The sequence below is a fragment of the Prionailurus bengalensis genome, chromosome E1 (assembly GCF_016509475.1).
Source record: "Prionailurus bengalensis isolate Pbe53 chromosome E1, Fcat_Pben_1.1_paternal_pri, whole genome shotgun sequence".
Classification (NCBI taxonomy): domain Eukaryota; kingdom Metazoa; phylum Chordata; class Mammalia; order Carnivora; family Felidae; genus Prionailurus; species Prionailurus bengalensis.
The window spans coordinates 34,643,753-34,775,076 of NC_057347.1; the positions used below are offsets into that span (position 1 = coordinate 34,643,753).

General features: G+C 49.0%; 4 protein-coding genes across 13 annotated transcripts; 2 read left to right on the plus strand and 2 right to left on the minus strand.

Moving 5' to 3' along the window:
- The first annotated feature begins 20,361 nt into the window (after positions 1-20,361).
- Positions 20,362-24,990, plus strand: ANKRD40CL (ANKRD40 C-terminal like). Its single transcript, XM_043582631.1, is given in 4 exon segments — positions 20,362-20,377; positions 23,687-23,853; positions 24,672-24,785; positions 24,788-24,990. Coding segments are annotated over 4 exon segments (327 nt in total). The 3' UTR covers positions 24,818-24,990.
- Positions 24,991-31,615: 6,625 nt separating this feature from the next.
- LUC7L3 (LUC7 like 3 pre-mRNA splicing factor) lies at positions 31,616-58,745 on the minus strand. 10 transcript variants are annotated; one of them, XM_043584065.1, is made up of 13 exons: positions 57,924-58,183; positions 46,767-46,833; positions 43,699-43,738; positions 42,626-42,770; positions 42,188-42,262; positions 41,110-41,214; positions 39,130-39,291; positions 38,456-38,739; positions 37,254-37,414; positions 33,691-33,831; positions 33,480-33,585; positions 32,961-33,026; positions 31,616-32,130 (listed from the first exon to the last, which is right to left on the minus strand). In XM_043584065.1, the coding sequence occupies exons 1-12, from the start codon at positions 58,020-58,022 to the stop codon at positions 33,002-33,004; spliced, it is 1,410 nt and encodes a 469-aa protein (XP_043440000.1). In that variant the 5' UTR covers positions 58,023-58,183; the 3' UTR covers positions 31,616-32,130; positions 32,961-33,001. The 10 variants fall into 10 exon arrangements, 8 of the variants coding, with proteins under 8 accessions (XP_043440000.1, XP_043439997.1, XP_043439999.1 ...); XR_006297847.1 differs by having other exon boundaries at positions 32,961-33,585; XM_043584062.1 differs by lacking the exon at positions 32,961-33,026 and having other exon boundaries at positions 57,924-58,185.
- Positions 58,746-67,733: 8,988 nt separating this feature from the next.
- On the plus strand, positions 67,734-81,134 carry ANKRD40 (ankyrin repeat domain 40). Its single transcript, XM_043584071.1, has 5 exons — positions 67,734-67,918; positions 72,685-72,833; positions 73,989-74,474; positions 77,157-77,338; positions 78,651-81,134. The coding sequence occupies exons 1-5, from the start codon at positions 67,785-67,787 to the stop codon at positions 78,795-78,797; spliced, it is 1,098 nt and encodes a 365-aa protein (XP_043440006.1). The 5' UTR covers positions 67,734-67,784; the 3' UTR covers positions 78,798-81,134.
- ABCC3 (ATP binding cassette subfamily C member 3) lies at positions 79,738-115,606 on the minus strand. Its single transcript, XM_043582632.1, is given in 32 exon segments — positions 79,738-83,493; positions 86,010-86,217; positions 86,615-86,663; positions 86,748-86,775; positions 88,703-88,869; positions 89,433-89,591; positions 89,730-89,884; positions 92,773-92,878; positions 94,195-94,321; positions 94,480-94,679; positions 96,017-96,327; positions 96,617-96,828; positions 96,914-97,057; positions 97,235-97,349; positions 98,403-98,595; positions 98,889-99,056; positions 103,722-103,898; positions 103,979-104,172; positions 104,541-104,628; positions 105,004-105,151; positions 105,261-105,457; positions 106,926-107,098; positions 107,274-107,496; positions 107,499-107,535; positions 110,650-110,841; positions 112,068-112,119; positions 112,122-112,198; positions 112,918-112,979; positions 113,192-113,317; positions 114,142-114,279; positions 114,498-114,623; positions 115,241-115,606. Coding segments are annotated over 32 exon segments (4,827 nt in total). The 3' UTR covers positions 79,738-83,384.
- Between the last annotated feature and the right edge of the window lie 15,718 nt (positions 115,607-131,324).

Sequence of the window (131,324 nt, forward strand, 5' to 3'; positions counted from 1 at the left end):
CTGCCTGGTTGCCTTCTCCCCCACCCCTCTCTCCAGACAGAGCGAGCCTCACAGCTTCCATAGTTTTCCCTGGATTCCAGTGGGGGTGATATCAGCCGCTCTGACACAGAAACCCAAGGGTTCACAATGGAGATGCCTTTTTTCCTTTGTGGGCACTGTGTCCCACAAAGTCATCAAGGGAACAGCCCCCGCCATCTTTAGCACATGGTTTCCAAGTGGCCTCGGGCATGTGTGCCCGGCAGCCTGGAGAGCACGCGGAGAACGACGTGGAAGGTTTTGTGGGCTTTTATGATCGACACAAATGTCACTTCCACTGGCCAGAACTCCGCCTGTCTTGGTCCCTTCAGGCTGCCACGACAAAATACCACAGGCCGGGCGGCTTACAAACAACAAACATTTCCTCTCACAGTTCTGGAAACTGGCAGGTCTAGGATCAAGATTCGGTGTCCGGTGAGATCTGCTTCCTGCTTCACGGACGGCTCCTCGCGCGGCAAGAGGGGCAGGGAGCCCTCTGGGGTCCCTCTCTCAGGGCGCTAATCCCATTCGCGAGGGCTCCCCCCTCATGACCTCATCACCTCCCAGAGCCCCTACCTCCTGATAGCATCACAATTGGGGCTAGGATCTCAACATATGAACTTGGGGGGTGGGACACAAACATTCAGCCCACGGCCAATGGCCACATCTAACGACAAGGAAAGTAGGAGACGTGGTCCTGACACGCAACAGGCAGCAGACGGGTTACGGTGGGCGGGCAGCCAGCTAGTCCCCGTCACGAGCTGCCCGTCTGGTCCTGGAAGAACCAGCCCCCGCTTCCTCTCCGACGGGGAGCACACGCATCGCTCCCCAAAGGGACAGCCGAGTCCCGTGGCCTCGCCGTCTTCTGGGACCTCCGCGAGAGGCACGGTTCTTTCTCCCTCTGGGTCCTCTGCAGTTCCTGGCCATCTGGTATCCGGAAACCGACGAACTAAAAGAACAAGTTATCTGTGCCCTTCCCTCCCCCCACAGCCCAAACACACAGAGTGTTGGACAGTAGGGCTCGGACAGAGTTAACCACAATACAGTATCCCAATGGGAAGGGGAAGGACGGAGGACATACGCAGGCTCTGAACGCAGGAACACTCCTGCCCCAGGAGGTTCTGGGGGAGCCCTGTTCTCTCTGACTCCTGGCTCCACCCTCCAGAGCTTCTGCCATTTTGCTCTGAGGTCACGTTGGAAGTGACCTTTCTTGCCTTTTTTTTTAAATTTTTTAAATGTTTATTTATTTTTGAGACAGAGAGAGACAGAGCGTGAGCGGGGGAGGGGCAGAGAGAGAGGGAAACACAGCATCCGAAGCGGGCTCCAGGCTCCGAGCCATCAGCACAGAGCCCTACGCAGGGCTCAAGCTCACAAGCTGCGAGGTCACGACCTGAGCGGAAGCCGGACGCTTAACCCCCTGAGCCACCCAGGTGCCCCCCCCCTTTTTTTTCTAACACTGTTCTTTAATTTTTAGCCCAGGAATTCTCATATAGGAAGAGGTGGTGGTGGGAGATCGAATACAATAAAACACTCTTTTCTAAGAGACACAAGAGACTTAGAGATGGTCCATGCTAATGGCTGAGAACACTCAATGTTCTCAAATGTGAACATGTGAGGCGGGTGTGGGGGATGGGCCCTCCTCCGGTAGGTGCTCGCCTTTTGCAGCTCCCCGTGGTAAACGTTGTGAGGCCCGAAGGTAGTCTGAAGGCCCAAAGGGTTAAAGACTTGTTTCAAGTTCAGGTTTCTGGCTCACTGGACAATGCCGCTCCCTCAGAACCTGCAAAGGCTTCTCATCTCTTTGCTTCCTGTCGGCGTCAGGTGCCAGGGACCACATTTAAGATTCATTTTGAGACTCAGTTCTCCTGACTGACTTTTTTTTCTGCTCCCTGGCCTCGGGCTATTCTCTGTCAATGTACTAATGGCAATCCCGAGACTCTCAGGCCCCTGGATGGGACGGAGGACGCTCCCTTACCCTGACCCTTGCACAAGGCCAAGGCTTGCCGGGCTTTTGCCGCACAAAGCTTTGTTCAATATGATTTCCTTCGGCTTGGCATCTAGAAGCGGTCAGCTTTCCCAACCACGGCCCCAAACTTCTGGAATCTATTTCGTTTTAGTTTTGCTTTGCAGATCAGCCGATTCTGGCCTGGGCTCATCTTTTCTCTTCTAATAGCTTGCTAAGCGCTGCCTGTGACATCCAAGGCTCACTATGACAATCTGGTTTACAACCTCCTCCCTGAGAATGACAGGCTCAGAGGACAGCGGTCCTGATTACCTTGGGCCACTGCACAGGACAGGCCTCCACCCTTCCAGACCCCAACTCCAAACCAATGCCACACGTTTTAGATTTTCATTATGGTAGCACCTGACTCCTGGTACCAATTTCTGTCTTAAAGTAACACTAACTTATATAAGAGATACACCCCCAAATTTCATTTGCTAAACACACTGTATTTTTTTTTTTTACTGGTATAAAAGGCAGTGGGGCACTATCAACAATAGCCAAAGTATGGAAAGAGCCCAAATGTCCATCGATGGATGCATGGATAAAGAAGATGTGGTATATTTATATACAATTACTCGGCAATCAAACAGCATGAAATCTTGCCATTTGCAACTACGTGGATGGAACTGGAGGGTATTATGCTAAGCGAAATTAGTCAATCAGAGAAAGACAAATATCATATGACTTCACTCATATGAGGACTTTTAAGACACAGAACAGATGAACACAAGGGAAGGGAAGCAAAAATAATATAAAAACAGGGAGGGGGACAACACGTAAGACTCTTAAATACGGAGAACAAACAGAGGGTTGCTGGAGGGGTTGTGGGAAGAGGGATGGGCTAAATGGGTAAATCGTTGTTGCACTATATGCTAACTAACTTGGATGTAAATTTAAATAAATAAATAAATAAATAAATAAATAAAAGGCAGTGGGTAGGGGATGTGCCTGGGTGGCTCGGTCGGTTGAGCGTCCGACTTCAGTTCAGGTCATGATCTCACGGCTCGTGAGTTCGAACCCCGGGCTGGGCTCTGTGCTGACAGCTCAGATTCTGGAACGTGCTTTCCGATTCTGTGTCTCCCTCTCTCTCTCTGCCCTTCCCCTGCTCACACTCAGTCTCTCTCTCTCTTTCAAAAATGAACAAACATTAAAACAAATTTTTTTAAGGCAGGGGGCACCTGGGTGGCTCTGTCGATTAAGCATCCGACTCTTGGTCTCAGCTCAGGTCTTGACCTCAGGGTTGTGAATTCAAGCCCCTCACTGGGCTCCTTGCTGGGCATGGAGCCTACTTCAAAAAAAAAAAAAAAAAAAAAAGCAGAAAGGAGGAGGGCGAGGGATTAGGGACCTCTGTTGCTTACAGCCCTTCAGTGACTCAGGCAGATTGAACCCGTACCCTGTTCAGTACACAGCTTCTAAGGGAGACCTGGACATCAGAATCCAGGCACAAAGAGACAAGAGCAGAGCAGGGGTTAGCCTGATTCTGGAACACAGCGAGACCCATTCATTTACATATGGCTCATGGTTGCTGTCATGCTGCAGGGACAGAGTCGATTCAGCCCAGCCGAGATTGTATGGCTCACAAAGCCTAAAGTAGTTACTTACCCAGCCCTCTGCAGAAATGTCAGCCAATCCCTGCAGGGGGGGACCTGAGGGTACGCGGGCCAGGCCTGGAAGCGCCATCAAGGTTTCACTCTGGTTCCATTGGCCAGAACTCTGCCACGTGGCCCCTCAACTGTAAGGGAGGCTGGTAAGCGTGTTCTCAGGGGGCCCCTGGAAGGCAGGGGAAAGAGAGAGTCAGCATCCGGCCGGTCCCCGCCAGAAACACCCTCCACGTCCCGGGGCTTCTGACTCAGCACGCTTTCTACACTCCAGATCCATATTTCTAGCCACGTGCCCGACTCCTCACACTTTACCATCCTCCAACAGACTCTGACCCTTTCCCCTCCAAATCTGTTTCTCCTTCTGTGGTTTGTAATTCGGTTAACAGTTCATCATTCCCCGAAGGGCCCCAACCGGAAAGCCCGGGATTGCCCATGACCTTCCCATTCCCCCAGATACACACTCTTCCCGTACCTTGGAGCTTGCACCTCCCAAATTTGCCCCCCTCTTCTCTGTACCCTGCTGTGGCATTGGTATTAGCCTCCCAACTTGCAGCCAGGACCCCAACTACCCCTGACGTGTGCACACGACGGTCTGGGCCGGCTGCTTCAACACCTGGTCTGCCCAAACGGCTCCCTTGCTTGAACTTTGTGCCGACCCCAAAGGAGAGAGACTAGTCACCTGGGATCACCCATGTGTGCAATGGCAGAACTGAGGCGGGAACTTTGGTTTATGGGCCTTCAAAGACCCGTTGCTCCGCTCCCCCATTCTTGGCAGGATAAACCTCCAGGAAGCACAAAGAAAATTCTTTGCATAGCAGAAACTCTCAAACCAGTGCAAGGGGAGCGGCCCCCGTTGCACGCTCAGAGAAGAATTTTGCCGTGGTCTGAGCTGGTTTGCTCTGCGGGGATGCGGTCATGTACCTTTCACGGGTTCTGTCCCCTTGCCTCTCGTTTCCACCTGTTCTATCAGAGAGTCCTAGTTCCCACAGCCTGATACCCAGGATGTGTTCACAGAGAGAGTCTTCCCCAAGAGAATCGTCCTCTAGGACCAAGTCCTTCCCAAAGACCCTCGAGGGTCACTGTGGGTCCACTCCTCCCCCGGCCCCTCCTCATGACACTTTGGGGGACAAAAAGAAGCCGAACCGGGCCAGAGTCTTCCTGGAGAATCTGGCGTTGGTCCTCAGGGCTGCCTGGATGATCATCTGATCTAATTGTGACTTCCCTGGTCGCTCGCTGCCACTCTCCAGGGTTTCCTTGAGACACCCATCCTTCTCTGAAATCATCTTGCCTCGCGCATGCGTGCTTATTCCTCACCTGGCTCCCCACCAGAAAGTAAGGTACCGAACCAGAGTGATGCTGTTGTCTCTCTGTCCTGCTGCTTCCCCAGCAACCAAGAACGTGTCTGGTTTATCCTTGGTGCTCAACAAAGCTTTGCTAATGAGGGAGTGGATGGATGGATGGATGGAGTGACACTCTGATGGCCTCTTGCTTCCCCCGTGGAACGTGGGGTTCCGCAAGCCTCCACACCCGCCTCTGTCACTGCATTTCCAATGATTCTCTGCTCCCAGGGAATTTTCATTTCCCAAATGGAGCCCCTTCCTGGCTCCCATCCAAGCAATAGCAACCCCATTTACCCATCTGTTCAGACCAAAATGTCAACCATTCTTGACTCTTGCTTCCCTTTCCTCCAATGTGACCCTGTTGGGTCTGTCTTCCATGTATATTCTGACTCTGACCACCTGACATGGCGCCCATCACCGCCACCACCCCCATGACGACTGCAACAACCCCCGAACAGGGCTCCCCACCTCCCTGATGGGGTGGCCTTCTGGAGGTGGAATTGAGATGGCCTCACCCCCCTACTGGCCACCCCCTAACAGCTCCCTTCACACCTGGAGTGGAATCCAAAGTGCTCGCCAGACCCACAAAGCCCTGCATGGCCCGCCCCAGCTATCTCCATACTCCTCCTTCCTTCCTCTCTCTGCTTCATGCTGTTCCAGCTGCCCGGGCTTCCCCCTGTTCGACAAGCACACCAAGTGCATCAAGCACCGGCTGCCCCAGTGCCTTTGCACCTGCTGTCGCCCTGGCTTGGAACCTTCTACCCCACGTATCCATGCAGCTCGCCCTCTCACTTCAGTAAAGTGTCGGCCCAAACATCTCATCAGCAAGGGCTTCTCTGGCTGCTCCGTCTACAGTAGAGCCCATCCCTGCTTCCCGTTTCTTCAGAGCATGTCCCGGACTTCACAGTGCACTTCCCGGACTTTGTTTCTCCATTCGTTTTGTGTCATGAACCTCTAAAGTATAAGCTGCCAAAAGGCAGGGACTTTGTGTGCTGCTGTGTCCCCAGATGCAAATGCTCAACAGACATCTGTTAGTTAAGAACAGAACAGTGACTGAAGGAGAGAGATCCTGGAAGTCCCTGTGCACCGGAGGGAGGAGCGGGATTGGGAGCTCAGGTCAAGTGTGCAAGAGTCCCCACCCCTAACTGCCGTCCCTCGCTGCCTCCTCACGACGTGCCATCTGTGCTCCTAGTGCCCACTCCCTTGGCCTCGGGCTCCGCTGTGTGGCACTCCGGCCAGTAGGATGTTAGCGGACAAGACACAGCAGAGGGCTGGGCACTGCCTTCTGCTCACGCCCTCTGCTTCGCTAGGACACACCAGGCCAAGCCTGCGGGATGACGAGAGACCCGGGGATGTGTGAGGTAGGACATCTGGGCTGAGGGAGCAGCCAGGGCAAAGGGCCCAACGCAGGGGCTCTCCTGGTGTGTTTGAGAGAGCAGAGGGCCAGCGGGGCTACGGCCCAGTGAGGAAGGGGACAGGACAGATGCGGGGAGGTCACAGGGGCCAGACCACGGGGGGCCTTGCAGACTCTCGGAAGACTCGGACGATTCCTCAGAGTGAAATGAGAAGCTGAAGTTGTGTGGTCTGACTGACGCGTCACAGGATTGCTTTGGTGCTGCCGGAAGGCGGACACAAGGTGACACAGAGCAGGGAAACCAGGGGGCCGGGGATGTTGCACTAAGGAGACCAGGGTGGCCACCGTGCAGGCGGGGAGAAGAGGTCAGATTCCAACTGTGCTGGCAGGTTTGAACTTAGAGGGTTTGCAGAGGGGCCGAAGGTGGGGTGAGACTGCGGGATGAGGCAGGCGTTCTGAGCTGACAGCCCAGAGACCCTGCCGGAACAGGCCCGAGGTCCCGCCTAGAGGTTCTCAGCTCTCTCCCTTCCAGCTGCACTGGCCCTCTTTTCATTCTGCAAACGCATTCAATTCTTTCCTGCCTCAGGACCTTGGCACTTGCTGTGGCATCTGTCCCCTTGCTCTTTGCCTGGCCAAATCTTGTCACGGGGTCACAGCTTGAAAGCACTTCATGAAGACCTTCCTGGGACCCACATTGCTATTCTAGAATACTCCCTCCTTTCACCCTGCTCTTTCCTTTTCCAGTGCTCGTTGCAATGATGTACATAACCCTATGCTTCCTGGTTTGATGTCTGTCTGTCTCCACTGGATTACAGAGTGGAAGCCTCCTCCTAGCCAAACTCCAGAGTAGAGGCTGCCTGGATTCAAATCTCTCTTCTTTGCATTGAAACCTGTGTGAATTTGGAAAAGCAACTAAACCATCCGGCCTCAGTTTCCTCCTTGGAAACACGGCAGCAACTTTCAGGGCGAGACCCAGCGAGATCATTGACATAAAGCACTCAGCTCAGTGCTCGGGACTTTGTTCAATGAACGCTAGTTATTAGGCTAGCCATGGAAAGAAGGCTGGTGTGAGAATTATCTAGAAGCACGCAGTCTGTTTACATGATTTAACCATGTTTGGCAAGCATTCCGAGTGGCATAAACAAAACAGTGCTCCAGGTACCAGACTGCCTAGATGAGGCAGGTTTGAAACTGCCTCTTGGCAAATGCACATTTGGGGATATAAGAGAGATGTATGGCATTTGTTGTTTCTGGTTGCTTAGCATCCAAATATCCATGGTGGGGGGCGGGGCATGGATCCTCGGAGGGGCGGGAGTCAGGGTTCCCCTACGGAAGCCCAGCGGGGCCAGACTCCCTCTCCCAGATCACACTGCAGAGGGAACTTGGGCACTCAACCTGGACTCGTCCCGCTTTGGACTTTGGCACTGACTGAGGGTCATGGGGAAGCTGGGACCACTGAGATGTCACTCCTCCGGTGTCAGGACGGGGGTGGCGGTCATTCTCACTCGTCCTTCTGCGTCTCAGCCTTCTGGGTTCCTGCCCAAATGATGCCCTGATTCTCCAGCCTATCCTGTGATTCTATGGGCCACCCATCGTCCTTCCAGAAAATTCCTTTCGGGCTATCATTAACTAGAGTTGTTTTCTGTTGTGGCAAGCAGGAACTCTGACTCTTCTACCCTCCCAAAAGGGGCTGAGCGCCAACCCTCAGAAAACCTCCGCCGTCACCCTTGACTCCACCCGACCCATTACCAGGAGCACAAAACTCCCCTGGAGTGCTCTGGGCCGTGAGTCAGTCCTGTACAGTACCCAGAAAGCAGGGTAAAAGGTGTGGCAGGCTGATATTTGGAAATATCGAGAATATCATCCCACCCTGCCCCGGACGCAGATGGCAGCAAGGAGGTCTCCAGGGCAGGGGCTGTTCCGGAAGAAATGAGAGAGGCAAAAGGAGCTAGGTCTTGAACCTGGAGCTTCAAAGCTGAGGCCCTTGCCTCGGGAACCACAGTAAGCTTGCAAGAGCGTTATCCTCACAGCTACTCCATCCCACTCTCCTGGCCGGACCGGAGGGCACCACAGAGCTCAGGGAAGAGACAGGCCTGCTGCCTGGGTGAGGGGTTGGGGGTGCCACCCTCTCGGAACACCCTGCATGTATTTACGTGTAACGCAGATGTGGTCACGCAGACAAGCACATGTCTCTTGCCTGCGTAGAGAAGGCCTGAGGCAGCCCCCTCCCCCAAGTTTCCCACAGAAATGGCTGCGAGAGGGTTCTGGGGCCAGAAGATGCTGGGAGTCTGAATGATACAAGGACAAAGGAGGCGGGATGGACCGCGGGCCTTCTTGGTGAATGCTGGCAGCTGTGGCCACCAACCGGGGTGGACAGCAAGCAGCATGGACAGACACCTGCGACTAATGGCCAATGGGGACAAAGACCATCGTTCTAGAGGCCAGCGGAGCGAATGAGTGACCAAGGTCAGAAGCCCTCTCCTACTGATGGCACTACTTGGAACCCTGGGGAGAAAAGGAAACTGAGGCAATCCTGAATCCTTTAAGCACATGTTTCCACGGCATGCAGCATGAAAGACTAAGATGGGAATTAATGTTAGTTATGGAAGACAAAAACGCCCACACGTCTGACTGCAAAGTTTCTATCTGTTACAAAAGTATCCCACCCCAGGAATCCCACCACGTCATTGCCCGAGGGAACAAAGGGTGGACAGATCTTCCTCTGGCCTTTAAGGGGACCCATGGAGACGTTCGTAGAATTTTGAAACCTTGCTATCAAACCTTACTTTTTTTTTTTTAAGAATTCATTTTTTTTTTTAACGTTTATTTTTGAGAGACAGAGCATGAGCAGAGGAAGGGGAGAGAGAGAGAGAGCGGGGGAGACCCAGCATCCAAAGCAGGCTCCAGGCTGTCAGCACAGAGCCCGATGCGGGGCTCGAACTCACGAACCATGAGATCCTGACCTGAGCCGAAGCCGGACGCTTAACCGACTGAGCCACCCAGGCGCCCCAAGCCTTGCTTTCATTAAGCCCTTCCTGGGTGCCAGCCACCCTGCTACACGCCGTACGTGTTATTTTTGAGCGAGGTGGGAAATCGTTCCCATTCTGCAGGTGAGATAACTGTGGCACAGAGGCATGGAATGAAAGAGCCAGGCTGCACTGGGCTGATTTCCCACAGGACGCTTTAAGTCGTGGCAGCTGCAGCAGTGGGCTCCTTCCCTAACCTGGAAAACGGCTCTGGGGCTTTAAGCCCGAAGGTGTCGCTGGGAGATGGGAGGACTGGGAGGGACGAGGTAAATTAAAGCGCAGGTCCCGGCAGGGAACTCAGGCAGGAGCGGGGCGGCCCCTGGTGGACGTGACGAGGATGGCAGCTGAGTGGCGGAGACCGCGCCCAGGGCCCTGAATGGGAGTGGGGGGTAGGGAGAGGCGCTGACACAGGCCACGCGCTGGTCGCTGTGTGGGGTCTGAACATCAGTGGCTCTAGGGAGGGGCATTCTGCGCGGACAGAGAGGAGGGAGGAAACCCACCTTCACTGAGGGCTGACCACATGCGCAGAGACACGGGGCGCACGCAGACCAAAAGAAAACCAAGGTTATGACCTGAAGAGCAAAGCTGAATTCAACTCAGAGAATTACATGGGATGAAACAGATCTCTTTCGAATGCTGAGGGGAGCAAAGGCAACATACCAGAAAAACGTGTCCATCAACAAGTGAACGCCACCCCACGGGACGGGAGAAAATATTCGCAAATCACGTGTCGGGTACGCGACTTGGATTCATCATACACGCAAAAATCTCTTAGGACGCCAACACTGAAAAGCCAACCCGATTTACAAATGGGCAAAGGATTTGAGTAGACAGGTCTCCAAAAAAAAGGCATACAACGGCCAAGAACAAGAAACAATGCGCAGGGTCATCAGTCATTAGGGAAATGCAAAACCACGAAGAGATACAGCATTTCACAGCCACTAGGATGACCAAAATGAAAAAAGACGGGTATTACCAGGTACGAGCGAGGAGGTGGGTAAATCGGGACCCTTTTGCGTCGTTAAGGGTCACGTGGCAGGACTCCATTTAAAAGAAATGTCCGGCACAGGCACATCCGTGGAGACAGAACGTAGGTTCGTAGTTGCCAGGGGCTGGGGGGAGGGGTCATGAGGGGTGACTGTTGCCGGATTTCTTTTCGTGGCGAGGAAAATGTTCGGAAGTAAGATAGAGGCGATGGTTGCACAAGCTTGGGAATGGACTAAAAACCCGTGAATGGTACGCTGTGAAGTGGGCCAGTTTTACGGTGTGTGAGTTATATTTTAAGATGTTTAAAAAACATATACAAAGCAGAAACTGTAGAAAACGCAGGGGAAAGGAGACAAACGGAAGCGTCTCTCAGTCCCGAACAGATCCGATATTTGAAAGAGGAAGAAAATAATCATCCTTCTTGGAAGTTGTGTGTTGCAAACAATGAATACATCTTTACAGGGGCCACCCACCCACTCCTTTTTTTTTTTTTATAAGCTTATTTATTTATGGTTTAGTAATCTCTACACCCAACGTGGGGCTTGAACTCACGACCCTGAGATCAAGAGTTGCCCTCTCTTCTGACTGAGCCAGCCAGTGCCCTTCATCCACTCTTTATTCAACAGATTGATATTGAGCACCAACTGTGTGTGATATCATTCAAAGCCCTGGGGACACAGTTGTGGGGGGATTTGGGGGGGGGTCGTCTCCGCCCTGGTGTCACTTACGTTCTAGAGGTAACGTAATATTTATGAACATTTATGAAAATTGACTTAGGGTGCAAAGAAAATCTCAATAAATTCCCAAAGAAACAGTACAGACCAGCCCTATATTTCATCACCACAATTGAACACATTAGGAATAAATAATCAAAGTAGAAATAAAATCGTCCGACCGCTTAGAAACTTTAATGCTCTCTCATCAACAACCTTCTGTTCAGAGAGGATGTTAAGACCCCCTTGCGGAGCGCTTGAAAAGCAAGTTAATATCGAAAACGCACACGTACCTATCTCTGGGAGGAGCGTTTCTCCAAGTACACCACTCAAGTCGGAGCCCAAAGGGGGGGCTCCTGGTGATCACTGCTCTTCACATTTTCTTGGAAGGAACGATCAATACAGTTCTACAAGAGAACAGAATAAGAAATGCCACTGCCCAAAAACCGCATCGAATTGGCAGCAACTGGAGAGGTGAATTCCCATCGCCACGGAGCCCGCAGTGAGGCGGGCCCTGTCATGCCTCTTCGCTGGGGACACAGATGCATGCGAGGGCGCCCCGGCTTCAGCTCAGCGGTGTCCCACTTCTGGAAAGTGTCCTGTGGAAACACACAAGTGCTCCGGTGGGCCCCTTGCAAGGGATCGAAAACAACTCGGCATCGTTGACAAATAAGCTTAAAGATCCCACAGCCACACTGTTGGAATACTCTGAGAGCCAAGAAGAGAAGCAGGTCTGTAAATCTATGGTTTCTCCAGTGGGGGGCGATCTTGCCCCCCAGGGGGCATTTGATAACACCTAGAAACCTGTATTATTATTGTTCAGTGGAGAGTGTGGTACTGGCATCTTGGTGGGCGGAGGCCAGGGATGCTGTCCATCCTGTGGTGCACAGGACTGCCCCCAACGAGTCCTGACCCAACCCTGAACACCAATAGTGCCACACTTGAGAAACCCTGGTATAAAGTAACAGGGACAAGCCCCCGCAAGGAATTGTTCAATTTTTTTCAAGCATTCAGAACCGCATTTATACCATGACCCCATATTTTTTCTATGTTTTCGCTGGTAGGCACATAGAGAAAATACTGGAAAATGCTTCCCAAACTGCTCATTCGTTCCTTCCCAACTGTTCATAATTCCTTTCTTTATTCAATAAACATTGGGCACCCCAGGGTCCCAGACACCGGTCCGTCCTACGGGCTGGGCACACCTCAGGGCCCCTGCCTTCGTGGGAACCCTGGGGATTCTTGGGAGGTGCCCTGGAGAACTGAATTTTCTACTTTCCAAGCTTTTGAGGTTTTGACTTTTCTCTTTTTTAACCAGGAACTTTATGTTACTTTGTAGATAAAAAACAACAAATACCGTAGCAGCCAACAAGCACACAGATGCAGAGGAAAGTCAGGCAGGGGGAGTCCCGGGGTTCAAAGCAGCAGGTGGGCTGGACAGGTGCCAGGACCCTCCCCACCCCCAGCTCTTCCGGCTGCCTGCCTGAACCTCCTGGGGTGAGGGAGACACCCACAGTCCAGGAGAAATGAAGCCGGGACAAGGCCACGGGGAGAAGCCCGCAGATGGCCTCACACGCTCTTACCCGCTTCAACATTGTCCTGTGGCGACACCATGATAGGCAATCCCGCCACCCCAATGAGTAACGCTCTCAGACTGGTCCTTGTTCCCTTCATCCTAAATTCAAGTCCTCTTGTCCTGCAACAGCCCCAGAACTCTTCTACCCACCCTCGTGGTTGGGAACGCTATACAAAGTGGTTAACAGCCCCGCATGTATGTCTGCTACAAAGTCAGCACCTTTCTCTAGGGAGCCTTCTCGCAGCTTCTAAGACCAAAGAAAACATGTATGGCCACAGTAATGTCCCTTCTCCCCAAGGAGACAAAACTAAACAGCTGAGGGAAGGTGCGGCCTAGGGGTGCAGGGTCTTTGGTATCTCAATACCTTCCTCAAAGCCATTAAAAGTCTTTTTTCTTTTTTTTTTTTCAAAGTAAGATACACAAATAATTTAAAAAATCATCATAATAAAACAGCTTGTGGGGGGGGGGGGCGCCTGGGTGGCGCAGTTGGTTAAGCGACCGACTTCAGCCAGGTCACGATCTCGGGGTCCGTGAGTTCGAGCCCCGTGTCAGGCTCTGGGCTGATGGCTCAGAGCCTGGAGCCTGTTTCCGATTCTGTGTCTCCCTCTCTCTCTGCCCCTCCCCCGTTCATGCTCTGTCTCTCTCTGTCCCAAAAATAAATAAATGTTGAAAAAAAAAAATCTTTAAAAAAAAAAAAACAGCTTGTGGGGCGCCTAGGTGGCTCAGTCGGTTAAGCATCCACCTCCGGCTCAGGTCGTGATCTCGCAGTTCGTGGGTTCGAGACCCACGTCAGGCTCTGGGCTGACAGCTCAGAGCTTGGAGCCGGCTTCAGATTCTGTGTCTCCCTGTCTCTCTGCCCCTTCACCACTCATGCTCTGTCTCTCTCTCAAAAATAAACATTAAAAAAATTTTTTAATTAAAAAAAAAAAACAGCTTACAAAGGAGGACCCTGACCTCAGGGAACCAGAATCTTTTACAATGGTCAGTAGGCTTGCCTGACCCAGAAGGAGTAATTATCTTTGTTACACTGACAGTAAAGAAACCTGCCCTTGGCTCTGGAGAGAGACACTATCTCTAACTTCCGAGATTGTTCACTCCAGAAATGTCCTTGAAAAAGTCCAGACAAAGACAGCCAGTGCCTATGCTGTGCTAACTTCAGGCCAGAGGCGCGTGAAGAATTCTCTCTCAACAATGAAAAAGGCCATTTGGCTAAATGATAAAGCCAAAACAACAGAAGAATGCAAATGTGGCAGGGTATAAAGCTCCCACGCTCTGGGCCATTCTCCACTTGCCCTAACAACCCAGGGCTGGGTACCAGACGATTAGGCTGCCTCTATACCCCAGAGCCCAGTGAAACGTTCATTCAGACCAGCCAGTCCTAAACCTGCTTAGCCATTCTTCCCATTGAAATAAAGGCTCTTGTCTACACTTCCGTCTCACTGCCTCTGCCTCCTGACCGACCTGTGTGGCCCCAGGTGGCACACCATGTCCCCTTCCTCTTGGGAACTGTGAGTAACACTACCTTCCCAGTGCTAGTGGTCTCCTGATCTCTTGGCCTCATCATCCCTCAGTAATAGTAAAATCTACATTCCAACATGGCATCTCTTCTATCTGATAGGCAAAAGCTTGACAACAGTCTGTTCGTGAGGCCACGGGGAGCCAAGCACTCTTGTATGTGGCTGGAGGGAACGGGAAATGGTTAAGTATTAATGGAGAGAAGTTTGGTCATGTCTAACAAAACCATGTATGCATTTACTTTGTGACCCACCAATGCTACTTCTAGGAATCTACCCAGAATATAAACCTTCAACAATAAAAAAATACATAGGCAGATTACTAATTACGGCATTATCTGTAATTACAAAATATTGGAAATATGCTGAATACCTGTATGTAGGCAATTAATTGAATCGACCACAGAATGCCCATACAGGTAGTGGGGAGGCGATCTCTAGGAACTGATATAAAACGATTTCCAGGGGCATCTGGCTGCCTCAGTCAGTAGAGCATGAGACTCTCGATCTCAGAGTTATAAGTTCGAGACTCATGTTGGGTGTAGAGATTAGTTGAGAATAAAATCTTTAAAAATAAATTAAATACATGGGGCGCCTGGGTGGCTCAGTCGGTCAAGCGGCCGACTTCGGCTCAGGTCATGATCTCGCAGTCCGTGAGTTCTAGCCCCACGTCGGGCTCTGTGCTGACAGCTCAGAGCCTGGAGCCTGCTTCAGATTCTGTGTCTCCCTCTTTCTGACCCTCCCCTGTTCATGCTCTGTCTCTCCCTGTCTCAAAAATAAATAAACGTTTAAAAAAATTAAATAAATAAATAAATAAATAAAAATAAATTAAATACATACATACATACAATAAATAACTTCCAGATGGATTGTTTAGTGAATAAAAAGCAAGATAGAAAAGAATATATGTACTACTCTTTCTGTAAGAAAAGAAGAAATAACAAGAAAATAAACATCCACCTGGTTAATTCTGCAAAAAGAAATCTAGAAATGATGGCTCAAAAACTACAGAGATAGGGAGCACCTGGTGGGTTAGCCAGTTGAGCGTCAGCTTCCTGATTTCAGCTCAGGTCATGATCTCACAGTTTGTGGGATCGAGCCCCACGTTAGGCTCGGCGCTGACAGCGTGGAGCCTGCTTGAGATTCCCTTCTCTCTCTCCGCCTCTCCCCCCTCACGCGTGCGCGTTCTCTCTAAATAAATAAATAAACTTAAAAAAGAAAAAACTACGGGGATTCGTTTCCCACAGGAAATAGATGAGAACCCAATGGAAGGGGCAGAAATGCCGAATGGTATTTCTCTAAATATACATTTTTGTACAGTTTTGATTCTTAGAACCACGCCATGTTTCATATGCTTAAAAAAGTATCGACAAGGTTCGGGAAGAACTCTAAAGCACAATCACAAACAACGAACCTGTGGTTTCTTTTTTTTTTTTTTTTTTTTAACGTTTATTTTTGAGACAGAGAGAGACGGAGCATGAACGGGGGAGGGTCAGAGAGAGAGGGAGACACAGAATCGGAAACAGGCTCCAGGCTCCGAGCCATCAGCACAGAGCCCGAGCGGGGCTGGAACTCACAGACCGTGAGATCATGACCTGAGCTGAAGTCGGACGCTCAACCGACTGAGCCACCCAGGCGCCCCGGAACCTGTGGTTTCAAACGAGCAGCACTGGAACTATTTTCTGTGGATCGTAGGATTAGTAGATGAGTAAATATATTAAAGGGGTTAGGAGCCTGATTTCCCACTGTTGAGGGAGAGAGTTGTAATATGGGACTGAAGAAAGCCAGGGAGAGCCCGATGTTGGGGGATGGAGGTGGAAGTCTCAGTAATGAACTTGGGGTCTTCCATACATAAACACAGAAATCGATACGGAAGCCCGTGCATATGTGTGTATATGCAAGTGTATATGTGTGGTTCCAGTTCTGTCCACTGAAAGGGTCCCGATGCATTCTTCTTGGCATCTCTGTAGAAATGAGTACACCTCTCCCCCCCCCCCCCCGACTAGAAGGAATCTGGCTTCTTGGAGCAGCAACGGATTCCAGGGCTGGGGTGGGGAGGCACAAGTTGAGCCCAGGACATCTTGATGTGCCAGAAATTAAGAAAGTGCTCATAAAATGATGGAGATATGTCACAGAATATGGGAAGTACATACTGTATAAACTTGGGATCATTTGAACATCAAAATAGGGACCCCTGGCCAGCTGGGTCGGTAGAGTGTGTGACTCATGATCTCAGGGTCATGAGTTTGAGCCCCACGTTGGTTGTCAAGATTAAATACGTAAAATCTTTTGGGCGCCTGGGTGACTTGGTTAAGCCACCGACTCCGGCTCAGGTCATGATCTCTCGGTCTGCGAGTTCGAGCCCCTCGTCGGGCTCTGCGCTGACAGCTCAGAGCCTGGAGCCTGCTTCGGACTGTCTCCCTCTCTCTCTGCCCCTCCCCCACTCATGTTCTGTCTCTCACACTCCCAAAAATAAATAAACATAAAAAAACATTTTTAAATAAATAAATACATAAAATGTTTTAAAGCAGAAACCATAAAAATTAAAAAAAATTTTTAAATGATGATAGTAATGGATCATACATAACCCACCATATAAAATAAGAACACATGAGTCCATATTGCTGACGGATGAAGGAATGAGAAGGAAATCTCTTCCTTACAGTAGAATACCAAATATTTATATAATATCTGGTATATTATTATTTATTTTTAAAAAAAATTTTTTAATGTTTATTTATTTTTGAGACAGAGAGACAGAGCATGAACAGGGGAGGGGCAGAGAGAGAGGGAGACACAGAATCGGAAACAGGCTCCAGGCTCTGAGCTGTCAGCACAGAGCCCGGCGCGGGGCTCGAACTCACGGACCGTGAGATCATGACCTGAGCCGAAGTCAGACGCTTAACCGACTGAGCCACCCAGGCGCCCCTGGTATATTATTATTTAAAGAATAATGGAATTCGAGAATCACCATTTTGCAATTATTACATGTCACAATTGCTTCAAGCCAAAGTCTTCAACGAATTCTAAATACTAAGGGGTGAAGATCTGAAAACTCGGGTTTCACTATCTCCCCATAAAATACACACTAGTTACAAAGGGAGGAAAACAAAGCCTGCAGAGGAAAACCTGGCAGACGCCTCCTCTCCCAAGTAATTGAAGTCACCGTCCCCTCAAATGGGGCGAACCAACACGTGCCCCCTGGTGTGGACGCACTAAGAGAGACAGGACAGAACTTCTCCGGCATTGCTGCCAAAGGGCTTAATTTGAATCGAATCATGAGGAAATGTCAGACAAAGCCAACTGAGGGAAGAATGACAAAACTGTTGGCTTGGATCCTTCAAAAATGTCAATGTCATGAAAAACAAAGGCTGAAGAACCAGTCCGGATTAAAGAAATTTATGAGACTTGACTGTTAAATGTGGTGCATGATCCTGAATTGAATCCTGCACCAGGAAGAAAAAAAAAAAAAAAAAGCAAAAAAGGATATTGTGGGTTAATTGATAAAATTTGAGGTTTAGGTAATGACATTATATCGATGTTAGATTTCCTGAGTTTGATCCTTGTATCCTGCCATGGAAGAGAATAGCCTTCATATTAGGAAAGACACCCTGATGTCTTTGGGCAGAAAGGAACATGAGGTCTACAACTTACTCTCACATGGTTGAGGGGGGGGGGGAAATGTGTATACACACACACACATATATATACATATTTAGAAAAAATTTAAAGCAAATGTGGCAAAATGTGAACCATGGGTAAAGGGTATAAATTCTTGCAACTTTTACGTAAGTTTGAAACTATGTAAAAATAAAAAGCTATGCCCCCCCCACACAAAAAATACATAAATACATTTTAAAAAATGTTTTTAATATGAAATTTATTGCCCAATTGGTTTCCATACAACACCCAGTGCACATCCCAAAAGGTGCCCTCCTCTATACCCATCACCCACCCTCCCTTCCCTCCCACCCCCCATCAACCCTGTTTGTTCTCAGTTTTTAAGAGTCTCTTATGCTTTGGCTCTCTCCCTCTGTAACCTCTTTTTTTTTTCTTCCCCTCCCCCATGGACTTCTGTTAAGTTTCTCAAGATCCACATAAGAGTGAAAACATATGGTATCTGTCTTTCTCTGTATGACTTAACTTCACTTAGCATCACACTCTCCAGTTCCATCCACGTTGCTACAAAAGGTCATATTTCATTCTTTCTCATTGCCACATAGTATTCCATTGTGTATATAAACCACAATTTCTTTATCCATTCGTCAGTTGTTGGACATTTAGGCTCTTTCCATAATTTGGCTATTGTTGAGAGTGCTGCTATAAACATTGGGGTACAAGTGCCCCTTAAATACACTTTTTTAATGTTTTATTTATTTTTGAGAGAGACCAAGGGTAAGAGGGGGAGGGGCAGAAAGAGGGAGACACAGAATCCCAGGCAGGGTCCAGGCTCTGAGCTATTAGCACAGAGCCCGACGCGGGGCTCGAACTCACGAACCGTGAGATCATGACCTGAACCGAAGGTTGGACGCCTAACCGACTGAACCACCCAGGCGCCCCTAAAGCTAAGGCATAAATAAAAGGGGCCACGGAGTGCCCGGCATGATGAATGACAAAGACCCACACCAAGGCCTGTGCGACTCCCTCCCCACCAGGCACTTTGCCTTCTTCCTAGCTAATGGCCCTGATTTTGAGCAACATTAGACGGTTGAAACCAGAGCATGTAATATTCTGATTGAAAACAAGTTAAATACATTAAAAGGGAACCAAAAAGAGAGCTCCGAAAATGAGAAGAAAAAGCGAGCCTTGTTGTGTGAATATGTGAATGAAGGGATCTGTGAATGGGGAGCGCGTGAGTGAATGGACAGAGCTGTGAATGGAAATGGATGGAGGTTCCCCCTCAGTCCAAGCCTTTTTATCTCCAGCCCCTCCTCATCTCTAGGCCCCCCGCCCACTCAGGTGACCAAGGCGAAGAAGGGTTCTTTTTATGGTTGACCACACCCTGGTGGCCAGACTGGCCAAAGTGCATTCTCTTCCCCATTCTCAGGCTGCTTCCTTCTCTTCTGGAGCCCCACCTTCCTCCATTCCTGGCAGAAAGGGCACCACCGCATGCCGAGGGGAGGCAGCGTCGGGCTGGCGACCCTGCGGCCCGGCGGCCCGGAGCTGGCCCCAGGCCTGTGCCCAGCAGCCCAGGCGACCATCAGTGAGCACTTCCTCGGGTCTCCGTTACCCTCATCTGCCCCTTAAGCAGTTTGACCAAATCGGCAGTTCTCAACTGGGGCCACACATTAAAATCAGCTGGGGACCTCTTAAATATTCCAGGGCCCAGATGGCACCCCAGACCAATGATGTAGGACCCTTCAGAGGGTGGGACCCAGGCACCCACTGTTTTTAAGGCTTCCTGGGTGATGAGAACCTGTGAGCTATGATCTCCTTGGCTTCCTCCGGCCTTCTGATGCCCTGTCCCTGGAGAGTTAAATGAAATGTGAGAGTCGTTCCCGGACCTGTGGGCTCCTATCCTCAGCAGCCCTTTGAGGCAGCAGCCCTTTCTGGGACTTGGCCTAGCCCCACCCACCCTTCATCAAATGTCCTGCTCCGGTCCTTGCCTCCTCCAGTTTAATGTTTGAAATCAAGGGATCTGGGATCATGGTCGACGGCAGAGTCTCCCAGCTGTGGGCTGGGGTCTTCCCGCTTTCTTGAGTGTCCCATTGGGGTTTGGGCCGTGATTGGTCTCCCTCCCTCACAGGATGGGAGGCGAAATGGGGGAGGGAACAGGGGAGGACGAGAAGCCTGTTCGATCCAAGAACCTAAGTGTTTGGCTTTTCTTACCCCTGATGTAGTAGCTGCTAACCTTTTCCAGAGAGGAAAGGCTAACGCTGCCTGGGTCTGGCTGGGGGCTGGGGGCCGAGCCTTCCAGGGGCGCATTCCCTTGGGCGAGCACTATTAGCCTACGGGTGTTACCCGATGGACACAGCCTGAGGGAGGAGGGAGCCTCGAACTTCACTCACATCATTCCGTGCAAGTCTTACGACACCCCTGAGTCTTACTTGGCCCGTCTATAACATGGCAACCCCCTGCCCCATCTCACCAGGCCAGCAACACAACACGCTTGTTGCCCTGCAGACGGACGCACTGGGGCTTTTGGAGGTGCTTATGTGGTTGCGAGCTCGTGCACACATGCCAGAGGGGACACTGATCTGATGAATCGTGGCCAAATGTCCCCATCGTGGGACATGAAGAAGCTGGCAGGTGAGTCTAGAAGACCTGTTTCCCATGGAGTCCTCAGGGATCTGGGAGGGGCCGGTGGCCCTCGTCAGCTCTGCCACTGGTGAAGCCGGGAGCGAAGGAAGCAGACCAAGGGTCCTTGCAGGGGGAGGCAAGCTTCCATAGCTGTGACGAAGGGTAATAGCAGCCAGCAATCGCTGACGCTCACTTCTTCCTTGGTCCTTGCAACTTCTCGAAGGCAGAGATTACGAATCCCATCAGAAAACTAAAGTTCGGAGAGGTGAAGTAACTTGTCTCATGAGCCACTGCTGCTGCGTCAGAGGAAAACTTCAGACCCAAATCTGTGTGCCTTCGAAGGGCATGCTTTCTGACCTCCTCGAGAGACCCGGTCCAGGGTCTCTTAATCGGACAGGCTCGCCAGCGCTGAGGGGCTTCCCGAGAGAGGGGCTGGCTCCGTGGCTCAGAGTGCAGGGCAAAGACAAGACTACAGATCCCGCTGTCCTGGGGGAGGTTGGGAGGCCCTGGGCCATGTGGAAAGAATATTTTTTGAGTCCAAAGCAAGGCTGGCTTCTTGGGCCTGTGATCCCAGCAGCCGTGCAGGGCCCCACGCTTGGGATGCAATGCTCTGTGGTCACTGGCTTGACATTTGAAATAATTTTATCTTGCAGTCCGTCTGGTAAGTGAAGTCAGCTGAGACAGTGGAGCATGTACTGGGGGGTTGGGAGCTCGGAGCCTTGGTTCCCGGGGGTGTGAGGTCCCACTCCTTCCCCCCACCCTCCCGCCGCATAACCTCCACCAGAGTCCTGGTTCTGTTGTCATCTTCAGCCCCTGGCAGGGATTCCAGCAAGAGGTGGGAGTTGAGGCAGACAAGGCAGGGGCATGTTCTGAGGGCCACAGGCAGGCAAGAGATGGGAACCTCTCGCCCACCCCCATCCAGGTACAGATGCGTGCAGGCGGGGGGGGGGTCGCAATTTCTTGGGGGTCGCCCATCTGGTAGGGGGTGCCGCTTTGGGGAAGTCATTTTGCGGATCTTCCATTCGCTCTGGGCTCCGCCGATGGGCTGGCCCTGTTCACATCCGGGTCCTGCCATTTCCTCATGGAGCAAACTGAAGGAAGTTACTTCACCCGTTGGCCTCAAATGTCTCGTCTGAAAATGGGAATGATGTCAACACCCCACAGGATTCTTTTGAGGACAGTGAGTCTTGTTTCCTACCCCCCCCCCCCCCAACAAAATGCAAATCTGATTAGGACAACCTTGGGCTGAGAACTATCTAATGGCTGGGGGTTGTTCTAGAATAAAAGCCAAAATCTTTCACCTAGACCAGTGCTGTCCAGTAAAAATATGATGTAAACCACGCATGTAATTAGAAATTTCCTAGCAGCCACATTTAAAAAAAGTAAAGACAGGTGAAATTAATTTTAATATATTTACTTCACTCAGCATATCAAAATGATCATTTCAACGTAGAACCAATATTGAAAAGTAAGTCACTTTTCCTGTCTTTGAGGTTGTATTTTAATGTTTATGTATTTATTTTTGAGAGGGAGAGAGAGAGAGAGAGAACAGGGGAGGGGCAGAGAGAGGAGACAGAGAATCCCAAGCAGGCTCCAAAGCTGTCAGTGCAGAGCCCAATGCGGGGCTCGAACTCACCAACTGTGATGAGATTGTGACCTGAGCGGAAGCCAAGAGTCAGATGCTTAACTGACTGAGCCACCTAGGCGCCCCTATTTTATGTATTTTTATGAAATAAGCGTATCTCATTTCACAGGACTCACGGCTCCCGAGTTGGACGGTACAGGCTCCCCCAACCTGGCCACTGTCCCCCACGAGCTCTGCCCGGTGGCCATGTTGGATTGCCTGTCTTTCCTCAAAAGCGCCACTCCATCCACACAGGTTCCTTCTGCTGTTCCCAGCCCTGGAAGGCCCTTCTTCCCTCTGGATCTGGTTAAGCCTACTCATCCCTCAGATGTCAGCTCGAAGGCCTTGCCTTCAGGGAGACCTTCCTTGACCCCTTTCCGTGCTTCCGTGCTGTGTATCTGGCCCTCACAACTGACATTTCACCTTTACCTGAGGTCACCTGATTTACCTCTCCCTCTCTCTCTCTCCTGCTCCTCTGTAAACTCTAGGGCAGAGACCACTCCGGGGTTCTGTGGCGGTGGTTCTAATCATCTCCCCAGGGTGGGGCACCGTGCGTGGTGCAGACTCTCCACGTGCAGGACGGACACCGTTAAGAATGGGAAAGGCCTTGGCACCTGGAAAGGAACATTCATTCCTTTCCCTTCCCTCTGGTTGAGAAAATGCTCGAGAAAGGGACTCTTCTAGCTGTAGAGCTCTGCTGGAGAACCGGGGACACGAAGCACTCAGTGCCGAAAATATTTAAGTAGGAGCTCGAGTTGAGCACCCAGATTGTCTTTCTTCCCCAGATTACATACCCCTTAAAAATAGCGTCTCGGCGCCTCTTCGTGATTTGGGCCGTGATTAAGGAAAATTGCTCTTCAAGTCTCAACATAATTACTGCCCTTCTCATGACTTGGCTTCTCGGTCGAGGAGGAGGCGGAACTGCGGAGCAGGAGTGGAGAGGGGGCATCATTGTCCCTGTTCAACTGGCGGATCTGGCAGAGCACCAAACACGGAGGTGCTGCTGTTCAACGCTTTCTAATTCTTTCCCAGGTGAATAGGAACAAGGCTCCAGTCCAGATGCCAACTGACCCAGGTGATGCCACACCTGAGGACGCCTGTCTAGGTGAGGACTCAGCCCCTAGACCATGTTGCAAAGCCAAACTCCATTTGGGTCCTTCCACCTTCGGTCAACTACTCCTTCTTAAGGACAGCGAAGTTTGGAGACTCCAAACCACAGTCTCCAAAAAAGATGGCGGTAGAACTACCTCAAGGCCTGTCACCCTGAAGTCCTGGGGAGGGGGGTACAGTAGGAGTCACACAGGATGATCTGCACCTCGGCACAACGGCTTCTGAAGGATACAGAACCCCAGGGCTAAACATTTCCTTCAAGCTTTCCAAATAACCAGCAAGTTCAAACACCCACCGTGGATTGCTCAAGGGTGACACATTTAAATATTCGTTGCATATTTTAAATCCTAGCCAGGCTTCAAACTGTAAGCTTGTTGGGGGGTATAATGGGGCATACACCCCAGACCTTGCCCAGCATCCCAAGAAAAGCCTCAGACAAGTTCAAGTTTATATACACCAATAAAAGCTCCGTGTCTATTCATTATTTTCTTGGGATTACCTATGCTATAATCACCGACGATGTCAACTGAAAGGCTTTAAATTAGGTATTGTTTCTTTTACAAATGAATTTGGGGGTGATCTAGAGCTGGTGCTTAAAGTCAGAATTCAGAGGCCCAAAGAAAATGACTTCACTGAAGTTGAACTGAACAGAGAGCTGAGTTCTCAAAATCTACTAAAAGTGAGTTGCTGTGAATGAGGGGTTAAGCCAGAGCAAGTGAAGATCAGGCCACCAAACACGCTGCTCAGAAAGGTGGGGTTTCCAAGGTTCTAAGTGGGCAAAATTAATGTTCTGTGAATCTAATCATTTACCTTTTGCATTCCTAATGTGAAAACAAAAGACACTGGACATTCTGGCTACAGGATAGCCAAACACAGGAGCTAGGTCATTTTCAATCTAGTGCTTTTTACAGACTTACACCCCTAAATTCATAAACCCTTTAAAACGGCCTGAATGATAACTTAGTGCCCATATTTAAGACTCAGTTCAAAGCATATGGCCCCTTCTACCTCTGCAAACCTGGCTGGTTAACAGTAAGTGACATGATCCCTGGCAAGGAAAATACTAACTCACCCTTACCTGCTTAGCAACAGTCGGCCTTTGTAACCTCACGACACAAAATAGTTTTGCATTTTTATAGATTTATCAGATTCAAAACACAGGTCTCAATTTTTTATTTCAGAAGAAAAATCTCACTTCTCTGGGCATTATTTTTTTTTAAAGCTTTAAAAATACCTTTAACAGTACTCACTGGTGTCTCGGCTAACAGTATAAAGAATTGGCAGGAAGATCATATTTTCTGGATTTTTTTTTTAATGCCCTGGACTGAAGTTTTCTCTTCAGCAATACCAATTTGAGACTATAGTCCCCTTAGAAACCTACAACAGAGACCAAAGAAAGGAAAAAAAAAAACCTTCTGAACTGCTGAGTTTACCATGAATAGACTGAGAAACCAATCAGAAACAGCCTGAGTTTAGACAAGAACCCAAGACGCTGGCCATCAAGACTTTTTCATCTTAATAATTTGACATGCTATTTATAAACTGTAAAAATCTCTTTTGCATATTAAGGACAAAGACATTTTAAGACTACAGGACTTCCAGGAAATAAAACTCGTTTCAATGAAAAATGGAAGCTCTGAATTGGTAGCACACGCACCATCCCTGACAGAGAAGCCCTGCTTAACAACAGCCACGCTGCAAACCTGACCTATTAGAAAATCCCAGAAATGAACAACTCGAGTCAATGTTTTATAAACAATGCAGTCTGGGGTGCATGTACTGGTTTGCTAACTTCATGTGGGTACTTTGGAAAATCGTTCCCTTGTCTTGAACTTCTCTGGACCAGGATAAAATTTCAAAGTGCTCTGACAAATAGAGCCATTAAAAAATTGTGCAGTATGGTACCTATAAACAGAAGTTTATTTTGTAGAGTTGTAGGTCAATCCTGATCAGGCATAGGTATGTACTACTGAGGTTCAGTCAGGACAAACGGCCAGGGTCATGTTCATGTGAACTACAAAAGGGTTGGGGGGAGGGTAAGCTGATAGACCTGGAAAAGCCAGACCCCCTTGGCACACTGGTCCAACCAGTGTTGTTGCTGTTGTTGTTTAATCTTTAAATAATCTCTACACCCAACATGGAGGTTGAACTCCTAACCCCAAGATGAAGAGTCACATGCTCCAGACTGAGCCTGTCCGGCGCCACCGCCTTGATGCTCCATCTTTAAAAGCATGTCATACTATCATTTCCTATTTACACTTTTAAACTTGCCTATAAAATGGCAGGACTTGAGTAACTACCTTTGGGGCCACTTTTAACCTACAACTTGTAGAACGGCCAAGGCACAGCCCACGGCAATGAACTCTTACTAAACAGATGGAAAGAACAAAGTTGGCAGGCACCCTTACCGACAACTAGCTCCAAGATAGGCTGTCATCCCATCCCACGCTGAGCTCCTTCCACCACACTATCTAGAATCCTTCTGGGTCAACCCTCCCAAACTCCTAGTTGAGAACCACCAGTACTTTGGAAGCACTCGGGTGCTGTTTGACCCCATTTACCCACGTTAACACACTGTACATGGTCACTTCTTTTCTCAGCCATTACTCCTGGGCTGCAAAGTCGCCACTAATCCCCATGGAACTGAGCTATACAATACCATAGCTCCTTCTGGGCAAGCACAATGTCTTGTCTTCCCCAGCACATGAAATCGGCCTCATCTCCCAAATTCTCAATACTTCAGGGCTGATGGAGGGTGGGGGACACACACTAGACACCCAACTGTCCAAAGAGCAGTCTTATTAAACCACGTGGGTACAGATGTACCATTCCATTCATAGAAATGAGACGAGTATACGAGGCCTGAATCTGCAATTTGCTTAGTACCCATGGATCTCTTTGGTGGGAGCATCTCAGCTGGGAAGAAGTCACAGGTCTTTTTGAAAAGACCACACAGCCCCTAACGTGGGCCAATTCCACATAGCGCTGTTCTAGTGCCACAGGATTCTGGAGGATGACAAGGGGTCCATCCCCAAGTGCCACCTCCCTCAGGTATTCTCAATTTATTTTGAATAAGGAAAATCTGTGGGGTGCCTGGGTGGCTCAGTGAGTTGTGTCTTTTGATCTCGGCTCAAGGCAATCACCTCACAGTTTGTGAGGTTTGTGAGATCCGAGCCCTGTGTGTCAGGCTCCCCACTGACAGTGCAGAACCTGCTTGGGATTCTCTCCCTCTCTCTGCCCCTTCCCAGCTTGCTCGTGCACGCACGCAAGCTCTCACAAAATAAACTTTAAAAAAATAAGGAAAATTTGGGCAGGAGCTCCAGATTAGGCTGTTAATGGTCCCAAATCACCCTTTGTGGGAAACTGAGACTTTCATTTGTGTTTTTAGGTGAATATGGTAGAATTCGATTACAAAATGCCAGTCAGGAGGAAAGCTTACACTACGTTAACAGCAGAACCTACAGGTTGCCTCATGGTTACAGTAATTCAACAAGGGCAGCAATTGAATTATCACCAGGTTGTTGAGCAAATTCAATATCCATTCCAATCAACAGTTTGCACCAAACAACATTATAAAAACTGACTTCCTGTAACAAACACGAATAGCCTTAAGGATGAAGATTGAAAATAAACATTTGAAGCTTCAAGAGCAATTTTCATTATATTTCGTGCAGAGATTGCAAAAACGAATTTCTGAGGAAGCTACAATTCCAACTTTTACGCCAATGATGTCATTTGAAGATTTTTAAGTTGTTAAAATGAATCCGATACTAGGATACTATCTTAAAAAGTTCCAGAACACATTTGGGTTAAAACAAGGCAGAATGATCTAGAATTCTTAGTCGTTCACAACCTACATTCATTTACAATGAGGTGACTGGTAAATCAGCTGTACCTCCCTTCCACCCCTCAGCGCAGAAATCCTTCCTGCACAGCTCACAGGGCCTGACAGACTCCACCCAGAGAAGGTGGTGTTCCTATTTTGCTCACAGACCTTTCCACGGTGTCAAAACAGCACCCGATGCACTAGGACTCAGGGATGCACAGAAGAAACTCAGGGCTAAGCCCTAAGCTCCCACTAGGGGATTAAAGGCTCACCTGGGGACCATGGTTGGGGGTAAGAAGTCCACTGCTGGCACAGGTGAATTTCATGTACCTGCAGGTACATTCCTACTTTCAACTACTTCCCTTTTGAAGAGCGAACATCTAACATTTCATGGGACTCCTACCAAGAGTAGAACAAGGCTGAAATGGAGTAGCCCCTCTGATTCGACACTCTAGCTTGAAGAGGGGAAGGATGTGCTGACCACAAGCCAGGAGTATGGCTCTTTTCACCCAACAAGTTCCCTTTCTGGAAGGGCATGAATGGGTAAGAAATGCACAGCTACAAAAGTAGCAGCTCCCTGGCTGACACCCAAATGAAAATTATGGAAAGATAAAAATAAGTGATCGCAGAGAAAACATACACTTAGGCTCTGCTTCTAGCTTTTAAAGGACTACAATTAAGACCCTAAATTTGGTGCTCAAGAAACCGTACCTTTTACATCTGCCAGTCATTAAACGAGGGTAAACTTCATTACATACAGTGTGCTTTTATTATGTTTTATTAGTCGCTACCTACACCAAGACCTTTTCCCATTCTTTCTTTAAATTTAAATTTTATTAAGAAATATCATACATACAAAAAGCACATAAACATACAGTTTAAAAAAGAAACCACCCACCCAGCTCTCGCAACAGAGCACTGTCAGCAGTTCCTCTGAAGGCTGCTCCTTGCCCTCCGTGGTCTCGTCTCCCTCCATCGTCGCAATAGGTAACAGTGAATTTCATGTTAATCATTTCCTTGCTTTTCTTTCATTTACCACAGATTTAATTTAACCGCTCGGTTTTGACCTTCACAGAAGTGGAACTGTGGCGGATGTAGTCTTCTGTAACTTGTTTTCCGACCACTGAGATTCATCTGTGTTCACACGTGTAGCTGTAGTTCAGCTGGACTTCTGTGTAATCCCACAGAATTGGTAGGAATACGCCACGGTATTTATCCAGTGGACGGAAGGACATTTGGGGTCTTCCCAGTTTGTTTTGGTTTTCCTTTTCTTCCTATTACAAACAATGCTGTTATGACATTTTCACATCCATGTCCTGACACACACATGTGTAAGAGTTTCTCTAGGGTATGTATCTAGGAGTGGAATAGCCACAAGAGAAGTTAGGGCACGGACCCTTATGCCAAACTATTTCCCAAAGCTGTTAAAACATTCTTAAATCTGTTGACAACTGAGCTACTTGGGATGGCTGAGGGGAAGAAATAGATCAAGGACTCTCAAACTGCATTTTTAAAGTAGGAAATTAAAAAATCTGATACAACAATGAAAAGCACATTTACGTCTCTGCTTTGGTTTACTTGAAATGTACTTTGAAAAACTACATGTTTAAAACTTAAAGGGTGGTCTCCTAGATCTCCAATGTTTCTAAATATACGAGTGAAAACAGCAAGATTCAAAACATATGGTGTACTTTCATATATAAAAAAAGGTCTATACATATATGCTTATATCCCCCACCTCCCTCCAGCAAGAGTAACTGTTTAACAGTAGTTCCTGAAAAGGAACAGGAGGACAGGAGAAGGGGAGAGAGATCACCTAACACTTCTAATGTTGTTTTTTGAACCATGTACAAGCATTACAATTGTAATACAAAATTTTTAAAAAGTAGTCACCTGGGGTTCTTTCATAAACAACTAAAAAATCAGTCTGAACTCAAACCCGAAAATCGGCCCTAAACAAAGTTCCATCCTACAGAAAATACACAATTCTCAAGTGTTTTCCTTGTTTCATGCACTTTAGAATAATGTTTAAAAATATTCACACAGCCCATCTAAAATGCATTTTTAGAAGCATGGAATGGACACAAGCTCAAAAAACTCCCACCCTAAGTTGTTCCACTGTAACATCTCTAGAAACTTTAATCAGAAGGTGGCTGACAACCTGTATGTATGAGGTGTCCTCTGTGACACTAACTATATATGGAAAAAGTAGACAGACTGCCTGCAGGTGTGACGGTATAAGGAGAGGAGATAAACACTTAAGCTGAAATAGGACTAGTTTGTTACAACCTCAAGAAGGCAAGAAATAGGTTTTAATCCAAAATGAAAAATACAGCTGACCCTTGAACAACACGAATTTGAACTGCATGGGTCCACTTATACAGGGATTTTTTTTACAGCATGGTAAATGCATGGTCTCCTATGATTTTCTCAACACTGTTCCTTGAGCTTACTTTATTGTAAGCACACAATATAGAATATGCATACAAAATGTGTGTTCACCAACTATGTTGTAGGTAAGGCTCTGGTCAACAGGCTTTTGGCAGTTCTGGGGGAGTCAAGTATGTATGTGGATTTGACCACACAGGAGGTGGGGGTGGGAGTGGTTGGCATGCCTAATCTCCCCACATTGTTCCAGGGTCAACTGTAAATATCTTGTGATCTATCTGAAGAAAAAATGTAACAAAAAGGGAGGTGACGCATAGTCTTTCTACATTGAACAGAAGAGGATGCCAGAGCAGCAGACTCATTACATGGTCCCTTCGAGACACACAGCGGAAAGTAAGCTACCAGACCAGTTCTACAGTTGAGGACTCCGGCCAATTAAAAGTTCATCCAGTTTATTTTCATTAATGAACTTGTTTCTTAATTTTTAGAAATACATGCTGAACTATTTACAGATTAAATGGTGTGTCTGACACTTGCCTGAAAGTAATAGGAGGCAGGGGATACATACACACATGCACGAACATATAAAATTAAGACTGGCCACTGAGTCTTACTAGTGGTGAGTTTTAATAAAGGCTGATTGTACTGTTCTACTTTTATGTAGGTCTTAAGTTTTCCAAAATGAAAAGTTAAAAAACCCTGATTGCTCTCAACCAATTCCAATCTTACCAAGTAATCTTCTGAGTAGTAAAATCTGGCTCCCCTTAAAGGCTCTTCACAGAGAAGATACACACTGACCAACCGACAACTGTTTAGCCCTAAAGGCAGAAACGTGTATTTCTTACAGTAAATTCAATTAGCACACAGCCTCTATATCTGATTATGAATTTAAGCAAGAATAGTTTCCTCTTGAGCCTGATAAATTCGGGTGTTGAGGGCAACCCAACTTCTAAATCTCCAACCAGACCTTAGTCATGGACACCTTAAGGGGCCAGGCCTCTCCCTCAAATCCTACATAACTCCCATCGTGATCAACACATCTAAGTGTCCATGGAATCATGAAGATGATGAAGACTTTTCATGAACTCATTTACTGTATGTACCTCATTAAAGTAATTTAGCTATGGATTCTAGAAGAGGCAAGAACAAGTCTGCATTTTAAATCCCTTAATAATTTTAGCAGCTTAATACTTTAGTAAACTGTTTTCGGTTTTTCGGGATGGTTTTTTCCAGAGACGGAGCAACAGAGTATGATGAACTAGCACTCCAAAGTCCTTCGCTCTCACGACCGCAACCTTGTCAAACTCCACCAACAGTGCCTGGGAGGGGCTGACTTTGTATCAGACAGCTTCACATCTTATCTTAATCCTGACAAAGTCAGAGATATCCAACCCATTCGCCTGCTGCTGTACCTCCAAAATCAGCTAGTGAGCCAGGAGTGCTCTGTGCCCCTGGCATGATCTCACACAAAGCACCTCTGAAGTGGTAGCTTCATCATTTCCCAAAGCTTGGTGGAGGGTATTTTAGGAAACTCTGTGATACTTCACTAAGCCTATCAGAACGAATACAATGGCAGAACAGTGAGGCACCAGACCAAAAGGCGGAGGCTAGGTTCCATGAGCTAGCTCTCTGCCAACATGGAGCCACGTGACTTTGCGTACGTCATCTAACCCAGTTACCCGGTTTCTCTACCTTATAAACTGACAACAATATTTGAAAATTATAAATCACAAAAAAACTGCTATGATATATGTAGCCGGATAATACTTTTACACAGTTGACAAAGCTGGCTATAGATAGAAACAAGCTGCCGAATCAGCTGGGGTGGGGGGACCACCTGCTTAAGCCTCGGTTTTTAAGAATAAATCCTTATTATGTGTACTACACACCCCATACACAGAACTGAATACATCTGTAATCTGACAAGACCAGGTTAAAAGAAATCTTGACACAGGATTTAAAACAAAGACCAAAAGCTAGTTAAAAGTTCTTGAATAGTCTTCTACATCATTATTTCATAGCTAGAAGAAGATAGTGTTCATCAGAAGGCTATTTTGAATTTTCTACTACTAAAGGAATCTCTCAGGGATGTAAAAATATATTCTAGTTCACTGTACATCTTTGCTATTAAAAGCAAAATTCAAATTTATTCATAACCACCCAAAATTGAAGCACCATTATTTAAAACATTTAAACTGCAGAAATTCTATAAAAATTAGTCTTTAACAGAACAATCAGATAAAACTGTACACCAACACTTCTAGTAACAGTGCACCTCATATTTAAAACAGGGGACTAGTTCAGAGTCAATAGCTTTATTAGAAAAGATTAATACTAAAACTTTTCAATGACAGAGACAATCAAATTTGTAACAGAAAGTCAGAGATACTTTATTTTCACTTCTAAATCCAAAGGCTAGATAGAGCAGAGTTGTAAAAATGGAATCCCACTTAATCTGATTCACACAAATACTAACGTTTAATCCTGTTTTCAAAGTCCAAGAATGAAAACTTGCAATTAAACACTGAGCAAGCCACATGTTTAGGTAATATTTCTTAAAAAGTCTTAAAGAAAACAATATGATACAGGACCTAAGTTTTCAGTGGCATATATATGCTATTAACACGTGTTCTGAAATCTGGTAGGTCACGTCAGTCCTGAATTAATTTTTAATAAAAAAACAAAACAAAACAGAACAACTAACTGAGCTTTCTACTTTTCTATGCCACTATAGTTTTCTTTCACCTCATTTTAATGTCGATCTTCATGTTATGCCGTTTTCAGGTTTCTTCCAGAAATCTTCGAACAGTTGTCCTACAATGCAAAAGTTGGGGAAAAAGGATAATTAGACAACATGTAAAAGGCAAATTTTTATGACTAAGTGTTGGCCCAGTCACTAACTGCTACTTAACATACGGACACGGAACGTCTGTATTCTTTGTAAGTTATCAAGGCATCAGCGTGGTCTTAAAGCCCTGTGCCCGCGTGTGCTGGCCTATGCGTGAATGGCTCACACACGTAACACTACACTGCTGTCCTAGAAGAAGAAAGCCATTGACAAACCAACTACTTGGTACTCCCTTTCCGTAGAAATCTTTTATCCCAAGCCACTAGCCCAAAGAATGAATAGTTTATAGGTTTTCAGAACTCATAAAACCTAACTTTTAATAGTTCTTTAAAAACCCAAATTCATTCTACATGATTCATCAACTCTTTGTATTTCACAGATTGAAGGTGTCTGCCTCTGCCATCCACTGCTGCTTGAAACGTCTCAGCCAGTGACTATTCCTAGGGATCTATGGCTGCCTGCAGATTCTCCTACACCGTAGGAAATATTAAACACATACCTCTTAAAGACTTGAGAATTGCATTGAGTGTAACAAGGCGAATAATGTGAAGTGTTTATTGTATTTAAAATTCTTTAAAGATATCTAATTCTGGGCACCACTGCATCCCTACACACAGTTGAAAAAAAATTCCATTCTGTTAACATTTGATTTATAAGTTTTCACGCAATACACAAAAAACCCCTCTGTGCGTCTTGTAAAGAACAAAAAAGATACACAACAGTTAAGCGTAAAGATCACAGGCAATAGCATTCAAACATGGATGTGGGTAGAGAAAGGAGTACCTGGCATGAGTACCTGCTTAGTTTGACTGAATCCTTGATTTTTAATTTGGCTTTTCATGGGCCGCTCACAACACCAACGCTGTGTGAGGTATGGTAGTCAGCTGCAATAATTCATAAACCCTACACTTCCATCAATCCAATGCTACTGGCTCTCGAGTTACAGAACAAACTGCATTAGAATGCAAGGCAATAAAGCAAAAAACTAGAAACATCCTTGACAAAGAAATACTAGCAGTTTAATTAAAACAAAGTAGTCCAACATGTGCCTCAGAAATATTTAAGTTGTTAAAGCATATGTCTCTGCCAATGTACCAACACAAGATGGACTTAATACCAAAAAGAAAAAAAAACAGTTCAACCTTTTTATTAAAAAAAAAAGAAAAAAAAAAAGAAATGACAGCAAAATCCCTAAAAAAAAGGATAATTAACTTTTCAATGGCGACTACATTACAAACGTGGGCAGTAATTTCCAAAGAGGCACACTAATGGGGGCACGAGTCTGCTACAAAATAGCTGAGACAAAACAATGTACCTCAAAATGTTTTGCAGGACTACACTGTCTTTTCCTTCAGAAGATGCTTTTGTATGTCTTCTTACTCGGCTTAGCTCCGTCTTCGTCTGTGCATACTTACGCTGCACTGCCAAACAGTAACAAAAAGCCCTAATCAAAGTGAGAAACAATACACTTACCTCTGTCTGATCTGAGGTCTTATCAGATCAGTTTTAATTGGACTGAGTGTCACCTTCAGATTTAATGTCTTCACTGGTCCCATTGACCTCATTCTTAGTATCACTTTCCTTTGATTCAGTGTTTGTGTCTTCACTCTGTTTTTCTCGACTACTGGACTTCACACTACTTTTTTTATCATCAGATCCCCTCTTTTCTGCCATAAAAGAAGACATTGATCGTGGATTTTAAAGTAAAATACAATACACATATGACATTTTGAAAAGCGAAACAATTGAGAGATGAAAAGACAATTATTTCCCACAGACTGCAAGTAACACAGTTTGGCGAATCTATCAAAGGGATAAAAACCGGGGAGCACCATACGGGGAATTAAGAGAGAGCAAAAGGTAAAAGAGTATGCAAATTCTCTCAAACTGGTGAGAATCTACTAAGTATGGGCAACTCCAAATCACTGCAGGATCTAAGATGTAAGTAAATTTCATCTGGGGCGAGGAACATCAAAAAGCAATGGGAAGGGTATGAACGGTAGCACACAAGAACTGTGTTCACACAAAGTGAGTTACTAAGGTAAAAAGTAAAAACAGTTAAACATTTAATAGGCCTGTTTCTCCAACTGTAGATTTGGTAATGCAACAGACTACTTACATATGTATCAATCTGAACACCTAAGAGGAACAAGACCAATGAAAGAAAGTGGACCTTAGATCTCAATCCAAGCACTGAACTTTGCTAAGAAAGTGCTTTGCTAAGAAAAGTAATATAGATGCCACCTCAGAGTTGTTTTTCCAAAAGGAGAAATTAAAATTCAACTCAGCTGCGAATGAAGAACGAAAAAAGTAAATCTCAACTTTTTCTCCTACTGTTTTCCTCGTAATGGTGAAACCTCAGACTAGGGGCAGAAAGTGGGAGGTGGAGCAAGAATAGTCCAGCTTTTTTAGTTCCAAGTATTGCCTAACAAAAGATTTCTACAGAAAATGCTAACACAAACTACAAGCCTCCTGGAAAAATTGTTTTTCCCCTTAAAACTAAGTTAAGAACAACTGGTCTAGCAGAGTAGTCCATAAGACAGAAAGATGTTTTAAGAGAAGCACAACCCTTTACAGATTCTGGACAAAGTTGTTAAGACACAACAGCAAGTAACTAGGAGAGGGATGGTAATGCAAACAAAATATGGTGGTGGCAGGGGGCGCTCATTCAAAGAATGGAAGAACTGAAGATCTTATGTGAAGGAGCGGATTCAGTCCATAAGACTTGCAAAATGCACACGAAGCAATGTCCAAGTAGCTGACGGCAGGACTTGCTCCATGTCTGTCCGTCGACTCAGGAGAACTGAGCCAGTACAGTGTGCTCTAACTGACCTTGTGGGCAAGTCCTCCCTTTGTGCCTTATGGGCTTCTCCGGTGCACGGGTAGCTTCAATGAGGAAGAGTCGTCTTGTTGCCCCGTAGAGGACTAGTAGTCAGTCCAATAATCTTATCTTCTGCCCTATGTAGATATGGTAGATCTTAATAGTCCTAAGGACACCCACAAAGTGTGGTGGATTTCAGGGCTATGGATTAAAGAAGGAAACTCTCTGACAAAGAGAGAACCTTAAATTGGTTGGTGTTAAGAAATACAGGTCTGTGTAAGAAACCACTTTTCACTGTGGCGTTCAAGTACTTCCAATCACAGCACCTGGAGTAGTGACCTCCCGCTTACTCATGTGCCATTATCGAGTGCTATTCCTGCTCAGAGTTCAGGCCTTCAGTCATCTGTATACCTAGGCGTGCCTCAATGGCGACATGGCATTTTCAAAAGCCAGTAAATCATATCACTTTTAAAAGAGATCCCCAAGTTCAAGACAAATCTATAATGCATTCCCAATCTTTCAAGGTGGACCTGATGCAGAACTTTCTCCAAATCAAGTCTTCCCTCCTTCCTCCGTGAAAATCTGTCCATAATCCAAACAAACAACGTAGCTTATTCTACTTAAGCAAAGGTTTTTATTAAATTCTATGATGTCACCATTATAATTAAGATTCTATTACAGCTATGCAATTCAGGACATCTTTTTGCTCCATCCAGAAATTATACAATCACGTCTGTTTGAAGGCAAGCCAGTTGCATCTATTGCTCATTTCTGATCCCAGACAGTTCTGAAGGCTAGCTATTGTCCTTGGGCATCAATCCAACTATTTTAAGCGACACAAAGGGAATATAGCAAAGAGCTTTAGTTCTCAAAGAGAAGTGATTAATTTGATTTCTGACGCCCATTATCTGGCTCTGGAGACTAGACCCCTCACCCAAAAAACACATTTACAAAGTCTTGCAAAAAAGGCTGGGTGAAACGTTCTAAACTAATGTAAAATCAGTTGATAACCCTTTGTAGCAACTGCCTATTGAATCACAGAAGTAATTTCTGGACTTAAATGACAAATAATAAAGTTCGTGACAGCAAGTTTAAAAAACTGTCGTTTCCTATTTAACATTTGCTCCAGGTGGTAGAAAAAACAACATATGTAAATATTTTTAAAAGAAAAGGGATACTTATTTCAGGAAAAATGAAAGCGTAAGACCAAAAATATATGTCCATTGTTTGTGTGCTGGCATTTCTCTAACTCAGTTTAACAAAAACCTGAGTCTGGCCCAAAAAACAAAAAAACCCAACACAACAAAAAAAACCACACACAAAACAAAAACCATAGAATAGTTCCATAAAAGAAAGTAAGAAACGAGTATCACACAAAAGTCCAGTTTAACAAACTCAAACACAGCAGCACGTATGTCGGGTGATCTAACACGGACACCAACAGGCAGGACAGGATGGAACAAGCAGAGCCAAGAAAATTAGAAACAGGCCCTTGCTCTCATTCCTAAAAACCATGCAAAGCAGAACAGCCCATTCAAGACAAAATGAAAGATGCTCAAAAGATCTAAAGAAAATACAGAAGGGAGACGCTGATTTTCAAAGAATGATCTTTCAGTTAAGACTAAGCTAAACAATGAGAATATCCATGTGAAAACATGCCAAAGACAATATAAGAAAGTCCATTAACAGAGCAGTGACAGTGCATTCCAGCCACCAGAATGCCACAGAAAACCAAAGGGAAAGGTAGAAAGGAAAGAGCGTGTTGTTTCAATAGAAAACACAGTGAAGACGTACGTAAGATACTCAACTTCTGCAAACTTAGAAGTTAATTATGGAGGTAAATGAAGGCTGCACATGAGGACCAATGCAAAATAGCACATTACTCTGCAAGACATATTATGGAACACGCAGCAGATAAAAAAAAATGTTGCCAATAACCAAGCTAATAAATTCTACAGCCTTATAATCCTGAAGAGTAATGCGATACTTGGAAGAATTGAGACGATAAACCTCAGGTTAACAACTGAAGGATGTGGTTTTGGCATGTTCTAAGAAAACACCAGGTCAACTGTCACAAGTCAGAGCAGGAGGGGAAAATAATGCCTGCCTCCTACTGAATGGTGTTGGTTCTAAGTAAAAAAGAAGATAGCTTGAAATGGAACTCTGCCTATCTCCAAAGAAATGTGAGTGCAGAGAAAGGAGTGTTAAAATAATCTAATTAATGAATTAAATCTTTAATTAATGAATTAAATTCTCACATAAACTAACCTTTCTCCTTGGATTTTCTATCTTGTTCTCTGTCCCGACTTTTGCTCCTGTGCTTATAGGACTTTCGATCCCGGCTTTTTGATCTTCTTCGATCCCGACTACGAGATCTATGTTTTCTTTCTGATCGATCATGGCTTCTGCTTCTTCGTCGATCTCTGCTTCTTCACAATTTGAAATAAAAGGAAAGCAACTTCAGCTGACATGACAATGAGAAAAACCTTGCAAAAATTATGTACTATTTAATAATTAACAAGATTAAGCAAAACTTAGCTTTAAAAGGCAAATGAATAGAATCCACTACTAAAACATATGTACAGTAGAAATCTTAAGAAGTTACTGGAAATCTAACTTCAACTTTTCAAATAGTGCTAAGATAGTTATCATGATCTTTAAGACTCCTCTTCAATCGTTAACTCTAAAACAATAAAACCGATTTCATTTTTTGTGTTTTTAAAGAATCAGTTACATAACACTTTATTTCTTTTTAACTTTTTATGTTATTTTATTTTTGAGAGAGAAAAAGTGTGAGTGGTTGAGGGACAGAGAAAGAGGGAGACACAGAATCTGAAGTAGGCTCCAGGCTCTGAGCTGTCAGCACAGAGCCCAATACAGGGCTCAAACTCATGAGCCGTGCCATCATGACCTGAGCCAAAGTCAGATGCTTAACCAACTGAGCCACCCACCGGCCCCTAATTTTTGTTTTAGAGGGAGAGAGAATCCCAAACAGGCTCCACAATGTCAGTGCAAAGCCCGACGTGGAGCTTAAACTTACAAACTGTAAGATCATGCTGTGAACTGAAATCAAGAGTTGGGCACCTAACTGACTAAACCCCACCCAGGCACCCCAGTTAGGTAACACTTTAGTTCTTGTATTAAGTGTGGTGTCCTCCAAAGTAAATGTACATCATTTTACCCAAAATAACTTATAATTTAAATGTCTTCTTAGAATCAATGAGAAGAGAAACAAAGAGACCATCCAGCTGCATGGACTTCCTAATAAGAGCACATCAAACCTCCTTAGGTGAAATAGCAAAGAAGTTGCCTTGAAGATGGAGTGGCTAACTGACTCCACTCTCATAATCTATTCTAGTCTTTGACAATACTTGAGAGCTTCCCAAGGACCAAGGAAATAACATTAGTAATCACTACTGTTTATTGCACACTCGCTCTATGCTGGGCACAGTCTTGTGTGCTCTATGTACCTGCTTCGCCTTCTTTCTCTACTTCGTGATCTTTTGTGGTCCCGAGACCTACTGCATCTTCGGTCTGAGGTTCGGCTTGAATGCCGACTTCTTGAACGACTTCGTTTTCTTCTTTCTCTGTCTCTAGCCCTTTCTTTCTCTCTTTCTTCCTCTTCTCTCCGTCTTTTCCTTTCTCTTTCCTCTCTTTCTCTTTCCCGTTCTTTTTCTCTTTCTTCCCGTTCTTGCTTCTCCTTTTTTAAACGCTCATCACGATCAGGTTCTTCAGTTCTTTTTCTTAACTTTTCCTAAAAGAAATCAAGTTCAATTTTTATAAACACCCTTAAAGACTCTGTCAAACAAGGGCTGACATGTAAAGCATGTGTAAACCAACTTATGGAATCTGATATCCTAAAAGAAAATGTAGAAATTCCGACACCATGTTTGTATGCAAGATAATGTTACTTGACAAAGTCCTCAGGGATAGGCTTTCTCCCAAATTCCTGGCACGAAAGAGTGAAGGAATTAAAATGCTTTGATAGTATTCATTAATAGCAAAATTTTATAGGGATTATTACGGTTTCAAATAATACACATCAACAAAATATCCACAAGAGGCTTATGTCTCTATGTGATCAATTTTTAGCCACACTGAAGTACAGTACTAGCTGTGGTTAAAGTGCATGTTGAAAGCTTACTTTTAATTCTTCAACAGTAGCTTTAATTTTGGCATATCCCATGTGCTGCTTTCCCATCAAATGGTCATCTACCCGGGACTGGGCATCTCCGACTATCAAAAAGGCTCCACACACTTCACAAACTTCCATTTGTTTTTCTTGGGCAGCAAAACTTTCAATCGTCTGAAATGACAAATCAGTTATTATAAAGAGTATCTGAGTGAGAACAAACAAATCCAAAATATATACTTAAAATTTAGAACAGAGTTCTAATTTTGTGCATTTCTCCAAAGCCATTAATACTGAGTACCAACTGGCCAACTTTTAGAGCAGGGAACAAGGCAACAGCAACCAACTTTCCATTATCATTAAGGAAGTGTGGAGACCCCGTCCCTCAACAGTAACTAGTCAATTACCCACACCACCTTGAAAATGGTTAACTACCTCTCAGCTACCTATTTTAGTCTGAATTCCTTTCTTAGGTTCAACAGGCTAAAGGCGTGGCCTCCATATTAAAAGTATTTTTAAAGGGGGCTTCTGGGTAGCTCAGTCAGTTAAGCATCTGACTTTGGCTCAGGTTATGATCTCATGGTTCCTAAGTTTGAGCTCCGTCATCAGGTGAGCAGGAGCCCCACTTCTCTCTCTCTGCCCCTCCCTCACTTGCACCCTCTCTAAATAAATAAATAAATAAATAAACAAACAAACTAACTAAAAAAAGTATTTGGGGGGGGGGGCGGTTTCCTGAGCTCAGCAGGTTAAGCATCCAACCCTTGATTTCAGCTCAGGTCATGATCTTACGGTTCCATGGGATCAAGCCCCACATCAATGGGGCTTGGGATTCCCTCCCTCTCTCCCCCCCTCCCAATCTCTCTCTCAAAATAAACAAACATTTAAAAAATACAAATAGGGGCGCCTGGGTGGCTCAGTCAGTTAAGATTCTGAATTAGCTCAGGTCCTTATCTCACGGTCCTGTGCTAACAGCTCGTGCTAACAGCTCGGAGCCTGGAGCCTACTTCAGATTCTGTGTCTCCCTCTCTCTCTGCCCCTCCCCCGCTCATGCTGGCTTTCTCAAAAATGAATGATGTTAAAAAAAACTTTAATGAAATATATATGTGTATTTTTTCAAGAGGCGCCTAATCGGCTCAGCAGCAGAGCATGCGACACTTGACCCTGGGGCCATGAGTTCAAGCCCATGCTAGGCACAGAGCTATGTAAAAAAAATTTTTCCAAAATGCTTAGGGAACTGAACTCACTGAGCATAATCTGTACATATCCTATTCGATATATGGGAACCAATGACCAATTATTTTCTACCATTGACACCCAAAACAGGTATATCACATTCTCTAATATAAAAAAGTAGAAGATACTTTGAGTACACTAATTTTGAGCTAAGGTAAATATATATGGAGTAATTAGGGATGCCTGGGTGGCTTAGTCAGTTAAGTGTCCAACTTCAGCTCAGGTCATGATCTTGCAGTTCGTGGGTTCGTGCCCCAGGTCGGGCTCCGTGCTGACAGCTCAGAGCTTGGAGCCTGCTTCAGACTCTGTGCCTCCCTCTCTCTCTGCCCCTCCCCAACTCCTGCTCTCTCTCAAAATTAAATAAAAACATACACATACACACACACACACACACACAGTAATTTATCGGAACAAGAAAGCAAAACCCAGGCCCAAATGAGTAGTCCTAAGGCATGGGCTGGCATGCCAGTACCTAGAGGCTTGTTTTTGTAAATAAAAGTTTTATTGGAACACAGCCACGTCAATTTGTTTATACACTGTCCAAAGTCGCTTTCATAAAATAAAAGCCGAGCTTGGTAGCTGCCAGGGATCTTCTGGCCTGCAAACCTGAAGTATTTACTGTGTGGCCTTTTAAGATACAGTTTGCAAACTCCTGATTTAGGACATTAGAAAATTGTCTACAAAGATTCTCAAGTAGCAACAGGTCGTAGTAATTCACAGTGAAGAGCCTGGATAAATCAAAATGAGGTTGCTACTCACCGAGGTTGTGGATCTAAGCAACTCTCTCTCTTCTTTTAACTGTTCAACTAATTTCATCATTCCCTGGGCTTCTTCTACTTTTCCTTCAGATCCTAATTCTTCAATCTAAGAGGGATTTAAAAAAAAAAATGCAGTCAAGACTCCTTTCTAACCAAACTACCTAAGTATTTTTCCGTTCTTTCCCAAGTTTCATTAGCATTTAGTGGTTGTTTTGGGTCTTTTGTCTAATTTTGTTTATTGAAGCCTCTTTGGGTTAAATTTACCCTTTTGATTTTTTACAGCATTAGTAAAGTGTATTTGACATGCAATAAACTGCATATTTTTAAGGTGTACAATCTGGTAAGTTTTGACAACCATGAAACTAACACCATCATCTACATAATGAACACATCCATCACCCTAAATTTGCTTTGTAGCACCTCCTCCCCAGGCAGCCACTGATCTGTTTTCTGTCACTACAGACTAGTTTGCATTTTTTAGGATTTTATGTAAATGGAATTATGTACTTATTCCTTTTTTTGGCCTGGCTTCTTTCACTCAGCCTAATTATCTTAAGATTCACCCACTGTTACATTCATTTTTATTACCGAGCCATATTCCACTGCATGGATGCATCACAGCATTTATCCATTTGTCTACCGATAGACATTTGAGCAGTTTCCAGTTTAAGGGTTTTTGCCAATTACAAACAAAGCTGCTATTATACAACCCTGTGTAAACATATGCTTTCACTTCTCTTGGGTCAATATCTAGGACTGGAATGACTCATGACGCGTCTTAACTTTTTAAGAAACCTCCTCTTTCCAAAGTGGCTATACCATTTTTAGCTCCGACCAGCAGTGTATGATAGTTCCAGTTTGCCCACATCTTCATTAACACTTGGTATGGCCAGTCGTCTTAGCTTTAGCCATTCTAACAGAAGAATGAACAGTAAGTGTCTCATTGTGGTTTTAATTTGTATTTATCTAATGACTAATGACTTCGAGCATCTTTACATGTATGTATTTGCCATCCCTTTTTCTTCTTTGGTTAAGGACTATTCCAAGGATTTTCTGTTATTCACATATACAATTCTTACCTGCTGCAGGAGTACATCAATTTTATCTGTTAGAACCTGAATTTTTTCTTCATTTTTGCCTGTTGGACCAGCTGCCTATTGAAAAGAAAATAAATGTATTATCAGTAAGTAAAACACAGGAATATTCAAGCTCTCACATACCATACATAACACTTGCATTCATCCGTTAAAATACTGAATCACAAGGATAACTCAATTACCTTCAAATAGTCAATTACATATTTTATCAGTTACTAATAATTAGAAGAAAAATCTTAATGATTAGCAAAACCAGTACTACTAATAAAGAATGAAAAAAATGAATGCTTTTAAGTTTATGTCATTCTAAAAGAACACAAATTAATGAACCTGAACACAAGTTTCAATACTACAGAGGCCTCTGGGTCTCCAGAGAAAAGGGACATGTTACAAAGACTAACAAATTAATTTCATACTCACCCCAGAAGACTGCTGGTTTTGAGATAATGCCAAACGAGCATGGCCTCGTCTAATTCTACGTTCTACTTCTGCAAGTAAGCTCTGCAGGTATCGCAAAAAATCTCTCTCATAGCCAACTTTCATAAAACGAGAACTCTTCTCATACCTGAGAAGAATAAACAAGCGTTACTTTCTTTCCACATCTTTATCCATTAAAACTCACATATTCTCTTAACTATTTTTGTTAATGTTTATTTTTGAAGAGAGAGAGCATGAGTGGGGAGGGGCAGAGAGAGAGAGAGAGAGAGAGAGAGACACAGACTCTGAAGCAGACTCCAGGCTCTGAGCTGTCAGCACAGAGCCCGCAGCAGGGGTCGAACTCACGAGCCACGAGATCACGACACCCAACAAACAGCCACCCAGGCACCCCTTAACTAATCTTATACACTGCTGTATTTACTCTGAAGGGTAAATCAAGTGTTTAAGAAAATTTCTAGTCCCTCAGCTTGGTAAAAGGAAAGTAGTACTTAGCATTTTGTCTGGTTAAGAGCACAGATAAGGCAAATCTAGGTGCTTCGCCAGCTCTACCACAATACTGGACCTGTGACCCTCGCCCCAGGATAAGTCTCATTTATAAAATCAGGGATTTTAAGGGGCGCCTGGGTGGCTCAGTAGTTTAAGCATCCCACTCTTGATTTCAGCTCAGGTCATGATTCCAGGATCATGAGACAGAACCCTGCCCTGGGCTCTGTGCTGAGCATGGAGCCTGCTTGGGATTCTCTCCCTCTTTCTCTGCCCCTCCCCACCTCATGTGCACACACACCTTCTCTCTCTCTCTCTTAGAATAAATATTAAAAAAAAATCAGGGCTCTTAAAAAAAAAGATCAGGGTTTATTAGTATTTAAGCATATAGTATGCACTCATGTGGTGGCTAACAGTATCATTTTTGAAGCTATGACTTTCTACCATCCCACCTATTGACTAGAACCCCAACAAGACATTCATTTTATACTAATTGCAATTATTTCTTTAATCCTTGTCCCCTTTAAACCAAATAACTGACCAAGGGGAAAGGACCTCAAAAGACAACTTACTGTTTCCGAAGATTTTCATCATGAATTTTCTCACATGGACCTGAAAAAAAAATGAGAAATGTAATGTATAAATTATTGGGGATGTTAACCTTTCCTCTTGCCAGAACAAATTTCTTTAAAAAAAGATCCATTTGATCACTGAGTAGTCCGTACACACCTAAATTGGGCCTAATGAATCATAAAGCAATGTGCCCAAAGTAAACACATAAAAATTGTTCCCATTAATCTTCAAGATCAGTGTAACGGAGAGCAACTATACAGTAAGAAGAAAGAAGAGGGAATGCATGGAAAGAGAAATCATTCCTACTGCACCCAAGAAAAAAACTGTAATGAGGGCCAACCTGCTGATCTTTTACTAATTTGGGGCATTTGCAAACAAAGCCAAAGAGTACAAGAATACTGACCTAGTCCCACCCCCACCTACCTCCAGAAGGCAACAGATTTTAACCACGTCACCTACGCCTTCCGGAATTTATTTCCATATTTCTAAACAATTTTGCCTTTTCCTGGTTAATCTTAGACATCAAAATTTTAGGTTCAATAAACACTTTATATTTTGACTATACAAGTACTATTACTTGCTGAGTCCAACAAAAGGAGCATTATGAGGACTTATGATATACTTCGTACTTTCGCTGGAATTCTTTTCATTTGCTTAATTTTCTGTATCTCCAAATTCTTCTCACTTTAATTCAGCTACAGAAATTCCCTCAATACTAATTTCTCTCAAGATTCCAAATCTATCAGATAATCAGCTTCAATTTCATCCCTGAGCTTTCTGTTCTGTTTCAATCCAGCTGCGTATTTTCTAAACTCACTGATAAGAGTTGTCATCCTGAGAGGTTCCTTTTCTGGTCTGCATTGGATGCAGTTTACTGGATCTCTTGTTTTTCTCCTTGGTCTTACACTCATGTGTCGGTGGAATTTCCAGAGAAAAGAATCATGGGAGATAAATTTGCTGAGATCTTGCATATCTGAAAATGTCTTTTTTTCACCTGCAGGCTTTCATGTTTGGCTATATAGCTAACCCAGTAAAAAATATATTTTCACTCAGAATCCTGAGGGTGTTTCTCCAAAGTCTTCAAGCGTCCAGTGCTGTTACTGACAAATCTGAGGCCATTCGGATTCATAATCTTGTGTGCTCCTGGCCCACCCCCACCATTCTGAAATTTCAGTGGTGTGCCTTGGGATGGATCTTTTTTCATCCAGTGTGCTGAGCATTTAAAGGACATGCTCAATCAAGAGACTAACGTCCTTCAGTATTGTAGAATTTTTAATTTGCTCTCTTCTGCTTTCTCTAGAATTTCTAATTAGTGTTGGACTGATACAATTTTGTCAAATTTTAGTATTTTCTGTGCGATCACCCAACATTCCAGCAAATTTCCTTGACTTTATTCTCAAACCTTTATAGTGATTTTATTCAGATTTCTCCAGTCCTAATTTCCAAGAGTTCTTTTGGTTTTTCAAAAGGTCCCTTTTTATATAGCATCCTATTTCTGATGTCCTCTCTTATTTCTCTGAAGATACTAAATTTAGTTATGACTTTTAATATTTTAGAGTGCCTGGCTGGCTCAGTTGGTAGAGCATACAACTCAGGGTCATGAGTTCAAGCCCCACGTTGGCCACAGAGCTTACTTAAAAAAAAAAAAAAAAAAAAAAAAAAAAGACTTTTAATACCTTTTCTTCTCCTTCCCCCCTTATCTCTAATTTCACTAAACTTTTTTCCCCCTCTTATTGGTTTTGGTTAATCTTTTGTTTTGAAAGTTTTCTTCAAAGGCCTAACTTGGATTCCTTGGCTGGAAAAACACTTCCAAAATCTAACTGGAAGTTGGTATGCACAGGCAGGGTTTATCAACAAATGGGCTTTACCACAGGAAAATAAGGCAGCAAAATTCTTTTAGGAGATTCCCCAAGGGTCAGTACCTGTAGATCACTTCTCTGGAACTGTTCACTTTCTCTAAAGACTCCTCTTCTCTTCTGCCTGAGGAAAAACATCTGGCTGTATCCTTCTAGGAACAGGGCAGAGGAAGGGAATGGGAAAACCCCACTAGTAAGAATATAGACTTAACTCTCTTATAAGTCTCATTTTTACTCACGACTGCCCTGTGCTATGTCCGGAATCCCAATATCTAGATTTGTCCAGTCCTAATGTGCTTCTGATGAGCTGGGCAAGCATCGTGCTTAATGAATTAACTTCTCTTTTATGTTTCTAAAATGATACTAATTATGTACCATTGTTGGGAGAAGAAGTCACTCAACTGGGTTTTTTTTTTTTTTTTGCAATCTGTGGTTCAGATGAACTACAGTCTCAGTGGTCCAATTTCTCCAGAAAATAACCCCCTAGTATCTCCAGGTTGTGCGGGTAGAGGTCGAATCACCAGATGCACAGGTCTTACGAGTCTCTCCAGGGACATTTGGCAATGCCTTTTTAGTTGGAGATGTTTTTGGTTGTCACACTCAAGGGCTACCTGCATCTAGTGGGTAGAGGCCAGGAATGCTACTGAACGTCTTACAATACACAAGACAGCCCCCCCTAAAACAAAATCATCCAGCTCAAAATGTCAAATGTCAAGGTTGAGAGACCATGAACTAGACTACTTTTTAATTTTCAGCCCCATGACTATGTTCTAGGGTACGTGGTACCTCCAAATCCTGAGCCTGTCCAAGGTTCTGCTGATCACTCACTCACTTCCTTTTAATATTCCCTTCGGCAGACTTTTAGGGTACAGGGTTTCTCTGTTGAGTTTGCTGCTACTATTCCATCCACTTGTCATCTTCCAAAAATTTGTTGACATCTCTAATGTTATCTCTTCTTCTGTTTATACCTTTCTTGTTTTTAAATTTTCATTTTAGTGGAGGGATTTGGGAAGGAATGGAAATAGACATGTATGTTCATGTAAGCTACCGTGTTTAACTAGACTGGCATTTATTAGTATAAAAGTCTAAGCCAAGAAAGAAATTATTTTACCAACAAACCTTATTTAAGAGAAAAGTTTTCAGAATTTATAAAGTACAAGTTTTTATTTTAAATTGTAATTTGATATAAGTTACATAGAAAATTCACTTACCAAGATCAGAACGAGTGTTTGTGAACAATTCCGCGGGACAAAAACCACAGAGATAATATTTACAAACCTAGTGAAGAAAAACAAAGGTACTTAAATTTTTTAAGTTGTTCAGTTTTAAAACTATATTGGAAAAGGGTACGAAATAACTATTTTCTCATTTTTTAACCTTCATCTTTCAACCAAATAAGTATAAGAACAGGTTCGTTTGTTAAACCCTATTAGTTTTTAAATTCGTGACTTTCCAACTCCCAGATTTCACTAAAAAATGTCAGGATGGACGAAGAGTCACCAGAATTTCCTACTATCTACCTTTTTTTGTTTAATGTTTATTTATTTTTGAGAGAGAGAGAGAGAGAGAGAGAGAGAGAGAGAAGGGAGAGGGGCCGAAAGAGAGGGAGACACAGAATCCGAAGCTGGCTCCAGGCTCTGAGCTGTCAGCAAGATCCCGACACGGAGCTCGAACCCCTGAACCAGGAGATCATGACCTGAGCCAAAATCGGATGCTTAACGGACTCAGCCACCCAGGCGCCTCTCCTACTATCTATCTACTTTTAATCACCACTCTCCTCACAAAGCAACAACAAATATGGGAAAGATATCCACAAGGGAAAATTTTAACTTTACTGAAAACAAAAAAAAACCCTACACTGTTATCATCGTTCTAACTCTGTTAAAGACCAAAACCAATTTACAGATTAGAATTTGGAAATCACTGTCTAAATTACAAATAACATTCATATAAAGTAAGCTGGGTGGGTATTTTCCTTTAAGAGATCCTGTAACAAGCCCTGAAACGCCCTGGATATTTTCACACACGAGCACTTCACTAAGCGACTCCTCATGGGCTCCTACAGTATAAGCAAAGACTATTAACATGAAACTGACTTTTCATTCTCTCCATTAGTACTTACTCTTAACTCCTTCAGATATATTCCAAGACTGCCCTAGCTGATTATTTAATTCTATACACTGCAAACCAAAAACTAAAAACTGTTAAGCAAAATTCCAAAATATCTCCTTCTTTCTTATACTACTTCATTGTTATTAGGTAATTAATGTGCAACACTGAAAGGTATGAAAAGAAAAGGTATGTTAAATTTAAGAGAATTCTTTGTAAATACATAGGACTGGATGTTAAATGTGAAATCGAGGGGTGCCTGGCTGGCTCAGTCAGAACAGCATCTGACTCAGTCTCGGTTGTGAGTTGGAGCCCCACGTTGAGTATACAGATTATTTAAATAAAACTTTAAAAATCAATCAATTGGGGCACCTAGGTCGCTCAAATCAGTTAAGTGTCCAACTTCAGCTCAGGTCACCATCTCACGGTTTGTGCGCATCGGGGTCTGTGCTGATAGAGCGGAGCCAGCTTCTGTCTCCCCCTCTCTCTGCCCTTGTCCCCACTGCCCTCACTCACTCTCGAAATAAATAAAAATAAACCTAAACACACACACACACACACAAAAGGAATAAACAGCTCTATGGTCCCTCTCCTGACTCTAAAATACAAGTAAACATAAACTTTTTTCTAGACAGGAAATCATACAATTCTTTTTGGTAATGAAATATCAATATAGTACTTACTGAATCTTAGTTTTAATATTTTTCACTGAAATCAAACGGACCCAGATCTGACTCTGGGCTTTACCTGTGGCTTACCTTTTCTGTAAAACTGGTGATTACTACTAAGCTTCAATGTTTGTCATAAACTGATATACGTTGTTTTTTAAAACTAAAATATTTCTAGTTTACCATAAACCCTAAGTTTCACTTATACAAATAAGACTTTCTCAAAAATAGTAGATTCTTGGGTGCCTGGTCAGTGGAGCATGTGACTCCTGATCTTGAGACCATGAGTTCAGGCCCCACATTAAAAAGAAATTAAAAATAATAAATAAATGTAGATTCTAAGTGGCCAAAACTCTAAGTCTAAATGTTCTATGTCAGTTTTTACATAAAACTTCAATAAAGTATTTTCAATTAAATAAACACATTCTCAAATCTAATTAAGTACTGCATGGGATTTTAATTTAAAGTGGCAGTTAGAGGGCCCTAAAGAAACTGAATCCCAAAGATTACAGGTGGGCATTTTTGAAATATGTCCACATTCAAGTGGAGATCAAAGAAGCCCAACAGAAGGAACTCCGGGCAGTGAATTCGGATTGAACAAAAAAGTTCTTTTTCTAAGAGTTTTTTTTTGAAGATAATGATTCTGACTTTAGAGGAACTATGGTGATTGGGAGTGGAAGGAATCACATGTAAAATTCATTAAATAAAAACTTATTGAGGGGTGCCTGGATGGCTCAGTCGGTTAAGCGTCCAACTTTAGCTCAGGTCATGATCTCATGGTTCGTGAGTTCAAGCCCCATGTGGGCTCTGTGTTGACAGCTCAGAACCTGGAGCCTGCTTCAGATTCTGTCTCCTTCTCTCTCTACCCCTTCCCCACTCGTACTCTTAAAAATAAATGAACATTAAAAAACAAAACAAGGGGCGCCTGGGTGGCTCAGTCGGTTAAGCATCTGACTTCGGCTCAGGTCATGATCTTGCGGTTTGTGAGTTCAAGCCCCGCGTCGGGCTCTGTGCTGACAGCTCAGAGCCTGGAGCCTGTTTCAGATTCTGTGTCTCCCTCTCTCTCTGACCCTCCCCCCTTCATGCTCTGTCTCCCTCTGTCTCAAAAATAAATAAACGGTAAAAAAAATAAAAAAATTAAAAAAACCCACAAAAAAACTAGGGCGCCAGCTCAGGTCATGATCTCACAGTCTGTGAGTTCCAGCCCCGTGTCGGGCTCTGTGCTGACAGCTCGGAGCCTGGAGCCTGCTTTAGATTCTGTGTCTCCCTCTCTCCCTGCCTCTCTCCTTCTCATGCTCTGGCTCTGTCTCTCTCAAAAATAAACAAACATAAAAAAAAACCAAAAACTTACTGACTTTAAAGTTAAGTTAAATAAATAAGCAAGCAAGCAAACAAATAAATAAAGTGCCATTTAGGGGCACCTGGCTGGCTCAATCTGTGGAACATGTGACTCTTAATCTCAGGGTTTTGAGTTTGAGCCCCACATTGAGTGTGAAGATTACCTAAAGGAATTTTTTTTAAAAACCCTTAAAAACTAAAGTCAAAGGGGCATCTCAGTGGGTTAAGCAACTGCCTTCGGTTCAGGTCATGATCTCATGGTTTGTGAGTTTAAGCCCCACAGTGGGCTCTCTGCTCTCAGCATGGAGTCCACTTCAGATCCTCTGTCCCTCTCTCTGTCTGTCTCTCTCAAAAAATAAACAAAGTGGCATTTAATTTTAGATGACATTTTAATTTTAAAAAGTAGAAAGTGACACTTCAATAATAATTTAAGACTATGTGCTAAAAACAATGCTAGAAATCCAAGAATGAATTAAGACCTACTCTTCAGGAAGATCAGTCTCATAGAAGACAGTCAAAAACAAAATATAGAGTGTACTAGAATATACATGCAACACCAGACACAGAAGTGAATTTAGTCAGGACTGTCAGGTCATCACAGGTGGTGAAGCTTGAACTGGTTCTTCAGTTCAGAAGGAGAAAGACTGTAAGGCATTCTAGGCATAAGGAAAACAATATGTGAAAAAAGATGATAGTATGAAATGGGGAAGTGTAAACAGGTATGCTTGGAGAGACAACACAGTGCGGAGCTTGAATCTTGGCTCACACTTATCCATTGTGAACTATAGACTAACTCTTGGTTTCCTCATCTAAAAAAAAGTAGATGACACTATTTCATAGCAAAATTATAATATTTAAATTATGTTTGTTACATGAGGAGAGGGGACAAATTAGTCTGATTTTTACCATACTGGTTTTTTTTTAATGGTTTTAGACACTATGGACACCAAGTAAGACATGCCTACTAGTGGGCTAACCAGGTGCTACCTAGAATTTAGTCCAATCACCCCATTTAAGAGATCAACCACATGACCTGCCCTAAAAGCACCTCGCTATTTACAAAATCCAGATTAGAAGCCACTTTCCTGGGGCACCTGGGTGGCTCAGTCGGTTGAGTGGCCGACTTCGGCTCAGGTCATGATCTCACAGTCGTGAGTTCAAGCCCCGCGTCGGGCTCTGGGCTGACAGCTCGGAGCCTGGAGCCTGTTTCGGATTCTGTGTCTCCCTCTCTCTGACCCTCCCCCCTTCATGCTCTGTCTCGCTCTGTCTCAAAAATAAACATTAAAAAAAAATTAAAAAAAAAAAAGCCACTTTCCTATTCCAGTTCTATGTGCTCTTTTCCACTCTTCAATTCTCCTTAAGATACCGCTGTAACATGACTGGTACATCAAAATATGTTACTCCAGGGGAACCTGGGTGGCTCAGTTGGTTAAGCATCCATCCACAAGACTCTTGATTTCGGCTCTCGTCATGACTTCATGACAGCATGGAGCCTGCTTGGGATTTTCTCTCTACTCCTCCCTCCTGGCTCACGGGCTTGCACGCGCTCTTGCTCTCTCAAAATAAATACACTTAAAAAATGTTATTCTACCCATTAAACTCTAGCTACTTAGACTGCTTCTTTTCTTTTCCAGGAAGAGAGTGAGAGAGAGCACACACAAGTGGGGGAGAGGGGTACAGAGGGAGAAAGAATCTCAAGCAGGCTCCAAGCACAGCACAGAGACTGCTTGGGATTCTCTCTCCCTCTCTGCCCCTCCACGGCTCTCTCTCTCTCTCTCAAATAAAGAAAGAAAAAAAAGTTGGACCCTCAACTGACTGAGCCACTCAGATGCCTCCAGACTGGTTCTTTTAAACTCTCGCCAGGGACTAAGGATCTTTAACTAAAAATACTAACAGTCTTTTATTCAGCAAATGTTTACTAAATGTGCATCATGGAGCTAACAATCTGATAACCAAAGGTGGGACAGGGAGGCACCAAGGGAGTGGGGTGACCAGGATTCTTGTGATTTATCTTCTTGATAAATCTAAGGCAACACCACTGACCAGAAGAGTTCAATCTCAATAGCATCCTTTAGTGAATTCATCAGCAGTCAAGAGAAAGCAGAAACAATAATCAATCTTGGAAATCTGACTAGAAAATCTGAAACGCAAATTCCCATATTAAACAAAGTCAAATTGTCAAAAATTAAAACAATATCTGGCATTAGATACAGTGCTGTGACAAGGATACTCCAAACATACTAGAGGGCTGTGGGACAATTTGGCAGCGTCCATCAAAATGTAAAACGTGCATTTACTTTAGCCATCACCTTTCTAGGAACCCATCCTACAAGTGACTCAGCTATATGTACTAGAATGTTCTCTGCAGCTTAGTAATGGGAAAAGAATTAGACATAATCTACATACCCACCAGAGAACAAAAAGTTAAAAATTAAGGTAGATTTTTTTCTTAAAGATTTTTATTTTTAAGTAATCTCTACACCCAATGTGGGGCTTGAACTCACAACCCTGAGATCAAGAGTCACATGCTCTACCAACTGAGCCAGCCAGGTGCCCCAATTAAGGTAGATTTTTATGTACAAACAAGGAAAGATGCCACAATGGAAATTAAAACTGTTAAAAATATAATTAATTATATATTACATAATATTACGTTAAGCTATCTGTAACTTTCACTTACGTATGTATACACGTCTATAAACATAATTACATGTTATGTAATTTACATTAAGCTATCTGTAACTTTCACTTACATATGTGTATACATCTGTAAATTATCAGGAAAGGCACAGAAACATACACACCAATTTTTCAAGTTTTTCAGAGGGATTTGGCAATGGGGAGGGGAGGCAAGGACAGGCTTTCACTATTTCCAAGTTAAATTTTAATTTTTTATAGCAAGCATGTTTACTTTGGTAAAAAATACTTTTAATGGTGCTAAGTTCAGAGGGAAAACTTGAAATAATAAAATCAACTCCCAATTATTAATGGAATCAGTATTTAAATGAGATTATTTAGTATAAAGAACACTTACACATGTTAGGAAACTGAAGTATAAATATCTAACTCAAACTATGCTAAGACTTACACCTTAACAAAAACAGTCCTATTTTTTTTAGCATTCACTTCTTCAAGGCACAATCAATTCTGGTCATTTATTTAGACCACTTCTAATCACAAAAGTATGTTAAGAATACCTTATTTTTTGTCTTTCTATACCCACTTGAATCAAACAATATTAATTCTCCCTTGAGCTAATCAAATATTTTCAATGCTGTCTGCATTATTTTTGTTAAACTGCTTTCCCCAAGTCAGTTGAATCCCTAGTTGTTTCTCACCCCAACAGGCCATCTAGTTATAATTTTACAGACAGTGAAGCCTTCAAATCATTAAAGCACATGTAAATGTCTTTACAGGGGCGTGTGGGTGGCTCAGTTGGTTAGGTGGCCGGTCTCTTGGTTTCCCCTCAGGTCATGATCTCACCATTATTGGGATCCAGCAAGGACAGCATGGAGCCTGCTTAGGATTCTCTTTCTCCCTCTCTTTCTGACCCTCCCTCATTTGTGTGTGTGTTTCCTCTCAAAATAATAAAAATAAACTTTAAATGTCTTTACAGACACCTACAAACATAGGTCTCCAGCTAAAATCCTATGAATGTCTTAAAAGAGTTTCTTTGGTATTGTAAGTTATTAACAGCCTTGGACACATCTTTGGTTCCACGAGATAAGTTCCATTTTATAAGCAAATTCTAAAGAGAATGAATTTATTCAATTTCTATTTCTGGTCATCTAAATACTGGCATTTAAAATTCATCATGTTGGCAACAGTCAATCTGATATTCCATCTACTGCTTAAAGCCTTTGTTCCCCAATGTAATTCAGTCCCAACTTTTAACAAGGCTTACAAATATCATTCAAAACCAGATTTCTGCCCATCTATCTACATCCCCTTCTCCAACAAAAGCAACAAGGCCTCCAGGTATTCACAATTTCTCAAGCCTAAGATCTTCTCCAGCTCCTAGTAACATGTCTTCTCTCTCACTCCCTGAGGCTAATTCCCAGTATTTAAGAGCCACTTTTAGATGCCTTTCCCAACCACCCCAGTCTAGGTTATTAGATGCCCCTCTGATGTGTGCTTTTCAAGACGCTATATGTGTTCTATTGTGGCACTTACCACATGTTACAAAAGCACATTTACTCTTTTATATCTGTCACCAGACTGATGGTTCTCTCAGGCCAAGTGCCCTATCTATACTATTACGGTTCTGTTCTATATTTTTGTTGAATAAATGAAAACAGAAAATATGCCCAGCTTACACCTAAGAAATGAGAAAATTAAACATATTTCATAAAACAATGAAGCACTATTATTACTAACTTAAGCTGTCTCCCCCTGTGAAGAAATCAATTCTAATGATACATACGCACATTTTCCCTGAAGCAATCAAATATTAAAGAAATACCTAACATTTTCAGTGTGATAACAGTATTGTGGTTATGTTCTCTTGAAGTCCTTACATTGTAGAGATATATAATGATGTCTTTAAAGCTTAAATGAGAGAACTGCTTCAAAATAAAAGGCAGAGAATATAGTGACTATAATACTGCCAATAATAAACGCATTAATGTGGCATTGGGCATAGGCACACAATTTATTATAGTATTTACTTCTGTATATGTTTTGGGAAACTGCAAACAACAGTTATGTACATACACAACACACAGACTGCTGCCAATTTGGAGAAGCCCAACACTTATGTACAGTAAGACAGGAAATGCCTGCATTTCTGACAAAACGAACACTTTGTAACTGAACGAAAACTATCCAGTAAAATGCTTACATTAGATGTCATGAGCTATAATGACTAATTTTTGTTGTCAAAGTTCACAGGTAAACATGTGGACAGGATTGTTTTTCTTTTTCAAACAGCTTTCAGTGTCAATGACAGTATCTGTTAACATTCTGAAGATTTTAGAAAAGAACATTTAGTTCAAATCCCTCCATGAATTATTAAACCCCCACTGAGCAGGAGGCATACTTGAATTTGATAAATGATGAAAGAAATCTCACTTTTTTTTTTTGAGAGTATGCGTGTGCACAAGTGGGGGGGAGGGGGAGAGGGAGGGAGAAGGGGAGAAAGACACTCTCAAGCAGGCTCCTCGCAGGCCTCAATGCGGGGCTCCAACTCACAAACTGTGAGATCATGACCTGAGTCAAAGTCAGACACTTAACTGAGTGAGCCACCCAGGCGCCCCAAGAAATCTCGTTTTAGAGTTAAGCCAACAGTTAAATATTTCACTTCCGTATTGAGATCTACAATGTAAAAACCTCAATTTGAACTACAAAGTTCCTGTTATATCATATAAAAGATACTGAAAACTCTAGACCAAACCTTAACACATCCCCTACAATCTGAGCTATTCAGATAATTAGAAAGCTATTAATGCCTTCTCTGACAAACACTGAAATCTTCCCATGTGGACACCCACTGAAAGATGCTCACACTAGGCAGTTAAAATCGTATGCTTTCCTCATTACTGCAGTTGTTCAGAATTAACAGAACTGCTTAATGCAAAAATACTAACCTCAAGGAAATGTAAAATATTAATAAGCGAGGTAGCAGGATTACGAATGAATCCTTGGAATGGCACTAAAGCTGATTTGACTTTAGCAGAAAACTACTTTCAGACCCAGAGGTAGCAATCAACAAAGAAGGTGGAAATGCCTGTAAAACTCCAGTAAAGCACTTTCCAAGATTCAATCAGGTTAGTGGTTACATAGACACTATAACAAAGGAAAGGTCGATAATTTGCATCACAGATGCATCCTTCACTTAAAAAGGAGCTTCAAGTGCTACTAAGTCACAATTAAAAACCCAGGACTAATCAAGTGGGTCAGGAAGCTGTAGTTCACAAGCTTCAGAACGCATAAGGCCATTTAAAGAAAATCCAGATTTCCAAGGTTTTCCCTCAGGGCTGCAAAATCAGTATCTCTCCAGGGTGAGGTACAGAAATCTGCATTTAAAACAAATTCCACAGGTCAGTCAGATACAGACATCCAAGAACTATTTTTTTAACCACTAAGGTTAAGTTTCCATTTCAGTTGTTAAACAAAAGGACCCCACCCAGATGAAACAGCTTTTCCCATCTAGTGCAAATGCAGCAAAGAAAAATTTCCAGATAGAATGGGAATGTAAAAATATTTTGAAATATCAGGTTGCAGTATCCTGAAACCCTTACAGTATATGCTGGGGTTGTCCATTTTCACAGGATTTTACCACTAACAACCAACAGCATAAGAATATGCAAATGACCCGGAAGTGATGCCACGAGCTTCCAGAGCTTTATTATACCCCAGAGTAATTGAGTCTTATTTAGAAGAGGCCATGTGCTTTGTTCCAGGTCAACACCAACATTCTCCCTGCAGACATAAATCTGAAATACCAGTAATTGGCTTTTCAAATCCCTTGATCGAGAATAAAGTGCAACCTGTCATTAAAGGAATAAATACCTTGGTGACAAGCACTAAGAGTTTAAGTCAACAAGAAGCACTAAAAGTGAAAGATCATAGCTGAGATGACAAAACCTAAGTCGCTATTCTGAGAGCCTCATTGCTAACTAAAAGCAATGCTCAATAAAATACAACAGGAAAACAAAGTTTCTTCACAACACGTGTTCAAAACCAAGGAGGCATAGACATTAGACTGCTCTAGTTGTTGAGCAGGCAATCAAAAGCAATTTTCTCTTTAATCCAAAATAATGTCCAAAATGTCCTATTTGCACATCAGCTAAATTGTAATTTTGTTTTGTTTTGCAAAGCAAAAGATTCCCAAGTAGTAAAGAAAAAATGACTTCACTGGGACAAACAGATGCCTAGAAAGAGGGTCAAAACAATCCACAAAGTTACTCGGCTTCCTATTTTAACATGCAGAGAAAAAACCCAAATATAAGAAACAAAAAAAGAAAGAAAAGCTTTTAAAAAGCTTCACCTCTGCTAAGTTCAAGGACAGATGCATGAATTTGACCCCACACAATAAATTCTACTGTAACACTTCCTACTACTTTGGAATCAGGCAACACCTCAATACATCTTTAGCCACTTATTTTTTAAGATCCTGAAAGGATTCATCTAGCACCAACTTGTTTTCCTGCATCACAAAAAAGAAATTTTACTAAAGCCTACATTAAAAAAAAAAAAAGGGGTAAGCAACTTTTTAAAACAGCTTAATTGTTCAACTACACTTCATATTTTGACTAGCAACCGCCTTTAAATTACCACGTTGTTTGGTTATAACCGCGAGCTAAGTAAAATTAAAATCTACACCTGCTCTTCAGGTTAAGACCCAACATAAAACGTTACACTGCATGTTCAAAACACTTGAAATAGACTGGTTATCTGCAGAGAGTCAGTTTCATAGAATCGTGGAAAGTGAACACAACTACAAAGATTAGGTTCAGTTTCGCCACTTAACTTGCCAAGAGACCTTGGGTAACCTCTCAAGACTCACCTGTGAAAATGGGATTATAATATTTACCTTTACTCATAAGGTTAAAATGACCAAGTGAGTTTTTATTCAAGTATAATTAAGTGTTTTATTAGGTTCAGGTGTACAATATAATGATTCAACAATTCTGTTTCTCAGGGCTCATCAAGATACGTGTACTCGTATCAAACGAGTTTTACGTGAAAGAAAAAATCTTGACAACCATCTACATGAAGGGCTTACTAAAACGTACTGCTCTCAAACAGTACCTGTTTATCATCATGGTAAGCCCTACCAAGTTATGACCTCTTAAAATTTTATTTCCTCATATAAGCGTCGAAATAGAACTATTACTAAAGTAATAGAGTGCCACGGTTTTTACCACTAATCCTGGCCAGAAATTTCAGTCTAAATACGACGCTCAACCCAAATAACGGAAGAATGTGCCCTTTTCCCTATCGTATAATGAGGTGAAAACTCCGGAGCCTCTAGATGTAATAAAATCCTTTCCCGCGTTTCCCTGCCTCACTAAGGTGCTCTTCAATTCTGCCAAGGGCCCTCTTCGACTTCCTAGGTACTAAAACAACAACAACAAAAACAAATTATCCTTCATCCCCAGACCCGGGCGGGCTCCTCCCTCCCGCCACAGACTCACTCGTCCCTGGCGCGGCCCGCGCCCCAAATCGCGCCGCGAACCGGACCGGCCCCGGCCCGCGCCGCTCCCCTCCCCCACGGCACCCGGGCACAGACCCAAGGCCCGCGGGACTTACGCTCTCGTGGTCCCACCGCACGTTGCTGCGCTTCTCGTCCGGGGCGAGGTTTCGGTCCCGGCCCATTAACTCATCCAACAACTGCGCGGCCGAAATCATGGTGCTTTTCTCGGGCGGCTGCTCCCACCAGCCCTGGCACCCGCTAAAGAAAACGCCGGCGACACAGTCGCCAATCCCTTCGGCCTGCTCGCAGGCCGAAAAGCCTCCTCTAAAGAGGAGCCGATAAGACAAAATGGCCGCCGCGCGGCCGCCCTCCCAGCATGCCGTGCGCGCGCGTGCGCCCGCGCGGACACGCCCAGGCCTAGGAGGTGTGGACGGGCCCGCTTCCGCCTGCCGGGGGGCGGAGCCTGTCAAGGCCTGGTCCGGACTCCGCCCCTGCCCCGTGGCACCGCCCCACTTCGCGCCTGGCGGAACTGAGGGTCACGCAGCTCCACAGCGCTTCACGCCTCCTTCCCTGGGCGGTTGTCTTCGCTGAGCTCTTTCGCAAGAAGCAATGGGAGGCTACGTGTTGAAACCTGGTCTCCGCTCTGAAATGGAGAAAGGGGCAGTGTCTCCCTTCGCACCACGCGGTGCGGTCTGTACCATCTTCCAGTGGAGGAAACTGAAGATCTGCACTCCGATTCCGTGTTCCGACTGCGGTGTTCCTAGTCACTGCGCTCGCTTCCTCTTCCACCTGGTGATCCTCCCACCCCGATTCCCCTGATCAGGCAGAATGTGAAGATTCAGTCATGCACCTGATGACCTCCCAGTCGAATTTTTTAAAATTATTCATCTCTTCAACAACAGTATTTACCGTGTGCCAGGTAAGCTCTTGAAGCTTGAAGCTAAGCTCTGAACCTTTCAGACACAGTCCTTGCTCCCCGAGACCTTGAGGATTATTGAGGGAGACAGTCACTAAAGAAATAAAATGAAATCTGTCAATATAAATTGCGGTAAGTACTCCATCACAGTTCAGGGTATGGACTCTGAAGCCAGATCAACCTGATTTGGTAATCCCAGCTCTTCCACTCTGTGCCACCTTTTCCCCATCTGAAAAATGGGATGAATGATAGTGGTCCTGTTAAAAAAAAAAAAAAAAAAAAACAGGCCCCCAAATGGAGTCACTGTTGATAAACCCCACTAAATGTGTAACCTTTAGCCTCTCCCAGGAGAAGAATGTAAACGAACAAATCTGGAATTTCCTGATCTGCACTCCCCACCTTATTCTATTCTAGAGGAAGGTAACCTTGCCCGAAACAATCCACTCTTGACTTCCTTTTCATATCCTCCTTCTATTTATAAAATCCTTCCATTTTGTACAGCTCAGAGCTCCTCCTGTCTGCTTGCTGGATGGGATGCTGCCCCATTCATGAATCTTTATCAAAAAAGCCAATTAGATCTTTAAGTTCACTTAGTTGAATATTGTTTTTTTTTTTTAAGTTATCTACCCACAGGTTGTTCTCCTGAAAATTAAATTAATTGATACAATGTAAGGCATGTAGAACAGGCCCGACACATTTTAAGTTTAATCATTGGTTGATATGATGAGGGAGAAAAAGCAGGGTTCTTGTAAAGAGTAAGAGAGAGGCTTCTCTGTGGAAATGACTTAAAACCTGAAAGATAAGGATCCAGCCAAGCAAAGTGAACGAAAAAGAATTCAAGGCAGTGAGAGTAGCATTATGAAGGCATGTCATGAAACAACGTTCACATTATTTCAAATATACATAAAACTGAGTCTAGGTATGCAGGGTGCCCATTAGGTGGCCTGAGGATGCCAAATATTTGAGACACTCTTCTTTTTGAAGTTTTTTTTAAATTTTATTTTCGAGAGAGAGGGAGAGAGTGCGAGCAGGGGAGGAGCAGAGAGAGGGAGAGGGAATCTCAAGCAGGCTCAGAGCCTCCAGCAGGTAGCCCCCCCCCCCCCCACCTCGGGGCTAGAACCTGGGAGGTCATGGCCTGAGGTGAAATCAAGAGCCAGATGCTTAACTGACTGAGGCACCCAGGGGCCCTGAGCCTACTTCTTAGAAAGAAAGGGAAGAAGGAAAGAAAGAAAGAAAGAAGAGGAAGAAGGAAGGGAGAAAGAAAGAAAGAAGAAGGAAGGGAGAAAGAGAGGAAGAGAGGAAGGAAAAGAAAGAAAAAAGGAAAGAAAAAACAAGAGAAGAGGCTCAGCCTGCTTGGGATTCTCTCGCCTCTCTCCTGCCCCACTGGAACTCTCTCCCTCTCTCTCAAAAAACTTTAAGAAAAGAAAAAAAAAAAAAGTACCCATTGGATCTTACAGTTGGGAGCCAGATTGGAATGGATTGAAGAATGAAAGGGAAATTAGGAAGATAAATAACTGGACAACTCATTTTAAGAAGGGAAGGGGTGAAATGGGGAGAGACCTGAAAGGAGCTATGGGCCAAGGGAGGCTTTTTTAAGATGGGAAATTAGAATATGTTTAATGTCAAAGCAAGAGGTGGAAGATAAAAGTTGTAAGTTCTTAAGAAGGTGGCGCCTGGGTGGCTCAGTCCGACTTCGGCTCAGGTCAGGATCTCACGGTTTGTGGGTTTGTGCCCTGCGTCAGGCTGTCTGCTGTCAGCACAGAGCCCTGCTTCGGATCCCCTGTTCCCCTCTCCCTCTGCCCCTCCCCACTTGAGCTCTCTCTTTGTCTCTCTCAAAATAAATAAATAAACTTAAAAAAAAAAAAAAAAACGTGGTGGTGGAGCTCATCTCTGCTAGGTGGGATGCTGCCCAACTCATGAGTCATTTAATAAAGCCAATTAGATCTTTCAATTAAAAAAAGAGAAGATAATGGTGGTATAGGCTTCAGGACATATTTTAGCTTATTGCCTTTGCTACAAGAAAGGACCTTTCTACACTGAAACAAGAAAAAAGACAACATCAGTTTGTAGATGTAGCAGTGAAATGAGAGAGTTCTCAGCTGCTGATGGCTACTCTTTGCTCAATGAAGCACTTTTTGAAGGTTCACCACTGCCACTACCACCAAAAGTGGGGACAGGGGGTAGTATAGATCTTGAACCACAAAGACTTCTTCTAAAACCTGAATGCAGGGGCGCCTGGGTGGCTCAGTCGGTTAAGCAACCGACTTTGGCTCAGGTCATGATCTCGCAGTTCATGAGTTCGAACCCCACGTCTGGCTCTGTGCTGACGGCTCAGAGCCTGGAGTCTGCTTCAGATTTTGTGTCTCCCTCTCTCTCTGCCTCTACTCCCGCCCCCCACTGCTTGTGCTCTGTCTCAAAAATGAATAAACGTAACAAAAATAAATAAAATAAAACCTGAATGCAAAGTTCCAGCTTCTGCTCACTAAAACTTTTAAATCGAATTCCGTCATTCATTCCACAAGCTTTACTGAAGCATGTGCTCTGTGCCACGAACTGGATTAATGGCTGGGAATGCTGAGACAGTTGTATAAGACCCTTTTCCCAGAAAGCTCCTGATCAGTGGAAGACCCCCCCCCTCCAAAAGGAACAATAACTTGAAATGAAATGAAATGAAAATATTAAATGCATTTGGATTTTATCCAGTCACACCCTCAGCAAGTCTTACACTACAACCCTGCTTTCCCTAGATTCTAAGGCCGGACACTTCCATGTGTATTACAAGTACAGATAATGGTTTCATTCATCTATCCTACAATAATTCAACCAGCACCAGCATCATCTGTTTCAGACTCTGCCAGGCAGCAGGGACTCAGAAATAAAAGTAGTCTATTAACATCACAATGCCCAGTTTACCGTTAGCTTCTACAGATTTTATGAATTGGTCATTTCCTAATGATGAGAAGGGAAACAATCTTAACAGCCAGTGGTCTCCAGACCCCATTCCATACATCCTACTAATGGAAAGTATTAATGGGCTGAATTGTGTCCCTCCCCCCCCCCTTATATTCATATGTGGAAGTTCTTTTTTTTTTTTTAATTTTTTTTTCAACGTTTTTTTTATTTTTGGGACAGAGAGAGACAGAGCATGAACAGGGGAGGGGCAGAGAGAGAGGGAGACACAGAATCGGAAACAGGCTCCAGGCTCTGAGCCATCAGCCCAGAGCCCGACGCGGAGCTCGAACTCACAGACCGCGAGATCGTGACCTGGCTGAAGTCGGACGCCTAACCGACTGCGCCACCCAGGCGCCCCCATATGTTGAAGTTCTAATCTCCAATATCTCATAATGTGACTATGTTTGGAGATGAACCATTAGAGAGGTGATTAAGTTAATGGGGTGCCTGGGTGGTTCAGTTGGTTAAGCGTCTGACTTTGGCTCAGGTCATGATCTCGTGGTTTGTGAGTTCGAGCCCCTCATTGGGTTCTGTGCTGATAGCTCAAAGCCTGAAGTCGTCTTCAGATTCTGTGTCTCCCTCTCTCTGCTTCTCCCCACTCCCCCCTCAAAAATAAACAAAAAATATATCAAAAAAGTAATAATAAATAAAAAATAAAGAGGTGATTGAGTTCAAATGAGACTGTTGGGGAATGGACGGGTGGGCAATCCGATATAACTAGTGTCCTTATAAGAAGATTTGGACACACAAAGAGACCTTAGGGAGGCGCACACACAGAGGGAAGACGGCCATCTGCACGCCAAGGACAGAGGCCTCAGGAGAAACCAAACCTGCTGACACCTTAATCTTGGACTTTTCACCTCCAGGACTATGAGAATAAATTCCTGTTGTTTAAACCACCCTAGGGGCGCTTGGGTGGCTGGGTCGGTTGAGCAACCGACTTCGGCTCAGGTCATGATCTCACGGTTTGTGAGTTCAAGCCCCGCGTCGGGCTCTGTGCTGACAGCTCAGAGCCTGGAGCCTGCTTCTGAGTCTGTGTCTCCCTCTCTCTCTCTGCCCCTCCCCCACTCATGCTCTGTCTCTGTCTCAGAAATAAATAAACATTAATAAATAAATAAACCACCCAATCTGTGGTATTTTGTGATGGCGGCCCTAGTGACCTCCTGTGGAAAGGAAACCAGTTACGACAGGTCTCCTAACTGCTTCCCAGTTTCCAGCGTGGCCCCCAGGCCCCTGTCCTCCACCTGCTTTGCTGCCTCAGTCACCTTAATAAATGTAAATCTGGTCCTGTCTCTTTCCTGTTCAAAACTCTTCAATGGCTCCCCATCACCCCCACTCAGAAAACCACAAGGTCACCCGTGATCTGACCTGCCTCTCTAACTTCATCTGCTACTGCTGGCCCACACCCTCCACACCCCAGCTTCCTACCACATTATCCTGTGTTCCACTGCTCCAGGCGTGGGATGCTCTTCCCTCCCTCCAGCAGTTACTGCCCATCTTTCTCAGGTCACAGCCCAAGCATCCCCAGCTCTATGAATCCAATCTGGACCCTCATTCTTCACCTGCCACACACAACTGATCACCAGCTTTTTTGTGCCACGATTTTACCGTACATAAACCTGCACACTTTGAGGTTGGCCACACTATTGCAAATATGAGTCTCCCTATAAAATCAATGAAAGTTCTTCTCGGTGGTAACGCCATTTCTTACTTGTCCCTGTAATTCTCAGATTCCCACAGAGGATATAATCTGTAGGAAGTAGCTCCCGTTTACTTCTAACTCCATGATAGCCCAGCTGTCCTCCTTATCACTCGACTGCAAACTTCCTTCTCCCAAGCTCTCCAGCAATCTCCTCGTGGCTGAATCTATTCCACACTTTTCAGTCCCTTCTTTCTTGCCCTATCTGCAGCACTTGGCCCTGTGGGTCATTCTCTTTTCTCCAAATTTTCCCATTCCTTTGCTTTTTCCTCTTCTTCATCTCATTTGTGGATTCTCTTCTGCCCATCATTAAAATGTTGAGTGTTCTTTGGGGTTCTGTCTTTGTCTACTCAGCACACTCTGTTGGGGCTATCTCTTCCTTTTCAATGATTTTGGTCAGCACCTTTTACTGGTGGCTACCAAATCCAAATCACCAGCCCAGAACTCCTTTATAAAAAAAAATTTTTTTTAATGTTTATTTATTTTGAGAGAGAGAGAGGCAGGGACAGAGTGTGAGCAGCGGAGGGGCAGAGAGAGAGGGAGACACAGAACCTGAAACAGGCTCCAGGCTCCAAGCTGTCAGCACAGGGCCTGACACGGGGCTCAAACTCACCAGTTGTGAGATCGTGCACGAACTGAGCCGAAGCCGGATATTTAACCGACTGAGTCACCCAGGTTGCCCCTAGAACTCCTTTCTAAATGTCACACTGTCACAGCCCTATACACAACTCCTTATGGGTAACTATTTGAATGAAAGTCGGGCACCTGCGTGGCTCTGTCCGTTAAGCATCTTGATCTCAACCCAGGTCATGATCTCAAGGTTCTTGAGATTGAACCCCGAGTCGGGCTTTATGCTGACAGTGCAGAAGCTGCTTGGGATTCTCTCCCTCTCTGTCTGCCCCTCCCCTGCTCATGCTCTCTCTCTCTCTCTCTCTCTCAAAAGAAAAAAAGAAAATCAAAAAAGAAAGCACAGGTTCTGGAGTCAAACTGCTTGAATTCAAAGCCTTGCCCTATCACTAAGCTGTGTCATGTTGGGCAAGTTACTTACCTCTCTGTGCATCAGAGAATTGTGATGGATCTACCTTTATGGGGTTGTTGTGAGAATTAACTGAGATAATCCATGTACAGCACTTAGGGTAGTATCTGGCAATAAGTAAATGTTGGTAGAAGCAGTAATTAAAGGTCTTCAGAAAGCTCAACTCAGGAGATTCAAAAGTGAATTCATCATACCTAAAACCCTTTCTTCCTTCTTTGACTCAGATCTCAGTAAATGGCACCATAATCTCCCCAACCAGAAACCTGGGTGTTATCCTTGTTTCCTGACCACGACTGCCCTCCCATTCTATCGGGGGCTCTTCCTTGACTCAACCTTGTCATAAGATCGACTGAGTGCTTCCAGTGTCCAGACTTCACACACTCATTCAATCCATAGAACAATCCTGCAAAGTAGGTGCTATTATTATCGGCCCCATTTGCAGATGTAGAATTTGAGGCACAGAAAGGATAAGTAACTCATCTAAGATTATACCAGTGGCAAAAGCTCAGATGCAAATACATGCAGGCTGGTTTTAATCTCCCCACTCACAAACACTGCACCATATGCCATACTGTTTCTATTGTAATACCTCTCGCATTCTATTGTTTGCCTTGTCTCCCCTGCTAGACTGCTGTTTGAAACCAGGGACTCTTAATTTGTTTGCAGCAATACCTTCAGTGACTAGAATAGTTCCTGGCAAACAATGCATGCTTAGTATACCCGGTGAGTTAGAGACGAGACAAAGTATAAACAAATCGAAGTAAAAGAAGAGCCATCAGGTTGCATTCAGTTGTGGCCAGGGTTAAAGGTTTTGTTTGTGGAGAAAGTTTTTTTTTTCTTTTTTTAAGTTTATTTATTTATTTTGAGAGAGCGCAAGAGGAGTAGAAGCAGAGAGAGGGAGAGAATCCCAGGCAGGCTCCATGCTGTCGGTGCAGAGCCCAACTCGGCGCTCGCCCCCATAAACCGTGAGATCATGACCTGAGCCGAAATCAAGAGTCAGATGCTTAGGGGGGCCTGGGGGGCCCAGTCGGTTGGGCATTCGGCTTCAGCTGGGGTCATGATCTCATGGCTTGGGAGTTCAAGCCCAGCATCAAGCCTGCTTCGGATTCTGTGTCCCTCTCTCGCTCTGCCCCTCCCCCACTCATGCTTTGGCTCTCTCGAAAATAAACATTAAAAAAAAGTTTTTTTTAAGAGTCAGATGCTTAACTGACTGAGCCACGCAGGCACCCCAAGTTTGTTTGTTTTTTTTTTTAATATGTGAGGATAACAAGGAGCAGATTGGAGTCAAAGATAAGCAAAGGTTGAGTTTAAGAAGATATTATCTACTGATTTAACAGTTATTGTAGGGCACGTGCTCTAATCCTCTTAAGAAAGGATTCACAGACTTTGTCGTGCAGTCACTACCAATTTTTTAAAACTGCTTTCTAATTATTTATTTTTAAATTTACATCCAAGTTAGTTAGCATATAGTGCAACAATGATTTCAGGAATAGATTCCTTAATGCCGCTTACCCATTTAGCTCACCCCCCCCCCCCCACAACCCCTCCAGTAACCCTCTGTTTTAAAACTGCTTTTTTTTTTTTTCAACGTTTATTTATTTTTGGGACAGAGAGAGACAGAGCATGAACGGGGGAGGGGCAGAGAGAGAGGGAGACACAGAATCGGAAACAGGCTCCAGGCTCTGAGCCATCAGCCCAGAGCCTGACGCGGGGCTCGAACTCCCGGACCGCAAGATCGTGACTGGCTGAAGTCGGACGCTTAACCGACTGCGCCACCCAGGCGCCCCAAAACTGCTTTTTAAAAAAAAAAAAAAAAAAAGGATGCTACCTACTCCCCTGTCATTCAAATTATGTTAAAGGACCCACTTCCACTGCTCTGCACGTCAGCATCAGATGGAGCATCATGCTGGATCTGAGAATTAAAATTTAAATTGGGGGACAAATAAAAATGTAAGCTCAAGCTGAGTTCCAATTTGCCTTGGGGTCAATTTAAGTGCGCAGTCAGTTTATATTCAGCACCACCTGGTGTGCACTGAGCCCAGTGTGAATTACTGTGTCATAATAAACAAACCTGGGTCTTCCTTAAACAGCAGCAAGAAAAATGCTTGCTGTGCAGACCCTGGACAGTCCCAAGAAAGGGAAATGAAAACCCCATGGCTAAAGTTATCCCTTCCTATTTCTCTCCTCTCTTTGTTCAGGTCTTCCTCCTTTCCATCACAGGGTTATTTCCTTAACATCCCCCGTCCGCATCTGCAAGGTTCCATCCTGTGCCACACTGGAAGATCTCTCTCTCTCCAAGACACCGGGCTGGGCAAAACAATATTTTGGCTTTGTCCTACTAGGTAGTAAACCGGTGCCAAACCAGGCTCTGAGCCTCATGAGACTGCTCAGGCAGGAGTCAGGCAAAACGCTGTGTATAATACACACCATAGCTCTCCCGGGAGATCCTGGCATCAGCACCAGGATAGATAACGCCACCGTCTCTGTGGTGTTCTTCTTTGCTTTCTTTTATCCTTACATGGCTTTCATGAAGAGTAATCAGTTATGGTTTATAATCAGAAATAAATTACAGTTTATAGACTCTGGGCACAATATAAATATTTTCCCTGAAAGCCAAGTTAGAAGAAATCGGTCTAAAACGAGATGTAAAACAACAGCGACTGAAATAAATATTCCAACTGGCTGGTCCTAAGCACTGTCAAAAGAAGAAAGAACAGTGTAATCTGTCTCTGCAATTATGGGCATATAATAGTAGGATCGTTTTCAGCCCATTTCCCCATCCTGCTGGGCAAGAGTTGGCTCAGATAAGGAAAAAGAGCCAAACACACACTTGGGGCGCGGGGGGGGGGGGGGGGCGGTGTGAAGAAACACCAATTATTTCTGATGCCTGGTAAACAGCCTGCGCCAGAGGATAAGGCTTTTCTGGCTCTCAGCTATGCTTTCTTCTCTTTCCATGTGTCTGTCCTCCTCCTCTGAAGCTGCGGGGTGGGGACGTCTAAAAATAGTCCATGAATCACGGCAGATAATGTTGTGCAGCAGTTACATAAACAGCCAGCCCGGGCGCCGGGGCCGAGGGTAGGAACGGAAAAGATCTGGGTCAGGGTTGTCACTCCGAATAGGGTCCCCCGGAGTCGGCCTGCGGGAGGCGCGGCCGGGGCGGAGGCTGGGGCCTGCGGCCGGGAGCAGCCGGGGAGCGGCGGGCGGCGCGGCGGCGACGGCGGCGGCGGGCGGGCGCAGCAGCCCCGGGCCGGGCGCGAGCAGGGCGGGCAAGCCCCGCGCGCTCCCCATGGCGGGGAGCGGGCCGCGGCGGCGGCGGCGCTGACGGGCCCGGGGCGGGGCGGGCGGCCGGCTGGGGCCTGGGCCCGAGGGGGAAGATGAGCGCTCTCCTAGAGCAGAAGGAGCAGCAGGAGAGGCTGCGGGAAGCCGCGGCCTTGGGGGACATTCGGGAGGTGCAGAAACTGGTGGAGAGCGGGGTGGATGTGAACTCCCAAAATGAGGTCAACGGCTGGTAAGTGGGGGAGCGGGGGAGGCCTAGGTCAGAGCAGCCGGCGGGGCCGGGGCGTGGGGGCGGGCGCCCATGACCGAGGCCCGGCGCAGGCTGCCGCCGCCCGCCAAGGCGTGGCCCGGCGTCTGGGCCTCCGAGGCCGTGCGCTCGCTAGGCCTGCCCGGGCCCCCTCCCCCCCGCCCCCAGCCCCGCGCGGTGCCGTCGGGAGCGCGGCCTGCCCCAGTCCCCGCCCACGTGGTCCTCCCGGGGCAGCGCCCACCTGAGCCCCGGCCCCCCCTCCCCCTCCCGCCCCGCACCCCCGGGCTCGCTGGGCCGGAGCCCTGCTGGCTACGATTCGATTGATTCGCACGCTCGTACGGAGCTCACCCCACTTCGCGTGTGCGATTATTTTGCCGTAGGAGCTTCTGGAGAACACACCTGTGCAGAGCAAAAAGCATAAGCAACCGAGCGAATGTGAATCTTATAAATTAGCACCGTTTCTTTTCCCAAGACCGGAAAACAAAAACAAAAAAACCAAATCACTTTGCATCACTCTTCTGCCTCTCTGTTGCCTCACTGTAGCCTTGATATGCCGCTGCCTACCAGCTGCCTGTTGAGGGAAGACTTACTCCTTTATCCCGTAGAGTGTTTTGCCTTGTTTTCTTACTCCAATTTTAAATGCAGAATTTGAATTCAAGACTCCAGATGCCGGCCCGCAAACTGAATCCTTCCCAATTAAATAAGGAGTCACATTTTAGGATGTGCCGATCAGATTTTTAGTGTTAAGTTACTTACTGGATGTGGTATTATTCTGCCCTCTTCACATTTAAATTCAAATTTTTATTTGATCCAAGGCATGCCTAAGCAGCCTGTTTTTGCTAGCTTAGAGTTACAGTGAGTTTGGAAATATTTTATTTTTTTCAAGTGGCATCCGACATTTTGGAACTGAGAGGAACATTGGAGATGGGTCCAAGGGCAGAGAATAACCACACAGCTGTGACCCCAACCATGGTTTCCATGACTGCCTTGCAAAGTTATCTACCTCTTATAGAAAACAGCTTGGATAGCTGTGCAGAAGCCCAGGAAACAGACACTACTGCCTTTTGTTTTCTTTAAAAGTGTTTGCAAACAAGCTTGCCCTTTGGTGTGTACCTTCTCTGAGCATGGCTCTGTGGTTCACAAGCTGTGACTCACTGTTTTGGCAGTGGGAGGCGGTGTTGTATAGAGGAAGGAGCCTGGTCTTTCCCCGCAGACTCTCCCCATTCCTGCTTAGCTAATGCAACCTTCCTGAGTCACTTCATTTTCCAGTTATGTGAGAAGAGTGTTGTGACCATTGAAGGAGATGAAGCATTGTATAAATAGCTCACATTCCTGGAGTTTGCTCTGTGACACAAGCCAGGCTCTCTCGTTCACAACGACTCAAGAACAGAGTTGTTGTTATTCTCTCCATTTTACAGGTGAGGAAACTGAGGCCCAGAAAGATTAAGTAATTTCCCCAAGGTCATAGAATTTACTAGGAAGGAGCCCAGTATCTGATTCTAGACCCTGCTTTCCTAACCATGACGCCTGCCACGTAGTAGGTGCTCACTAAATGTAGGCTGAATCTGAAGCAACCTGAACAGGCTTCTCATAGATTTATCGGGGAAGATGTCTATTAAGGCACCTCACGTCGGAGGTTCAAGTTTGAATTCCTGATCTCCCCTCATCCCCCGGACTGCCCCAAGCCTGTTCCTCTGAGTCCTCCTCAGCTCAGCGTCTGACATGTTCAGCCCAGAACCCTTGATGCCCTCCTTGCCTCCTGTCTTTCCCTCACATTCCACAGCCAGTGTGTCAGCTAATTCTGCCAGCTTCACCTACAGCTATAGTCAGAATCTGACCACTTCTCACTAACTCTGCCTCAACGCTTCTGGTTACACCGCCACCATTCTGGTGCCCGGATTCTTGCTGTAGCCACCACCACTCCCCCCCCCCCCCCCCCAACTAGTCTCGCTTCCCTCATGCGCTGTAGTCGTTTCTCAGCACAGCGGAGGGATCCTGACCTAAAACAAGTCAAAAGTCGCATCATTTCACTCTGCTCGAAACCCTCTGATGGCCCCCATCACGCTCTGAGTAAAAGCTCAGAGGGTCCTCGAATTTCTGCTTTCCAGTCCCCATCGTCCTCCCTCTCTACCTCAAGGCCTCATCCCCAGATTTGCCCCCTCACTCCCCTCATTCTGCTCCCCTGGCCTCCTCCCTTTTCCTGAAATACCAGGCACAGTCCTGATTCAAGGCCTTTATGTTTCTTCTTCCAAGTCTGAAATGCTTTTCGCCCCTCACCTCTGTCAGGTCTTAGCTTAGATGTCACCTTGGTGAGCTTTCCTTTGCCCTCGATTTAAAATGGCACCATGCCCCTCCCCTGCCTCTGGCGTACCCTGGTCCCTTCCCTTGTTTTATTGTCCCTGTAACATTTAATCACCAGAGCATACTGGTTGTTCTGCCTATTGCTGACTGCTTCTGTTTCCACTTCTGTAAAATGAAGGGAACGTCGATAATAGCACTTAACTCAAGGGTTGTTCAGAAGATTGACTCAGTTAATATATATGAAGCCTCTAGAACAGCATCCCCCATGTAAAAAGCACTATATCTTTGTTAACTATTATTTTCTTATTATTAAGCAGCATGCTGGCATAGAACACTTAATCTCTAGCATAGAAAAGCCGAATGGTTACTGCTTTCACTTTGTAGTTGGTCAGTAACCACAATTTCAGCACTGATGAAGGATACCCAGCCCCTCCGGTCTGAAATACTTCCCAGGACTAACCAGATATTCTGACTGCAAATTTAAAGCTTGAAGAGTTCAATTTCAAAGGTAGAGTTCCCATATCAGTTGTAATTCAAGGGTCGTGCGTACCCCTTGGCTTTAAGCAACAAGCATAATGGCTCATGAAAAAGCTGAAAATATTGCCTGGCTGCAATGGCTCTGAGTCATGGCTGCCCAGAGCCACACAGGTCTGGACTGTAAGTGATGGCCACTCAGGGCACGTGGTTGTGGGGATCGTGCTGTGTTGCCTTAACACCACTTTACATGGTGATGCTTTAGCTAGTTGGTTTTCCCAGAGTGTCTCAGACCCACTGGCAGTAAATTACCTTCTTCAGTCTCAAGCTTGTCATGAACAAGTGATTTACTACCAGCGAGTGAGCACTTTATTTCCAAAAGGGAACATATTTTTCTCATCATGCTCCATTCATTTTTGAATGCTCACTTATTATAATTATTCACTTTTCAAGCCCATGCCACAGAGATCCACAGACAAACACTCTCAGCTGCAGTTTGCCCACAATCAAGGATGTACTGGATCCTTCTGCCCGGACCAGTGTCCACCTTGTTCTTGGTTCCCTTGTTGAGCAATTAAGTACCTGTACGTCCGAGCAGACACTTCCTTATCTCCATGAGCTCATATTTCAGAAGCAGAAGCAGCCTCTTCCCTTATTTTTCCCAAATTGGCAATCTTTTTTTTATAGAGTACACCTTAAAGGTACCTGGATAATCTAATTCTAATCAATAATAGTATGGAATATCCCTCTGAAACATTGATGGAGTCCCAGCCAGCCGGACAAGCTAGCTTTCTGCAAGCCTGAAATGTTGAGGAGGCCAGGGCACATCACCTTCTCCCCGGAACCAAATGAACTTTATGGATAGTTGTACTTTGCAGGTTAGTGACCTAACTTAATCCTCACTACCGAACATTATTGTTCTGTTCTTTATCTTGTCTGTACTTGGCCGGCAGCTCTGAAGAAATTTTCTCCATTCAATTAGAGAATTGGTGAGGACGTTTCAGAACAGAGGGGAGAAAGGATTTTCCTTCCACAGTATCATTCAGCTTTGGCAACCAGGGATGAATTTAGCAACTCCGAATCCCTTCATTTCTGTTTAAGATGGAGTTTTTACCAGCATGCTAATTATATTTCTACGCGGTGTTAAAATAATAGCCCTTCGGAGTGTGCATAATCCCTTCCTGTGTGTACAATAATAAATAATTAGTTTTACTTAAATGAGGCTAATATGTTAGAAGAGTTTGTTCTTGAAAATTTCGGTCGTTGGTGTACATTTTTCAAGTGCCTTAGGAATTAAAGCCTGTGCACAGTGCCTTACATTTAAGCAGATGAGGGTATGTTTGTAGCCTTCTGGAGAGAACTAGAGGATCCAAGTATTTTAAAAATGGAAATTTAAAGTGTGTGTGTGTGTGTGTGTGTGTGTGTGTGTGTGTGTGTGTCTAGGAAAGAAAAGGAAAAAGAATGAGCAACTGAGATTCAGCCGGGAATGTCTATGTAGCAATAATAATTTCAGCGGCAGAGCAAGCTATAGATGATTATTACCCTGATAATATTTAATTTCCATGTGTCATTTGATGCATACGAAGCAAGTTTCCACTGTCCCTAAAAAGGAAAAGTGACACCATAAAAACATTTTAAAGAGACTGGGACAATCTAACGAGCGTTAGTGCTAGAAGACCTCTCAGCAATACCATTAGAGTTAACCAGCCAGCCTCCTGGAACTCCTCGAAATGAAAGCTCCTGGGATAAATTAGTTTTTCCCAAGGGTCAGAAATGAAAATAAAAAATAAGTTTTAAGCATGCTAAATATTTTGATCATCTGCTTTCCGAAAAGAAAAGTTGAGGTTACCTGCCCAGTTTCCTGGTTCTAGCTGAGCTCTTAACAGGCTTGCATACATTTATTGACTAGCACCTGGAATTTGAAATCCCACCTCACCTCTTCTGTTTTTAACTCTTTTCTCCTTTTCTTCGGACAGGACCTGTTTACACTGGGCGTGTAAACGCAATCATGGTCAGGTGGTCTCTTACTTATTAAAATCAGGAGCTGACAAAGAGATTCTTACGACAAAAGGAGAAATGCCAGTCCAATTGACGTCAAGGAGAGAAATCAGGAAGATTATGGGGGGTGAGTCTGTGTTGGGGGGCAACTTTCGATTTTGTCAAACTCATTTAAGACTTGTGGTCTCATTGGCTGTGTTCTTGATGCCAGTCGAACCACAAATCTGTTTTTATTTTTATTTATTTAAAAAAAGTTTTTTAACGCTTATTTATTATCAAGAGACAGAGAGAGACAGAGCATGAGCAGGGGAGGGGTAAGAGAGAGGGGGAGACACAGAATCCGAAGCAGGCTCCAGCCTCTGAGCTGTCAGCACAGAGCCACATGCGGGGCTCAAACTCACGAGATCATGGCCTGAGCCGAAGTCGGACACTTAACCGACTGAGACACCCAGGCGCCCCACAAATCTGTTTGTTTTTTTCTTTTAATTTTTATTATTATTATTTTTTCACCTTTATTTTTGAGACAGAGAGAGACAAAGCATGAACAGGGGAAGGTCAGAGAGAGGGAGACACAGAATCTGAAACAGGCTCCAGGCTCTGAGCCGTCAGCCCAGAGCCCGACGCGGGGCTCGAACTCACGGACCGCGAAATCATGACCTGAGCCGAAGTCGGCCGCTTAACCGACTGAGCCACCCAGGTGCCCCCTTTTTTTTTTTTTTTTTAATATTTTTTTTCCCCACAAATCTGTTTTTAAAAGCAAAGGTAAGGGGTGCCTGGGTGGCTCAGTCGGTTGGGCGTCCGACTTCAGCTCAGGTCATGATCTCACGGTTCGTGAGTTCGAGCCCCGCGTCGGGCTCTGTGCTGACAGCTGACAGCTCGGAGCCTGGAGCCTGCTTTGGGTTCTGTGCCTCCTTCTGTCTCTGCCCCTCCCCAACTTGTGCTCTGTCTCTTAAAAAAATAAATAAATGTAAAAAAAAAAAAATTTTTTTTTTTTAAAAAAAAAGCCAAGGTAATACTACTGGGCCACGATAGTAATTCCATGTCATTTCCAGATAGGTAGGCATTATAAGGTTGGTTTTTTTTTTTTAGTCTATTAAATTTAAGGCGATCAAAACGGCGATCATAAACCTAATGAAACACTCTTTTGTCTTCTGATTTGAAGAGGCAGTAAACACGAAACAAAATATGCCATATACCAAAGGACACTAGCTTTCACAAGACACTCTCTTCCTGGTAATTTTTAAAGGGCTATGTAAATGTTATGCGTTTTCTTCTTTGTAAGTGGAAGAAGATGATGGTGACGACAGCCTCCCCCAGCTGAAGAAGGAGTCAGAACTGCCCTTTGTTCCCAACTATTTGGCCAACCCAGCCTTCCCTTTTCTCTACACCCCTGCGGCGGCAGAGGATGCGGCCCAGCTCCAGAACGGGGGCCCCTCCACACCTCCTGCGTCACCCCCTGCGGAAAGCACTCCTCCGCTGCTGCCTGCCGGGGAGCCTCCCCTGGTCGGGGCCTTTCCACGGGACCACGCCTCGTTGGCCCTGGTTCAGAACCGAGATGTGTCTGCCCCCTCTGCCATACTCCGAACACCAGAAAGCACAAAACCGGGTCCTGTCTGTCAGCCACCAGTGAGTCAGAGCCGCTCACTGTTCTCTTCTGTCCCGTCCAAGCCACCAGTGTCTCTGGAGCCTCAAAATGGGACATACGCAGGGCCAGCGCCAGCCTTCCAGCCATTTTTCTTCACGGGGGCATTTCCATTTAACATGCAAGGTAACCCTCCTCAGGAGACAGCCTCTGCGGGGTGGGGTGGGGAGGGTGCCCAGAGATCTAGCGTTTCAGTCCCTGGTTTTTTTTTGGGGGGGGGGGTTGGGAGGATGGGATTTATGTCTATATTTATTTATGTGTTTAGAGCCTAATTGTAAACTTGTAGAAGTTTTGCAAGACCACTATAAGGAGCTCCCTTTAGCCAGACTCCTATATTATTTACGTTTTGCCCTTTTACCTGCAGTGGTTAAGTGTGTATTTCCTAAGAGCAAGGAGAGTCTGTTACATAACCACAGTCCAGTGACCACATTGAGGAAATGTAACTTTGCTATAATACCATTCTCTAAGCCATCTGTGTTCTCTAATTCAGGCCATGTTTCAGTGTTGGTGCCCTCTGCAGCTCTCTGTGCTCCCTCCACCCCTGTCCTCTGCCCAGGGTCACCTGTCGCCTTTGGTTATCATACTGTTCCATTCTCCTTTCACCTGGAAGCTTCCTCAGCCCTTCTCTATCATTTTGGACCTCAGTATTTTTTGAAGAGTCCAGGCCAGGTACTGTGTAGAATATGATCTCCTATCTGGGCGTCTGGGTGGCTCAGTCAGTTAAGCCCGGCTCCTGATTTCTGCTCAGGTCACCATCTCACAGTTTGTGGGATCGAGCCCCACATCAGGCTTTGTGCTGACAGTGCAGAGTCTGCTTGGGATTCTCGCTCTCTGTCCCTCCCCAGCTCACGTGGGCACTCTCTCTCTCTCAAGAATAAATAAATAAACTTAAAACAAAAGAATACGATCTCCTATTACCTTTCTCTAGGGACTATTTGATATTCTGTTGTAAAGAAGGTCCTCCCCTTCTCCTCCATTTAGATCAGTATGAACTCGTAGATTCTTTATTATTAGGTTATAATTTTGTTACTATCATCATCTTGATGTTCACATTATACCAGATCTGTCGAGAGGGAGCCCCTTGGAGCCAGTTCTCACATCGCTTGGACACATGCCATCATTCTTGGAGCATTTCCTTACTTTTTGGTGCAGCGAGAGGGCTCCAGGCTCCTAGTGTCACTTTCCCTGCTCCCGCCCCGGAGGCAGCCATTTCTCTGAGGAGCCCTTGTTCTTTCTGGCAGAGAATGGTGTTCAGAAACTAGGATGTGGACACCAGGTGCCCTTATGCTCCAGGGGTGTCATGTCTTCCAGGCCTACACAGAGGACAGAGCCAGGAAAGAAAGAGAAAGAAAGAAAGAAAGAGAGAAAGGGAGGAAGGAAAGAAGGAGCAAACAAATACCTGTATACAGTCATAGTTACATTTCTTCCTATGTTTCTGTATCTATTTCTCTTTATAAAAATATTAAAAACAAGTTCATCCTGATCCCTCCCATTCCAGATAGACACCCCGGGGCACAGTCTAGTCTTACCTTTACTATTTCTTTTTTTTTTTTTTTTATTGTTTTCTTTATTTTTGAGAGAGAGAGAGAGAGAGAGACAGTGCAAGCGGGGGAAGGGCAGAGAGAGAGGGAGACACAGAATCTGAAGCGGGCTCCAGGCTCCCAGCTGACAGCACAGAGCCCGACGCGGGGCTCGAACTCACGAACCCTGAGATCATGACCTGAACTGAAGTCAATGCTTAACCGACTGAGCCACTCAGGCATCCCCCCTTTACTTTTTCTGTGTAAGTAACTCCCTCATTTTCTGGGTTTGAGGACCTGCTGTTATATGTGCTGATAACAGTGACCTGGGGGTGCTCTGAGAGATTCCTATAGAAGGAGCAAAACAGAACCACCAAACCCACGTAGGTATTTGACTTGGGCCATCTTGGCAGCCAGACTCAGAATTTAAGGGCAGACCGCTTAGATCCCCGACCCTAAAGTAATAGTGCTTATTTACTCCCCACCCAGATTCCTTCCTTGTTGAGGCAAGCTGCATTCAAGTCATAGACTGTCATTTTTATTAATAGCTTGTCTTTTTGCTCTTCTACTGTGTATCACAAGGAATTTCGTATTTCTTTCTTTTTTTTTTTTTAATTTTTAAAATGTGTATCTTAGAGAGAGAGAGAGCGTGAGCAGGGGAGGGACAGAGGGAGAGGGAGACACAGAATCAAAACAGGCTCCAGGCTCTGAGCTGCCAGCACAGAGCCCGGCACGGGTCTCGAACCCACAAACCGTGAGACCATGACCTGAGCCAAAGTCGGACACTCAACCGACTGAGCCACCCAGGCACCCCAGGAATTTCATATTCCATAAATACCTTTAGATTCGCAATTATTAAATCCTTTTAGAGTAACTCGTATCCCATCTCTTGCCTGTGCCTTCTTTCCACTCCTCTTCCCCTGCTTATGTGTGGTTCGATACCCACACCCGTTCGTAAGCCTTTACCTACTCAGCACCAGCAGCAGAAGTTGATTATCCTTCAGCACACTGGATGGTTGTCTCCCCCCGAACACACACCCCTTTTACTTTGTGAACCACAGTTCTCGATGTAGGGAAGACAGTGCAGAAAACTGCCACCAGAGCCAGAACTGGGGCTGAGCAAAACCCTGCTGACGGTGCTTAGTTTTCTCATTGGGTGGCACGGGCCTCCGGCACAGGGCATGATTATGTATAACCAGCTTCTGGAAAAGATCTTAAATTACATCGACTGACTATGCAGGAACCATTCATTAACATTTCTCCCTGTTTCCCGCCCCCCCCGCCCTAGAGCTGGTACTCAAGGTGAGGATTCAGAACCCATCTCTTCGAGAAAATGATTTCATTGAAATTGAACTGGACCGACAGGAGCTCACCTATCAAGAGTTGCTCAGAGTGAGTTGCTGTGAGCTGGGTGTTAATCCAGATCAAGTGGAGAAGATCAGAAAGTTACCCAATACCCTGGTAAGAAAGGTAAGAGAGGTCTGAGCAGTTGTTTGCTTTTTGCATTTGGAAAATACCCAGCTTCCTCCTTGGCTGGATGAGTCATAGTTGAGAACTGAGAAGAGAAGAGAAAAGGGGCAAAGGGTGGTTTTCCAGATGAGCTTTCTTTCCCTCTCCTGGTCGACAGGGACATGACATTTTTGAAGGCGGTAGCATAGCAGAGAGAATTTTCTGAATTACCGTTCCGTGTACCTGGTTTTGGTTGTTCGTGTAGTAACACGTGAGGATTACACTATCGCATCTTGGAGCACCTGGGGAAAACTGGTCTGAATGGCCTCTCCCTCCAAGTCCAAGGTGCGCTCATCCTGCAGTTGCTGCCGTTCAGGGCTGCCACCCTCCCATCCTCCAGGCAGCCCAACTCACGCCCCCGGGGACTTCCCCGCACAGTCACCAATGGGCACAGTCACCAATGGCCTGCCACAGGGATTTTCTTTTTTTTTTTTTAATGTTTGTTTATTTTTGAGACAGAGACAAAGACAGAGTGTGAGCAGAGGAGGGGCAGAGAGAGAGAGAGAGAGAAAGAGACACACACACACACACACACACACACAATCTGAAGCAGGCTCCAGGCTCTGAGCCATCAGCACAGAGCCCCGTGTGGGGCTCGAACTCACAAACCAGGAGATCACGACCTGAGCCAAAGTCAGACACTTAACTGACTGAGCCACCCCAGGCTCTCCTCTTCTAGGCTTTAAAATGACCTAAGAGGGGTGCCTGGATGGCTCAGTCAGTTAAGCATCCGACTCTTGATCTTGGCTCAGGTCATGATCCCACAGGTTTGCGAGTTCAAGCTAGGCATCAGGCTGTGCACTGTCAGTGCAGAGCCTGCTTGGGATTCTCTCTCTCCCTGTCTCTCTGTCCCTCCCTTGCTTGTGCTCTCTCTCGCTCACAGAATAAATAAATAAACTTAAAAAACGTTTTTACAAACAAACAAGCAAACAAACAAGTAAATAAATAAATAGAGCTAAGGTACTGGTGTCAACATAACACCTCAAACATACAGAGACAAGTGGCCCTTCATTTTTTTTTTTTTAAAGAGAGACAGAGAGAGAGAGAGAGAGAGAGAGAGAGAGGATATGAGTAGGGGAGCGGTAAAGGGACAGGGAGAGGGAAGAACCCAAGCAGGCTCCATGCCCAGTGCAGAGCCCGACACGGGGCTCTCCCCCACGAACGTGAGATCATGACCTGAGCCAAAATCAAGAGTGGGACGCTCGACCGACTGAGCCACCCAGGCGCCCCGACAAGTGGCTCCTCTTAATGGCCTTAACCCATTTTGTTTTAGGACAAAGACGTTGCTCGACTCCAAGATTTCCAGGAGCTGGAACTGGTTTTAATGATAAGCGAAAACAATTTCCTGTTCCGAAATGCTGCGTCCACACTGACTGAAAGACCTTGCTACAACAGGAGAGCTTCTAAACTGACGTACTAAGTTCAGCAGGGACTTTTATCGCTGAGTATTGTGACAGTGCGCGTCACCTCCGGGCCAAGGACGAGCCATGGATCTAAATGTCTTGGGCGCCCAGGAGGGCCCCGGTGCCACTGCGTCGTCTACACTAACATCGTTCTGCCATGGTAGGGAGCCCCTGACCCCCCGCAGCGGTGCCACTCTTCCACGCCTCTTGGTGCACAATAAACCTCCTGCTTGAAGCGGTGAACAGCGGAGAAGCTGGAGAGGCCGAAGCCGGCGCTTCTGAGCCCCTGTTTCCCGTGCCCAAGCTAAGTGAGCCGTCTCAGCAGAAGCGGAGAGGGAGCGGAGCGCGGCTGTCGCCCCTCCTGCGGACAGTGCACCTGCAGGGCTTTCTTGGGACTTGCACGCTCACCGCTCTCCTGAGTGTGAACCGGCTAGAGGGGAAATTGGGGAAAGCACACTGGACAGATGATTTCTAGCGCGACTTGGGGCTGTGAGGTTTCACATAACATATTTACCAATGTTACTCAGGTTTAAAGTATTTAAGACTACAGTTACCTAGTTGTAAATATGCTGTTAACCAAAAGAGCTGCCCCTCCCCCTCTTTGCCCTTTGTGAACACTCAAGACTGCTTCTCTGTCTCCCGTGTCCGCCTTTGCCTGGACAGTCGTCTCTGCATTGACTCTGTGGTCACTAGAGGGCTCTCTGATGCTTTCCAAAAGAGCAGCCGCTTTTTTTTTTTTTTTTTTTTTCTTTTTCTTTTTCTTTTTTTCTTTTCTTTAAACCTCTGAAGTGATTCCTGGCCTCTCCGTGTTTAACCGCACCGTCCGAGAAGAGCATGAACATTGCCGGCCCGTGTTCCCCACTTGCGTTCCCCACTAGGCACGAAAAACAATTTTTGAAACCGAATCTGTTGCTGTTTTCCAGGTGATTGTGGGAAACTGAGCTAAAGGAGTTAGCGTCTTTATTTTTGTATCAAAGATAAAGGTTATTTTGAAATTCCTAGGGTTTTTACACAACTCCGAAATCTGTTGCTTTTGTAAACAAATTGTTTGCCCTTAGGCCTCCCCCACCACCACCCACCCATCCGCTTCACTGAGGCGGTTTGTGAGCCTGCCAGGCTTTGTCCTGGAAAACACCTGATTACGCTCTTGAGCACGGCCTAGGCCTACGAGAAATTTTCGTAAGGAACGCCTTCAAGAGTTCCCTTCCTTTCTTTCGGTGTCATTAACGTTAAAAGAGCCACTGTCTTGTCGAAACCAACAGCTTCACTTTAGAAATAAGAATGAGCACACTCAGACGAACAGGAGGGCAGGGGTTCGAAGCCAGCTGTCGAAGAGCATCCCTGCTGTCTTAAGAAGCTTTTTCCCCATAGTGCCTAAATAGTTTCCAAAGAAACTTAACTTCCTAACTGTGTTAATTTTATTGGAACGCTGCGATTGATTGCTGACGGAGCGAGAGCATGCAGACGACGTCAATGGAGGAGAATGTTGGGCCGAGATAATGGCCTCCTGTTGCTGCCTCGGTGCTGAGCTGAGGTCGAGGCCGTCCTCAAGGCCGGCTTTGTGGAATCACTCCGTTCAGTGAGTACACCTTAGTCCACCGATTCCCGATGGTGACTCACTCACCCTTGTACGGTGTTCGCACAGCAGAGTCAGACTCCGCAGGGAAGTTACTTATTACCCCTTCCCTGAAGTGCTTTAAAGAAGAAACCGCCCTGGTGGTTCAACCAATCGGAAGCTAGTTTACCGAGACATACTAACCTTCTTTCCTTCCCTTTGGAAAAAGTGACAGTTTACTGATAACACTAAGGCTAGCTCTATCCTGGCAGAAATAAATCCGATATTAATTCATGTCTAAATCACTGGGGTTAAAACTCGTCTAACCATTTAGATCAATTAGCGACTCAGAAGCAGTGGAGGTCCCGGCCGGGAGGTGGCCTACCGAGTGGCTGCAGGGCATTCCCCCCCACCCTGGTTCAGAAACTGGCGAGGGCGAGGGAGAGGCTTGGCGTCTCAGGTGAGGGATGAGCCCGACACTGTCCTCCCTTCTCCCTTGTAAAGCCCTCTGTGGTCACCTGACTCCCGCCTAAGGCGGTTGGATGAGACTGACAGTTGCCGGTAGGTGAGTTTAAAGTCTTAATCTATGCATTCAGAGAAATATTTTTATATGCTTTGTGTAATTTATAACAAGGATTTTTTTTTTTTTAGCTTTGTTAACTGTGAATTCACCCCCCTCCACTGCATATTTAAAGCATGTGTTCACACCGTGTGTAAACATTCACCGAAGATTGTTTTCTTTGTGCATTGCCGACTGTTCAAACATAACCAGTATTATTAAAATTAAAATATTAACGAACCGAGCCCATATTCTTTCATTTGGGCCTCCTAAGCAGCACTGTACTCCTAATCACCGGGGGTTCGAGTTGTTGGACAGTCCCGGGGACACGGTGCTCTAGGGGAAAAATCGGAGGGACCGTTCGCCCAGCTGAGGCTCCTCCGTCTTGCTGCCACCAAGGGGCTCGTGCCCGTCAGTGGCACCTGCAGACCCTTTGTGCGGCGCCCTTCCTCCCGGCTCTCAGCGGCCAGCTTCCTTTCCCCGGAGGAGGTGAGCCGGCTAGATGGAGGTCATCCTCTAGTGACCACATTTTTCGATTAGCCTATTTACTTTATGCAACCGAGCCTCTCCTTTGGGCTGCCGGCACCTGTCAGGGCCTCCATGAGCTCAGAAACAGACTCCCAAGGCAGGAGAGGAAGTAACAGCCTCCCACCTTCAGATCTTTAGCTGAGCGTGATGCCGAATGAATCTGCGTTTCTGTTGGGTTAGGGCAGCTAGAACCTCACAAAGCAGACGTCATGCCAAATTGGCCTAATAAATCAGGGAGCATAGCAGAGACCTTTTCTTAGCAGCAAGGAGGGGCAGAATAATTTGGGCATTTGGGCTTTCATACTCGCTTTCTCACAAGGATGGAAGTCTTCCTCTCTACACTCATAAACATCCTGGGCAGAAACAGGCTGCCAAAAAAAATGTGATTAACCTTTAACAAATGGTCCTGCAGCACAGGCTGACCCAATACATACAGGAAAACTAGATCAAAGGAGCCATCTCCGCACCTACTGCAAACCATTTAGGGAAGAAAGACAAACTATCCCCTACAACCCGTCACATCATACCAAGCAGAAAGGTCGAGGAAACGAGAGGGTCAGACACCGGGAAACTCAGTAAGGTAACAAAGAGAAGAGATCCGTTCCAAATTTCCAAATACGCCTTGTGTCAGGTGGACTCTGACCCACAGGAAATGAGCACTCTGTCGGTTTGCTCAAAACCAAATTTAATTCGGCCCCTCATCTTGCTTATTGGCCCGAGACTGTCAGGGCCAGGGGCACCTCTGGGCTGTTCTGTACTCTCACGTGCAGCTTTGGCCACATTGAGGAAGACGAATGGCCCTGAGGCCTCGCTGGTTACAAGGACCTGTCTGGAATAGACTTGTTTTTTTGTTGGTTTTTTTTTTTTTTCAGTTTATTTATTGGCAGATGAAGACAGTGAGCGGGGAGGGGCAGGGAGACAGGGAGAGACAGAATCCCAAGCAGGCTCTGCGCCGTTGCCACAAAGCTTGATGCGGGGCTTGAACTCACAAACCAGGAGATGATGGCCTGAGTGGAGATCAAGAGTCAGACAACCGACTGAGCCACCCAGGCGCCCCTGGCATAGACTACTAAAGGAGCAAGGGAGTAAAAGGCACCACGCACATCCCAGCCCCTAGAGAAGCAGGCTTGGAGGTCTGAGGGATGGCATGAGGGAGGCGTTCACAGCAGCCTTCCCAAGAGGCCTCGGGTCCGATTTCAGGGGCTTCATTTCTCGCCTTTGCACAGTATCTGCACAGCAGAGCAGGAACTATTGGCAATTACCCAGTGACTTTTGGCTGTAAAGACAATATTTCTAGCCAAAAGCTCTGGAGACTGAAGTTTTCAGATAATCCCAGCCATGTAGATGTACATAAAGTCTGCCTCCACCTCTCTCCCTCCCTCCCTGCCCCCTGCAAAGGCCCTAACCCCCAAACCTTATGAACAGGCAGAGAAAGGCTGCATCGGGGTATACGTATTGTTGACCATGTCGCTTTATTTCATCAGTGCTCCATTTTTAATGGATTCAGGCCAGCACCCCAGAGTACAGGACTCAGTTCCTAAGGACACCCTGACCCGGCAGTCTGCTGTTCCAGGAGGAAAAAGCTTTACTTTAAAAAAAAAAAAAAAAAATCCTTCTGAGTAGAAAATACAAAAAATCAGACAGAGTGGAGAGGTCATTCCATGAAATGACTGAAAACAGCACAGCGTGGCAAGAACACTAGGTTGGGAATCAGGAGACCCCGGGCACCAGTCTGGGCTCTGCCTCAAACTAGCTGTGGCCTCGGCCCGTAGTTCACCTCTTGGGCCCCACTTCCTCATCTAAAGCATTTAGGACAATTATTCTGTGAGGCACTTTGCAGGGCAAGAATCTAGCAAATGCCTCCAGTGTTTGCCATCAAGTCCATCCTGCAGACGTGCTTGGTGTCTTTTTCTCTCCTGATGAAAACCAGCAATGGCCAGGAGCAAGTCCCAGGAATATATTTTAGACAAGTCCAGCGTCTCTGGCCATCCCGTAGAAGATGCCTCTGGCTGCGATGAGGTTGGCTGGAGAATCAAATTCAGCTACTGTCCCTCTGTCCAGGACAAGGACCCTAGCCAAAGAAAAGTGGTCAGGTCTCCATCAGTTTCGACCTGGCCCTTACCGTCCAACTCTGCCCTTCTGGGTCCTGCTCAGGCCCTGCAGGGACATGCCAACCCTCCTGCTTCGGGAGACCCACCCAACACAGCCACTAGGCCACATGTGCACGCTCGCAAGGCTGGTTATTTTAGCCGCTCCGTTTGCTCTCCTAGCAGATGAGACCGTTTCTGGGATCAAACACAAGGTTCCTATTCATCTCTGCTCTTCGGGCCTCTGAAAACCTTCCCTAATGAGCCCTTCCCTCAACCGGGGTCACAGGACTGTGCGCAGGGAGCCACGGGCCTGTGCGCTGGGCCCTGTGCGCTCCTACCTGCTTTGTGCCAACTCACAAAGGCACACGGCAGGAAACTGGGCTGCACGGAGGCCTGACACTGGAATCTGGGACTTTGGCTGCATATCTGGTTGCTGCTGATGGATGGATCTACACACACACACTCACACACACACACACACACACACACACAGAGTCAGGTCTGGGCCTGGGATTAGAATCCCCTGCCAATCAAGCACGGGGTGCACCTGGTGCAGGGCTAACAGCCTGACTCCCGGGGTAAGGCAGGAGCGGAAAGGGCTCCCCTGAGCCCGGCGAGATGCTCCTGGATGGGAAGGGATGGGCCTCACTCTGTTCCCTTACCTACAGGGCTCCCGGAAACACGTCCTGGGAAGGAGTGTGTGCACATCTCTGCCTGGTCACTGCCCAAACGAGCCCGGGAGATGCCCCTCCTCCCTTCAGTGGTTTCTCACTGTTCCCTAGGGTAACGACTGCTTCCCCAGGGTCCTCAAAGTGCAGCAGAGTGGGGCCTGTCCCTCTCTCCTCCTCATCTTGCCTCCACTGCCCCCTTCCCCCTCTGCACTCCAGCCTCATGTGCCCTCCTACCTTTGCCTGAAATTTGTATCCGTACCCCATCTCCTCGCCCACTCCCCAACTCTTACTCATCCTGTAGGGCCTGGCTGGTGCTTCCTTTCCTTAGGAAAGATAGTGTCCTGGCTGCCCTGTGTGGATTGGCTTTCTCTTCCCTACATACACATACCCCTGCTTCCTTCCCGCAGGCTCTCCTTACACGTTTGATAGCAGGAGTATTTGATTAATTTCTGCCAGTCCCACTAGAATGAATGAACTCCCAACCTCCAAGGTTGGTTTGAGCCTTCTATCCTCAGGGCTACCAGTGACCGCCGTCTTCAGTTAGGCCTGAGAACAGATCCTCTCAGCCCACCCCTGTCCCTTGTCTGGACCCAAGGCCTGGCACCTCTGTCCTCTCTTCTCTCAGTGGGGGCCTGGATAGGGGTGGGGTAGGGATGGAACAGACAGACGGTAGCGTTGGGCATTCTCGGCTTGGTTCCCAAGCCCCTGGGGGCTGTGTGGGGACACTACTGAGGCAGGGACAAGGTCTGCCCATTGCCCTATCCATGGCATCCTCCCTACCTCCCCGGGCCTGGAGACGTTTATTTTGTGAATAAAGCCTTATTGATGTACTCCCACCACACTCCTTCGACACAGATTTATCTCAGCTTCCTCCTCTTCCTCCTTCTGAGCTCCCACATCTCCAAGGGGGCCAGTCTGCCAGGCCACTGCCACGTCACTTCCGTGAGGCTTCTGATCCCCCTGCCCCTGACCTTGTCCTCCAGCCACCACACCTTAACGTTGGACACAGTGAGGGAATAGGTCCCAGATTTTTCTTTTGGCTGAGTGGCTGCCTCCCCAGGGAAGGCATGAGATTCTCCAGGGCAAGGCCCTTGCCCTAATCCTTAGAGGAGGTTATGGTAAGAGGCTGGGGGAGAAACTAACACTTTCCAGGGTCGCCTGCATTTGAAACGCTTCATTTCGTTGACTCCTTACAACAACCCCAAGAGAGAGGTTCTGCACCTTGCCCAAGGTCACACAGCAGTCAGCAGCTGCTGGGGCTGGGGCTCAGCCCTCCGCTCTCTCACCACAGGGTGTCTGCTCCTGAGGGTCCAGGCTGTCAGGGTCCAGCCCTCTGAGGCAGGGACTCTAGCATCATGCACTTCTGTTAGCGGCTTCCCCACCTGTACACCCAGCTCGGATTGTGGGAGCGACGTACAAAGGGATGGCCAGGCAGGCCCTCTAAAGATGCAGGGTGCTCAGGGAGTGAGGGTTTTGTCATGAAGGACCCGGTTCCACCTCATAGCATTAACAGAAGGCGGCAGGGAGGCAGCGTGGGCACAATTCACGATGCCTAGGGAGCCCCAGTGTGCCCCTTCCCTGCATGTTGGTGACCTCAAAGTGTCCCGTATGTCTCAGAAAACATCACTGTGCCCACCGTGGGTAGATGACTCCACTCTGTCCTGCCCCTTACCTATAACTTGGGAAGCCCTGCTCTGTCCCTCATGCCCTAGACAATCCCATGAGCTCTCCCGTGTCCAGGTAATCTGCATGCCCCTTCCTGGTGACCTAGATAACCTCACCAGGTTCCCCCCACCGCCCCCCCGCGCTGGGTTCTGGCGCCCCACCTGGTATAGTCTATGATGGTGTCGAGCCAGTGTGGGATGGTCAGCACCGTGCAGTTCTCAAACTGGGTGCGGACGGTAGCCCGGATGAGGTCGTCAGTCTCCAGGTCCATGGCAGCCGTGGCCTCGTCTAAAACCAGGATGTGGCTCCTGCAGAGCCCGGCTCGGGCCAGGCACACGAGCTGGCGCTGGGAACGGGCAAGGCAGGCATCTCAAGCTGGGTGCCCCCACCTGCCCCCAGGCAGGACTCCCTGAACTGCTTCTGTCTGCATTCCTTCCCAAAGGCCCAGGACTGGCTTTCTGTCTAACTTCTCCCATTTCTGCCTCAGCCCAGTCCTCCTGGAACACGGAGTCATGGAGATCTGGATCCCACAGGGCTGATGAGGGGTCTGGGGTAGAGCAGTGCTCAACAACACTGTGAAATCCCGGTCTGTCTCTGGCACCCCCGGCTTCCTCCTTCTGTGTCTTTTTCCCTGTCCTCGCTCCTCAGCTAGTGCCATGATGCTTCTCTGCTTCGATCAGTCATTTACACTCTAGAAAGAACACACCTAAATGGCTCTTCCCGGATATTTGCACGCATTGTCATCTTGCCGAGCCTAATGTCACACAATCCAGACAGTCATCTCCCAGCCCCATGGGGGAATACAGGCCGGGGCTCTGTTGTGAGGACAAGAAGGGTCAGGGACACGGGGACTCCCAAGTCTGGTTACTGGGGAGGTGGAGGAGAGGTGGGGCGCATACCTTCAACCTCTTGCCTTGGAAGCCAGAGCTAGTGAACAAAGCGAGGCTGTGTTCCCAACCACAGAGGCTGCTATAACCCCACACCCAAGGACAAATACCTCAGCCTTTCCCAAAGGGGTGAGTCACCGCAGCCCAAGTGAAGGCCAGGCTCTCTCGCTGGCCCATTCCCGCAGCTAATGAAGGTTCTGGCATCAGAGTGAGCCTCCAGCTAGAACTCAGGGCTGATTTATGGTAGGACTGGCACAGGATGCAAGTTCTGCTTATTAAAGCGGCTACAAGCTCAGTGAGGGGGGGGAGCCGACCTGTCTCAGACCCTGGCAGACGGGGGGGGGGGGGGGGGGGATGGAGGGGAAGCTCCAGGAGAGGTGCTGACAGCAAGCAGAGGTAGGAAAATGGAGCAAAGCCAGCTCTGGGTGCAGGGTCTGGAAGCTTGTGCTTATCCACCGGCCACCCCAACACGGCTGCGTAAATGAAATCCCGTTGAAGGGCATATTCAGTCTCCCGGGACTAGCAGGGGAAGGGGGGGGCGGGGGGCAGGGCCATCCCACGCATGGCTGTGACACAGCGATGAAGGGTTTGGGGCAAAAGCCCTGGCTCCCCTGAGTCCCTGCCCCCCCTTCTTGCTAGCTGAGACGCTTTGGGCAATCATTTTATGCATTGGAGCCTCATTCCTGGCCCACAGGACTGCAGCAAAGATTAAACAAGATAGCGGATGCCAACGTTCTTTGAACGCTATTAAGTGCTGAGCAAATGTAAAGGTTTTTGTTTTTGTTTTTGAGGTCTGGAGAGAGTCCATGGGTGTGGACCCAGCAGACTAATACGAAGAAGAATAAAATAGCTAAATATCTCAGGAGTGTATCCAGGCTAAGTGCTTTCTATTTCATCCCAATGACCTCAAGACTGCTCTGTCCAAACGATAGCCACTGGCCACGTGTGGCTATGGAGCACTTGAAATGCGGCTGGTCTAAATTGGGATGTACCGTAAAGGTAAAAGTCCACACGGGGGGGGGGGGGGGGGTTCAAACTTAGTATGAAAAAAATGTAAAATATCCCTAATAATTTTTATATCAATTACTTGTTGAAATGGCAACATTTTAGATAGACGGGGATAAATGAAGTACACTTTTCAAACGTATTCCATCTATTTCTTTTCTTTTCTACCTGCTCCTTTTTCTTTTTTAATTGTGGCTACTGGAAAAAAATTTAATTACACATACGTGGCTCACATTATATTTTTTAGTGGGCAGCACGGTGCAAAAAGGTATGGGACTGCTATTATCCCCATTTTAAAGGGAAGGAAGAGGTATAACAGAGAGGTTAAGCAACCTGCCCCCAAATCACACAGCTAACACAGGTGTGGGAATCAATCGCAAGCCTTTAGACTTAGTAAGAAGTGACTCCCGGCCCTCCCTGCTGCACAGCCCGGGGGCTGCGGATACAACACTGGGGTGGTAAGAAAGCACAGAAGGGCGTGGAGAGCTCACTTCGCTCACTCGGAAACTTCAGAAGGACTTGCAGAGCCATCTTGGGAAATATCTGTGAGCTACCTAATGCACTGTAGGTTTTGCTCTTACCTGATCCAAGGGCTCAGTACAGACCCCCACCCCAGGCCAAGCACAGCATTGACAACCTCGCAGGACAGGACTGACTATGGTTTTGGAATCTCCCGGTTCCAATCCCAGGCATGCCTTCCCCCAGCTAGGTGACTTTGGCTCCGCCTCAGTTTTCTCATCTGCAAAGAGGGACCATCGCCACCTCGGGAGCTTGTGTGAGGCGTCAGTGAGATCCCACAGAATATGTTGAATACGAAACAACAGCCCCGCCCCCCTCCCCCGAGCGCCCCCAGACTGAGACGGGAGTAGGGAGGGGGCTGTGGCCTGGACTCTGTGTCATTTGATACGAAGTCTTCTACCCCTCGGGTTGCTGTTTCCGACCCACCCAACCCCAGCCGTTACCTGAGATTCTCCCCTCCCTCGGAGCACTGGAAGTCCAGGCCCTCCGGCTGCAAGCCCACAAAGGTGTGCAGGTGGGAAAGCTCCAAGGCTCGCCATAGATCTGCCTCCGAGTAATACCCAAAGGGGTCCAGGTTCATACGTAGGGACGCGGAGAACAGGATGGGGTCCTGGCGACACAACAAGGTCTCGGAAGAGGGCCGTTCAGGCCCCCTCAGGAGCCATGGGTCCCGGGGCCAGAGAAAAAGAAAGGAATTTGGGGCAGCGTTTCCTATTCTGTCCCCAGCCCTCCAGGAGGGAGGCAAAGGGCAGATAAATGCCTGTGGGGAAGCGATAAACCCCAGCTTTGCCAGTCAAAGTTGTCCACCAAAGCAGACAGAGGAACCGCTAATCTGACTCCAAAATGTCCAGTCAGCAGAAAAAAACACCCCAGAGGAGTTAGAAAAAGTGAAATGCAATTCCGAGTGGGGAAACAGGCAGACCAGGACAGAGCGTCTCAGGGGGATGGGGTACTTGAAGGGTCCTGCGATCCTGGTCTCAACTGGTAGCCCAGGTGGCCGGAGGGCAGCATCTGATGGGGCCAGGATAGTCTGACCCCTTTCAGATCCATGACAGGTGGCTGCTCAGACGGAGGTCCGGGGCCTGGACCTCAAGCTACAAAGCAGGGTGGGGCCTTCCCCCCCCCCCAACCCCCAGGGCTGCTCAGTGCGGCCAGTCCGTGGCAGGCTTGTACCTGGGGGATGACGGTCAGCTGAGGACGCAGGTCGTGGAGTCCCATATCTGCCACGTTGAGGCCGTCGATGCGGATTTCACCTTCCGCGGCCTCCAGGATGCGGAACGGGCAGAGGGTCATGGACGATTTGCCGGCCCCGGTGCAGCCCACGATCCCCACCTGGAGGGAGTAAGGGGGGCTTTCAGGGGGCGGGAGGAGTCAGCGGGCATCTCCAGGGCCGCCAGGCTTCTGGGCTGCGGCACCTGCTCTCCCAAACGCTGTGGCCGCGTCCCCGGCACAAACCCACCCCTCGCGTACCTTCTCGCCACCGTGCATGCGCAGACTCAGGTTCCTCAGCACCAGCTCCAGGCCCGGCCGGTAGCGCACAGAGAAGTTCCAGAACTCCTGGCCCAGCGGGGAGGATGGGTCTGCGTCAGGGTGGCTCCTCTTCCGCAGCCGGGCCCTCTCCCACTCTCTCCTCGGAGACTGAGCTCCTCTCCCTGCCTGCCCTGGCTCCCTGAGTGGCCACTCTGTGACTGCTACCGGGGTCACAAGTCACAAGGTACCACGCAATGGAGGGGCACACCATCAACAAATAAGCACATCTGCGTAATGTAGCAAAGTGCCGAGTGCTGAGAAGTGCTTGGTGTTGTAGTTGTAGAAGTACAGGGTGGTCACGGAAGGCTTCCTGGAGGAGGTGATACTCAAATAAAGACCCAAAGCAGGGTGGGGGAGGTGACAAGCCAAGTAAATATCTGGGGTAAGGGCATGCCAGGCAGAGGGCACAGAAAGCGTGAATACCTCCCCAGATGTGTTCTGGAGCCTAGTGACAAAGTGAGAGGTAAGAGACAGATAGTGGGTGGCCCCCTCATGAAGGGCTTTGCAGGCCATTTTAAGAACCATGGTTTTGTTTTTTTTTCACTCCAAGATGCAGAGCCATCAGGGGCCATGTGCAGAGCAATAGCACGATTTGATGTGTTTTTAAAGGATCCCTCTGGCTGCTATGAGGGGAAGGAGAGGGGATGATGGAAAACAGGGAAGCTAGTTAGGAAGTTCTTAAAATAAATTGGGCATAAGATGATGGTGGCTTTGAGACAGGACCAGCAACAACTTGGGAGGCTCAGTGCAAAATGCAAATGTGGGGTCTCTTGTTCGACAGTTATTAAGAATGTCCACGTGGTGACAGCACAGAGCATTAAAGCAGATGTAAGACCCTTCCTTCTAAGCGCGGGGACCCGTGTGACTCTGCAGGTCACGTAAAGCCACCCTGCTTTCAGACAGGAGAAGCCAGACTGTCACCGGTCAAAAAGCAAAGCAGCCAGTATAGACCATTCTCTCGAGGAGTTGTCAAAAGATTGGGCAACAGGGTTGGGGGCAAAGATTTTTAGGCTATGGAGACAGATCGTGTCTATGGACAGGGGGAAATGGGAACGTTAGACATAAAGAGGGAGAATTTAAAGATCCCTGCCAGCAGAGGATTGAGGGGGGTGATAGGAGATGTCTGGGGAAGGCAGGGGGGAGGCCGGGGGGGGCCACGGGGGCAAGAGAGGCCAGGCTGGGAGGAACAGGTGGGGTGGGGGCTCAAAGGAGACTGACAGGGCAAGAGCTTGGGTCACAGACGCTATGAGGGAGGGCCTTCCAGGAAGGAGGCAGGGGTCATTTTGTCTGAACGTCACTGAGAGATTGAATTAGATGAGAACAAGAAAGTGTCCCCTAGGTTTGGAACCAGGCGGGTCATTGGTGGAGTGACAGGGCCAGAAACCAGACCGCGGGAGGCAGATGTGTTACAGGGTGACGGGGTTCCCCACTTCCCCGTGTGTGCTTTAAACAAGCTTCGTGACAAAGGAGAGCAGAGAGACGGGGCCGTGAGATATAAGGGGGAGGGGAGGTGGGTGTATGTGTGCAGGACGGATGCTATGATAGCTCATGTTTGCCAGTGAATTGGAATCATCCAACAGAGGGAGCAGGCTGTAGGAAGCAGAGGGTGTAATGAGGGTGGTGAAGTCTGCAGGGGTGGACTTTGGTAGCAGGAGGGACACTTCCTGCTAAAAGAGGAAGGAAGAGGGGCGCCTGGGTGGCGCAGTCGGTTAAGCGTCCGACTTCAGCCAGGTCACGATCTCGCGGTCCGTGAGTTCGAGCCCCGCGTCGGGCTCTGGGCTGATGGCTCAGAGCCTGGAGCCTGTTTCAGATTCTGTGTCTCCCTCTGTCTCTGCCCCTCCCCCGTTCATGCTCTGTCTCTCTCTGTCCCCCCAAAAAATAAATAAACGTTGAAAAAAAAATAAATAAAAGAGGAAGGAAGAGGTGAAGGGACCACAGGCAGTTGGAAAGTCTGGAGGCGAGAAGGTCGAGGGAGTTCACATCTCCTACCCTATTTTTCTCACGGGCAAGTAAGTCACACAAGGTCCATGGCTGAGCAAAGGGGAGGAAATATGGGGGTTTGAGGAAAGAAGGTTCAAATGGCTCTTTCTGGAAGTGGGATCACATGCTTTTGGGGGAAGCAAAATAGAAATACCCAGCAGTGATGTGTGGTCACAAACTGGAAGTAAAATCAGTGATTTTCTCCAGCGATGTCTTAGCTGCTGAGTGTCAGCATGTAGAAGGTAGACAGAGGGGCCCGGCTGGGGAGGGGTTTTGTAGGCGAGGACCACTGACAGAAAGGAGGGCAAGGGAGTCGGGAGCATTGGCACCGGTGGAGCACAGAACCCAGGCTAGATGACCTGGGGGACAGAGGGACAAAGGTAGGCCACAGGGTTGGGGGTCCTAACGACGACAAAGTTCTGGGACAGCAGAGGGTTTGGGGCACATGAGCTGGGCGGACTGGGAAGGGTGGTTTAAAGCTTGACTTGAGATCTCAGAGATGCTGCAGCTGCTGGGTGTGAAGAGGTCTGGGGTGTGACCACAGGAAGAAGTAAGTGGAGAAGAGTCTGCATCTCCCCGCCGCCATTAGGGGACAACTCCCTTTCCCCAACAAAGGCCATGCTGCCCCACCCCTGCTCCTTCCACCGGCTAATCTCTGGCTGGAGTCCTGACCCTCCTGAATACCCCAGCTGAATGACCTTCCTCTTGTCCGCCCTCTTTGGGTGCATCACTCCAGGGCTCTTATCAGAGCCCTGTCTTCCCTCTCCCACAACATCAGAATCTGCTTGAAGAGAGACCCACCATGCTCAACTCTGGACCCTCTTCACCTCCTAGCATAGACCTCTGGCTGATGCTCGATAAGGGTTGAGTGGATGAATGAATGAATGAATGAATGAAGAATCCCCCAAATGAAGAGCTGGTCTTGGGATGTAGGGACGATGGGCCACCAAGCACCCTTCCCCAGCTATTCCAGAATCGCCCTGCCCAAGGCTCATCCTAGTACCCACCTCAGTCTCTATCTTGGAGTACTCCTTGACTCTCTCCACAGCCACGATGTTAGACTCCAAGTCTGACATCATTTGGATCATCCACGTCAGACTAATTGTTATCTGGCCAAAGGGACTGGGTCATGGATACGGTGATCTCCCCTCCCCCCAACAGCTATGGGAGGAGTTCCGACTCCCTGATTATGCTCCTTGCCTCTACGCCCCAGGTGGGCCTGGGCAAGCCCATAGGTGTGCCACCTGGGGCTCTATCACACCTGTATCTCAGGCAGTGACCTTGCAGACTTAACCAAGGACTACCTAGCCCAATGTTTCTCAAACTTTAATGTGTGTAAGGAAGGTTCCCCAGAGAATCTTGTTAAAACGTTGCTTATGATTCAGTAGGTCTGTGGTGGGACTTGAGATTTTGTATTTTTTAAATTTTATTTTGAGAGAGAGAGAGACAGAGAGAGAGAGAGAGAGAATCCCAAGCAGGCTCTGTGCTGTCAGCACAGAGCCCGTCATGGGGCTCGATCTCCCAGTTCATGAGATCGTGACCTGAGCTGAAACCAAGAGTCAGATGGTGATGTTGATGTAACCGGTCCCTGGACCACACTGCGTGCCAAGGAGTCTTGATAGGCATGCAGAATCCTGAGCCCCACCCTGGGCCTGCTGTATCAGAACCCACATTCCAGGTGATTCATAACACAGGAAAGCTTGAGAAGACTCATTTGTCTCCATTGTCCTTTGTTTACCAAAACATTCAAGGCTTGAGCCCTCTGAGGCATTGAAAATGTGATCTAAGTCACAAAAATGCCATTTGCAGTCATTTAAGATTTTATTTTTTAAGTGATCTCTACACCCAACGTGGGGCTTGAACTCACGACCCCGAGATCAAGAGTCGCACGTTCCACCGACTGAGCCAGCCAGGCGCCCCACCATTTGTAGTTATTTAAGCCTTTGATAACACAGGCTGATGTCAGGTGACCAGCCCACCCTCTACTCCGGGCTCCAGTCACCTTCTCTGTGTACATTCTCTGCAGGCCTGTGAAATGAGGTATATTCCAGCCCTCTGCTTCCCTGCCCCAGGACTGCTGTCAGGGTTGTTGACCTTCTAAATCTCATGCACAGGCCGGACAAGTTCTGTCTGTCCTTTGGCGCCAAGATAATTTCTCCAACGCCAACACCCAAGGTAGAGAATCTCCTCCGGGGTCTTCCCACATTTGTTCCTTCCTCCACAAAGACCTGTTCACCCGGCATTACAATCCCCTGTTGGTTGAGAGTGTCTCTCCATGCCTGACTGTGGGCTCACGGTCCTGGTGAGCAGAACCCGTGGCTGGTCCCCATACTGGGCAGAGCGAAAGCTCGGGAGATGCTTGTGACACCTGTGTTGTCTCTACCCCAGTTGTGGCCCCCGCCCCGGGACCCGGACCCCTGCATACCTGTAGGGCGTCAGACACAGAAAGGCCCATCAGCCCCGGACTCGGGCTGTTTCCTCCAATCACAGCAAAGAGTGCAGCAAAGAACACAACACAGTTCCCCACGGACTCCACGTGGACCCACAGCCACCTGTGGGAACAAGACAAGGAGGAAGTGGGGCAGGTACAGGAAGGGGGCAGTTTCCTGTGTAGGGGGGAGAGCCGGAACCCAGAACTCCAGGGTCTGTCCTGCAGAGACCCTGGTGGGAACTCTTGGAGGAACAGGGGGTGAGGGAAGAGGCTTGTGACCTGTTGGAGGCAACGTAGGGGTAGGAGCGCCTCATGTTGGTGTCCACCTTAGCGTCACTGATGGCCTTGAAGTCCTGGCTGCGGCCATAGGCCCGAATGACGCTGGTGCCAGTCACCGTCTCTGAAAAGTGGGAGTATATGGGCGAGCGGCTGACGGAGTCCAGCCGCTTCAGGTGCCGTGACGTAGCCACATAGAAGCGCTGGCAGAGGACAGAGAAAGAGCTTGGGGTCAGCACCGTAGGACCCCTGACTCAGTCCGGGATGCCCTCTGAACCCATGTGGGCCTTCTTCCAGCCAGCCCCCTTACCCATAAGACTTGGCTCCCTTTCCCTACCTGATGTGGCTCCATGAACGCATTCCACCCTTTCCCTTTGGTCGGCTCTGCTCAATCTTCCAGGCCACTTCCTCCACGAAGCCCTTCCTGAATCCCTCTCAGCTCCTGACCCCCTGGCCCCCCGTAGGGGCCTGGATTGCAGTACGGACCTTGCGTGGCCTCCTAAATCAGTGAACGTGCCTGTCTCCACTGAGGGGTCCCAGCAAAGTGCTCACACAGAATATCACAAGATTTGCAAAAATAAGATCATTTTGTATTCTTTTGCGTAAAGAGCTTTTCCCCACCCCAACTCCAGTTTTCTAAAACTTCAGCCCCACAAAAACATGTTTCTGCCTCCAGTTTCCATCCTGTGGGCCCCAAGATGGCCAGGGCCTTACAGGATGGGTATCTGAGAGTCTCCTGTCCCTGCACAGAACACAGCCCAGATCAGGGACTCCCCACAAGGGCCTGAGCTTCCAGCCACCTTGTTGTGGGTTACCTTCATCAACTGATTAAACTCATGGAAGGACAGGGGCTCAGAAACGCAAAGGACTTCTACAATCAGCTGTAACTGAATGTTACCAAATCATCTACGTTAAACACATATATGCACATATATGTTTAGATATGTCTAAAAGAAGGGAAGGATAATGTGTCTCGCACGGTTAACAATATTTTATTTAAAAATAGGCAGCGGCGGGGCGGGGTGGGGGCGTCGCCTGGGTGGCTCAGCCTAATAAGCGTTCTATTCTTGATTTCAGCTCAGGTCGTGATCTCACGGTTCGTGAGTTCGAGCCCTGAATCGGGCTCCACCCTCCCTGACAGTGTGAGGCCTGCTTGGGATACTCTCTCTCCCTCTCTCTCTGCCTCTCCCCTGCTCGCTCTCCCTGTCTCAAAACTTCCGAAGAAAAAATAGGCAGCAGGAAGCAGTTTCAGGGTCAGTCACAATTTACAAGGATTTCATTTTACCCTAACAACAACCCTATGAGGTAGGTTCCAGGATTCTATTTTACAGGCGAGGAAAATGAATTTCAAAGAAGTAAAGTAACCGACTACAGTCCCTAACCAAATCCAACTGCAAGGTCCGTGGGTCCCAACCCCGGTGGCCAGTCCATACGAGAGCCCCGCCCACACCAGCGCCCCGCCCACAGAGAGCCCCGCCCACACCACCGCCTCCGGAGAGCCACGCCCACACAAAACCACGCCCCCTCGCTGGCTGCGGACCTGCAACGTGATGTGCAGGACAGCCAGAGGCAGGGTGACCACAGTGAAGAGCGGCGTGCTGGCTGTGGTGACCACGAAGGCGGAGATGGAGTTGTGGAAGGAATTCAGCGGCATGAGGATGGTGGGGGCCAGAACCTCATCGATGACGTAGATGTCCTTAGAGAACCAGTTGAGGATCCGGCCTGAGGGCGTCGTATGAAAGGAGGACTGTGGCGAGCGCATCCTGTTGTGCAGCAGCACCCGGTGAAGCGAGCGTGCAGCCTGGACACTCCCCACCATCAGCGTGATGGCTGATACCATCACCAGGAGCCCTGCTGGAGGAGGCGGAGGGGTGCTTATTCACTGGCCAGGTGGCGGGCACGCAGGGCAAGGTTAGGAGGTAGGGGGTGGCCACGGTGGCTGGCAGGCTCAGAGACAGAGCACTGCTGGGATGAGCTGGAGAGGCCCAGAGGCAGGTGGACTGCTAGGGTGGATTAGGGAGGCACTGGGGCCAGGCAATGGCTGGGATGATGGAAGAAAACACAGAGTCAAGGGCATCGTTTGAGGGATCCGGCACCCCCGACGTGAGGAAAATACCTCCGGCTGTCTCTGCACGCTCACCTTGCAGAACACTCAAGGCAGCATAGACACCCAGCCTCACGTAGGTGTTATTCCGTCGGCCATCCACCATAGCCTCATCGCTCCAGGCACTGAGCCACACGCTGGCCCCGATGGCAGCCGCACTATGACCCAGGTACAGAAGACAGATGGCCACTATGGTATAGAGCCCCATGCCCTTGGCATAATCCCAGAACACACTCAGCTTCACCTGCAGGCCATGGCGGTCAAGGACAGAGGACTCTCGTGAGCCCCGGGACTGCTGGGGGCCTGCCCGCCCTATCCGGCCTTCCTCTCCAGCCAATCTCCACCTTCTCCTCTTGGATCAGTGCCCTGCTCGCCTTCACCTCTGCTGCCTGCACTACCTTCTCTGTTGAACCTGGGCGTCTCTGGGGCACAGGCCGGCCCTGGCCCTCGCCTTCCGAGGACATGACACTCAGCTGTCTGGTGAAGGCAGCTGGTCAGGCCCAGAGAGGCGATCTCCAACAAACCCACAGGACAGAGCCCCAGGGGATTCAGGCTGTAGCCGGAGGCCCAGGTGTGGCCGTCAGGGAGAGAACGCCCACCTGTGCCCCACCTGGCCGGGCATAGGGAGGGCGCTGAGAGCTCTCAGGAGCTCACCTCATAAACTGCCTCTGGACCTCATACATGACTGGCTCGTTATCCGTCAGGCCTGTGTGATTGCTCAGCGTGTCCTCAATCAGCAGCACCTCCTCCTCGTCTGTGTCCTCCAAGGCTGCAGCAGGGTGGGAGAAAGGAGAAGCGGCTGGCTAGCTCGCCCTGCAAGCCACTAGTGCTCCCCGATCCCCACGCCAGAGAAGAGACCCGAGTGGACCAGCATGAGAGAACACGAGAAGCACGAGAGAACACGGAAGGGCAGCCAAGAACAAGAACGGAAGTAAACGATCAGTTTTGGGCTGGGGGAGGGGGAGGGAAAGGCAGCAAGAAAGACTTAGGTTAGATATGGAGAAAAACTTCCCTGCAGGGGCTATGGAGAAGGGGCCTCAAATATAAGGGTCGGGGGCTTGGGCTCTGGAGGCAGACTGGCTGAGCTTAAATGTCACTTCCTCCCTGCCTGACTTTAGGCAGGCAAGCAAAATGGGGATAATAATAGTACCCACTTGATCGTGTCATTGTGACTGGGAGGATTAAAGGGAAGATATGTGTGTCAAGTGCTTAGCAAGGGGCCCAGCACTTAGTAAATGTTCAAGTCATGTTAGCTGTCTATACAGCAGTAGGCAAGAAAACTCAGGAAAAGATCTGTGGGCCAGCCCAGGGTTTGGCGTTGGGGAGCCAGGACTGGACAACAAAGGGGGTGGGGGGTTTCTGGGCTCAGAGACTTCAAAACGCTCCACGAGGACTGGGAATTTTCCATTTGGCCACGGCCATCTCTCAGTGCCGAGAGTAGTGCCAGGACCTAGTAATTACTCAGTCCATCTTTGCTGGTAACTAACTGACTTCTCCAAGCACTTGCAGATTTATCGAATGACTTCTCTGTGAGATAGCCTTGACATTCAGGCTGGGCCCGGGCCCTTATGCCCTTCAGACACAAGGGAAAAGTAGGGCTCTGAGGCCTGAGCTGCTGATAAGGTCACACAGGCAAGAGAAGGGAGAGGCACTTGACTACGTCCAGTTCGCTTTCCCTCTTGGTGACGTCTGATTGTCACGCAGATGGTCGAAGTTCCTCGGAACCTCCCTTGTGTGACACTGGGCCCATCCAGCGACAGACACCCCAAGACAGGGGAGATGCCGGGAGGGCACAGGAATGTGGAGGGTCAGGGATGGTTACCGGTCCTGCTGCCTTCCTTCAGGTTCTTCTCGGGCTTGTCAGGTGCGTAGTTGCAGAGGAAGTTGGCAAAGGAGCCGCTGTGCTGCAGCAGGGCTGGGTAGGGGCCCGCCTCAGACACCTGCCCGTCAGCCAGCACTATGATGAAATCCATCTGGGGCAGGAAGTTGATGCTGTGTGTCACCAGCACCCGTGTCTGGGGAGAAGACAGCAGGCCATCATTTCCACTGACCTCAGCACACACACCCCTGGCGTCGGCACAGGGGTGAAAGTCATCTCACACCCCTCACCCCAGGCTCACTGCAGCCGGCTCGGTGCCCCTGGGGTGTGTCCCCCCTCCCCGGGCTTCCCCTGCCACCCAACAGACCTTCCTGCTTCTCAGGCCTCCCATATCTCCAGGTCTCCTCCAAACCCCTTGGCCTCCCACTGCTTCTCTCCTAAGGCCCTAGATCTCTCCGTGCTTCCCCCACAACGTCCTGGAGGCCTCACGTTGCCTGCCAGCACGCCTTCGGGCCCTATGACTTGGTCAAAGAGATACTTGGCCACATGGGAGTCCACAGCTGACAGTGGGTCATCCAACATAAAAAGGTCAGCTTCCTTGTAAACAGCTCGGGCCAGACTCACCCGCTGTCGCTGGCCCCCAGACAGGTGAATGCCCTGGATGGAGGAGAGAGGTGGGAGGTGTGTACTGGGGAGAAGAGAGTCAGACGGGCACAAGGGGACAAGGGCCCTGTCACCATCATTCAACAAAGCAGACCTCTCAATTCTCATTTGATATGCCTGGTCTTGTCCCTGCGAAGCTCTGAGGCCATAGGAGAAGAGGTGGTGGCCCTCAAGCATCCCCCCAGGGCAGGTGAGGACATCTGCTCCCTCTGCTTCACCACCCTGCCCAGCTGGTTTCCCTGGCTGCTGCCTGTATACTCTGAAAGGCTGGAAATCCCCCAGGAGGTCCTTAATAGACCTTTTAATCTGCCATCGCCCATACAGTTTGCAGATGGCTTTCCTAACGGGGATCCCATTTGATCCTCCTATCAGTCCTTTCGGGGAGGTGTCATCAGCCCCACCTTCCAGATGAAGAAATTAGAGCCCAAGATGTTAATGACTTTGTCCAAGGTCCTGAACTCTCAAGAGCAGAAGCAAGAATGGAAACCCGGTTCCGGCCCCCAAATTCGTTAACCCTGGGATTGTCCAGGAGCCAGAGGAGAGGTAAGATCTCTCTTTAAACCCATGATGTGGAAACCGAGGCACATAGCAGCAGGGCTGGGCCCCGAAAGCAGACCCCAGAGGTGTGGTCTGCTTTCCCACCTCCAGCTTCCTTCATTCCCTCTGGAACAGGACCCAGCTTTTTCAGGTACCCTGAGAAATGGACCCAGAATGGGTTGGGGAGTGGCAAATGTGGGATGGGAGCTCGAGATGCGGGGAGAAGCAGGGGGTGGGCACACAGCTGAAGTGACTGAGGCATGTGAGCATGTCTGCATTCAACGAACCAGTCTTTTTTGAGTGCCTACTAAGTGCTGGGCACTAAATTAGGTTTGTGTGTGCGCAAGGTAAGTGCGGCTCCAGGAGAGATGGGAAGGAGGGGTTGCATCATAGATGAGGAGGTCTCCCTTGGCTTCCTATAATCTCAGACTCCCATCCCCACTGCCCGGCTCAGGTCCTCATTGCTTCCCCCAGACCACCATGAGAGCCTCTCACTGGTTCCTGTGCCTTTGGGCCCCTCACACTGCAGTCAGGGCAGCTTTACAAAATGCAGGTCATGTCCCTACTTAAAACCCTCCATGGACAAGGTGAACATCAAGATAAGTGATGATGGTAGGGGATTATAATCCATTGGGTCAAATAAGAATTCTTGAGCTCGTATTGATATAAAGAGATTCATAAGTAAAAAAGGGGAAGGAGGGGAAAGCTCTTTTTAATTTTTATATATATATTTTTTTATTTGAGAGAGAGACACAGACAGAGCACAGGCAGGGGAGGAACAGAGACAGAGGGGGACACAGAATCTGAAGCAGGCTCCGGGCTCTGAGCTGTCAGCACAGAGCCCAACGAGGGGCTCGAACTCACGGGCAGCGAGATCGTGACCTGAGCCGAAGTCGGACGCCTAACCGGCTGAGCCACCCAGGTGCCCTGGGAAGGCTCTTTTTTAGACTAGAATGGCAGCTAATAACCGTAGAAGGAATGGGGTTAGGGAATCACCATTTGGCAAACACGACAGCAAACGCTGACTCAGGCAAGAATCATCAGTGAACGTTGTAAATGAAATCACCGATGCAAGACACCACCTCAATCAAGCGATCAAAGTTAGCATTGTCAATAAGGTACGAACTGACATGTGTCTCCTGCTATGATGCACCAGTAAGGACATAATATTACTTCTTTGACACTTCCCCCCCAAACATACAATCTAACCCAATTGTGTTCAAATTGAGAGACATTCTACAAAATAGCCGGCCTGCAGTCTTCAAAACTGTCAAGGTCCTGAAAGACAAAGCCTGAGGAATTCTCCAGATTGACAGAGAATAAAGAAATGTGACCACTAACTACAGCTCGTGATCCTGGACTGGATCCTCGCCCAGGAAAGAAAACAGCTAAAAAAGACATTTACGGGGACAAGTGAGAACATGTGAATACAGACAGTAAATTAAATAATAGTCTCATATCAATTTCAAGTATCTTGATTTTGATAATTCAAGTTATGTTAGGGAATGTCTGTCTTGAGGGAATACATACCAAAATCGTCAGTGTGAAAAACCTCCCGAGCGGAAACTATAAAACTCTTAGAAGAAAGCATAGGAGGAAAGTTTCATCAGGTTTGGCGATGATTTTTTTTGGATCTGACACTAAAAGCACAGGCAGTAACAGTAAAACAAGATATATCGGATCACATTAAAATTGAAAACTTTTGCGCATCAAAGGACACGATCCACAGAGTGAAAAGGCAACTTTCAGAAGAGGAGAAAATATTTGCGACTCGTAAACCTGATAAGGGGTTAATATCCAGTCTACATAAGGAACTCCTGCACATCGACAACAGAAAGCCAAACAACTGGATTAAAAATGAGCAAAGGACTTGGGGCAGATGCCTGGGTGGCTCAGTCAGTTAAGCGTCTGACTTCGGCTCAGGTCATGATCTCATGGTGGGTGGGTCTGAGCCCCGCGTCGGGCTCTGTGCCGACAGCTCAGAGCCTGGAGCCTGCTTGGGATTCTGTGTCTCCCTCTCTCTCTGCCCCTCCCTTGCTTTGTCTCTGTCTCTCTCTCTCAAAAAAATAAACATTAAAAAAAATTTTTTTAATGAGCAAAGGACTTGAATAGCTAGTCCTCCAAAGAAAAATCTTCAAATGGCAAAAAACACAAGATGCTCAGCATCACTAATCACTAGGGAAACGCGAGTCCGAACCACAATGAAATACCATCTCGCAGCCATGAAAATGGCCGCTGTCAAAAACCAAACACCCGCTCCCCCCAAGAAAACGACAGCGTTGGCCAGGATGTGCGGAAGGTGAAATCCTCCTGCACGGTTAGTGGGAATATAAGAGGGTGCAGCCGTGACGGAGAACGGCATGGCATTTGCTCAAAAAATAGAATTACCTCGTGACTTAGCAATCCCACTTCTGGGTACATACTCAGAAGAATTGGAAGTAGGGTCTCGAAAAGATATTTGCATGCCCGTGTTCAGAGTAGTATTATTCACCATAGCTAACAGGTGGAAGCAATCCAAGTGTCCCCTGACAGGTGAATGGATAAGCAAAATGTGACCCATATGCATAATAAAATATTGACCTTAAAAAGGAAAGAGATTCTGACACATGTAACAACATGAATGAGCCTTGAGGATAGTATGCAAAGTGAAATAAGCCAGTCACACACACACACACACACACACACACACACAAAAGCAGGTATCATGCTGTAGGATTCCATTTATATGATGTACCTGGAGTAGTCAACTTCCTAGGGACAGGAAGTAGAATGACAGTTGCCAGGGGCTGAGGGGAGCGGGGTGCATGGGGAATTGTGTACATGGGCACAGGGCAAGATGAAAAGAGGTTTGCACTTGGCTATACGACAATGTGAATATACTTACGGCGACTGACCTGCACAATTAAAAATGGCTAAGATGGTACATTTTATGGTGTGTAAATTTGGCAACAATTAAAAGTAAATGAATCTTAAAAATTTCACTGGTGCCCTGTGGTTTTTAGGGTATAGGCCAAAACCTTCACTAAGGTTTTTGAGGTTCTGCCTTGCCCTGTACCCTCCCCACCTCTTCCAAACCTCTACTCGCACCAAACTGCCCCGGAATGCCGGTCCCATCACTGTTCCTTGGCTCACACCTTCGAAGACTTTCCATCACTCCTGATAAAAGCCCACAAGGCCTTACATGACCTGGCTGCCTGGATACCTCAGTGGCTTCACCTACTCCTCCTCACCCCAGCTCACTCCACTCCAGCCACACCGGCCTCCTTGTGGATCCCGACTGCTTCAACACAAAGGCCTCAGGGCCTTTGCACTTACTGATCTCTCTGCCTCAAATGTCCCCAGATGGGGCTCCACGTCCCCAGATATGGACTACTTCCTCACTTTGTTCTCAGTGAGGCTTTCCCAAGGCATCCTAACAATACAGCCCTGTACATATTCCTATATCCCTTTCCTGTTTCATTCTTCCCCCTTAACATTTATCTAATATATATTTTATAAATAATACTATATTATATTATATTAATATAGGACTTAATATTAATTAGTATAAGTCTGACTTAATTTAATATAATATTAATATAATACAATAGTATATAATATTATATTAATATTATAATAAATAATATATATTTATCTTGCTTATCCTCTCCCTCACTAGAATATAAGTGATATAAAGGGCAGAGATTTTAGTCTGGTATTCGTTGCCATGTAAGACAGTCTGGCATGCAGTAGGTATGTAATAAAATCCGATAATGAATGAATGGACGATGAATTCTTTTTCCTCAGCTGTTAAGATTCAGCTCAAAAGTGACGCCCTTCCTTATGCAGCTCTGCCCACCCTCAAGTCCCTCCTTGTCCCCTGCACCGGCTTCCGGCCTGGTCCCCAGGGCATTCTACACCCCCTACCTGTTCATAAGTCAGCCTACCCCAGTCGTAGACCCGTTCCCCCATTGCCAAGCACAGAGCTGGGTGATTTACATGAATGTGGGAAGGAAGGAAGGAAGGAAGGAAGGAAGGAAGGAAGGAAGGAAGGAAGGATTGAATGCATTTATGGATCTGAGCTGGGCTAAGGTGGGCAGCTATATGTGCTGACTCCCTAGAGGATGGGAGGGGACCCTGTACCTTCTCTCCAGTCTCCGTCTGGTCCCCGGCAGGCAGCATCTCCAGGTCAGCTAGCAAGGCACAGGCTTCCAGAGCCTGTTGGTACCGCTTGGGGTCCAGGGCTCGGCCAAACAGTATGTCTTCCTGAAGAGTGCAATTCTGGATCCATGCCTGCTGGGGCATGTAGGCCACAGAGCCCTGGCCGGAGGAGAAGCTACCTCAGGGTGTACCCCGGGCCTGGCCAAGCGGCCCTTCCCGGGAGTTGTACCCTCTCTCACCTTCACACACACCGTGCCTTCCAGGTTCTCCATCTCTCCCAGCAGGGCAGACACCAGGGAGGACTTCCCACAGCCCACAGGCCCCACCACAGCCACCAGTGCCCCTTTCAGCACCTGGATGTCTAGACTGAGGGCAAGGAGTCCAGGAACCCAGTCAGAGGTAGGGATTGGGATTTTCTTCCCCAACCTCTCACCTAGAGACTCAAGCCCTCCTCCCTTTCAGATACCACCTTGACAAGTTGAGGCTCTTTCTGGTTTCCAGGCCAAAGATGGGAGTGGAAGGAGTTGGGGGTGGGGGGGGTGGGGGGAGGGAGAGGTGACGGGAGCCCTGGGGGGCGGGGCCAATGTGAGAAGGCAGGGAAGCTTGGGGGGGGAGGGGCAGGGAGGCCTAAGAAAGGAAAAAAAAGTGGGGGAGGCCCGGGGAGGGACTGCACAAAGGGAGGGAGAAGGCGGGGCCGGTGGGAAGACAGGAAGAAGAAACGGATAAGTTAAAAGCTTGGAACAGAAGATTTTCTGAAGCAGGGTCTGGGACAAGGGCAGCTCAGGTAGAGGGTGTCTGGACCTGGGGTGATGGTCTTTCTTTCCACACAGTGGGGGTCAAGTTCATCTTGGCTCAGGAAATGCTGGATCCGTTTCAGAGACAAACTGATCTGCCGGAGAGTGAGTCAGCCCAGGAAGCTCTCCCTTCCCCCACCCGCTCCCACACTTGCCTGGCCCGGACTTCCTGGGAGAGGCAGGGCCCCCTGAAGACCCAGACGGGGTGCTGGACACCCCCCACCCTACGACTGAGTCTTCTCTGGCACCCACTGCCAAGAATAGGGTCTAGGTTGGTACGAGGAGGTTGTCTTCAGAATCCATGTTTCCAGGGACCTTTCCTCTCTTCCTCTGTCTCCAAATGACCCTTGGTTCTAATGACCTCATGCCAACTGCCCGCCCCCTCAATTCCAATAATTCTCCTGGATTGTCCCCTGACCCTAACAGCCTGCCCTACCTCCCGCAGAACCCCCAGCCCTACCCGGGGTTACCTGGACCAGGCCGCTGATTATCTGGGGCAGCAGGTTCTGGGGGGTCTTTAAAATATTGAACAGGGACACAGACACAAAGGCCTTCTCGGCATCAGGCACGTTGTTCTGGTCCACGGACACATAGACCCCAAGGGTAATCAGGGTCACCGGGGCAGGGGTGGAGGGCGAGTGTCAGAATGGAATCTGTTGAGTCCAGAGGCCTGGGCTGGCCAGGTGGGAGGTGGGGGGCCAGCCCCGGTGGGGGGGGGAGCCTCACCAGGAAGGGGGTGCAGACCCAGGTGAACGTGGATATGGCTTGGAGGTAGGCAGACTGGCGTAGTATCTGGAGCTTGTCCTCCCGGATGCCCTCCACCTTCCCCAAGAAAACGGGTTCCCAGGCATACAGCTTCAGCACCTTGAAGCCACCCAGGATCTTACTCATCAGCTTGGTGCGCGAGTCCTTGAACTTCATTTGCTTCACCCGTGGGAAGAGTGGCAGTGACACGCCCTGCTCTCCTCCCCAGACCTCTCCCCACCGGGGTTCCTACCTTCCGTGCCCTGGCACGCACCGCAGCCATTCAGACGGCTCCCATTCCCCCCTCGTCCTTCCGCATGGCCCGTGCTGCCCCTCAGCCCAGCTGCGCCCTCTCCTCCGCCCACAGAGTCCAACTCCAACCTCAGTGCTTCCATCACTGACCCTCCCAGGCAGCATCCTCTGCCCCCTTTGCTGGGTTTCTAAGCCACGTTGTTCTTCTCTTTCGTTCCCGTGGAAATCCCTGCGCGCGCAGGACTCCACAGTCAGACTGGGGGCCTCCTGAGGGTGCAGACCGCTTAACTTTCTCTTTGTTTCCCCAGGCCCTAACCCAGGGCACGGCAGCCCGACTTGATTTATCCATTCAGCCTTATTCGTTGCATGCCTACTCTGTGCCAGGCCACGTGTTAGACATGCGGCACATAATGATGAACAACTCAAGCGAGGCCCCGGCCATCATGAAGCTGACAGTCTGATGGGGGAGGCAAACAGGAAGCAAACATTAACTAAGTAAATGCTTAGTAAATCAGTACGTGGGACTCTGTGGGAGAGTAATGGGGTGGGGACTGGGAACTCAGAGTTTATGCTGGGGAACAATGGGGAGGAGTGAGCAAGCAAGGAAGGGATGAGATGCATGGCAGGGAACAGTGGGTGGGGGGGCCCAGAGGTACACGTAGCTCGGTGCTTTGGAGAAAAGAAAGAAGGCCAGAGTGGCTGCCACTTGGCCATGCCCTGGGGGGTGAGGACTTGTAGGTGGGCAGGGGCCCGGTGGGTGGTCATGGGGAGTTTGTCATTTATTCTACGCACAGCGGGAGGCTACTGAAGACTTCAATAAACATTTGAAAATGAAGGCTTGGACGACTGGCTATTTACACTGAGCACAGTGTGGTGGGAGAAGGCTCTCATTAGACCGGAAGATGCAGGGGCGCCTGGGTGGCTCAGTCGGTTAAGCGTCTGACTTCGGCTCAGGTCGTGATCTCGCGCTCAGTGAGTTCGAGCCCCGACAGCTCAGAGCCTGGAGCCTGCTTCTGATTCTGTGTCTCCCTCTCTCTCTGCCCCTCCCCCGTTCATGCTCTGTCTCTCTCTGTCTCTCTCTGTCTCAAAAATAAATAAACGTTAAAAAAAAAATTTTTTTTAAAAAGACCGGAAGACGCAGGTTTGAGGCCCGGCTCACCCTGATTCTGGACTGCCCTTATCTCTCTGGGCTTTGATTTCTCAGCTGCTACACGAGAATGTGGCTAGAGCCCTCTCAGGGCTGTCATGAGGTTGGAGTGAGCTAAGGTTTGTGGAAGCGGCTTATAGCCATCCTTCCTCAGTAAGCAAGGCAACTGAGGGGCCCCAGGTTAGGGAAGGCCCTCCCCCAGGCACCTTGGCCGGGTGCTCCAGGCAGGAGCAGCAGACCCATGATAGCACCTACCTGTAAGGCACGCATCTTCATGGCCACAGCTCCGTTGAGTGGGACCAGCAAGACGATTAAAGCCACCCCAGTCAAGATGGAAGGACCCAGGTTCTGAGGAGGCATGGGTGGATCGATAAGACAAATACCTAAAGAATGTGCACAGACCCCCACAGACGGACAGAGGCCTATGGATCAGAAACGTGGAGCTGGGCAGGAAGCAAGAAATGGTAGTCAGCCAAACAGATAGAAACAAACATACGGAAAAAGGCCAAATACGAAAACAGGTGCAGAAGCCCCCGGCCATCAGACAATGTCAAAAGCTAGGAACAAAGAGGCAAACAGAGGAAGGAGTCCAGACACACAGGAAGGCGACTACAGCCAGCCAGCCAAGGAGAGTCAGACTCACACCCAGGCCCCCCGGCACCCAGTTCCAGCGGACCTTCCTATAGATGACACCTGTGATCGCCGAACGAAGCCTCAACACCATCACATAGATACAGTGAAGATACTGTTGTGAGAGCAGAGTCTGCATCACAGAGCGCGCAAACATCAGCCCGGCCACCGGGAAACCCCACCGGGGGGGGGGGGGGCCACGGGGTTTGAAATAAACCTGATCAGGATGCTGCAAGGAGAGGAGAGAGGCATGAGAGCGGGGAGGGGTCCCCCAGGCCACTCCTTCGACTGCCGCCCTCCCCTCCCACCCTTAGCCTCCACTCTCCCAGGCAGGGGCTGCTGGCCCTCCACACCCCCACCCAGACCACCCCCACACCCCGGCTCAGCCCTATGCCACCTTAAGACCATGACCCCCCCCCCCATCTTCCGTCCCTTCTGCCCTCACCTCTTTTCCCACCTGCCATGGCCCTGCGGCCCACTGCTTCTATCACTCTCTCCCTGCGAGCCTGCCCGCCTGCCTTTCTTGCCTCTTGGACCACGTGGCAGGAAGAGATGCCACAGGTCCATAGCTTAGACTTTCCTGCACCTTCTCCTTGGCTGCTGAAGGCTCTAGAACCTACCACACGACCCCACAGACGCTCCCCCTCAAATCCAGCCTTTCCAACATCAGTGGCCCCCGGTGCTGCTGGTGACCTTCTCCAGGGCGCTAATCTACCTCTTGTCCCCTGGCCCTCTGCACCTCTTGTCTCTAACCTTCTCACTGCCCCCACTCCCCACCCCACCCCACTCAGTAGCCGCCCCGCTCGTGTCTTACCACTTAACCACCCATTGAGAATTCCCTGACAACCATGGACTTCCCTCCAAACACTTGCTCTCTTCTTTTTCTTCTGGCTTTCCGAGCCTGATCCTGCCCCGCTGAGCCCTGACTCCCATCCACCTGCTCAGCAACACGCTCCCTCATTGCCACCTTTTCTGGACCATCAACATCTTCATCCCTGCCGGCGGCTCTGTACCTTCACCCACCGGCATGACCAAGTCTCTTCCATGTTGGGACACACCTCCCCTCGACCTCATGGAGCCACCTCCCGAGGTGTAGACAGGCCTCTCCTTTTGCTGCGTGTTGACTGTGTCTCCCCCCAAAAAAGATGTTCCAGTCCTAACCTCCGGTACCTGCGAATTTGACCTTATTCAAAAATAAGGTCTCTACGGATGTAATCAAGTTAGAATGAGGTCCTACTGGAGTCGGGTGGGCTCTAATCCAGGGACCGGTGTCTTTATAAGAGAAGGAGAAGAGGATTTGCACACAGAGACCCACGGATGTGAGTGTGCACACAGATATGTGCACATGGACGTGGACACACACACACACACACACACACACACACTGGGGAGAATGCTGGAGGCCGACATGGGGGTGATGTGTCTACAAGCGGAGGCCAAGGATTGCCAGCAACCACAAGAAGCTAGGAGGCACAGTACAGATTCTCATTCAGAACCTCTAGAAGGGGCCAACCCTGCCAACATCTTGATTTCAGACTTCTGGCCTCCAGAACTGTGAGACGGTAAGTTCCTGTTGTTTTAAGGCCCCTCCCCACCTAGTTTGTGGCAATTTGTCCCAGCAGCCATAGGAAATGAATGTGTTTTCCTTATGGGAACTTTCTAGACCTCCCTGGCCCCTGCTCTCCAAGGCAGACCCACTGCTCTAGGTCCTTCCCCTCCGTCTCAGCCTCTATTCTCGGCACTAACAAACCTCACGTTGTCCCCCTCAGGCTCTATTTCACCGGCCAACCTGCTGCACTGGAGGCCATGCTTTCTGCTAGAAGCATTCTCTGTGCTCTGCTCCACGACTGGCTCTTTCCTCAGCTTTCGCCCTTCCAAGCCAGTCTTCTGCTCACCCCTTACCTGTCACAGTTCCCTAGGGCTCTGTCTGGGGCCACCGACATGAATTCTCTGGGAGAGCCCAGCCACAGATACCGGACCCTGGGCCTCTACCTGATGGCTCTGAAACTGTGGTCTCCAGGTAGCTGGGAATGTGCCCCTGGGACAATGTCCCCCAGCACCTTGACTCCGACGTAGCCAAGACTCAACTCACCACCTTGCCTGGTGCCCAGCCCCCTCCTCCTGCTGCATTCATCATCTCAGAGAAAGATCCGACAGCCAGGTGGCCCACGACCCCTCCCTCTCCCTGGCACACACCCAATTCCCCAGCAGCTCCTGAATCGTATCTCATCCCTGGCCTGGACTCTCCTCTGACCTCGTTGGCCCACCTCCATCCCGCCACCCGGCCCTACATCCCCTGACAGAGGGGTCCTTCCGAAATGCAAACCAGATGCCCCTCCCCTGGCTTCAAATCTTCCAAGGATTTCCTTAGCTCTCCCTCTCTCTCCCTCCCTTGGGTCACCCTTTCCTCCAGAAATACCCGGAGTTCTTGAGTCATGTCGGCTGAGGCCTTTGTGACTCTGCATGCGCTGAACTTTCTCCTCCTTCCTCACCTAGTCGACCAACACCTGACTGTCCTTCCCACCTTGCTGCCCCCTCCCGGAAGCAAGCGCACCTGCTGTTGCTCCTTCCCAGCCTGGCCTCCTTGTCCCTCCTAGGGATTTCCAGACACCCGAGTCTACCTCTGTCTGCACAGTGCTCTAATGGATTCCCACACTGGTCTTCCACCGTGTCTTCTAGATCTCTGCATGCCTAGTATCTAGCGTCATTCTGGTACACTGGGGGCTCAACAGCTGTTTTTGAATGAGAATACACAGATGCACACGTGGAGGGACAAGGTGTTGGGGGGCTCAGCGGCGAGGTAGCCCTCCTTCTTACCCCCCGATTTGAGAGCTTTCCCTGGTCCAGGCCACTCATGGGACAGACGACAGCGCCTATCAACTGGCAAGGACCCCCTGGCTGGAGTTCAGAGCCCTGGACTCCAATCCATCTTTTCCAGCTGTGTGTGCCCTCGGGCAATTTCACCTCTCTGAGTTCCTGCTTCCTCGTTCGTTTTGCGTTTAGTTTTTCCACTTCCTCTCTCTCGTAAGATGGGATTAGGGGCACCTCTCTGTAGGATTGTTGGGGGTGGGGGCGGGATTTGAAGAGAGGATGTTTGTTCATCCGCCCGCCAGGGTGCCTGGCATACAGCACGTGCCCGATGAAGATGAGCTGGATGTGAACTGGGGAAACTCTGGCACAGGGGTATTGTCACTTGCCAAAGGCCACACAGCAAGTGGGGAGAGCCCCTTCGGTCCCGGTCTGGGATCTTTCCCATGGTGTCCCTCTGCGCTCAGACCTTAGGGACGCCAGCTGGCGCCCCTTACAACCAGGAGGGTAGCAGCAAGAGTGAGTGTGGTCAGACCTGAGCAGCTGCGGATTGACGAAGGAGAGCAGGTCCTGGGTCAACTTGAAGCAGATGCTCGTGAAGATGCCGGAACCACAGGTGGCCAGCACGGCCCGCGGGAAGGATGGCTCCCGGGGCCTGGGCCGGCCCCCGAGCAGCACCACATCCTCACCGGACACACTCTTCCCAGATGCCACCGCGGCCCTGTGTCTGGTCCAGGGAGGAAGGAGCAGTGGGTAGGAAGGGTCACATGCGCCCCACGAGACAAGCACCAGTGGGGCCTGACGAGGAGCAGGGGGTGCGGGGACCTGCTTTCTCGGCTCTTAGGACTGGCAGAGGGATAGACAACATGACCTTCCAGGTGAGAACTCCCCAAGTGACTCTGTCTGCAGGCGTATGAGGCTATCTCACGGGCTGCCTTAACTACTACCCCCAAGGACTACAACTCAAGCAATTTCCAGCCCTCCCCCTGCCTCCACAGCACGGCTCCAGGGAGGATGCCGACAGGGAAGGGAGACAAGGCAGAGATGGCGAGTGACCTGGTCACTGAAGAGCTGGGCAGGGAGGGGGTAAAGGTAGCATGGAGGGGAAGAGAGGGGGTGCAGCATGCAGACTGGGGGGCCCGTATGTCTTCTCCGAGGTCCCGAACTAAGGAAGCCGAGACACCACAGACTAAGTCCAAGTCCCTGGCTCTTCCACCAGCCAGCTGCCAATCAGGGGCTCTGGGCTGAAAAAGCACGGAGGTCCTGGGTCCCCAATTATGGGTGGGAGGGAAGGGGGTTCAGTCCTGGGGTCAGAAATGGGTAGGGAAGGAGGACTCGGAGCTCTAGCTCTCTTGGTTGGGCAGTTGGCCAGACAGGTCCCTGGGTCTTTGATGGGAAACTGCCAGTGGGAAGGCCCTTCAGTCCAAGGATCATCTTCTTCGGTCCCTTCCTCCAGACAGGAGGAGGCGGGATTGAGAAGAGGGGCTGGCCTCAACCTTCTTCCCCTGACCCTTCCCCTTCTGAGGGAAGTCCCTGGAAAACACCTTTCAGGACGGGCACGATAGCACAGTGGTGAGAGCAGTGGGTCCGGACACAGGTGGGTTCCAGCCCCGCCACCACCAACTCAGGGACCTTGCGTGCCCTGTTAAGCCCTCGCTCCTCCGCGTCCACTTGTAACACGGAAAGAATAGAACCCGCACGTCAGGGCTGTTAGAGATTGAGTGAATCTACGTGTTTAGGGCCACGTAGCGACAGACTAAGTGCTACACAAGTGTCAGCTGTTCCCTGGAATTAGAAGAGCTGGGGAGAGCTGGCGCCACTCAGGCCCGGGCGTCCCCCCTCAGGACAGCCCGCACCTGCTTTTCTCCCCACCCCCACCCCTGCGATCGGCCTCAGGGCTACCCGCCTCCCCCGCAGGAGACTTGGGATGTGGGAACCCAGGGAGGGCCTCACCGCGCTGCCTGCTTCTGCTGCTTCTTCCATGCCTCTGTCAGCCTGTCCACACCACCTGCGAGCAGTCCTCCTCGGTCAGGGACCAGAGGTCCTGCTCCTCCAGGGGGCGCCGGTAGCCAAGGATGGCCATCCTGGGGCGGGCAGCAAGCCCACGCAGGGTCAGAGCTCAGCAGCCTAGAGCTAGGGACCGGGGTCTCCAGAGCCCCCAGAGTCTCCCTGAAGGGCTGTGGCCACGGGCAGGGTCTCCTCTATTGCCCCAGTGAACAGCCTGGAGGTCACTGCCTCCCATCCCAAGTTCCTATCCCTACCCACCCCGTCTCCGCCTCTTCCCCAGATGCCATGTTGACCCTCGCGCCTTGGTGATGAAATTCACACCGACTGTGGCCCCGGGGAGAGGAGGGGAGAGGACAAGTGCGGGTGGATGGAGTCCCAGACCCAGGTGTCTCCTCAGTGTGGTGTGGTTAATGAGCTGTCACCCAGGTCACAGACACAATTATCCTGCTCAAGCCACACTGAGGGGCCGCCAAGGAAATGACAAGCTGTAAGCTTATCCCAGATGGAAGAGCTCGGAAGTAATTACAGTTTCCCTCTAGCTCCCGGGGCCTGTTCCTGTGAACAGGCCCAGATGCAGGGCTGGGATGGGAGCTGGGCCAGCCGGGCCTCTACACGCAGCCCCCAGTCCAAATGGTCCAAATGGACAGGTTTCCTCACCCTCGCCTGCCCCGAATGCCCTCTGGGGTCAGGGTTTGGGGCAGGGAAACAAGCCGGCTCAACTCCGGCCCGCTCCCCTTCCTCCCCACCTCCCCTCTCCTCCTCCTTCTGGCCCAGCACGGAGGGAGAGCTGACTCACTTCGTGAACCACCAGAAAGACAGGCGGGAGAAGAAGCCAGCGCTGACCTCCGGGGAGGGGTTCTAGAAGATGAGAGGGTAGGAGAGGAAGACGCTGGCGTGCCCACCACCCTCCCGAAGCGGAGCAGAGGGAGCGGGGGCCTTCGTTCCTTCCTGGAGGGAAGGACGACATGGGGATGGAAGGAACGGGAAGGGACGGGAGCTGCTGGTAAGGGCTGGGCTGAGGAGTGGGCTGTGGAAACCCCACGGCCACCCGGCCTCCACGGCAGACTCACAGGGTCGACATTCTTTGGGGAGAAAAATGGCGGCTGCTCCCTGGAGCAGGACAGGATGAGAGCGAAAAGCACCAGGGCGAAGTAGATGTAGAAGGTGGCGAAGCGGAAGGGGTCTGAGGTCTTGCCCTGCAGGGGAGAGTGGGGAGGGACGTCAGACACAGGCAACCCTGGACCTGCAGTCCTGCCCCCCCACGGGATCCTTTGGGGTGCCAGGCTCCCTCGGGGTGGGATGCAGGACCCAGAAGGTTCCGAGAGATGGGGCGAGGTCCCGGGGGGGCCGCTGTTCGGTGAGGGCTCGCCAAGCACCCCACCGAAGTCACCTTGTCTGACCCTCCCCACAGGGTAGGAAATCTCGGGATATCCAGTTTGCAATCGAGGAAATGATCGCGAAGCAACTGGCCCAGGATCACAGAGAAGGCGACTAGAATGTTCTGAGCCTGCACTTTTACTACCACATTTGACTGCCCCCCACCCTGGAAACGGAGGAATCTTGCACCCCACCACCGCAGGGAAGGTCAAGACGAAGACCAGAGAAGTGAGGGGGATGGGAAGGAAAGGGGAGAGCAGGACAACAGGACTTCCTGGTAGGACAGACTACTTGTGCGCGTCCGCACACACGTGTCCGATACGCAGACGCTGGCAGACCCCCGGCAGACCCTGCACATGGCGGTGCCCTTGGTGGCGGCAGAACGGCCCCCTGTATCCGGTGAACGCCCCACAATGGCCGTGTCCCGCCTCATTCCCTTGTGTGACACCAGCCCTCATCCCCGGCTCCCCGGTCTGCTTCCCAGCACAGATACAGCAAGTAGGGGACAACGTAGAAAGGACTGAACAGCAGGGGAGGTCCTGGGAGCAGGGGAGGGGCAGCTTGGGACCCAGCGGTGACCTTGAGCCCCGAGGCCATCCCCTAGATGGGGCTGCACCTGGCAGGTTCCCCTTTTGCCCCTTACCTTTGCCACGGCTGACAGGATCTTGGAGCGGAAGGGGACAATGGCACAGACCACGCACGGGAACCAGAAGATGATGAGGACTCCTGGGGACTGTACCCCCTGCAGCCGCTCATGCTGGATGAGCAGAGTGGCCAGCCGCTGTGCCGAGAGGGCAAGGAAGGCTGGGCCGGAGTACAGAGATATCTGGCCCTTCTCTGTCCTCCCCACCCCACACGGCCGGATGTTTTGGGGGTCACTCCTTCCTCTTCCCACTGCTAAGGTGTCCGGCCCTCTCCAAGGAGCCCATGGCTCCCCTATCACGGTCCCACAACTCACTGGAGACCCTCCCCCATCAACTTCCAGGGCCCCGCACTGACCACGGTGACCCCCACCAGCAACGGGGTGACAAAGAAGACGGGGGCGGGGGCCCAGCCGTGGACCAGGCCATGGAAGGCGTAGAAGAGGTCAGCCCCGGAGATGCACCACAGCAGGACGCCCAAGGCCTACAAACAGGGCACAGGGGGGAAACCCCACCTTCAAAAGTAGAGACGGTTCCCACCGGAGGATGTCCTTTTTTTTTAATCTTTTTTTTTTAATGTTTATTTTTTATTTTTGAGAGGGAGACAGAGACAGAGGCAGAGAGCACACACAAGCAGAGCACACACAAGAGAGTGAGAAAGGGAGACACGGAACCTGAAGCAGGCTCCAGGCTCTGAGCTGTCAGCATAGAGCCCGATGCGGGGCTCGAACCCACGGACTGTGAGTTCATGACCTGAGCCGAAGTCTGGCGCTTAACCGGCTAAGCCACCCAGGCGCCCCTGGAGGATGTCCTTTTATCCTACCCAGGGTCTGGCCCCAGAGGCTAGGTGGTGCACTGGCCAGAAGCGCCCCGGGGGGCGGGGAGAGTGTTGCCAGAGAACTTTCTTGAACTTTCGCAAGCAGGGACTATCTCGTCTGACCGCAGACTCAGCTGGCAGGCTGTCGTGGTCTGAGCTGCGGGGCAGGTGTAGCTGGGAAAGCGTTCAGCCACCAAGGGTGGGGGATGGGAGGGGGGAGAATCGTGATGAGCAGAACCTTCCGGGTCCCAGCCCCACCCGCGAGAGATCCCTGACCCCATGACCGTCTTGAGCCTGGAGAGGTGGGAGAGGATAACGTAGCCTCGGTGATGGTGCCGCAGATGGAAGAGGTAGCAGGGCAGGGCGGCCCCCAGGTAGATGCAGGGGACCCAGGCCAGCAGGGAGTTCTGGAAACAGGGAGTGAGGTCCGGGTCGTCGCTGTACACAGACAGATTGGCGTCCTGGGGGCAGAGGGAGCAATTCGGTGCTGTGGCAGCCTGCCGCCGAACGGGGCTCCCCCTCGAGGAAGGTGGCTGGGCCAGAGAGGCGCTCCACCTGCTCCGGGCGTCAGAAGGCAGGTGGAGACCACACGAGGTGGGCGTGCAAGCGAGCAAGCCCCGGGAGGAGTGTGCGCTCTCCCAGGAGGCCATGGTCGCCCCTCTTTTCTCATTTCCCTCTGTCTCGAATTGAGGTATCGTTAAAGCACGGTAAAGTGTGCCCGTGTAAAGTGCACAACCCAGTGGGCCTGGAAGTCACACACACCAGCAAAACCACTGCCGCGGGAAAGATACAGGGTATTTCCATCATTCCACAACCTCCCTTGGGCCCCTCTGCAGCCCATCCCTCGCAGGCAACCACTGCCCTGCTTTCCACCATTCTAGATTTCCACTCTTTAAAAAAAAAAAAAAAAAAATCAGTGTTTTATTTTTTATTCATTTTTGAGAGACAGAGAGACAGAGCATGAGCGGGAGAGGGGCAGAGAGCGAGGGAGACACAGAATCCGAAGCAGGCTCCAGGCTCCGAGCTGTCAGCACAGAGCCCGAGGCGGGGCTCGAACTCACGAACCGTGAGATCATGACCTGAGCCACTGAGTCACCCAGGCGCTCCATGTGTTTATTTTATCAACACGATATATGCGCATGGTTGAAGAGCCCACTTCCTCTCCAGGCCTCTCCCAGGGAAGGGACTGGGAGCTTCTCTGAGATTAATTTGCTTCTCCTTTGCATTCAGGAAAGTGATCCATCACCCCACCTACCTCACTGACTGGGTAGGCTCAAAGGAGCAAGGGAATGAAGAGAGAGCTTTGTACGTTCCAAAGCCTGGGTGACCAACCATCCCCATTTGGGACTGGCCTGGTCCTAGCAGTAGAAGTCTGGTATTAGTGGGGAGCCACTGAGTCACGACAAGACCGGGCCCAGTCTTTGAATGCAACTCCACCCACCAAGCTTTTTGGAAAGAGGTGGGGGAATACATTCAAACACGTATTTTAGTGAGGTTGTTTCTTCCAAGGTCACAAACGAACCGATCTTCCAACCTCCACAAAGCATTGGATGTTCTTTCCAGAAAGCTCAGAAAATATAAGCAGGTAACAAAAAAACCAAAAAACCCAAAACCAAAAAACCCATCCACAATCTCATCCATCTAGAGACAACGGCTAACACCAGAGGATATAAAACTCCTTACTTCCCAACTGCCCATTTAAATAATGACCATTTTTATTTTTGTCCAAGTTATACTTTCACATAACTTTTTTTTTTAAAGAGCTGTCAACACAGAGCCCAACGGCGGGGCTTGAACTCATGAACTTCGAGATCATGACCTGAGCGCAAGTTGGATGCTTAATGGACTGAGCCACACAAGTGCCTCCCTAGTTCCATTTTCTAGGGGCAAATACGTTCAAATATGCTTTATTGTTCGATTTATTATTTGATAATGAGGCTGCACCCGTCTTGTCCTTCCCATTTGAGTGTCCTCACCCTTCCGGTACAGAATGGCTTTTGTCATATAAATATTCAGAGTTTACACGTACTTGACTCTGTCAAGGCCCACTACAGTGGGCTCTATGTTTTTCAAGCTGTGTGATGTTGAGCAACATGCTTAACCTTTGCCTCTCTGGGCCTTGGTTTCTTTGAAGGTAATGTTGGGGATAACATCTCCCCAACCCCCTCCCCTCTGGCTCCTCAGCTGTCATACTGGTCCAGGCCCTCACTTCCCCCCTGAGTAATTTCCATAAGGTTCTGATCTTTTCCCTTCCATCCCCTAGGTGCCCAGATCCCTGCCCCGACAGACCTCTCCCTTCCTCCCTGGTCTTTCCTTCTAAGTCTCCTGGCCGGTTCCCTCTCTTGGCATGGCAGTGCCCCGGGGGCCCACCCAGTTCCTTCTACACACCAGTGACTCTCCTTACCTTCTCCTTGCCTTCTCTGCTCTTTTTTTTTTTTTTTTTAATGTTTATTTTTGAGCGCAAGCGGGGAAGGGGCAGAGAGAGAGAGGAAGACACGGAATCCAAAGCAGGATCCTCACTCTGAGCTGTCAGCACAGAGCCCAATGCGGGGTTCGAACCCATGAACTGCGAGATCATGACCTGAGCCAAAGTCAGTCGCTTAACCGCCTGAGCCACCCAGGCGCCCCATCTTCCTTTTCTTTATAGCACCCGTCACCTTCTAACATGCTATATAAGTCACTGGCTTATTGTGTTTTCTCTAATCTTTTCCTGCTGGGGTGCCGTTTTTATTTCATTTATTGATGTGTTTTAAGTACTTAGAACAATGCCAAGCACATAGCGGGGGTGGTGGGGAATGTGGTTACATAACTTAAATGAAATATTTGTTGAATAAATGAATGAATAAAATAATAATTTTATACTTTCCCCTTAAACCTTCAGCGGTGCCCTAAAGCCTAGAAGACAAAGTCCAAGTATATTACTACGGCATTCGAAATTTCCAGCTGGTCCTGAATCATCTGATCCTGGGAACTACTGAACTATCCACATGCTTGAGTTCTCCCATCTTTTTAAAAAATTTTTTTTAAATGTTTATTTTTGAGAAAGAGAGAGAGAGACACACAGTGCGAGCGGGGGGAGGGGCAGAGAGAGAGGGAGACCCAGAATCCAAAGCAGGCTCCAGGCTCCGAGCTGTCGACCCAGAGCCTGACGCGGGGCTCGAACTCACGAACCGCGAGATCATGACGCTTAACCAGTGGAGCCACCTAGGTGCCCCAGTTGCGTTCTCCCATCTTAAAATACTCACGGAGTGGTCTGCACACCCTGCCTCCCTTTCCTCAGCTTCTACTCTTTACTTCCATCTGGGTCAGCCCTCTGCCCTCTGATGCCCCTGCCCCAGAGCTCTTCCTGAAATGCAGCTTTGTGCCCCCTTGCTTCAGGGCCATGAACCTACATTGCCTCCTGCTGCTCATGGGGCGCCCACGCACCCTGCAGCCCTCTCTTCCCCGCTGCCCCTTTCCCCTGCTGCCAGCTCACTTCGTTCTAAATGTGCTCTGAGGGTCCCACCGCTACGCTTTTGCTCAACCTGCTTTCTGTCTCTTCCACCCTCCACCTGGTGGGCCCTGGTGGGCACGTCTCCCACCGTGAATACCCCCCCCCCCCCCCCCGCCTCTGAAGTCAGCACCTCATGAGGGATCCGCCTTTCTAGAGCATCCGTTTTCTGGCTTGATGATGCTGTGTGGAGGGTATGCTCTGAGTCACGCCCTGGGCTGGGTGCACCCGTGGCAGACGTGTCCCTGCCTTTGGGGAGCATGAGGTCCAGGGGCATGCTGCTTTGGGGTATTAGATTCACGCCCCGGTGGGCAAAGTGTATACCACGTACAGCTTGTAGTCTAGGGCCCTGCATTCAGTGAGCTCAGGACCCACAAGGACTAAGGACTCCTGCTGAGCACCTGGCATGCTGGCCCAGGGCTCGGTGCCGCGTCAGAGCTGGGTACACCCCTAGGCCTAGTCAAGGCACCCCAGGGGGAAGGCAAGCAGACACAATTAATCCAGCCCTTTGCCCTTTTTAAAACACTTCTTATGGGGCACCTGGGTGGCTCGGTCAGCTAAGTGTCCGACTTCGGCTTAGGTCATGATCTCACGGCTCGTGGGTTTGAGCCCCGCGTCGGGCTCTGTGCTGGCAGCTCGGAGCCTGGAGCCTGCTTCAGATTCTGTGTCTCTCTCTGTCTCTGCCCCTTTCCCGCTCGTTCTCTCTCTCCCCCCTCTCAAAAATAAATACATATAAAAATAAATAAACAAACAAAACGCTTCCTGTTCAACTTCCAGAACGCTGGCTATTATAAACTTACAGAAAAGCGCACACATTTTAAGCGTACCCTTCAGTGAATTCTCACACACTGAACATACTTGTGTAACCAGCACCCGAATCGTTGCTGGGAGCAACGAGACATTGCTGGGACCTAGACACCCCCTCCTTGTGCCCCCTCCCAGCCACTACTCACCGCAGAGGAACGCTATCCTGACTTCTAACCATGTGGATTACCTTTTGCCCATCTGGCGTCTTCCCCTAAAGGAAATTATACAAGTATGTGTCTTTCACGTCTGGCTTCTTTTTTTTTTTTTTTAATTTTTTTTTTCAACGTTTATTTATTTTTGGGACAGAGAGAGACAGAGCATGAATGGGGGAGGGGCAGAGAGAGAGGGAGACACAGAATCGGAAACAGGCTCCAGGCTCTGAGCCATCAGCCCAGAGCCTGACGCGGGGCTCGAACTCCCGGACCGCGAGATCGTGACCTGGCTGAAGTCGGACGCTTAACCGACTGCGCCACCCAGGCGCCCCTCACGTCTGGCTTCTTTCACACAACTCTGTGTTTGTGGGGGTCATCCTCGGGGTTGAGTGTGAGTAGGGATTCTCCCTCCTCATTTCTAAGTGGTGGCCCTTGTACGAAGGGACCTTCTGGGTGGTGGCGCATCCCATGAATGGACCCATGTATGTATCCATTCTATTGTCAGTGGCAGCCCCCCCCTATTTTAAACTTAGCAAGCCCATTAAACCCACCCACTTCCTCATGATCTGGCTGGCCTGCCCAAGGCCATCCATAACTCAGACCTTCAGGTCTCCAGACCTCACTGGGCCCAGCCTGAGCCTCATCTCCTGCAGGAAGCCTTCCTGGGACACCCCAGCCTCTGCCAGAGCTTTCTTTTGCTTTATCCTGGGTGGTTTTGGCAGCCAGGTGAGTGACTGTCACCTGAGAGTGATAAAGGCCCCCTCTGTGGCATTTTGTTACAGCACCCACATGGTCATTACGTGGCCATCATTTCAGAACAACTTCCAGAAGTAGAGAAGTGGAACGGTATTAGGTCCAGCTCACGAAAGAGAAAGCAGGCTCCACCCAGTCGGGCAACAGGTCAGAGGACCTGGCCGCAGAGAGCTGGGACAGGCACCCAGGCCTTGTCACAGCAAGCCTGGGTTTCTCCTGACCCCCGCCACCTGCACCTGCACACATATCCCATCTCCTGCAGCAACGTGCGCCCTGGAGGGCAGACGCCCGGCCCCCGCCCCTCCAGCCCCCTGCACGGGGCTGGGTACACAGGAGCAGCCCGGATACGGTGTGGGTGCTGATGACAAGGGAGTGTGTATGTAGCAGGGATGGAGCCCGAGTTCGAAGCCACGATGGGGAATCACTGTCTGAACGTGCAAGTCGGGGGCATGGCTTTTTAAGGCAGGTGGGGAGTGGCCACAAAGCCTGATGCAGAAGGCCCAGTACGAGTTGCCACTCCCGAGCCATGGAAGCGGGGACAAGTTCCTTCACCTTCCGAAGCTCGGTCTCCAACGTGAGTACCGGGGTGGGGGTGGGGGGTGGGGTGGGGATGCCTGCATCTCAGGCAGCTCCCCACAGGGAGAGAATGAACACCAGGTCACCCCGCGTCTCACAGGACAGCAACTCAGGGAGACAGGTGCCAGAGCAAGAGGCTGCTGGGACTTTGTTTTGGTTTCGCACACAGGCTGCACTGTGGCAACAATCAAGAGATCTTGGGGGCGTGAAGCCTCAGATGGCTGCTTGGACCGACGGGGAGATCCAGCCTAGGCTCCTTTCCCTTGGCCACCTTGGCAGAGCCTTCTGCAGGGGCGGTGGGCACCCGCCCATGCCCGTGCCCCTAGATGATTCACCCCAGAGCCCTTGCTGGGACATCGAGGGGACAGATCATCCACAATGTGTCCAGAACCGAACTCCTGCCCACCCCCACCTCCCTTGGCCTGTCCCATTTTCCCCAGCCACTGGAACACACGCTCCATGAGGACCAGGGTGTTCACCACAGGGCCCCAGAACAGAGGTTGGCACAGGAGAGGACACTCATAATGCATTTGGTGAACAAAAGAATGAATGAATGGAGAAAGGAATGAAGGGGGCCCTCTGAAGCCCGGTTTCTGCAGCTGAGTGCCCAGGGGTACAATATGCTCTCTCTCTGACAGCAAGACCACAGCCCTTGGCACCCAAGGGGGGGTCTCTGATCCAAACAGAGCGCAAAGGACAGGGTTGGTGCAGGTCATTCCTGGACCCCATGACGCTCCCTACAGTCCTGCTGGGCAGGGTGAATGATCCCCTCTGAAACCACGAGCATTCAAAAGAGAAGAGCTGGGTTGGGCTGGACTGGCAACCCGGCCCACAGCGCCCCTCCCCCCCCCCCCCCACCGTACAGTTTCCACAGGCGACAACAGCTTCCTTAATAATGCGATTCGACAGCTGCACGGGGCTGATAAGGTCTGGCGCCCAATGGACCGCACGGAGGAGGGCCCCTCCTAGGGCTGAAATCCCTAGAGACTCAAGCAGAAGCCAGGTGGGTGGGAGGATGGCCCTGGCTGGGTCACAGCTCTGTCAGGGACTTCCCAGCACCCTCCCAACCCCCCCTACCCTTCCCACCCCCCCCCCCACCATCCAGCCCCATCCCCCCCCCCCCGCCGGGGCCCCAGGCTTGTGGACAGCCTCTGCTCGGTGGGAAGAGTAATTACTTCCTTAATCCTGTGCAGGAGGGAGAAGGGAGGAGAAGCGATCAACTGACAAGTTCATTTATCTCAGCAGAAATGGAGGGGCCGAAAGGGCAAGGGCCTGCTCTGATCCCTGATCCCCGATCCCCATTCAAGCTCACTGCCCTACTGTGGCTGCAACAGCAGCCTTTGCAAGGGCCTGGGGGTGGGGACAAAGCTCTCTGTGCTGGGCCAGCCTGTGGCTCACGGGCCTGCTGGCCCTGATGCTGAAGGGGGGCCTGCCAACCACCAAGGACTCTGGTTATTTGAGCACCTCTGTGCTCTAGGATTATCATCTCACGTTCACAATAGCTGAGACCCATGGCTGGCTGGGCAGTGAATGCCCCAGATCCCATGGGTTAGCACCAGGACTGGGACCCCGGGCAGTCTAGCTCCAGAGTCCCTGTCCCTGTTCTACTGCACTTCCTCTAGGACTCCAGCATGACCTCCCACAGGCGTCGAGATCACCTGAACTGTTAAAAATCTCCTTTTGGCCAACGCAGCCCCCTCTCGAGTCACCTTCTGGCTGCGGTTCTGGGAGCCGCTAGACTAGAAACCTGAATACCCAGTAAGAAGGAGAGATCTGACCCAAGGGTACCACCCCCATTACGACCTCCTGCACCTACCATGGGAAACAGAAACAGCTCCAGGAGGGGAGGGGAGAGGCCTGGCCACCCAGGAGTGGCATACCTGAGTGCCCCCCCCTCTGAGGGATCCCTAATATTTAGAGGGCTCTAATCATGGCCATGGCCCTGAGCCTGAGAATTAGCCTCCCGGAATCGGTGTGGGGAAACTGTACCTGAAGGGGGCCCCCCCACCTAAGCTCAGCTGGAGCCCAGAGAGGGTGAGCGGTTTGCCAAAAGTCACACAGCTAGTGAGTGACTGAATGGAACTAGCTGGATGGGAGAAGACACAGGGAGCCAAGCCTCTGCAGGATGAGGGCTTTGCCTCTGCCGAGGGTGGGCAGACAACCAGGGGAACACAAAGGTGCTGGTGCCTGACCAGTGGCAGACCCGTGGGTCTCTACCAAGAGCCGCTGCTAGGTAAGCTCCATGTTCGAAGTGGAGAGAGAGCCAGGGAAAGAGAGGTCTGGACGTGTCAGAGGAGGAACCCGTGAATCTTCCACTGGCCACATCTTCCTTCTTCCTAGTTGGTCACAGAATTTCAGAGTAGGACTCCTTCCTTGACTTGAATCCTCTCTTCAGCATCCATACCAAGTGGTCACTAACCATATGCTTGCACACCCTCAGTGATGGGGAGCTCACTACTTCTCGGGCAATCGGTGCCATCTTTGGACAGTACTCATGGTCAGGACCTTCCGCTATCTGAGCCAACATCAGCCTCCCAAGAGCTTCCTGGGGGCACCAGATAGAGACTAATTCTGCCAACCGGTCAAGATCTCCTGGGGCACCGTGTACTTTGTTCACACTCGGGGGCTCCCCTGACTCCGTTGTTCATAACAGAAAACAATCCTCCAGGTGGTAGGCAATGGGGCAGCAAAGGAACACTACCACCTCTTTATTCTAGAAGCATCTTTGGCCTCATTAGTGCTGGCCACTTTGGTCATGGTTCGCTCATTTGGAAATTTATGTCCACAACAATTCCCAAGGAACCCTCGGAGGTGCTAGTGATGCACTCCGTGCATTCTGTGTGCGAGCGCCCGGGTGTGTGGGCACAAGTCCAGGGGCTCATGGATGCCCTCTGGCTTGTCTGGGGCTGAGGCAGACAGATTTAAGCCACAAAACCCCCAGCAAAGAGCTGACATAGGGGCGCCTGGCCCAGTGGCCCCGTCAGCCCCTCTCTCATAGGTCTTCCCAGACCTGCCTCCCTCTTCGAACCTCATTTCTCACTTCCCTCTCTTTTCCAGAACTATCAGGACCCTGTCACCCACAGAAAGTTTTGTGGTTCTTGGAATGGTTTCCCATTCCCTGCTCATGTGATCACACCAGTCTTGTGAGGTGGTTAGGAGATGAGTTATTCTATGTCACAGATGAGTAAGGGAGGCTGTGCGGGTAAACTAGTGAGAAGGCACAGAGATTAAGTGGGCGGACAGGCCTGAACCATGGGGGGGGGGGTGGGGCCCAACCCCCACCTTTTCAGTCCTGGCTCGGGCCCTTCCCATGCTGCCCTGAACTACTTCCCACAGGGTGGGTCACCCGCAGGCCCCTGAGATAAAAGCTTCTGGGCAGCCTGCCCGAATAACGCGCAATACACATGAGATGCAAACTAGCCCACCTTGAAGGTCACCCACAACTCCCGGGCCTCTGGGGTAACTGAACTGGCCCTGGGGATATAGCTCCAGCCTCCTGGCCTCGGGTCCTCCCTTGTCTCAGCTCAGAGGAGGAGCCGGAAGGCCCCCTGCTTTCTCCCCACCCCGCCCCGTCACCAACCACGCTGGGTCCAGCCTGGGACAACTTCAGGAGCGAGGAGGTGATGTGGAAGATGGTAGCCATTTAGACTGGAATGAGGAAAAGGAGTGAGTTCCCTGTCCTCTGAGGGACCCAAGCAGAGACTGCCACAAGGGATTCATCCCTTGGACCTAATACAGATAAGCTGACTCCCGTGGACCCTGAGGTCTCAGAGGAAGTACACTGAGTTCACGAGCAGCAAGAAAGCCAGGGACAAGGAGCCTAGAAGCCCAAGGACGCACAGTCAGGAGGTGGCAAGGCTGGACCCATGTCTCAGGGGCCCTGCTTCCCAGTCCAGCGCTCTGCAACTTAACTGTTGTGTGACCTTGACAAGTCCATTGCCTCCCTGGCCCTCAGTTTCCCAAGCTCTGCGATAAGGCACTGGGCTAGCTGCTTCAAGCCCCCGAGGTCTGTCTGTGCAACATCTGGGATTCTACAATGTCACAGAAAGGTGCAAGTCAAAGGATCTCTAAGCTTCGAGGAAGAAGGGAGTCGTGAGTTCCTCACCTCCAGGTCCTCAGTCTGACTCTGTCCAGTCCCAACCTTCTGTCTGCCGTTAACAGTCTGCCCGGGCACGGGGAGCCCTTGCACTTGAGGCATGGGTACGTCTGCCCCTTTGATTCGTGCAAGTCCCCTGCCCGGCCATCTCAGCCACCGTGATCCTGCCACGGCCATGCCAGCTGAGTCAAACAAAGTACGCTCATCAACCAAAGGGACAACCTCTGGACTTGGGGACAAATGAGTAGTCCAAGCTGGACGATGGATGTGGGTCCCTATGCGAGTGGGCAAGAAAGTTGTACCACCTTTGATTAATGACCCTTTAGTGATCCAGAGGGAGAAAGAGATCTCCAAAGATACGCTTTTATAGGTACTCCATTGTATAGGTCCCTAGTTTCAAAAATCCATGCACCACCCCTCAGCGCATGCCAAACACAGCCCAAGAACAGAGTTCTTCACCATATACACACTGTATGTACAACACATACCCACGCAGCCACACAAGAACACATCCGCGGATAACACGCACTGGGCACACGCACATCAGGCATATAGGTACAAACACCTGACGTGGGGAAGAGATTTAGAGATCGAAAATCAGGGGCCTTGGATTCGAGGCCAGCCTACACTGGGCATGCCTGCATAACCATGGACAAGACCCTCGAACCTGAGACTGTCTGTAAAACGGAACAACACCACCACCTGCCCCCAGAGCTGCAGTGAAAACCAAAGGAGCTGGTGTGGGTAGGTCTTGAAAGCTGTAAAAAAAAAAAAAGCTCCTGGGCTGTCTACACTTAAACCTGAACTATGCTAGGGAACTAGAATCAGCAGCCCGAAAAGCACCTGATGTTTTAGAAAAGGATTTGGCATATGAGTCAAAAGGCTTGCTTTTCTAACCCAGCTCTGTTTTCTTGTAACCGGGGGACTTTGAGCAAGTCCCTCCCTCTCTCCCAGCCTCCCTTCCCCCCCCCCCCTCCTTGCAAAAGGACAGGGTTGGAGAGGGACTCCCTACTTCCTAGTGGCTCTCAACACCAGAGAAAAGAGGGTGGCAGGAGCCCTTTCCAAGAAGAGCAAAGCCAGCTTCCCTAAAGCACCTGGTTGAACAGGTGTTCTGGATGCCCCTGCGGCCGCTGGAAGGGGTCTGGGCAGGCGTAGAGCTGGGCAACTGAGCCCTAGTTCGCGTGGGGGCACCTTCTGATTCCTGCCTCGCTTTCCCGGGCTCTTCCGTGCGTCCCGGGACAGCTGGGCGGGTCCCCATGCGTCCCGGGCAGCGATCCGGCGGGGGGTGGGGGTGGCACGGCCAGACCCCCTCCCGGCGACGCCCCCTCCCCAGGGCCCTCTCAGGAGCTCGCGGATGCGCGCCCTCGGTCCCGGGACACCTTCTTACCCAGAACTTGGAGCCGCACAGGGCGTCCATGGGGTCGAGGCTCCGTGGCCAGGAGGCGAATGCGGGTAGCCTGCCCAAGTGGGACCTCCGCAGCGCCCCGGAGCCGCCTCCGCCCCCGCCCCTCCCCGCACTCCGCCCCCTCCCGACCCTATCCTCAGCCCTTTGCGTCGAATCTCAAGTGGCCGAGAAATGCGACAGAGCCTCCCTGAGACTGCGGCTTCTGGAGGAACCTTGAGACAGGGTTGGCGGGCCACTGACACAGCGACAACTCCTTCAAGTGGCCGGTGGGCCGTGCTGGAGAGATGCCCCTCCAGGTACTGAGGCTGAGAGGGCTGGCGCAGGGGTCTGTTTCCAAGGGGCGCACCCCTGCTTCCACCGGGCACAAGTCTGCCGGCCCAGGAGTCATGGAGACGTGGAAAGTGATTTAGCAAGACTCCCTCCGTGAATACATCCTCCATGAGGTCGCGTTCAACTGTGGGCCTCAGTCTTCTTATCCGTGAAACGGGAATGCTTAGTACTCAGCCAATCAGGAAGTTGACCTCTCCGCCCACAGGTTACCTGGGAACCGGCAGAAACCGGTGGTGCTCCCGGGTGCGGTGTACCCAAGGAGAGGGGGTGGGGAGGGGTCCTAGCGTCATCCAGATGGTGGCTTCCCATGGCCCTCTTAAATGGCTGCCTTGCTGAGGTTCTGTGGCTCCCGGATCTGGTGCCTGCTGCCTCCACTTCTGCTTCCGAGAAACAGGGATAATCCTAGCTGGGAGGGTTACTCTGAGGGTTAGATGGCAACAGCAGGTAAAGCATCAAGCGCCTTGCCTGGCGCACTTGGTGGGCACCCAATAGGTGTTGATTTCCTCCGCTCCAGCCTGGGCAGGGTGGGAGATGGGCAGGTGAAGCCCCAGAAGGAGCCCCCACACGCCCACACTCCTGAGGCTGCGTCTTCACGTTCCCCAACTGTAAAACCCGTTTGGGCTCAGTGGCCTTCTCCTGCTTGCCCAGTTTGGCCATGTTAGGTTCCCTCCGGCCTTCTATCGCTCACTCCCCCAGCAGGATCACAGAAGCCACTTCTCCACTCCTTCTTGGGGCTGAGAAGGAATCCCTCCACCCGCCCCCGCGCCACCTCTCCCCTGCCTTCACCTCCCCAACCCTGTGGTCTTGGCCCCTCTCTGCGGGGTCTGCCTGGGGTTCACCCTGGTGATCCCTTTCCTGGTGCTTGTTCTTAAGTGGTGTTTTCTTCCTTGGGTGCCTAGCTGCAGGCGTGGGGTAGGGGGCGGCAAGATAACACAGGGGCAGCCAGCCACCGCCTGTCCTTCTGGGCAGGAAGGAAGTGACCAGAAGGAAGTCTATGTCCTGAGCTATCAGAACAGAGATCTGAGCTGCGCTGGGCAGAGCAGGGTGGACAAGGCTCCCCCTTCCCAGGCAGAGGGATAGAGGGTCTGCTCCCCCTCCACTGGGTAAGCCCTCTCAGCCCTTTGTCTGCCCCCCTCCCCTCCCCTGACCCAGTCACCCTCCACCCCAGCCCCATCCCAGAGCCCAAGACTTTATAAAGCTTTCACATCTTGTCATAGAGTGCCTTGGGTTATATTTAGTTGTGAAGTACCTGTCTTCCCTGCCAGTCTGAGAGGTCCCCAAGGGCAGGGATTGACGGAGTCACCTCCAACCCCCTCCCTGCCCCGGGCAGTAACTTCTGTATGCCGTGTGACCTTAACAAGGCCCTTGAGGTCCCTGGGACTCAGTTTCTTGAGCAACGTGGACAAAATGCCATCTAAGGTCTCTTCTAGCCCTGCTGATCCAGATGCTTCTGTGGTGAGCAGACCGGGGTTCCTCCTCCAACCCTTCCTCTAGTTCGGGGCCAAGAAAGACCCTTGGGTTCTGTCTTCAGTACTGGGGCCGAAGCACTGTCCTTTCTGGGCACCATCCCACGTCGCCTTTGGAGAGCCCTTCGCAAACTCACGGCATTGGGTGGGAGCCTCTGAGGTCACAGCAAGGGGACCTTGGCAATCCTCAACTTCCTTCCCATCTCTCTTGAGCTTCTTCCCTGGGGGGTTGCGGTTTCTGGTCCCTCTTGGAATGTGGTCCCGTTTGCGTAGCCCTTGAATAACAACCATAAAATTCCTAGGGCATGAATACTTTGATTCCACCAGAGCAAGTAAACTGAGGCCCTGAGGTGTCTTGTCCCAGCAGAGGAGTGATGAGCTCCGTATCTTCTGAATGCCAGGCCGTTTCCATGCAGACACTTTGGGCAGGGATGCGTGTCTGGTATCCTTAGCTGATGCCGTTGTGCCCATGGGCCCCCTTTACCCTTTCAAAGTTGCTTGCCCTCACCTCCCTTTCTGCGCCCAGCAAACTACCTGTCCTTGAAGATTTCACTCAAGACCCACACCCCCGCCCCTCTCCAAAGCCTACCTTGAACCTCCCTCACCCCAGTCCTGGACTAGAGACCCTTTCTCTGCACAGTCTTCCCCCTTGTATTGTACTCACTGTCTGTCTTGCTCACCTCCCCCAGGAGACTGTAGACACCTTCAGAATAGGGACCAAGCACACTTGTTTGTTGCCGTGTCCTCAGCACCCGGGACAGTGCCTGGCAAAGGTGAACCTCAGGAAATGTTTGTTGACTGACTCGACAAGCATCTCATGCCCTTAGAAGAGGTTGTGAGTAACCAGGCTACCGTGGCCTTAGCTGTAGTCCCAGCAGTGGGCACTGTCTGTCCACTCTGTTTTCAACTTTCCAGAACCAGGATGTTTCCGGCCGGAGGCTCCTGTGTAGCAACAAGGACTTGTGGCTTGGGCTGCCGGGGAGACAGGGACTGCACTCCCCCAGCTTTGTGGTCCCAGCCCCATCCTCCCCTCCGACTGACTGCAGCTCCGGGAGGGATGGGCCGAGCGTGTGCTGTACCTCCCTGGCCGGGGAGCATCCCAGGGGAACCCACTGGAGATTTCCTGGCAGGGAGATGGAAAGAGAAGATAATTGCAAGGCACAGCTCTAAGCAGCAATGACAGCAGAGAGAAGAAAGCAGAGCAAGGCAGGGAGGGATGGGGAGACCCGGGGGCAGAAAATGCTGTAAACGGGGACAGTCAGGTGGGAACTCGGGCAGGGCGGGGTGTGGAAAAGCAGAGCTCTTCCCTTTACTCACTACCTGATTCTTTTGAGCCCCTTGTGGCTCTGTGAAGGCCTGGAGCACCCCCAAACCAGATCCAGCCCCCACACTCCAGCCTGATGGAAGCCACACCGGCCCCCCTCGTGGCCTCAGCAAGGCTGCCTCTTCGCTCCCAGCCTGCACTTGATCTGATTTGGCATGCATGTGAGCACGGGCTGCTGTGACCGATGCAGGAGTTTTCAAAGCAAGAAGAATGAATTAGCTCCGTGGGCCACCGTCAGCAGCTCCCACCCCTGGACCGGGACTAAGCCAGAGTTCTGAAGTTCTCAGCAGATATCCCCCTGGGTGTTTGCTGAGGTGCCGCCTCCCTGACCCGCCTCGCCGTGTCCTCAGAGTAGGGAGCCAGTCCACAGCTCAACTCGCTCCTGGTAGCCGTTGTCCTGGGGTTAGTCCTGGGTGCACAGGCCCTAGGCAGGTGTCACTGAGCACTGTGGACTCACCACTCCCATGGCGGACGAATCATGCAGACAAGTCCTTCGTTGCGTCTCTGAGCCTGTTTCCTCCCATGGAGGGCCATGCAGAGCACCCCCCTGTAGAAGGTGCCCATCAGTGTGGTGTCCTCTCCCTGGCTACGTCCCTCCAAGGAAGGGGCACGGGGGTGGCACCAGGTGAAGGTACCTTGTGCTGCCACCTGCTGTCTGATGACCTCACTGCACCACAGTCGCCAGCCCCCCAGGTTGGGTGACGGCTGGCCCAGGTAAGGAGAGAGGAGGCCACGGTTGTGATGGGTGGGGACTAAGGGTGACATTAGAGGTGAAAGCTGTTTGCCAAGTGGGAGAGGTCTGGGTGGGGCACGGGGAGAGGACGGGAAGGACAAGGGGGTGGCAGGCGGGGGAGGGGAGCCAGTGCTCTGTGGTTCAAGGGCAGCATTATGCTGGGGAAAGGTGGTGTCTGGGAAACTGTGTGATTGCAGAGACAGCCTTGGCCAGCCTTCGGAGAAGCAGCCAGAGCTCAGGGATGCCTTCTCTTGTGGTTAAGCCTCTCTCCTCACACGAGATGAAGGACCGTGGGCTCCTTTAAGCCTCTGAGTACGAGCTGGGAGCTCGGGCGTGCATTTCTACGAACACAAATGTGACTGCCTTGGAAAAGGCCTCCCTGGCAAGTCGTTTCATGATCGGGATTCCTTGCCCCACGTCCCATTCCCTCGACAATGAGAAGAGGCTGAGGTGGATGAAGCCGATGGGCTAGAGGTTGGCCAGACACATACGATGCAACCCCAACCCTGCCGCTTCCTGCCTGTGTGATCTTGGGCACGTCACTAAACCTCTCTGAACTCACTGGCTCGTGCAAACCGATAGCAGTGCTAGCCTCCTTGTTAGTGTGTCGGGAAGAATAAGCGAGAGATTACAGATGAGCCTCAGATTTGTTTTTAGCATCAGCTCAGCTCTCTCCTCTTTCGGGTCCCCACCCCCCACGCCCAGGCAGACCTTTTCCTGGAGTCTTGGGGGGGAGGAAGCAGAAGCTGCCAAGCCCAAGGTGGGGGCCTGTGGCTGTTGACACAATTCCCTCCGAAGCCCCCACATCCCTGAAGCTCCTGGCCAGTTCCTGCTCCTGGAGGCCTTAATCCAAGACCTGCTTTGCCCCCACCAGCTCCTCCCCCCATCCCAGCCTCCTTCAGTCTCTTCCAGTCCCTGCTGTACCCTAGAGCAGATAGAACCATCCGGACAAGCGTCATGAGGTTTGCCTCATCATCATTGCTACTGTTAATAAGATTCAGCAGTGTTATTATTTCCACTTTTAATGAGACACATCAGCTTCCATCGTTGATAAAGATTTTACGTTGTTGGGGGAGAGGCCACAGTTCTGTCCCCGAAAAGGCCCACGTTGACTCTGGGGGCTCCCGGGGGTGGGGGCAGGGGTTAGGGTGAAGCCTTGGATGGAGGAGAGGGGGTTATAGCCAAGCTCTCTGGCTTTACCTTGACCCAGAATCCTCCAACCATTAGAAGGCAAAA

Bases quoted from the DNA above. Each gene is read 5' to 3' on its own strand.
- LUC7L3 (XM_043584062.1), bottom strand. From the start codon at position 58,022: ATGATTTCGGCCGCGCAGTTGTTGGATGAGTTAATGGGCCGGGACCGA. The intron at 43,739-46,766 runs GTAAGTGAATTT...TTTTTTTTTCAG, and splicing joins AAACACTCGTTCTGATCTTG to GTCCATGTGAGAAAATTCAT. The intron at 39,292-41,109 runs GTGAGTAGCAAC...TTGTCATTTCAG, and splicing joins TGCTTAGATCCACAACCTCG to ACGATTGAAAGTTTTGCTGC.
- ANKRD40 (XM_043584071.1), top strand. From the start codon at position 67,785: ATGAGCGCTCTCCTAGAGCAGAAGGAGCAGCAGGAGAGGCTGCGGGAA. The intron at 67,919-72,684 runs GTAAGTGGGGGA...TTCTTCGGACAG, and splicing joins CAAAATGAGGTCAACGGCTG to GACCTGTTTACACTGGGCGT. The intron at 74,475-77,156 runs GTAACCCTCCTC...CCCCCGCCCTAG, and splicing joins ATTTCCATTTAACATGCAAG to AGCTGGTACTCAAGGTGAGG.